Here is a 144,179-nt window from a genome sequence, read left to right as displayed (position 1 = left end):
CTTGGGGATGCAGGAGTGAAATCAGGAAGGCCAAATCACACCTGGAGTTGCAGCTAGCAAGAGATGTTAAGAGTAACAAGAAGGGTTTCTTCAGGTATGTTAGCAACAAGAAGAAAGTCAAGGAAAGTGTGGACCCTTACTGAATGAGGGAGGCAATCTAGTGACAGAGGATGTGGGAAAAGCTAATGTACTCAATGCTTTTTTTGCCTCTGTCTTCACGAACAAGGTCAGCTCCCAGACTACTGCAGGGGGCAGCACAGCGTGGGGAGGAGGCGACCAGCCCTCTGTGGAGAAAGAAGTGGTTCGGGACTATTTAGAAAAGCTGGACAAGCACAAGTCCATGGGGCCGGGTGCGTTGCATCCGAGAGTGCTAAAAGAGTTGGCGAATGTGATTGCAGAGCCATTGGCCATTATCTTTGAAATTATCATGGCAATCCGGGGAAGTCCCTGACAACTGGAAAAAGGCTAATGTAGTGCCCATCTTTAAAAAAGGGAAGAAGGAGGATCCGGGGAACTACAGGCCAGTCAGCCGCACCTCAGTCCCTGGAAAAATCATGGAGCAGGTCCTCAAGGAATCAATTCTGAAGCACTTAGAGGAGAGGAAAGTGATCAGGAACAGTCAGCATGGATTCACCAAGGGCAAGTCATGCCTGACTAATCTAATTGCCTTCTATGACAAGATAACTGGCTCTGTGGATGAGGGGAAAGCAGTGGATGTGTTGTTCCTTGACTTCAGCAAAACTTTTGACATGGTCTCCCACAGTATTCTTGTCAGCAAGTTAAAGAAATATGGGCTGGATGAATGGACTATAAGGTGGATAGAAAGTTGGCTAGATTGTCGGGCTCAACGGGTAGTGATCAATGGCTCCATGTCTAGTTGGCAGCCGGTATCAAGTGGAGTGCCCCAAGGGTCGGTCCTGGGGCCGATTTTGTTCAATACCTTCATAAATGATCTGGAGGATGGTGTGGTTGCACCCTCAGCAAGTTTGCAGATGACAGTAAACTGGGAGGAGGGGGTAGATACGCTGGAGGGTAGGGATAGGATACAGAGGGACCTAGACAAATTAGAGGATTGGCCAAAAGAAATCTGATGAGGTTCAACAGGGACAAGTGCAGAGTCCTGCACTTAAGATGGAAGAATCCCATGCACCGTTACAGACTAGGGACCGAATGGCTAGGCAGCAGTTCTGCAGAAAAGGACCTAGGGGTTACAGTGGACGAGAAGCTGGATATGAGTCAACAGTGTGCCCTTGTTGCCAAGAAGGCCAATGGCATTTTGGGATGTATATGTAGGGGCATTGCCAGCAGATCAAGGGACGTGATCGTTCCCCTCTATTCGACACTGGTGAGGCCTCATCTGGAGTACTGTGTCCAGTTTTGGGCCCCAAACTACAAGAAGGACGTGGAAAAATTGGAAAACGTCCAGTGGAGGGCAACAAAAATTATTAGGGAACTGGAACACATGACTTATGAGGAGAGGCTGAGGGAACTGGGATTGTTTAGTCTGCGGAAGAGAAGAATGAGGGGGGATTTGATAGCTGCTTTCAACTACCTGAGAGGTGGTTCCAGAGAGGATGGTTCTAGACTCTTTTCAGTGGTAGAAGAGGACAGGACAAGGATTAATGGTCTCAAGTTGCAGTGGGGGAGGTTTAGGTTGGATATTAGGAAAAACTTTTTCACTAGGAGGGTGGTGAAACACTGGAATGCGTTACCTAGGGAGGTGGTAGAATCTCCTTCCTTAGAAGTTTTTAAGGTCATGCTTGACAAAGCCCTGGCTGGGATGATTTAATTGGGGATTGGTCCTGCTTTGAGCAGGGGGTTGGACTAGACGACCTCCTGAGGTCCCTTCCAACCCTGATATTCTATGATTCTATGATTCCTTAAGGGCTTCTTTTCCATGGGTCCAGATAACCCCCGCCTGCTGCCGCTCTCCTGATCACTCTTGTTACAGTGTGTATGGTAACACCCATTGTTTTATGTTCTCTATGTATATAAAATCTCCCCACCTTATTTTCCACTGCATGCATCCGATGAACTGAGCTGTAGCTCATGGAAGCTTATGCTCAAATAAATTTTTTAGTCTTAAGGTGCCACAAGTACTCCTTATCTTTTTGCGGATACAGAGTAACATGGCTGCTACTCTGAAACCTGTCACCATCCTATAGGAAACCATGCAAGTGGGAACCCTGGAAGAGGATACTGTCCTACTCCTGAGGTTGGCAACCAGAGTACCCACAAAGAAAGAAGACCAGGTACTCTAGGGAGCACTCATCTTCTGCCTCCTCAGCTCCCTCTGAGGTAGCAGATTTGACTCCAGTATGACTTGATGCTTCTGTCAATCTGAAGCCTTTGGGAACTATCTTACCTCTTTCTACTAGACCCAGGTGGTGATTACAGCCTACAAATGGAAAATAGACATTGATCACCCACAGCTGTCCTATCCATTTGTACACATCACCCCATACCCCTCCCTTTGCATGGATACTTGTCTTAAGAGCCTGTTACAAACAGAAGTGGCCTTGTTCATTTTGACTAGGAGCTGTAGGAGAGGTATGTACAGAGTACAGGGGAAGAGGCTTCTTCTTCTGCTATTTCCTTAATCTGAAGGGGGAGAAAGGGTGTCTTCATTCTAACCTAGACCTGGGGGGAGTGAACATATGCTGCCTCAGATTCAGGATGGTAACACTTGCCCCCACCATCCCATCTTTTCATGCATATGACTGGTTCTTAACTTACAGGACTCAAATTTCCAGGTAGTCATCTATCTAGCCCTCAGGAAATACCTAAGATTTACAGTGGGGCCCAATCATTACTAATACAAGGTACTGTCATTCAGACTTTCCACAACCCCAAGGATTCTCAGCAGAAGTAGCAGTAGAGCATCTCAAAAGGAAAGTCATTCACATCTACCCTTATCTGGATGATTGACTAGCTGCTCAAGATCAGATTCCAGCAGGATATGGCTGAAAGCCTGGAATACAGCTTCTTCCTATTCTCTTAGCTAAGTTTCCTGGTGATCTATGAAAAAACATCTCTTATCCATTGATTGACTCTAGGTTGACAAGAGCACACCTTCCTGAAGATGGGTTCTGGGGTTGCAGTCACTATTGCTCCAGGTAGAAACAAACCTGATTATGATAATTTGGATTTGTTTGGGCCAGGGGCTGTGTCTTATGTCTGCATTCACATATGTGACACTGCTTTCCAGACTTCACCTGTGACTGCTCCAGCTCTGTTTCTGATCAATCTATTTCCCAGCAAAATACCAAATGAACAAGAACTTAATGTTTCTGTCTCATGACCTCACAGAACTGATATGATGGAAAGAACCCCAAAACATATGTGGAACAGTGCTGTTCTTTGCCTCCTCAATAAGAACTTTATTCACAGATTCATTGAGGACCATTTGGGGAACCCACCTGGACCATCTACAGATACAAGGGATCTGGTCACCAGAAGACGTGGCATTCCACATCAATGTCCCAGAGTTCAGAGCCATCATCCTGCATTGCCTTCCTACCTGTTCTTCAAAACTCCAGATTGCACAGCAATACTCCCACAATGCACTACATAAACAATAATCAAGTTGATACATGCTCATCTTCCCTCTGTCTGGAAGCTGTCCCACTCTGGACATGGTGCCACCAACACAGGATATCCACATTGGCTCTTCACCTCCTGGTAGTCAATAACAATTTGACAGACTTCCTGAACAGGCAATCTGTTATCACTCATAAATGGTCCATACTGATATCTATCATCAAACCAACATTCCATAGATGGAGGGTTCCTGTAATAGGCCTATTTGCTTACAAAGATCATGCCAAGTACCAGAATTTTTGCTCCAGTTAGAGGTCATTGCTGGAGCCCTTCCTTCTGCAGTGGAATCTAGGCCTCCTCTATGCCTTCCCATCCCTGATCCCTGGATGATTTTAAAATTCAAAAGAGAAAAAGCCAAAATCATTCTGCATACTGACTGAAACAGTTTTGGCTGACAGACCTGCTTCAGATGTCTGTTCAGCCATGATCCAGCTCCCAGATCTGATCTGACCATAGTGCTGTGACATCCTCCATCCAGACCTGAAGCCTTGGCACAAGACTTCCTAGATGTTAGCTGTTTAAGTACCACAGACAGGGGCTGCTCTAGTCAAGTTCAGGAGCTCCTGTTACAGATCAGGAAGACAGACAAATGAATAAATCATGGTGAATATTTGGAAAAAGGCTCTCTATTTGGTTGACCCAACAGGGCCTATATCATAGACAGACAGGCTTCAGTACCTTGGATCCGCAACTACTTGCTGCATCCAAAACATTCTAGCCTTTTGTTTAGCTCCATCAAAGACCACACTGCAGCAATCATGTCTTGTGTGCTGGTACATCTTCTCTCATCCAGCCTGTTTTTAATAAGAACAGATTTTAAAAAATTTATTAAAGCTAATGTTAAAAAAGTATATAATGCATAGGTTGGGGAAAATGGGTATAGTGCTTAGATTATCCACAAATACAAAAGTTAGTTTTTAAAAGTCATATGATACATAGAGTACATAATCAGCAATAACCCAAATTTAGGTGAATAGATTTAACAATACAGTTTAGATATTAGAATCTGAATACTTGGGTACATCACTCATGAGAAGTTGTAAGGAGATTTGGTTGTGGAAAGCAAAATATATCAATGAGTGGAGATTGTCCCTCAGTAATTGAGAATTAGGTTGGTTGTCCATTTAGAAAATACAATCCATGAGGAAAGTATTTATATTACAGTAAGTAACTGTTCTTTACAGAGGCATAATGCCTCCCTACACAGCACTCACCACCGAAGGCATCCTCTCCCACATTCCCTCACACGCCCATGAAATTTAGCCTACAGTGTGTATAGAATATTTTATTTACAGTCTGAATATTTGCAATATTTAGATTGTAAGTTCCTGGAGCAGGGATCATGACTTCCTCTATGTTTGTCCAACATCAAGTAATCTGATGGCACTCAATAATAAATCTATCTAATCTACGTATGCATGCTTTCTCAGGTATTCCTATGGCACCAGACGTATGGTACCTAAGATATTAATAAACAGCATTCAACTGTTTAAAATATATACAAAAAATCAAACTATACATGAATAAGTCCTTATTCTAGTTCTTGGGAATTCACATGAAATATTCACAGTATATTTTTTAGTATTCAACATATAAATGCGGCAACAGTTCAGACTCAGTGTTTGGTGCCTGATGTGAATGAATACTTCCATACATGTCTGTGGGTTAAAAACAGGCAAAGAATTCCATAGAATTCTGTGTAACCAGTAACAAAAGATTAAGGGGAAAGGAGGAAACGGTTATCATTGTGAGAAGTACATACATTGTTATAAATGTAAGAGCCACCACCACATACATGGTATTAAGAATGTTGGTATATAACTGTTACTCTCATCTTTAAAACTTGAAGGTGAACCAAAATGCTTCCAAAAACTATTAAAAAAAACCCTGTTTAAGATACAAATTACTGAAAATACTTGTGTAGCCTTAATTATTTAAAATATATTTATTTTAAAGGTAAAACGAGGTTTTTATTTTGTTTTTGTGGGATTTCTTTGTTTGATAGTTGATGACATTACTAACACCTATAGAGGCCAGGGAACTGACCCTTTTGTCAGTAGTGTTACCAAAGCCCAAATCCTGCAGCCTTTACTCAAATGATTAAGGGTTGCATGAATGGGCTCTTGATCTTGTATGGGAAATATTAAATTCTGGATCCAGTTCTCAGTAGGTAAGTAAAGAAAATTACTTTTGAACTATTTAAAATGTATATATTTGTCATGTTGTAAGTCTGCGTTTTTAAGACTTTGGACTTTTAATTCTTATTATTACCATTAGATGCTTTATAAATACATATGAAGACACAGCACTTCCCAATCTAATTCCTGATCCTGAAAAGACTTACACACATGCTTAGCTTGTACATATTACATTCCTCTTTAATAATTACCTACTTCTTGGTTAGTCTCTAAGGTGCCACAAGGACTCCTTTTCTTTTTGCGAATACAGACTAACACGGCTGTTACTCTGAAACCTACTTCTAGTTTATAAGTTTCAAATTATGAACCATTTCTTCATGTACTAACTTGACAAACTTCACTATAAAAATGGGAAGTCTCAGATCAACATATGTAGTTCACCTGTATAGCTCATTCACTAAAAGAGAAATAACAGATTAGACATAAATGATCTCTCTTACTTCTCAAGTTTCTTAATTTCCCTCATACATTTTATTTCTCATCCATTTCCATTCAGACCTCCCATATGTCTTTGTTTCTTTCTTACAGCTTATCTATTTCTCATTTCTTTTTAACCTTTTCTCATCTTCTTAAGTCTCTCAAATGTTTCTCCATACTTCCTAGACACATCTTTATGATATTATGAGGGGCCAAATAAATACTTAGGTCATCTGGGTGTTGCAACTATATAACACAAGCACCTTCTGTAAAATGAACTCTCTGGCAGCAGAAAGTGTTGATACATCCTTAACTATACCATAGGAGTTCTACATCCATTATGTTTGTTACTTTATTTCCTAAAAAATGTTATCTTACTTTTCAATCTCATTTTGTTATTTTTACTGACTAAAGAAACCAGTGAGAAATAGGGGTATCATTAAATTAGATACCTACAAAGCAATAAACAAGACATCTTGCATTTTTCTTACAAATACTTAAGACAGATAAAGAGAAAAATTACTTTTTGAGTAATTTTAACTCCTTTCTCGTTAGGGTTTGAAATCATGCCATCACTGTATTGGATGATAACAGAGAATTAAAATGAAGTATTTGTCAATGTATAAAATACACTGTAAAACTAGAATATGTACTTCTTTGTAAAAAAAAAAGGATTGGTATTTTATATATTAAGTGTGGGACTTTCAAAGGAGACTCTGGAGGTCAGGTGCTCAAGTCCTATTGAATTTCAATAGGCTTTAGGTGCCTATCTTCTTTATGCTCTTTAAAAAATCCCATCCTAAATCCAATTTAAATCTCATTTTTCAAACTTTATCTTGAATTACTATCCAGTTTTATTCTAATTGCCGTGTTTGTAAATACAGCTGAATCATGCTCAATTAGTTCTTCTGGTGTTCTTTTCAATATTATTTCCTCTCAACTCTCCGTCAGCATTAAAAACCCCACCTCCACAAATGACATTGGCTATGTCAGCAGGAGAAGCTCTCCCACCAAGATTTCACTGTGCACACAAACACTTATGTTGGTGTAACTTATGTCACTCAAGGGGGTGGAAGACTCACACCCCTGAGAAACATAAGTTTTGCCAACATAGACTAAATCAATAAAGAGATGCATATTTGTTTCTGGTTACACTCCTACAATACTTTGGATGTTGTAAAAGCTAATTCCTTTATTGTATTTGGTGAAATATGGGAAAAGACAAGGCTGATTGACAATTGGGTAGTTTTAGCTAGTGGGGCACACCAGGAGAAATTTAAATCACATAAAAACTTACAATATTTTAACTTGGTAAATCAAACTGGATTTTTAACACTGTTAGTGACTGTGTGCCTTGTTGCTTTAATCGCAACAAAGCTCTTAACAAAATCAATCTTGTGAAAAGCTTTATAGCCATAAGCAACATAAACAATCAGAACATCCCTGATTGGATGTATGTCCTTTACTAAACCCGATTGCTAGCAACTTAAATATATGTCCAAAGTTGTAGATTGAGAATTATGGTACAGTAGTGGAATAAGTGCCAACTGAATTAACAGACTGACAGGGTAAGCACAAGGCAACATTTTAGCCAAGCTGGTTTTGATAAGTTGTGAGGCATTCTGGGTGATGGAGGCTAGATTTATAATGTTTACTGCCTTCAGTAGTCGAAGTAGAAAACCTCAATATCTAAACTATTTTGACTTGTATATTGCAATGTTTTCTCATAACAAGAGCATAATTTGGGAAATACATATATAACATTTTAAAAATGAAAATACATATTTATTTCAATTTACCAAGTACAATACCATCTTTATCAACATTTATTGAAAACTACATTGTAACAAAACTATTGACAAAATTTAGTCACCTTTTTAATCACTTGTATTTCTATGGACACAATATTTTTTAAAAAGTTCTGAACAGTGATTTACATCACTAAACTCCCCTCAAATTGCCATAAAAGGTTTGCCTGCTCATGTTCTTTGGAAGCAGAAAGTGTCCATTGGCATAATAGATTTTCTGTGATCAGTAATGACAGGTTTATAGGTAGTAAGCCTGAAAAGGCACTTACTAGTGCACTCTGCATTGCAGTCATGATCGCTTTAAGTTCACTGAAAACAATTACATTCCTGACGCTTTCAAGTATGAAGCATCTGAAGTAATAAGTCTCAATAGTGTGTTAAATGACTGACTGGTGGACTCAAATGGACATTGAGGAGGATGAATTAAAAAAAAATATGATATGGAGTTATGCAGGCAAACTAAATCTGAACTTCTCTTAACAATCCCATCAAAGTCGGACTCTTGAAAGCTAAAATAAAGAATTTAACATTCACAGTATGTATGTGAATATAAATGGAAATGTTTAATTTAAAATATTGTGAGGGTGGAGGCTGGCATATTTAAGACCTACAGAATGTGCTGTGTTCATGTCACACCAGCTGATATGGTGCTCAGACTCTACAGAGAGGTGGGACGGCCATATATGTGTCAAGATAAATAGTAGTGCTTGCTATTTGTACACACCTTGTTTAGGGCCTGATTTTATTTAACACTGTATGTGCCAGTGATAATTGAATCAAATGGGACTGCCTCAATTTGCTCATCCATTACAGTCAGGTAAGTATATGAGAGCAGACCTCTTTCTTCTGTGATACTCTTTTAGTTTGGTTTAATTCCTTTGAAGCATGAGGCTTCGATGGAATAGCATCTTCTCCTTTGTCTTATTATGTGGTATCTCAATTTCTGTAGGTGTGCAACCACATTAGCCCATTCTGTACAATCCTCTGCTAATCTCTTTGTGGCTGAACAGTCTTTTGACCCACCCAGGATAGCACACAGTCCATCCAAGATCTTCTTTTTCTGTCTTGTGTTTTTCTGTCATCAGTTTTCCCTCCAAATACCTGTAAATATGCACCAGCTGCTGAACCTCTTTCAATGTGCCCCGCAAATTGAATCTTTCTTTTAATAAAATCTCTAACAAGCGTTGACTAAGTTCCAATACTTCAATACTTTTTTGTTGATTGTGGGGTATATCCTTGAGATTTTTGGAATTATTCTATACAACCATAATTCAAAGGATTATAGTTTCTTTATTGTCAGTTGTTTGAATGACATGTTTCATAGCCATAATTTAACACAGACCAAATGTAAGGTTTTTAAGAATCCAAATTTAGTCTTCAGATTTATGTCCCTTCTTATCAGGTGTTTATTCTTCCAGAAGGTCTCTCTTGCTCTGGGTATTCTGGTACTGACTTCAGTATCCAAACTTCCATCTTCTATAATGATGGTTCCTAAGCAGCAATAATTTCTCACTTGCTACATGCCTGTGTCATTCATGGGAGTCCTGTATGCTTTCCCAGGATCCTTGCAAATGACCATAATTTTTGTCTTGTCCACATTCAACTGTAGACCATATTCTTTGCCATAGTCATGTATAATCTCCACAAACTTCATCAGATCGTCTTCTGAATGAGATAAAAGAACTATCATCTTCATAGAGAATTTTTTTCTTGCAGTACCATGCAAAAGGGGTACCACTGAATGAATGAAAAGGGGTATTTTTCATTCATCTTAATATCTTCTTTTTCTTTAATTTAATAAAACACTATAAATGTTGTCAAAAGTTCAGTGACATTATGCAACCTTATCTCACTCTTCTCTTGACCTCATTAGATTTTCATGTTCATCTCCCATTATAATTGCCTTCTGATTCCAGTATAATTGTTTTATTACTTGGGATTGCTATATACAGATGCCGATATATCTTAATACATTAAGCAGTTGTCGTGGTAGATTATGCCAAGTCTTTTTTGAAGATCAATGAAACACAAATATACTGTTTTTCCCATTTCAATTGATATTTCTAATATAAGCCTCAAGATGAGGGTGATGTTTAAATGTGGAAAGGTCACAATAAAGTTGTATTGCTGTTCACTTATTTCCTTATCAATCTTTCCATGTATTGGTCTTAAATAACTCATAAAAGTATCTTAGAGGAATGAGATACTAGGCGAATCATTCTGTAGTCTTTACAATCCGTAGCGGTGGACTTCTGGGGCATTTGGATATGCAGTGAGTTTTAAAATCTTCTGGCAATTCTCCAGCCTCAGACATATTTTTCATTACCTCTGACACAGCTTTCAAGCCTTCACCCCCCCATGCTTTTTAATAATTGAGTTGATATTCTATCACAAACTAGTTTGTTTCCATTTGGAAGTCTTTTTATTGCTGCCATGATTTTTTCATTCATTTTTGGCAGCCTTACTTGACTTATGTCTAGTTGAGGTATTTCACAGCTATCATCACCATACAGTTTCTCAAGATACGCTGGCCTCTCTCATTCTTGTTTTGAGGGACTATTGAATGTTGTTCATTTTTGTCCTTAAGGGTCGTATTGATCAAGTTTCTTTTGTAATTAAAGGCTTTTATCTTTTTACACATCTCACTGTTTGTTCTCTTTATCCAATTGCTCAATTTCTTTACATTTCTTATTCAGCCATTCACACTTTGCTAATCTGCATTTATTCTTTATTGTTTTTATTAATCTTTGGTATTCCTGATTTTGTGTTGTCAATCTTTGTGCTCTTATTTTCATTCTTTTATCCAGCAGAGCAATGATTTCATCTGTTAGCCATAAGGTTTTCTTACCTAGTAACTTCTTTCCTACATAGTCATCTGCAGCTTCTTTGATAGCATCTCTCAGACATCCCCAAATCACTTGTTGTTTGTTTTTACTGATGATCTGCAACACATCGTCTCCATAATGAATTTGTAACTCATCATGAGAAATCAGAGTAGCAAGGTTCCGTGTTAGATAGAGTTTGGCTTACTGTAACTTTTTCAGTTTGATGTTCAGTCACAGTATTACCCATCTGTGTTTTGATCCAGAATCTGCACTTGGCATAACCTTAACCTTCTTTGCACAGTTTCTGTATCTATTGTTGATCATAAAATTAATTTTGTTTTTATACATCCCTCCTGGTGATTCCCATATATTCCTTGTGCTTTCTTTTTCGTTAAAATAAATATTGCAGATAATGAGGTCATATTTCTCGCAAAATTCTATTAATCTTTTTTTCACTAAGGTCAAATGGGCCAACTGCTACAGATACTCTTCCCTACTTCTGTGTTCCAGTCTTCCATAAGAATTACAACTCTGTCTTTCTTTCTACCACGATTTCCATTGCTTCTTCAATGTTTTCAGAAAAAAATTCTATATCCTTATTGGATTCTGTAGTTGCTGCAGCATGCATCTGAATAATCATATCTTTTGGATGTGCTCTTATAACTATTATCATTACATGTTCAGATGATAGGTTCACTTGTTCAGTTCTTCTGGCTACAGTTCTTCTATAGTTACTACTGCTTTTCTGCTTTGATATCCGTGTGCACTGGTAACTGTATTCTTTTCTGCACTGAAAACTTGTGACAGTCATTCCTACCTCTCCAGAACCTCACTTAGTCCCATTATTGTAATGTCTAGCCTTTCTATATCTCTGCAAATATTGGCTAGCTTCCTGGTTGATTCAGTCCCCTCAAATTCCATGTGATGATCCCTGCTGTTGCCAGTTTCACAAGCCCAGCCATGAAGGGCACCAGTTCATGCTGAGGATCAGTCAGATTGCATGGCAACTGAGGAATACTAGGTTGGGTTGTCAAGGTATAACTTCGGGGCTAATACTTCACAAGAGTCCCAAGTCTCAAGTACAGCCAGTTTTCTAGGTTGGAACCCTAGCATCTAGCCAAAAGGCCTAACCTACAAGGCAGCAGGGATCTGGGACTAGGTGTCACCAAGGCTATTTTCAGCTAGACAAAAGATCCATTAGAAAGCTGTAATTTTCTCTTGGTTTTAGTTTTTCCCCTACACTCCTTACGTAGTTCACCAAATGTCCTCTGAATGATCATATGAGAAGAGGCTGACCATACTACTGCACATGGTGACTTGCTGCACAGTTCCATAATTGGTTTAATATTCCTCTTACTGATGCATGGAATTTCTATTTGTTGTTCCTCTAAACCAAATATAAAAGGAAATTTTAAAATACTATTACAAGATGTCTGTTATTGATCTAAGAGATCAAGTAATGAAAAACACCTTCAGCATTCCAAAGTTGTGCTTACACCTAAACATTGTAAATGAACTAATCAGTTCCAAACATGCCAAGCAAGTCAAATTTTCATACGCTTTTTGTACTGTTGCTGAATATTCTGTATATTATTGTAGGTTCTTGTGGTTCTTCAACAAGACTGATGTTGGTTGCTAGGCAACTACCCTGGTCTTGTTATATGCTGTCAAGGTTCCTTCCCCACTCTGACCTCTAGGGTACAGATGTGGAGACCTGCGTGAAAAACCCCCTAAGCTTATTTTTACCAGCTTAGGTTAAAACTTCCCCAAGGTACAAACTATTTTACCTTTTGCCCTTGGACTTTATTGCTGCCACCACCAAGCATCTAACAAATATATAACAGGGAAAGAGCCCGCTTGGAAACATCTTTCCCCACCAAATCCTCCCAAACCCTACACCCCCTTTCCTGGGGAAGGCTTGATACAAATCCTCACCAATTTGCATAGGTGAACACAGACCCAAACCCTTGGATCTTAAGAAAAATGAAAAAGCAATCAGGTTCTTAAAAGAAGAATATTAACTGAAGAAAAAGTAAAAGAATCACCTCTGTAAAATCAGGATGGTAAATACCTTACAGGGTAATCAGATTCAAAACATAGAGAATCCGTCTAGATAAAACCTTAAGATACTAAAAGATACAAAAACAGGAAGATACATTCCATTCAGCACAACTTATTTTCTCAGCCATTTAAACAAAACAGAATCTAACGCATATCTAGCTAGATTATTTACTAAATTCTAAGATTCCATTCCTGTTCTGTTCCTGGCAAAAGCAACACACAGACAGAGAGAACCTTTGTTTCCCACCCCCCCCCGCCAGCTTTGAAAGTATCTTGTCTCCTCATTGATCATTTTGGTCAGGTGCCAGCAAGGTTATCCTAGCTGCTTAACCCTTTACAGGTGAAAGGGTTTTGCCTCTGGCCAGGAGGGATTTTAAAGGTGTTTACCCTTCCCTCAATATTTATGACATATGCATATAAGACATTAACTACTATCACGTTTTCCTGATGTCAGAATTAATAGTACGAAAATGCCAATACTCAAAGTCAGTCATTGTTGGTTTCTGATGGAGAACTCAAGAGTAGAGCTATAATAATCTGCACCAATGGGTGAATTCTTTCCAAAAGTGCTCCTGGTCTTGCCTGCAGAGTAAGAATGTTTAAAAACAGAGATCAAACCATTCATAAAAGGCAATGGATCTGGCTGAAAAGTTACTTTCATTAATTTTCTAGCCTACCATTATTGAATGTCTAGAGTTGAATGACAGGTATGTATACAGAGAACTGCATTAAAACCTGAGGGTTTGAATGTTTGCCCACCTCCATTATAAGATGCAGAATGTGCAGAGAAAAGCAATTGCTTATTGCAGCACTGTATAATGACCATCTAAATATACCCTACTTTACCATACAAAGCTACACCTTTTCTTAACTGTTTAAATATAATAACAAATGTACTGAGAAAATCACTATTTGGTTATTACAAATTAACCAAAGAGGCAGTGTTCTAGTCTGGATTAGGTTTATGCTAGGTATCAGATTTGAGAAAAAATTACAACTAAAGTTTGGGTTGGAGTGTGCTCAACTCTTATAAGGCTTTTATTGTGAGCATTGTAGCCCAACAATGGTGGAAATTTTGCTGCATTAGATTACCTTGAGTAGTAAAAATTTCATGCAATTGTTTATTTTCTTCAGTTTTCTACTAATTTGGACTGAGAGCTCTCAAGGAGGAATGTTCTTATGAGATTATAAATACATCTGACCAAAATTGGCCCCTTCCAGCATCAGATTGAACCATACTGAAAATCCAAATCTATGGATGGATTTGGATCTAGTGATATGAATGCAAAAAGCCCTCCCAGTGAAATTCAAAGCAGTTTGGAGTCCAGTTTCCAGTTTTGAAACACCTGAACATTACGTCTATTATAAATGTCAGTTTGCCATGTTGTTGGGAGGTCTACTGTGGTTAGATGGAACTTGTAGTAACATAGGCATATTATTAGTTCAACAAATGTGATTACTCTTTGGAGAGCCCAACTCTGTACAGGAAATTAGGAACATTAAGTATTAAACAGCAGACAAAGAAAATCCTAGCAGAAATAGAGAAATGGAGACAATATGTAAGGGTTTTTTTGTGTATATATATCGTGATCATTTGTGAATTTTATTATTTTCCCATTTTCCTTCAAGAACCAGTATTAATTGCATACAGTAGTAACATTATTTTGTAGTAATTGGTGGGAAAACTAACACTTTTGTTTTAAGAAACAGCTTCATGAAATGTCAGACTGACAGAATTAGAAGCCCTATTTTCACGTCTTCCTCTAAATTTACATTTAACTCAATATTCCATGTGTCAGTCAAACTTCTGGAAACCTGCAGGCTTTTGTTATAAACCAAACACCACTATAAACTAGAGATCAATTTAATATTTAGATATTTTTGTCTCAAGAAATAAGTCTTTGGACTCATGCTGTTAGCCCTAGTCCAAGTCTTTGGATTCCATTTATATATATTGCATATATTTGATTCTTTACTCCAGATCTACACCATTTGTTTCTTATCTGTTTGAAGATGAGTAGTATATGATCTTTAAAACATTACAAAAACAAAGTGTTTATCTGTTCAAATATTAAAGCCCTGTGATAAAAGGGAGAAACTGCCTGCCAGCACATCTGGGGTTAACAAGCCTCTGGGCCCAGTATCCCCCCCATTTATACCTGCAGCCAATGCCAGGCCTGGGTGGGGAGAAAAGGAGAGAGCCCGGTTCAATTCAGGGCTGACTGGCAAAGAGGCGTGAGCTAGCTATTTCCCTACATGAGGAAGGGTCACTAGCCTGTCAGCTAAGGCAGCCACCAGGAATAAGAACTGTCTCCCCAGCCAAGGCAGACTGCAAAGGAGACCTAGGAGACCCCACTAACTGATACTGAAGCCCAGAGACATTGTAGGGTTCAGCTTCTCCAAGCTTGCAGCTGTACTGCCCAAAAGGAATGTGGGACTGCAACAGGGTGCTACCCAAGATCCACAAAAATGTGCTATGGGAGGCAAGCCATCCCAGTGAGTGGGAGTATAGGGCTCATGAGCCAAACTGAAGGAACAGTTGTAGGAAGTAGCCCAGGGCAGTGGATATAGACTTCCTGCTGGGAGGGCTTCCTGTTTAGGGATCAAATCACACAGGGCCTTAGACTGGGAACCCAATAGAAAGGGAGGGCCTACGTCCCCCCTACTCCACCGCCTAAAAGACTGAGGCACCATGACCAGGGAAACAAGGGGATGGAGGTCAGGCGCATCAACCTAGGAGCATCAGCTAGGGAGCCTGGCCCTCCAAATCCCCTTTCATAAGCTCCTACCCAACAAAGGGAGGAAGCATGGAAAGCATGGAAGAGAATCAGGCTTGTCAAATAAAAGTTTAAGATGTCTCCTTTTTTTTTTTTTTTTTTGCTGTCTTTTTTAGTTTGAGACTTTGTAGATTTAAATACAAATTTTTAAAGCATGGATTTTGGTGGACATAATGTTGATTCCAAGGACAGGTGAAGATATGGGTCAGGAATGGAATGGTGGTCAGTGAAATACTAGTCATTCCCTACTACTTCTGAAATCATTAGCCAGGAAATGAAGTTGAAAATGTATTATAATCCTTAGGGAGGGACAAGGCTGCATGTTTTTGTTTTTTCCAACCAAAGTTTACTGGTCCAGGTTGTTGATTTGTAGCTACTGCAAATAAATATGGAAAAATTTTGGTATGAATGAAAGAGTGTCTCTATAGTAACATTTAGGAAAACAATGGAATTAATAATAAATACAAGAGCCTGGGGACATTTTTAATTTTAATTTTAATCAAATTCACCCTCCCAATCCAGAAGACCAGTGACATAAGTCATTTCTTTAAGTTTGGCTTTATTTTGGAAAAGGCTGGAGAGAGAATGAGAGATATAAATTTTCTCTTCATTTTAAACTGGCTTAACTCAAAGCAGATGTTTGTCCTATTGTAGTCAGAGGGGTGCCATTGGTGTAATGACAGAACTTAGGCTATCTTGCTTCTAGAAACTGTCAAACTATAGGCTTTAATCAAGAAGAACAGACTAGAGCTGTGCTCAAATGTAAAGAAGAAAGTCAGAGTGAAGGGACTATTACAGAGCTAACTGCAGACAAGTCATTGTTTACCCATCTCCTCGTCATGTTGCTATATTCATGTGATGTTGGTCTATTTTAGACTTTGGGAAAGTACAAATTCTCTGTGGTACCATGACTGATGTTCGAATGCAGTGGAACAGTGCATGTGTGTCAAGTGAAAAGCAAACTAATGCATTTCTTGCATGGTCTTCCTAAGCCAGCACCTATTGACAATGTGACCAAACCTTATGCCAGAAGAGACCTGTCAACATAGCAATCATAGTTGGTATGGCCAAGGTACAAGCTCTTGAAAAAACAGAAACTGTTAACATCTGCCGAGATTTGGCTTTGAACACTTCATTATGAGGCTACAGTTAAAAATATTACCTGAATGAAGAGTCCGCAGTACTGCACCTGTCAATACAAAAATAATGGACTCCACAAACATTTCCAGTATCATAATGAAGAAGGTACTATTTCACACTTGCATAAAAGGCAAATAAATTGCAACAGCACGCAAATAACGGCTCAAATAATTTCATCATTGCATGGTGTAATTAAGCTGCTACTTGCACTTTTCAGTGGAATTTCTTTGTAGTTCCCATGCGGAGGCTGACACTAAAATTAATGTTTATACCCTCTATGCCACATAGAGTGGTGCCACTAATCTCTGGATTTTTGAACAAGACACACATGTTCAAATGCTTTCTGTGAGATGTTACCCAAGACAAACAGATTATTTTTTGTGTCTGCTGCTGAGGAACAGAATCACTGTGTATCCCTCAGAGATATGTTTCTATTACTCAGACCATGAAAGGCCGCAGCACTGCCAGGTTTCCACACCCTGAGCTGGAAAGTCCAAATTATCTTATTGGGATTCAGTCTCTGAAGATGCTCCTTACTCTGAAGGTGTTTGTCCTAGCTGACACAGTCACTGATGAGGTCATAAATGCACTGGAGGTGTTGATATGTCAAGTTTAGCACTTGAAGACCAACATGATGACACTTGCAGAGCTACGCTGATCAATGTTTCTCCAAGAAGCAGACAAATTGAGAAATATTACCACAAACAAGGGGTGCATTAATACCTGCTATATAGGGGCAAATGATTGAACAATGGAATGGCTCTGGGATGATTGAACATTTCCCAAACTACCCTCTACTCTGTTTGTCTTGTTTGGTACCATTGTGTTTGTGTGAAAAGGACTTTTGAATGATAACCAACTCAACCCATTTCCAACAACATTTTATTAACAAAATTTCTACCAATTGGAAGATTGGGAGCTTCAGGAGTGGGGGCAAGTCCTCGCTGACATGCTGCAGGGGGTGGTACCATTTAAATTATGATTCTGTAGATGTTTACATATAAAAATACACCTCACTTACCTTTCTGTCACTAACTTGAGATTTTACTACAGTATGCTCCCAGACTCTGTGAGAAGCCCAGTGTCCAGTGAATGGGACTATTAACACTAGTAAGCACTAGGAGATGTGTGGTACTAACCATTTGTAGGATTGGGCCCAATAACTGTATGGTTCTCTAAAATTCATCATATTCTAAAATACTTTATTTTTGTTTGTGCAGTGCAAGAGTGAGAATGACTCCGCAGTTTAGTGGTGCAGGTACTCATTTGAGATGTGGGAGACCCAAGCTCCAATCTCTATCCATAATGACTGATAAGTATTTTATAGAAAGTGGAACAACCTCTACAAGAGAGACCCACCCAAGACTATGCCATAGTCTAGTGGTTAGGGCACTCTCCTGAGAAGTGGGGGACCTGGGTTCAAATCATTGCTCCACTTTGGGAAGAAGGGGGGGCATGGACCTGGGTCTCCTGCCTTCTTAGGTGAATGCTGTTTCCATTAGACTAAAGGGAAGCTCTTTTCTCCTCTGCTAACCTGGACTGCTTCCTCTCATAACTCTGGAGACCTTAAGCTCACTTCCAAAGGTTTAGTGTAATCTCCATTAAGCTCATTTTCAAAGTCTTGCGTGCAATCTTCCCAGTTGTCCACATCCATTTATTTGAGATCTTGCCTGCACACACCCTTGAAACTCAATTCTGGGCATCCTTTGGATCTTTTTCCAGATGCCAATTTGCCATAGAGGATGTCCTTTGGGATGTGCCCATCATTCATTTGGAACACATGCCCGGCCAGCGGAGGCATCTCTGGTTGAGGAGTGTCTGTATGTTGGGTATGCTGGCCCACTTGAGCACCGCAGTGTTGGTGACTCTGTACCTCCAGGAGATTCCAAAAATTAGACGAAGGCAATGCATATGAAAGCTGTTGAGCCTCTTTATGATGAGAGTACAAGGTCCATGTCTCACTCCCGTACAAAAGTGTGCTCATAACAGATGTACAATACACACAGATCTTTGTGTGTTCTATCAGTTTGTTGTTTTGCCATACCCTCTTGCTCAGTCTAGATATTGATGTGGCGGCTTTCCGATGCAGATATTGAGTTCCATTTCAAGTGAGAGGTTGACTGCGATAGTAGACCCCAGGTATGTAAACTTGTTCACCACTTCAAGTTCATAGTGGTTGATCTTGATGGAGGGTGCTTCTTCAATTCCTTGGCACATTATATTAATCTTTTTTAGGCTTAAGGTAAGCCTGAAGTCTTGGCAGGCTTTGGAATAACTGTCCATAAGGTTTTGAAGATGGGCTTCTATGTGGGTTGTCACTGCTGCATCACCAGCAAAGAGGATGTTGGAAAAGGGCCTCCTGAGTGTTGGTTTTACATCTGAGTCTTGCAAGACTGAACAGCTTTCCATCAGATCCTGTGTGCAAGTAGATTCCCTCAGTTGAGGAACCAAAAGCTTGTTTCAGTAGCAAGGAGAAGAAGATCTCAAACAGAGTTGGGGCAAGTACTCAGTATTACTTAACTCTGCTATGAATCTGGAAAGACTCAGAGACTGAGCTGTTGTATTGAACTGTGCTGTACATGCTTTTATGGAAGGATCAAATCATGCTTAAGACGTTGGGGGGACAGCCAATCTTTTTTAGAAGCGCAAATAGTCTGCTTCTACTGACAAGGTCAAAAGCCTTTGTGACATCAGTGAAGGCTATATAAAGGGTTGTGGGTTTTGTTTTGTTTTTTTTGTTCTCTGCATTTCTCTTGTAGTTGCAGTGAGAAGATCATGTCAATAGTTTCAACTGCATTTATGTAAGTTGTTACACAATCAATTAAAGTCCCAGTGCCCAGGTACAGAGTTCAAAATTTGATGAAACTAACAACTAAATCTAACTAGTAAGGTTGCATCTGAGAGACATGAGATGTTCATACCAACGTTCATGAAAAAATAACACCGTCAAATTTCTTTTTTACTATTGAGAATAAAATAAGGATTATAAACCTGAAGATTTTATATTTGTATAAAAACTGAAAGCCAGAGATATTTATGAATATTTCATGAGTTGATTTTGTGAAGTTTTGAATCTCAGTTTGCTTTACATTCCACATTAATGTAAATATTTATTTATTTAATAATTTAATATATTATTTTTTTCTATTAAGAGATTTTGGATTGATCCTCCGGTTGCTCTGAAACCTCTGTTTTCACTGAATTATGGATGGTCCTTTTTCTCATTCATACTGTGTTTTCCTAGTGTTCCTGGAATATCACAGCCAGGCAGAGTTTCATTTGGAAACATTTAGAAAAATATGTTCAACTAGCTCACAATTTACGTACCTTAACTTACTCATACTGACTACAACTCCCTGATCCTCAGAGAATGATGGAAGTATAATCCCTTTACAAGTCAAATAAAGAAGACTGCACAGAAAATCAATATGCTGAATGGAATCAACAACAATTATAATCAGTAGCTACAATACTTCACTAATGCTGGAAAGTTCACTGTAAGTAATACAGACATTGCCATGATGTATATCATACTCCAAATCTACACATAAATTGAGCTAAACCCAATTACCAATTACAGAAAACCTCCAATTGGTTCTGGCACTATGATTATAGTTCCTCTCCATAAAGATTGTACAGCACATTTGTGCCTGTAACTATTAAATATGTAGTCAGTATTTTGAGATATTCTACTATGTAACCACAAAGCAATTTAAGAAAAAATCCTAATTCCTAGAATATTAATGCATAATCAAAGATTTTTTAAAATGTTTCCAGACAGTTGCAGGCATATCACAATAAATATCCACAAGATGTGACTATTCCTTATTCTACCCAGTGTTAAATAAAATGTGAAGATATTTCACACCTTACAATCACTTCCATTCTATCAGATTTAGATGAGGGAAGTATTATTCAACATGGGGTAATTAAACATTCATGAAGATTTTACCTGGTATGAATGACTAGCCTTATGATCTTTGTTCGTATATCTAGGACAATCCTTCTATATTGTGCTAAAGCAACATGACAAAGATACTGTAATCTTGCCCCCAAAGTACTAATTTGTTACTGCAGGTTTTCTCTCTGACTGCTGCTCTGTCCGTAACTGTCTGTCAAGAAATCTCGGTGATCCCTGCTACACAGTACTTCAGAGTAAGTTGGGATTTATAGGTTTTTCTTATCCAGTAATCTTTACTTGGAGACATCACGGATAAAATTGTTTTCTTAAATGACATTTTATATGGCAAAGATTTCACCTAAACCAAGACCAACTGTTAGGTCCATTTCATTAGGAGTTGAGGACACTCAGTGCCTTGCAAGAGTTGCTCAGCTAAACACTAAATTTGGGTCCTCAATTATAGTAAATAAGGCAACCTTTTGGGACAAATGCAACTAATAACAAACAATATTTTGAGTGGAGGTGGGCAGATAACACAGGTATGAACTGGGGCTGCAGCAACTCATTTAAATATTATGAATTCATAGGTCAGTCTTCCCTCAGGCCAGTCATTTGAAACTTTTTCAGTGCAGACGGTAATGGGTTAGTTGTCCAGAAGTCTGTGGACTGCATTTAATAGGCACATGTATTTACAATATTAAATTACTGATAAATGGATAAATTATTTTACCTTTAACAGAGCTCTATACAAAACCAAAAGAAAGGTAATTAGGCTAAAAATGTCATGTATACAACTTCTAGCAGTTATCTCTCATAAGCCCATGACCACATTTATATAATGCTAATAGCCTAATTATTCAGAGATGCTTAGCAACCCCATTGTAGTGGAAGGTCCTCAACAACTTTGTAAATCAGGTCATTATTTGTGTTAGAATCTCTGGGTCTGATTTTCATCTCGATGATGTTGGCTCTTGCACCATTGTAAATCCATTAATGTCAACTGAGCTAGTCCTGATTTACATCCATGTATTTGTGAGATCAAAATCAGTCCCTGTATCTTTGTATCGGAGTATAATGAACCATGAAGGTTCTACTTTTGTGATGTAGGAGAATAGCTGTTCCTTACATGGGTGAGTTCAAGCTATGAAAATGTCTGCAATAACAAAAAAAGTAGTAGTATTTGGTGAAACATTTTTTAAAAAATGTTTATTGGTGTGGTCTATTCTATCTGTATAGGTGCTAATACTGCCCTGTCACAGTGATGGGGCTGTTTGACCACTGTCCTCTTTAAGTGCGCCCCCTGAGGTGTTAAGGCTCATGCTCTTACCTGTCTTGGAGTGGAATTTTGCAATTCTCCCACTCTTAAACTGGGATTTGGGTATTCCCCATCAATGCCATCTGCTTATTACTGTGGAGGTCCAATGGACACCTGCATTTTTTCTCTCTGGGAATCTGTAGCCAGTGATATAGTGGCCAACAGCCTTCTTAAACCAAGTAGTTAGCAAACGGAATAAAACAGAAAAAAATATTTGCAAAATTATAAACAGTTTACACCCATACGTACATATCTAATCTTATACTTTGCTACAAGCTAAGTTAGATGGGTAAGAAAAAGAAACAGGATAAGAATAGACCCAATTTACATTCTTTTAGGAAGCCAAGGAGCTCTTGGTTTCCTTCCAGAGAGGGTCTCCCAGTCTGCTCCTACCTCTGATACACTGACTTTTTTCAAAGCTCCATCCCTCCCTGTGTGTGCCTGAGCATAATTTACTCATTGCTCAATGGTCTTTGCTACAGGGCCTGGGTGTAAAGTCTTCCTTTTACCTCAGGGCTTGTCTGTATGGAGAAATTGACCATCATAGCTATAGCAAAATAAGCTATGCTGGAATAAGTGCCCTTGTGGACAGACCTATGCCAGATTGAAAATGACTTTAAAAAGAAAAAGTGAATTATTCAGGAATAACTGCTCCACACAAGCAAATGGTTGAGTATGGGCTTGATTGTCCTATGTCTCGCACCTTGAATTGTCACCTTCAAAGCGAATGTAAAACACTACCAAATTGTAATTCTCCAGTAGTGGAAACATTTCACGCCCACTTTGAACAGCTACAAGTGACTGCACAAGGAGCCAAGGAGTAAGGAAGGAAGCCCAACGTCTTTTCAACTGAAGATTTTGGTTTACAGAATCATGTTATGTGCCATAAGTACTATGCATCATATTTCTTGAGACTTTTATGATCCATTTGTGTGGCTTCAAAAAACTCAGGGGGGTGTTATTGTCCCACAGCATTTAAATGAAAAAAATATAAATCCGGCTAATGAATGAATTGGTAATGAATCTTCATATTTAGTGTTTCTTGTTATAGTGCTTTTAGCTTATCAGATATCAAGCCAGCATCTACAGACTGGATATTAAAATATAGGCCTTAGTTCCTCATTTATATCTGTTTCAATCAGGAGTAATTCATTTGAAGTTAATGCTGTTAAACCAGTGTAATACTAGTTTGAAATCAGATTCAAATCCATAGTCACATGAAATAGCCTAATATGGATATTACTAGAGCTTGTTGTAACATTTGACTGAGCAGCACTTGTTAACATTTTGTAACCTTTCATGCTCATCCTTGAATTCATGATCATAAGTGGGGATAGAATTCATGTTCATCTGCAACATACAAATATTCTGCAGGCCCCTATTGGTTGCACTTAAGCGGACTTATTAAATAGTATTAAGGCTTATTACCCACAGAGAAGTCATTCTAACATTCTATCCATTAAAAGGCAGTCGCACATTCACACTAAATAGTACATTACATATTATGCTACCAGTAAGGGGCAGAAATGTGCAACTCCCCCCCCCCCAAAAAAAAAACCAACCCACCTGCATCGTCAGAATACATAAAACCCGTACCAAAGATGATTGCTCCCTCCATTCACCTGTTCCCTACCCTGCTTCTTGATGTCTTCTGACACAACATGAGAACACCAACTTCCTTGAGGGTAGCTTAGCTCCACTTCCATTGGGAGCAAAGGGAGACAGGGCTATCTTTATTAAGACAGCTTTTGATGTCCATCACATTCAGGACAAAAGTTTAACTTAGTTTATTGACAGATGTATGAATGATATAGCTGGAAAATAAACTCTCTTCTAAAAAAAAAATCTTCTGACCAAATACATCAGCAGTGCAAACTTTCCTGCACCATCCTGGCAGTGTTTCAACCATAACCTGCAGAGATAGTCTGGGAGTTGGAGGGTAGTTCAGTCTCTTCCAGAATCCTCCAAGAAGAGTGTCCAGGGTCAGCTGGGCATTTTGGGCTAATGGGGCTAAGTGCCACTGGTAATAAAGCAACCACATCTTTCCCCAACACCATTCCTGTGCCAAACAAAGCTCAGGCTGACTTGATAATTGGTGCCAGCCCCTGGATTTGGGCATTTCCAGTGTCAGGCTCATTAAGCACTGGAACAAATTGCCCAGGGAGGTTGCAGAATCTCAGTCATTGGAGGTTTTTAAGAACAGGCCAAACAAACACCTGTGAGGAATGGACCAGTTATTACTTAGTCTTGCCTTAAGTGCAGGGGACTGGACTGAATGACCTACTGAGGTCCCTCCCAATCCTACACTTCTATGATTCTATGAAATTTACAAGAGAAAGTCTGCTGTATCGCATTGACAATCCCATGTTCTTTCCTGAACATGGACAATTCCATGAAGTCTTGATACCATACATGCATTCTCACTACAATAAATATATAGAATATTAGCTCAACAACAAAATTCTGTTCTTAAGAGACACTGATAGTCTTGCAGTCCATATTTTTTCTGTTAGCATATGTTGTAGCAAGCAGGCAAAGTACTATCAAACTTCAACAGGACTTTATTTTTAAAGTGGAAACCTCTTTACCAAGCTGCTGCTGCACCCTCCGTAGCTCTCACTCCACCTCCTCAACTTTTCCCGCCCCCTTCCTGTTTCCTGTCCTTTCAGACTCCCAACAGCCAGTGCTCCCAGTTCCAATAATTACAAGCAGCATCTAAACACCACACACAGCATATAAATAAACAACAGTTTGCAGCTACAGCAATGGCTGCTTGTGCATACTTTCAGATTTTCTGTTTGCTCAGGATTTTTAAACAAACCTTTATTTGAGACTGAAGTGTTTTCTCTTGAGGTGATTTATCTGATACTGTAAGAGAAAGAAGAGCAGGAGAAGAATTGACCTAATCAGTTTTGTACATAGAAACTGTTCTTAGTGAGCAAGCCTCAGAATTCAGTGTAAGATTTTGATCATTGTTACCCATTTCTATCTTTAAATATTTTCTAGTTACTTTTGATGGATATGTGGGTGATTGATTTTTGGAGGTATCTAGAATATCTGACTTCAAAAAAAATTCTTACTACAAACACTTTATGTTGGGATAGTGACATCTAGAGTAGTGAAAAATAGTTTTCAAGGTGTGAATGTTAGTCTAGATCTGCTGTGCCGAGCTGGTTCAAAGTCTGTAGTTGTAAAAGACTCATGATCATTAAGATAGTTTTACTAAACTAGGGGGTTTTTGCATGCCAATTATATTTTTTTCTAGTACTGGCAGAGTGAAGTGGCTACTTTGAAATAGACACTTTATAATGATTCTTGTATGCGTAATTAGCAACTATTTTATTGACTTTTTGTTGTACTGATAGCACAAATGTAAATTTCAAAAGAAGAGCTGGATCCTCCCCTTCAATATTCAGACACATAACATAGCATCTGCTGCACTTGGTTCATGAATGAACTGAGCCATAATAATAAATAAATGTGCCAGAAATAACTGGGGTGCTGGACTAGGGAGTACTGTTTTTGTTTTTAGGGACCAAAGGGAAAATAAAATTTTAGCGAGTAGGCATGGCCTCCCTCAGAGGCAGAAGTGGAGGGAAGGCCACAAGCCGCTGGGTGGGCAAAGCCAGGAGGACCACAATAAACACGCCAGAAGCAGAGGGGCGGGACAGCAAGTGGAAGTATAAAAGACCGGCCCAGCAGCTCAGTTGGGAGGGAGCTGCTGAAGTAAACAGACACTTCTTCCCCACACCTGGAGTGGGACGCATCCCCCCTGCCACCCCACCCTTGGCGTGGCAGTATTCCCCCTCCTTAGGCCAGGAGGCCTGTGCTCCTTGGGTACCCTTACCTGAGCTCCATAGACAATGCTTGGTGCTTGCCCCTACCGGAGTCCTGCTTAAAGGTAGGGCGAATAAACTGCTGCAGCTCTGCCTGACTGCATGTCAGAGCGTTGACTGTTCGCTGCCCCGCCCGCTTGAGAACTGTTAATTCCCCCCCTTTTTTTTTCTCTTCTTGGAAAAGACTCTAGCAGACCAAACTGCCAGGAGGCATGGCCTCTCTCAGGGGTGGAAGCAGAGGGTTGGTCATGCCAGCTTATAAGAATGTTTGAAGTAAAATATTTCAGGTATTCCATATGTGGATTCATTATTGACTAGCCAGAATGTTCTGGATCACTGTAGAATCTGTGTTTCAGTTCGTGAGGGCAAATGCGAGAAAAGCCACCTTTTGAACTACAGTATTAAGGTTTCAGAGTAGCAGCCATGTCAGTCTGTATTCGCAAAAAGAAAAGGAGTACTTGTGGCACCTTAGAGACGAACAAATTTAAAAATTGTTAGTCTCTAGTATTAAGGTTAACATTCTAAGTCTGTCACCTACTAGTTCAGCTAAAGGAATTCTATTTAAGAATAAGAGGCCTTTGGTTTTGGTGCTGAAAGCTTTTTATTCTTTTTGAGAACCTGTCATAAATATAAAGGGAAGGGTAACCACCTTTCTGTATACACAACTATAAAATCCCTCCTGGCCAGAGGCAAAACCCTTTCACCTATAAAAGGTTAAGAAGCTAAGATAACCTTGTTGGCTCCTGACCAAAATGACCAATGAGGAGACAAGATACTTTCAAATCGGGAAGGGGGGAAACAAAGGGTCTGTCTGTCTGTGTGATGCTTTTGCCAGGAACAGATCAGGAATGCAGACTCAGAACTTCTGTAAAGTTAGTAAGTAATCTAGCTAGAAATGCGTTAGATTTCCTTTTGTTTAATGGCTGATAAAATACGCTGTGCTGAATGGAATGTATATTCCTATTTTTGTGTCTTTTTGTAACTTAAGGTTTTGCCTAGAAGGATTCTCTATGTTTTGAATCTGATTACCCTGTAAGGTATTTACTGTCCTGATTTTACAGAGGCGATTCTTTTACCTTTTCTTGAATTAAAATTCTTCTTTTAAGAACCTGATTGCTTTTTCATTGTTCTTAAGATCCAAGGATTTGGGTCTGTGTTCACCTATGCAAATTGGTGAGGATTTTTATCAACCCTTCCCCAGGAAAGGGGGTGTTGGGCTTGGATATTTTGGGGGAAGACGTCTCCAAGTGGGCTCTTTCCCTGTTCTTTGTTTAACACGCTTAGTGGTGGTAGCATAGGGTTCAAGGACAAGGCAAAGTTTGTACCTTGGGGAAGTTTTTAACCTAAGCTGGTTAGAAAAAGCTTAGGGTTTTTTTTTCATGCAGGTCCCCACATCTGTACCCTAGAGTTCAGAGTCAGAAAGGAATCTTAACAGAACCATAGTACATATATGTGTTCATGGGATCACTTGTGAACTTGTGATAGAGGGTATGGACCATAAACATTATCATGGCAGAGAGATCTATAAATATAGAAACAAGAAGAAGAATGAAGTAGAACAAGTGGGTTCAATTGTGGATACTGCTTAAAGGCTGTGGCTTTCAGGGTGTGGGAAAAGGCTGGTGAGAAGGAATCTCACCACTCTTGCATATGGTCTCTGGGAGGCGAAGTAGTCTGAGAGTGCCTGGTTTGTGGAGCATGGTATACTAGGGAGACAAAAGGAGACTTCTGCTCATGGCTGGGAACCAGTATAACTGCTGCAAGCCAGACATCCTTTATTTTGGACAAATCTTTAATCAGGTAAAAGGAACTTTAATTTGGAGTCTTTAGAAAGAAGGGAGCTGTGCTGGTAGTTCGTGGGATAAATAAGCCAGTACAGCAAAAATAATAGCAATTGCTTAATTTGCAGGTATGGATGTGGCTGAGAGAGGCAGTTGCCAATAGAGATATCCATGTGCTAGAAATGCTATAGATTTGGTAAATAACTACTACATCTGATTTTAGGCAGCAAATATTGGTAATAATTGAGATTCAATTATTTTCTTCAACTAATGACTGTGAGCACAAAACTACGTGTGAAAGTTTAAAGGTTGAATCAAGGTCTATTTAAAAACTTTGGTCTAGGAAACTATTTTTACTTTATGGGAGGTTTGCTGCTGTATCAAAACATTCTTAAATATGTGCATTAATAATAAGTAAAAGTACATCATCAAATAGTTATATCTATTCCACATTCATAAAAAGGTTTTGGGGCTCCTACTATGTAAATATATGATTGTGAAATTACTTTTAATTTTATTGTTGGCATTAGCATAATCAATGTACTCGGACTATTATCTAGCAATAGGGAAATTCTTGTATTATTTTGGAGTCAGTTGTAACATGATATCCATTCATTTCAATGTCTAAAAACTAAGGGCAAAATGTCCAAGTTTAAGTGCCTAAAGTTTGGCATCAAATTCATGTTTAGCCACTTAAATAACAGGCCTGATTATCATTGATATTGATCATCCACAGGTCACATTGACTCCAGTGGGAAATTCAGTTTTTCAGCATCTCTGAAAACAGCCATTATCTCAGTGAGTAACTATGGGTTTAGGTGCATCACTTTAGTCTTCTAAGTTTGAAATGTTAAATCAAATAGTTGGTGTCCCCCGCACCCTTTTTGCAGCTGAGCTTTGAAGGAGTCCGTGCTCCCAGTGTGCTCTACTTACGACATGACCTTTCCTGCTACTGTAACTTGGTTCTGAGCAATACTTTGTCAATTTTGTCTACACTTTTAGATGTCATAAAACTTCTCTGCCTCTTTAGCCCCCATACATCCATCAGGGTCCACTTTTCTATCTTCTCCTGGGCTTCGTAAATTCTTGCTGAGGCCCTGTGCCGAAGCTTCTTCTTGTGTTTCGTACTGATGGTTTAATTAGAGTGACAGAAATGTCCTCCCTAAAAGCAATGAAAGACTACTGTAGATTGCTACATAAAAGCAGGTCAACTGACCTGATACATTTGAAAACCTTTATGTTTTTCTTGTCTCGACATTACCACTGAGAAGAGCATATTAAATGCTTCTCTCCACCAATCAGATCAATTAGAAAATGCAACTGCACCATGTAGTAGAAAAGTTGCTGACATTAAGAAAGTTTACGGGGGCATCCTTAAAGACAATACAGGGCTGGCCATAGATCAAATGGCACTCTAGGCAAGGGGCGTCTTCCTCCCCCCCCCCCCAATTTGTTCAACTTTTGAATACCTTAATTTTTATTGCTTTTGTAGCCCATTTCACACTTCGATGCACAATTTGCATGCATGATTTATCCCTGTAATATAAGACGATAAATTAGCATGCTAGGATCTATAAATCTGTATTTATTCATGCCATATATAAACAAATAAAGTTTCCTCTAAGCTTATAGAAACTTTTTAATTTTAAGAATAACTTAAATGTACTAACATCGAGAAATTGAATTGTGCATCAACACTGAGTGGACCACTATTAAATAGTGTTACATAAGTAGCAGGTTCTTATAAATGCTGGAGGCAGCCGTTAGATGGAGACATGAGTACGTGCTCTAAGCCGTATTTTCACATTCCTCCTTTGTTAGCAGGGCCAGCTCCAGGCACTAGCAAAACAAGCAGGTGCTCGGGGTGGCACATTTCTAGGGGCGGCATTCTGGTGCCGGCCATGCCGCCTGTAGAAATGTGCCCCCGCCGCCCCAGCTCACCTCCGCTCTGCCTCTGCCTGCTCCCGTAAGTAAGCCACTGCCGCTCTGCTTCTCCCCTCTCCCTCCCAGGCTTGCCGCCCGAGAAACAGCTGTTTTGCATGACAAGCCTGGGAGGGAGGGAGGAGAAGCTGAGCAGCGGTGTACTCGGGGAAGGCGGCAGTGGTGGAGCGGAGGCGAGCTGGGGCGGGGAATGGTTCCTCTACCCCCCCTCCCCCGGTACTTCTTGCGCTCCCCCACCACCACCCTCGCTCGCCTCCACTTTGCCTGCTCCCCTGAATGCACTGCCTCTCCCTTGCCTGAGAGGGAGGGGGGAGAAGCGGAGTGGCAGCGTGCTCGGGGGAGCAGGCGGAGAGGAGGTAAGCTAGGGTGGGCCTTTGCAAGGGGGGAGCCACAGGAAGCAATGGGGACATGCGGCATGCCCGGGGGAGGAGGCGGGGCCGGGAATTTGGGGAAGGGGTTGGGAAGGGGTGGAGTTGGGGCGGAGCCGGGAGCAGAGGGGCACGAAAAAAAAGCGGAGGCAGCCAAAAATTTTTTTGCTTGGGGCAGCAAAAGTCCTAGAGCTGGCCCTGTTTGTTAGACAAGCTTGTCATGAGTATCTGGAGTCCTTAGGAGTTTTAGTCCCATCTGGTATATCATTTTGTAATGAGTTGAAGTTTCTGAATAAAACTTTTTTTTTCATTCCAAAATATTGATTTAAAATAAAAACTACCAACTAATTTCATTTCAATCAAAAATGTAGATACTTTTCATTTTTGAGGTTTCCAAATTCAAAAATTTCAATTTTTATTTCAATTCAGAATGGAAACTAATTTCTAAATGTTTACATTTCGTCTTGCATGAAAATTCATGTCAGCCCTGTACTACAAATTGTTGTCAGCATAGCTATGTCAGTTCAGGGGTGTGAAAAAACCACACCCCAACTGACATAGCTATGATGACAAAACATCCCAGGTAGATGCAGCTATGCTGGCAAGAATCTTTTTGCCAGTGTAGCTTATGTCATTCAAGGAGCTGATTTTAAACTGCATCCCTATTAGGAATTTTCTGGTAAAGCTATACTAGTCTAGCTGTTTTGGCAAAGCCTTTGTAATGTAGACTAGCACTCAGTTTTCCAAACAACTCTGATTTTAACAAGTGAGGAGGAGACTTTTCAATACTGGCAACAGTCAGGGACTTAGCAAGCTCCTCAGACTGTTTTCTCTTCCTACTAGCATCCCTTCTGCTTTGCCTTGCTTGAGCTTCAGCCAGCTGTTTTTCATCCAGATGTTTCTCTCATACTGGTATGTGACATCTGTGTAACAATATTGAATGCATTATTTGAGAATGAGATGTAACCATGGTTGTCGTCGGTGTACAGGTGGCATTGAAGCCCCAGGTGTCTAATGATTTCTCCCAAGCTTCTCATCTATCTGTTACAACTACCATCATTTGTTAGATGAAATCTGTGGGAGAAATCATTAGACACTAAAGGCTCCAGTGTCTCCTGTACACTGACAACGCCCAGGGTAACAACTCATTCTCACATAATGTGATCAGCAGTGTTACACATATGTCATAAACCAGCATGAGAGAGGCATCTGGATGAAAAGGAGGGGCAACAAGATTGACACGTGTACAATTTCGTGTCGACTGGGAGGGCTTGTCTACAGTGCAGTTGGGAGTGAGCTTCCCAGCCTCGATGACAGAGTCATGCTAGCAGGAATCATGCTATTGCACTAAAAAAATCTGTAGATACTGAAGCCTGGGCTGAAATTTCAGTGGCGCTGTAGACATGCCTTGAGATCCCTTACAGCTGTTAAGTTGCTCTGTCTATAGGTGTCATGATTACAGGGTGAGCTGAAATTTAAAATCTTTTAGTTCTTCTTGAGTGCACGCTTTTGTTGACAGGTTTTGCTACCTTCACCCTCTGTCTGGATGGAACCATGTGGTCCTACCAATCTTAGAGGAGGTCTCTGGGCAGCAGCCTTCCTTTTACCAACTGTGGATAACCAGTTCTTAAAGTGAAGCAGGTCACAAATGTGGCAAATAAAATGTGTCCAAATCAATCTGGGTTCTGAAGGGTTCATGTATCAGCCTTGCCTGGGAGGAAACCACTCTGTTTTGCTGCTTTCTCCCACTTCCCTTCCTGATGGGTGTAAGCATTTAGTCAGGAATGCTGCAGGAAGCAGGCAGAGCTCTCTGCCCCACCCCCACCCCCACCCCCCAAGGAACCAAAGCCATTCTTATAAGACGGGAGGGAGCAAAAAGAGTCTAGCAGCTCAGGGTAGCTCCACTCCTACCATTCCCCTCTTCTCTCTTCTTCTCCTATGAGGAAGAGGACAGCTCTTCCCTGCTCCCTCCCACTCCTCTCTCAGTTCCTGCACCATGTGGCCTGGAAACAGGGAGAGAGGACCCACTGCAGCCCTGCTCCCAGACCTAGGAGAGCAGGGGAAGAGTTGCAGGAGGTGCAGAAAGAGCAGAGGTGATGCTGAAGAGGCAGAAGTGATGGGAGGCTGACCTGATGGGAACCTGTGCTGAATGTGGCTTGCGCACCTTGTGCACCCTTACAGCTAACCCTGTAGCCAGCTCCACAGCAGCTAGCCTGACTGCTGAAGCCACACAATTTCTTAGCGTAAACAAGGGCCTGGGCTGATACTGGGGGAAGATGGTGGAAGGAGCATTCCATGGAGCTGCTCTTCCTTACTGTAGCCCTTCTGGGCTGTCATAAATATAAAGGGAAGGGTAAACCCCTTGGAAATCCCTCCTGGCCAGGGGAAAGCTCCTCTCACCTGTAAAGGGTTAAGAAGCTAAAGGTAACCTCGCTGGCACCTGACCAAAATGACCAATGAGGAGACAAGATACTTTCAAAAGCTGGGAGGAGGGAGAGAAACAAAGGGTCTGTGTGTCTGTCTTACGCTGGTTTCTGCCAGGGATAGACCAGGAATGGAGTCTTAGAACTTTTAGTAAGTAATCTAGCTAGGCACGTGTTAGATTATGATTTCTTTAAATGGCTGAGAAAAGAATTGTGCTGAATAGAATAACTATTTCTGTCTGTGTATCTTTTTTGTAACTTAAGGTTTTGCCTAGCGGGGTTCTCTATGTTTTTGAATCTAATTACCCTGTAAGATATCTACCATCCTGATTTTACAGGGGGGATTTCTTTATTTCTATTTACTTCTATTTTTATTAAAAGTCTTCTTGTAAGAAACCTGAATGCTTTTTCATTGTTCTCAGATCCAAGGGTTTGGGTCTGTGGTCACCTATGCAAATTGGTGAGGCTTTTTATCCAACATTTCCCAGGAAAGGGGGGGTGCAAGTGTTGGGAGGATTGTTCATTGTTCTTAAGATCCAAGGGTCTGGGTCTGTAGTCACCTAAGCAAATTGGTGAGGCTTTTTTACCAAACCTTGTCCAGAAAGTGGGGTGCAAGGTTTTGGGAAGTATTCTGGGGGGAAAGACGCGTCCAAACAGCTCTTCCCCAGTAACCAGTATTAGTTTGGTGGTGGTAGCGGCCAATCCAAGGACAAAGGGTGGAATATTTTGTACCTTGGGGAAGTTTTGACCTAAGCTGGTAAAGATAAGCTTAGGAGGTTTTTCATGCAGGTCCCCACATCTGTACCCTAGAGTTCAGAGTGGGGGAGGAACCTTGACATGGGCTCATCTGCATGTGCATTGGCAATTGGTTTTCTAAGGATCTGGATGGCAAATTTCACATTTGAGGCTACTGCTGCAGCTCCCTCCCATGCAGCCTTCTAAGCCAGAGAGCTTTTTATTGAGACGTGGCTGTACTTTGTGGGACACAAACTGGAGTCTGCTAGAAAACATTCAAAAAGAGGAACCAGTAGGGAAGTGAAATGTCCAGCTCCATAGCTCAGGGTTAGAACACTAGTCTTGTAAACCAGGGGTCGTGAGTTCTTCTCTCACAGGGGTCTTATCTCTTATTTGGGGGGAGGGATAGCTCAGTGGTTTGAGCATTGGCCTGCTAAACCCAGAGTTGTGAGTTCAACCCTTGAGAGGGCCATTTAGGGATCTGGGGCAAAAATTGGGGATTGGTCCTGCTTTGAGCAGGGAGTTGGACTAGATGACCTCCTGAGGTCCCTTCCCACCCTGATATTCTATGAAACTGAGAGGCAGAACTGATAGGAAACAAAGGGTAGGAATAAATGGTCAGTTTTCACAATGGAGAGAAGTAAATAACAGGGTTCCCCAAGCTCTGTATTGGCCCCTGTGCTGGTCATCATATTTATAAATGGTCTGGAAAAGGGGGTGAACAGTGAGGTGGCAAAATCTGGAGACAGTACAAAATTACTTAAGATAGTTAAGTCCAAAGCTGATTGCAAAGAGTTATAAAGGGAACTCGCTACAAAATGGCAGATGACATTCAATATTAACAAGTGTAAAGTAATGCATGCTGGAAAAAATCATCCCAACTATGCATACAAAATGGTGAGATCTAAATTAGCTATTACCACTCAAAAAAGAGATCTTGGTGTTATTGTGTATAGCTCTCTGAAAACATTTGCAGCAGTGATCAATGATAAGGAACACTAGGAAAGGGATAGATAATAAAACAGAAATATCATAATACCACTATATAAATCCATGGTATGCCTACACCTTGAATACTGAATGCAGTTCTGGTTGCCCTATCTCAAAAAAGATACTAGAATTGGAAAAGGTGCAGAGAAGGGCAACTAAAATGATTAGGGGTATACCATTTTCCATATAAAGAGAGATTAAAAAGACTGGAACTGTTCAACTTAGAAAAGTGATGACTAAATGGGAATATGATAGAGGTCTATAAATCTGTGAATGTTATGGACAAACTTTAACAGAAGAGACTGAGAAAAATCTACGGCAGAGTATCCTACATCCCAGTGACCAGGCCACTCTCATATAATGTGGGAGATGCAAGTTAAAATCCTTTCTCTGCCTCAAACAGAGGGGGGAATTGATCCTGCGTCTCCCAGGTCAGGGCGCTAGCCACTCGGCTAAAGTTGTAATGAGAACCCCTGCTATTTCTCTTCCAGCTGTTTGTGAATCCAGCCTAAAATATTGTAATGGTTTGGTAATGTCAAAATGAAACAGTTAGTTTCAACATTACCAAGCCATTTAGATTTTTCAGTTCAATCAAAATAATGCAGCAAACTCAACATAAATTGCAAGTTGTTTTGGGTCAACTCATGCTGCAATTTTCATCCAATAAAGTCTTTGCTTTAAAAAAAATCATCCAACTCTACCTGTGACCATTAGTTGATGAAAGTGACTCAAAGACAGCTTCTTCAAAAGGAAGTATGTATTCACCCAAAGGTACATAGCAGGCAGAGAAAAGAGGTAAAACAACAAAAGGCTTATATGCATGAGTCTTACCTTCTTTGCACATTTTGGTAAGCTTTAGTTAGCCTAGGCATATCCATTTATGAGATGAAGAAGCAGACTGCACTGCTACCTACTCTTAGTCTCACCTCTAGAAGCTGCTGCTTGCTCACCCTTACCTTTCTCCTTGAGGCAGGCATTCCTAACTGTTTATGGTCCTTTTTTAATATCTAGTCTCTGGCCTTGACAAAACAGGCTAATGCAGGCCTAGGATGCATCAGGCAAGGTATTTCCAATAGAGACAGGGAAGTGTTAATACCTTTATACAAGGCGCTGGTAAGACCTCATCTGGAACCTTGTGTGCAGTTGTGGTCTCCAATGTTTTAGAAAGATGAATTCAAACTGGAGCATGTGTTGCCCTGGATTTCTGTATACCCCTGAATGTGATTAAGCTATTTGCAACAATATTATGTGCATTTAGCCACCCTGAATTAATTAAATAGAACACCGCATAGTTAAGGGTTAATTTGGAGACAGTCTTTTAGGAGCAAGGTCAAAAACCAGCTACAGTTTCTGCTAATTAGATTGGGAGGAGGTAACAGAAAAATAAACAAGTGAGACTGAAAACCTTGGTGGTTTAAAAAACCTTGAGTCTAGACACCTTTAATATTAAAAGTTTTAAAAGTATTATTATAGACAGGGCTATTATAACCTATGTGTTTTGTAAAAGTTAGTTATAAAAAAAATAGCTAATAAGGTGTACTTTGGAGCAGTCCTCTGAAGTCATCTTAAGAGATGTTTTTCCTGACACCCTTTCTCCCCGGTGGATGAGCAACTGGCCACTGCGAACCTTCTGTTACTTATTCAAAACAGTTACAGATGTTAGGTAAATATCTGGAATGTTCTGAACCTATTGCTTATGTTTGTATGTGCTTAAATCTAATAAACTGCAGTTTTAGATAGAGCATGCTTAGTTGCATGAATCTGCGATGGAATGGCTGTGTTCCTATTGATTTATTCCTTACAGTGCCTGAAATGATATAGTTAAGTTCCCCCTATTGTGTGTTATGAAAATCCCAGGTAACACACGTGCAGAGAAGGGCTGATCTGAGGAATGGAAAACCTACATTACTAGAGGAAACTCAAAGAGCTTGACTTGTTTAGCCTAACCAAAAGAAGGCTGAGGGGAAATATGATTGCTCTCTATAAATACATGAGAGGGATAAATACCAGTGAGGGGTGAGGGTAGAGGAGTTATTTAAGTGCCAATGTGGACACAAGAACAAATTTGTCATAAACTGGCCATCAGCAGGTTTAGGCTTGAAATTAGACAGAGGTTTCTAATTATCAGAGGAGTGAAGTTCTAGAACAGCCTTCCAAGGGAAGCAGTGGAGGGAAAAAGACCTAACCAGATTCAAGACTGAACCTGAGTTGTTTATGGAGCAGATGGTATGATGGAACTACCGACGTGGCACATGGCCCATTGGCAACTACCAGTAGCAAAAATCCCCAACTGCTGGAGATTAGACATTAGAGGAAGAGGGCTCTGTGTTACTACAGAGAATTCTTTGCCAGGAATCTGCCTGGTAGGTCTTGTCCACATGCTCAGTGTCTAACTGATCACCATATTTGTGGTCCGGAAGGAATTTTCTCCCAGGTCAGATTGACTGAGATCCTGGGGGTCTTTTGTCTTCCTTTACAGCATGGGGCATGGGTCACTTGCAGGTTTAAATTAGTGTAAATGGTGAATTTTCTGTAACTTGAAGTCTTTAAACCATGATTTGAGGATGTCAGTAATTCAGCCAGAGGGGTCTATTTCAGGAGAGGGTGAGATTCTGTGGCCTGCAATGTGCAGGAGGTTAGACTATATGATCACTATGGTCCCTTCTGACCTTAAGGTCTATGACTCTATGAGATCGTAACAGTGTCTTTCCAAATAATGGTCTAGCCACTGTTCCCTTGAAGTTGTTTCCCCTAGGTATCTCTACTTTTGTTTTGTTTCCTGTTTGTTTTCCCCTAATAGACTCCTTTCATTTAGCTCCATGCAGGCAGATACGATAATACCAAGCTCGTACACTGAGGTGCATATGATATTCATAACAAATAATATAGAAAACTCCCTCATTTTCCACATAAGTATACTCAAGTATACCATCATTGAAATAATCTTAATGAAGAATATTTAAATGTGAATTTGATTGCATATGTGAGCATGAACTATTTTATGTAGTGTTAAATTGTGAAGTATAGCAAACTGAACTAGCTACATTCTTACTTAATCTGGAAGAATTATGCAGTCCATCAAAGTCCATGGCCCCTTGTAGTGGTGACGAAGGGAACACTAAAGAGAGTTTATTCATAACTGTTGTTTTCTTTGCTTGAGAGCTCCTTATGGGCTACACTGGAAACAGTTCTGGATGTTAACCACACTTTATTGTTGTATAGTATGCCATATTAGAGGACATTTCAACTTTGGGAGAAAAACATGACTATAATTCTCAGCTAGTCATGCAGCACAAACCTCACTGACAGAATAAAACATAGATTCTCTTTAACAGTGAATTCATTGTGTGGAACTAAAGGTGAGGATTATTGCAGCATAATAGCACTGCATCTGGAAATAGAAATAATGGCTGAAAATCAGTACTGTGTTCTCTTTAAGGCAATTTAGTTGGAAAGGCTATAGGTAAAACTCAAGGAAGAACATGATATTAGTTTGAAAACAAGCCTTAAAATAGTAATTACTAATAGAAGAAAAATAACCAGAATTAAATGAGGGGTTTATAAAGAATAGAGCATAAAAAACACTTTGCCATGATGGTCTTCTGGAGCTCTGTGAAATGCCCCCTTTCCTCTGCCTCCCTATTTGAGAATGTTAAAGAGAGGGAGAAATGTTAGTGATTAAATGTAAAAACTCAAGTAGATGCAGTTTTGTGAAATCAAGCACAAAAGTGGGAGGAAATTGAAAAGTTAAGGTTTCTGCCGAACAGTAATTCTTGATTGCTGGGACTGATACTTGTTTAGAATCCTCTGAGGTGTTAGTATGCCCAAATGAGGCAGAGAGGTATGCCCATGCTCCTATCCACCCCCATATTTCTAGACCACCAACAAAGCTCTCCAGCCACAGAGAGCAACGAATGCTGCACACCCATTAGGGATGGCACAGCAGGAATGTGTCCCCTGCAGGAGGCTGTCTTTAGATGAGTTCTGTAATTCCACTTTGCAGAAGCACTGGGGGTGGGGGGAGGGGAAGGGGGAAGTCTTCTATTTTTGTGTGATTAGGGATGCTGACAAGGAATCAAGGGAGTGACTGAGGTAAGCAGAGGGTGGTTAACATTCTGCTTCTGACATTTTAGTAACACTAATCCTATCTCTGAGTGCAAAGTATTAATTATTAATTATCTAAGTCGTATCTAGATATTAAATACAATTAAATACAATTAGTACAGTAGTACTAATTCCATCTCTAAGTACCATGTATTTGATTGTTATGAAGAATCTAAATCTTACCTAGATATTGTTCATATCAAATTTGTCATTAAAATACAGGAACAGCAACAGTAGCAGAGAAACCACTAAAACCCCCAAAACACCACCTGATTCCATTGCTTTGCATCATGTGCAGACATTTATATCTGTGAAAGTGGTGGTGTTTTTCACACTTTGCAGATATAAATAACTACACAAACTTCAAGGCATCTGAGAATCCAGCTTGTGATGTAATCTTCAGAACAAGGCAGTATTTTATTTCCAAGGGGATGTACTCAGGAAGGGCAGCATAACTTCCACAGCATTGTCTACATTTCAAGTAGCAATTCCACTAGCAAATATCAGTGAGCTGCTGCATTTAAAAATTAACCTGGACCCAAATCTCTGACAGTGAAATAGTGGATTTACTATGACAACTTGATCAACAGAGATGATCCTTATGCCTGCTTCTGGTGATGGTGTTGTGTCACCTAATGGTGACTCTTGAAGTTAGTGAATGGCCAAACATGTAGAATAATGGGGATAATGGGAAAGAGCAGGAGGACATATTAGAAGCCAACAAGGAGGGGTTTCAAAATAATATTGCTCACGAAGAACAGTTGGACCCTTGTCTTGTGTTGACAGTCAGCCTTATTTGTTAGAACCCTTCTGCTATCAAATGGGGAATGAGCCTGTTCGGGAGGAGTTGAGGTGCATTCTGGTCAGATAGCAAAAAATTCTAAGTAGATATTGGCAGCATGAGGGGGTGGCATTTGCTAGGAAGTACTGAATTTCCAGTGCCAAAGAAGACCAAGGTGAAAGCATGGATCTAAACAAAAGAAGAGTTACAACTGAATGAGGCTTGTAGTAATGTCAGCATTTAAGAGTTTGACTGAACTTATTTTAAGACATGTACATAAAGTCTGATATGCTGTAGGGCATTTACTGCAGTTAGCAATAGAGAGATTGTTTAATAAAACATTAATGTTCGACACTCTAGAGGAGATTTTCAAAGGCACAAATTACAGCAAGGCACCTAACTCCATTAAAATTCTCTGGAGTTGGGACATTAACTACCTCTGAGGCTTTCAATAAATCTCTGTGTTCCCTTCTTAGATATTTAAGCAGATGGGCCTTAGGAATTTTCTGCTTACCCTATCATACTCTACTTCATAATTAAATTGGGAATGTTCATTCAACATATTTTATTTTTTTTTCCTACAGGGTCTGGGATATTAAATTCATCCAAGAAGTAGGAAACTGAGCTTTATTTGGGAATTGATGGGGAAATATTATGGTTGAGGTTTTCAATGCCAGCTAGGGAATCTAGACATACAACTCCCATTAAAAATAATTACTATTGCTGCACCAGGGGAATTCTCTCCTGACTTGATCTCGGGCTTCTAGAGTCTTTTTACAGGACTCTTGCCCCTTTACATGGAATAGGGACTGGATCAGGGCTGTGAATCTCACTATATAAATTCAGCCCTTTTTTTGTTTGCCAATATATTAACAGATTGGGTTTTTTTAGAAATGTGTTACAATGGTCATGAGCCTATTTCAGCTAAGGGTTGCTCATTGATATTTACTTGGTATATGTACTATTAATTATTTGTGCCATATGGTATTTTCTCCTGGTAAAATGGCTGAAAAGTTTATAAATTGGAACGAAATCAAAGAAATTTAAAGATGGCTACATACATAAGAGCATAAGAATGGCCATATTGAGTCAGACCAATGGTCCATCTGGGCAAATATCCTGTCTTCCAACAAAGGCTAATGCCAGATGTTTCAAAAGGAATGAACAGAACTGTCAAGTGATCCATCCCCTGTCATCCAGTCCCAGCATCTGGCAGTCAGAGGCCTAGGGACACCAAGAGTATGGGGTTGCATCCTAGACCATCTTGGCTAATAACTATTGATGGACCTGATCTCCATATACTTATCTAATTGTTTTTTTAATTCAATTATACTTTTGGCCTTCACAACATTCCCTGGCAATGCGTTCCGCAGGTTGACTGTGCCTTATGTGAAAAAGTACTTCCTTTTCTTTGTTTTAAACCTGCTGTTTATTAATTTCATTGGCTGACCCCGGGTTCTTGTGTTACATGAAGGGGTAAATAACACTTTCTTACTCACTTTCTTCACACCATTCATGATTTTGTAGACCTCTATCATATCCGCCCCTTAGTCATCTCTTTTCTAAGCTGAATAGTCCCAGTCTTTTTAATCTCTCCTCATAGGGAAGCTGTTCCCCATGCCCCATGTTTGTTGCTCTTCTCTGTACCTTTTACATTTCTAACATATCCTTTTTGAGATGGGATGACAAGTTTTCAACGTGTGGGTTTACATGGATTAATATAGTGAGATGTTAATATTTTCTGTCTTCAGAGTAACAGCCATGTTAGTCTGTATTCGCAAAAAGAAAAGGAGTACTTGTGGCACCTTAGAGACTAACCAATTTATTTGAGCATGAGCTTTCGTGAGCTACAGCTCACTTCATCAGATGCAGTGAGCTGTAGCTCACGAAAGCTCATGCTCAAATAAATTGGTTAGTCTCTAAGGTGCCACAAGTACTCCTTTTCATTTTCTGTCTTATTATCTATCTCTTTCCTAATAGCTCCTAACATTTGGTTAGCTTTTTGACTGCCGCTATACATTGAGTGGATGTTTTCAGAAAATTATCTACAGTGAATCCAATATATCTTTCTTGGGTGGTAACAGCTAATTTAGACCCCCCACCATTGTGTATGCATAGTTGTGATTATGTTTTCCAATGTGAATTACTTTGCATTTATCAGTATTGAATTTCATTTGGCATTTTGTTGCCCAGTCACCCAGTTTTGTAAGATCCCTTTGTAATACTTTGCAGCCTTTTTGGTTTTAACTGTCTTGAGTAATTTTGTATCACCTGCAAACTTTGCCACCTCAGTGTTTACCTCTTTTTCCAGATCATTTATGAATATATTGAATCACACTGGTCGCAGTATATATTCCTGGGGAGGCCTGCTATTTACCTCTCTCCATTCTAAAAACTGACCATTTATTCCTACCCTTGGTTTTCTGTCTTTTAACCAGTTACTGATCGATGACTGCTTACTTTGCATAAGAGCCTTTGGTGATGGACCTTACCAAAGTCTTTCTAAAGTTCATGTACACTGTACTAGCTGGATCACCCTTATCCACATGTTTATTGACCTTCTCAAAGAATTCTAATAGCTTGGTGAGGCATTATTTCCCTTTTACAAAAGCCATGTTGACTCTTCCCTCAACATATTGTGTTAATCTGTGTGTCTGATAATTCTGTTCTTTACTACCATTTCAACCTATTTGCCTGATACCAAAGTTAGACTTACTGGGCTGTAATTGCCAGTATTGCCTCTGGAGCTTTTTTAAAAAATTGGCATCAATATAATATCCTCCAGTCATTTGTCTTATGTGATGGGCTACATACCACAGTGTGTATGAACATTCAGCACAAACACATTGCAAGAGTATTTGTCAAACTTCTAATTTCTTCCAACATTCTTGTGAACAAAAAGACCCAAGTATAGGAACGGTCATAGAAAATAAGTTCTGTGAATCCTATTAAAGCATATTAGAGGTTTATTTGATTGACTGACTGATGGTTATTACTGTTTTGTAGTGCGTGTACAGCTCTGTCATTGTTGAAATGCCTTTTCTCCACAGAGAGATTTAGTGGTCAAACAATGAGCATCTCTTCCCAAAGCAACATATGCCATCAGGGGTAAAATCAACATTAATTTACAATTTGTGTAACCCCTTTGTTTTCAGTGGGATTGCATGAGATATAAGTTGTCACATTGTTCACCCAGGTATGTAGCTGTACCTCCCATTGAAATCAACAGGAATTACACCATATAACTGAGAGCAGATTTGCTCCAGTTACTATAAATCAGGACCCCAGTCATTATTTTATTTATTTATTTATTACTGTAGCACCTAGGAGCCATAGTCATGGACCTGGACCCCATTGTGCTAGTCACTGTATAACTGCAAAATAAAAAGAATGTCCCTGTTCTAAAGAGCTCTACAACTTTTTGCATGCAAAATTTGTTTAGGTGCTTCATTTCCTTCTAATTTATACCAGTCTAACTCCATTAACTTCAGTACAGTTACTATACATTGATTTACAGTGGGATAAGCAGAGAGAATCCAGTCCAATAAGTGATCTCAATGGCAATTAAGCACATAAAAGACAAAATGCTGAACTCCATTCATTTAAAAACAAATAGTATGTTTCAATTTAAAGCTAGGAAGATGAAACAATTAAAATCAAAAGTGATTTATTAAATATTTTATCTCATCCTTCTTGTGACGTTATTCAGTTTTTAACCAATAACAATGGGTAGATGTTTAAAGATTCATAGATTATAAGGGCAGAATAAAATGTTGTGATCGTCTAGTCTAAAGTCTTTATAACACAGGCCACAGTCCTTCCTTGAATTAATTCCTGTTCAAAGTAGAACATATCATTTAGGAAAAAAAATCCAATCTTTATTTTAAAATGTCCAGTAATGAAGAATTCTCCACAACCCATAGTAAATTGTTCCAGTGGTTAATTACCCCTCACTGGTTTGTTTTTTTTTAAGTGTCTTATTTTGCATCTTAATTTCTCTAGCTTCATCTACCAACCTTGGATCTTGTTATACCTTTGTTGGCTTGATAAAAGATTCCTCTATCAAATTATGTTCCACATCTAAATAATTTTATTCTGTAATCAAGTCATCCGTAAACCTTCTCTGTAATAAGATAAATTGATGAAACTCCATGAATCTTTCACTATAAGGCATGGTTTCCATTTCTTTTATCCTTCTTGTGGCTCTTTTCTGAACCCTTTCCAGTATCCTTCTTGAAGTATGACTGGAACTAGACACAATGCGCCAGAAGACTTCTATCAATGCCAGAGACAAAGGTATTATACCCTCTCAGCTACTTGATGTTCCCTGTTTATACATTAGACTTTTGGGCACAGTGTTGCACTGGGAGCTCATGTTCAGTTGATTATTTTCCGAATCTCCAAGTCTATTCTGGACTTCCTGCTTTCCAGGGTAGTCTCCCATCCCATAAATATAGCGTGATTTTTTTGTTCCTAGATGTATGACCTTACATTTTGCCATACCAAAACGCATATTGTGTGCTTGTGCCCAGCTTACCAAGCAATCCAGACCACTCTGTATCAGTGACTTGCCCTCTTCATTATTTGCCACTCCCCCAATCTTTGTGTCTTCTGCAAATTTTATCAATCACGATAGTCACCTCATTTCTTTTTTTTCTTTCTTTAAACAACAGCAACAAAAGGTAGGTTTCCATGGTACTGAAAGACTTTCATTTCACCTTCCTGAGAATGTTTTTTGTCTGTCTGGTTTGAACAAACAGATCTCTTTCCTGTTTACATTTGTAATCTGTTCAAATAAACACCACCACATTTTTTAACATTTAATGTACTGTGAAATTCTATTTAGTGCTACTTCGGTGGCTACTATCTATATGCTTTTATTAACCACCCAACAAACAAAACTTTCCTGCCTTTAACTAGCAAAAGAAAATTAAAATGTTGAAATAAGGAATTCATTGTTCATATGTTTTGTGATTAAATCCTTTAATAATGTATTCGTTCTTAAAGGATCTGTGCTTTTGTTTGAATGTATGTCAGCACAGGATAAATAGATATGAAATCTGTTTGAAAAGTGCTTACTTCTATTTAAAAGCACAGCTCGTTAGTAAAACCTCTTTACAATCCTGTACATAGGATCATAAAAATATAGAGCTGGAAGGGACGTCAAGAAGACATTGAGTCCATCTCCTGCACTGAGGCAGGACCAAATATGTATAGCCACCCCTGACAGATATTTGTTTACTTGTACTTAAAACCCTCCAATGATGAGGATTCCACAGCCTCCATTGGTAACCTATTCCAGTACTTAACTATGTTTATAGCTGGAAAGGTTTTCTTACTATCTAATCTAAATCTCTCTAACTTCAGATGAAGCTGATTACTTATACTACCTTCAGACATGAGGAACAATAGATCACCATCCTCTTTATAACAACCTTTTACATATATGTGGACTGTTATCATGTTCACCCTCCATTTCTCTTTTCTAGAATAAAGATGCACAATTCTTTCCACTTTTCCTCATAGATCATTTTTTCCAAACCTCTTATAATTTTTGTTACTGTCCTCTGAAGTCTCCCCATTTACTACACATTTTTCTTAAAGTGTGGTGCCCAAAACTATACACTGTCCTCCAGGTGAGATCTCATCTGTGCCAAGTAGTAGAGCTGAACAATTATTTCCCGTGTATTACATATGACACTCCTGTTAATACATCCCAAAATGATATTTGCCTTTTTTACAATGGCATCGCATTGTTGACTCATATTCAATTTGTTATCCATTATAACCCCAAGATGGATTAAGTTTAGAAGTGTGAGCAACAAGAGTGATGTAGTGGTGGGAGTCTGCTATAGACCACCGGACCAGGGGGATGAGGTGGATGAGGCTTTCTTCCGGCAGCTCGCAGAAGCTACTAGATCGCACACCCTGGTTCTCATGGGTGACTTTAATTTTCCTGATATCTGCTGGGAGAGCAATACAGCGGTGCATAGACAATCCAGGAAGTTTTTGGAAAGCGTAGGGGACAATTTCCTGGTGCAAGTGTTAGAGGAGCCAACTAGGGGGGGAGCTTTTCTTGACCTGCTGCTCACAAACTGGGAAGAATTAGTGGGGGAAGCAAAAGTGGATGGGAATCTGGGAGGCAGTGACCATGAGTTGGTTGAGTTCAGGATCCTGACACAAGGAAGAAAGGTAAGCAGCAGGTTACGGACCCTGGACTTCAGGAAAGCAGACTTCGACTCCCTCAGGGAACAGATGGGTAGGATCCCCTGGGGGACTACATGAAGGGGAAAGGAGTCCAGGAGAGCTGGCTGTATTTCAAGGAATCCCTGTTGAGATTACAGGGACAAATCATCCCAATGTATCGAAAGAATAGTAAATATGGCAGTCGACCAGCTTGGCTTAATGGTGAAATCCTTGCGGATCTTAAACATAAAAAAGAAGCTTACAAGAAGTGGAAGGTTGGACAAATGACCAGGGAAGAGTATAAAAATATTGCTCGGGCATGTAGGAATGAAATCAGGAGGGCCAAATCGCACCTGGAGCTGCAGCTAGCGAGAGACGTCAAGAGTAACAAGAAGGGTTTCTTCAGGTATGTTGGCAACAAGAAGAAAGCCAAGGAAAGTGTGGGCCCCTTAATGAATGAGGGAGGCAATCTAGTGACAGAGGATGTGGAAAAAGCTAATGTACTTAATGCTTTTTTTGCCTCTGTCTTCATGAACAAGGTCAGCTCCCAGACTGCTGCGCTGGGCATCACAACATGGGGAATAGATGGCCAGCCCTCTGTGGAGAAAGAGCTGGTTAGGGACTATTTAGAAAAGCTGGATGTGCACAAGTCCATGGGGCTGGACGAGTTGCATCTGAGAGTGCTAAAGGAATTGGCAGCTGTGATTACAGAGCCATTGGCCATTATCTTTGAAAACTCGTGGCGAACGGGGGAAGTCCCGGATGACTGGAAAAAGGCTAATGTAGTGCCAATCTTTAAAAAAGGGAAGAAGGAGGATCCTGGGAACTACAGGCCAGTCAGCCTCACCTCAGTCCCTGGAAAAATCATGGAGCAGGTCCTCTAAGAATCAATCCTGAAGCACTTACATGAGAGGAAAGTGATCAGGAAGAGTCAGCATGGATTCACCAAGGGAAGGTCATGCCTGACTAATCTAATCGCCTTCTATGATGAGATTACTGGTTCTGTGGATGAAGGGAAAGCAGTGGATGTATTATTTCTTGACTTTAGCAAAGCTTTTGACACGGTCTCCCACAGTATTCTTGCCAGCAAGTTAAAGAAATATGGGCTGGATGAATGCACTATAAGGTGGGTAGAAAGTTGGCTAGATTGTCAGGCTCAACGGGTAGTGATCAATGGCTCCATGTCTAGTTGGCAGCCGGTATCAAGTGGAGTGCCCCAGGGGTCGGTCCTGGGGCCGGTTTTGTTCAATATCTTCATAAATGATCTGGAGGATGCTGTGGATTGCACTCTCAGCAAATTTGCGGATGATACTAAACTAGGAGGAGTGGTAGATATGCTGGAGGGCATGGATAGGATACAGAAGGACCTAGACAAATTGGAGGATTGGGCCGAAAGAAATCTGATGAGGTTCAATAAAGATAAGTGTAGGGTCCTACACTTAGGACGGAAGAACCCAATGCACAGCTACAGAGTAGGGACCGAATAGCTAGGCAGCAGTTCTGCGGAAAAGGACCTAGGGGTGACAGTGGACGAGAAGCTGGATATGAGTCAGCAGTGTGCCCTTGTTGCCAAGAAGGCCAATGGCATTTTGGGACATATAAGTAGGGGCATAGCCAGCAGATCGAGGGATGTGATCGTCCCCCTCTATTCGACATTGGTGAGGCCTCATCTGGAGTACTGTGTCCAGTTTTGGGCCCCACACTACAAAAAGGATGTGGATAAATTGGAGAGAGTCCAGCGAAGGGCAACAAAAATGATTAGGGGTCTGGAACACATGACTTATGAGGAGAGGCTGAGGGAACTGGGATTGTTTAGTCTGCAGAAGAGAAGAATGAGGGGGGATTTGATAGCTGCTTTCAACTACCTGAGAGGTGGTTCCAGAGAGGATGGTTCTAGACTATTCTCAGTGGTGGAAGAGGACAGGACAAGGAGTAATGGTCTCAAGTTGCAGTGGGGGAGGTTTAGGTTGGATATTAGGAAAAACTTTGTCACTAGGAGGGTGGTGAAACACTGGAATGTGTTACCTAGGGAGGTGGTAGAATCTTCTTCCTTAGAAGTTTTTAAGGTCAGGTTTGACAAAGCCCTGGCTGGGATGATTTAATTGGGGATTGGTCCTGCTTTGAGCAGGGGGTTGGACTAGATGACCTCCTGAGGTCCCTTCCAACCCTGATATTCTATGATTCTATGATTCTAAGATCCTTTTCAGAAGTACTATTTCATAGCCATTTCCTATTTTGTATTTCTGCAAATTATTTTTCTTTTCTAAGTTTAGTATTTTTTCATCATCTTCTTTAATTTAATCTTGTTGATTTGAGACCAATTCTAGGATTTGTCAAGGTTGTTTTGAATTCTAATCCTGTCCTCCAAAGCACTTGGTGTCATTAGCTCTTCCAGCTTGGTGTCATCTGCAGATTTTATAAGTGTACTCTCCACTCTGTCATTCCAGTCATAAAAGAAAATATTGAATAGGATTCTACTAGATATGTCCCTCCAGTTTGACAGCAAAACATTGATAACTATTCTTTGAGTAAGGCTTTCAACAGTTGTGTACCCACTTGAGAGTAATTGTATTTAAACCACATCTTCCTAATTTGTATATGAAAATGGCCTATAGTGCTCTGCCACTAAAATAAAAATATATCATGTCTACTGCTTTGCCCTTCTTCACTAGTCCAGTGATCCTATCAAAGAAGAAAATCAGGTTGGCTTGGCTTGATTTGTTCTTGACAGATCCATACTGGCTAATACTTATCATTCTATTATCCTTTAGGTGCTTACAAATTGATTAATCAATTTGTTCCAATATCTTTCCAGGTACCAAAGTTAGGCTGAATGGGTCACAATTGCCATGGATTCTTTTTGTTTATCCTTTTAAGTTAGGCATCCATCCTTCATTTGTTCCTGAAGATAATCACTAATGGTTTGGAGATTGCTTTATCTAGTTCCTTAAATATTGTAGGGTGGATTTCATTAGGCCCTGCTGACTTGAAAACCTTTAATTTATCTAAATATTCTTTTAACTGTTCTTTCCCTATTCTGGTTTGTGTTCCTTGGCCCTAGTTGTTAATATTAATTGTTGTAAAGCACATGGTCACAGTTAACCATTTTAGTGAAGATTTAAACAAAATAGATATTAAACAGCTCAGCTTTCCCACTAAGTAGTGGATCTGCATTTTCCTTAATCTTTTTCTTGTTCCCAATGTATTTATAGAACCTCTTCTTCTTTCCTTTTATGTCCTTTGTTATTGTAACTCATGTTGTAGTTTAGCCTGCCTGATTTTGTCCCCACATGCTTTTGCAATTCTTTTGTACTCATCCATAGCAATTTGTCCATGTTTCTACTTTTACATCTGATTTAAAAAAAAATAAGGTAATTAAAGAGCTCGTCAGAGAGCCACAATAGTCTCTTAATATTTTTCTTATCTATCCTCCTCATTGGCATAGTTTTCTGTTTTGCCTTTAATATTATCTCTTTGAGAAACTGCCAGTACTCTGGAATTCCTTTTTTCCTTAAATTTGCTTCCCATGGGATGTTCCCTGCCAGTTCCCTGAGTTTATTAAATCTGCTTTTTTGAATCCATTGTCCTTATTCTGCTGCTCTCATGTCTTCCTTTCCTTAAAATCATGAACTCTGTCATTTCATGATCATTTTCACCTATTGTAACTTTACATTTGCAACCAATTCCTCCCCGTTAAAATCAAATCTATAAATGGCTCCCCACCACCACCCAGTTACTTACACCTTCTGAAACAAGAAGCTATCCACAACACATTCCACAAACCTATTGAACATTTTGTGTTTTGCCATATTTCTTTTCAACTGCTATCTGAGTAGTTAAAGTTCCCTATTACTAGCAGGTCTTGTGTTTTGAGTATTTCTGTTGTTTGTTGTAGAATGCATCTTTCAAGTCCTCTTCCTTATTTGTTGGTCTATAGTAGACACCTACCATGACATCACCCCTGTTTTTTCCTCTTTTATCATCATCCAGAGACTTTCTACCGCTAGCCTCTCACCTCCTTCCGGACTTCAGAACGAGTATATAAATTCTTGATGTTCAAAGTACACCTCCTACTCATATATATGAAAGCTGTGTCCATTGTACACAGTCAAGTGTCTTAGTCTGCAATTCCATATTTCAAAAAGGGAAAAAAAAGATATCTCTAAAAAGGAATGCTTGTATACTGCAGCAGAAGATTTTAAGTAATAAAAGGAGTGCAAAAGTAGGGTAGACAAAGTTATGTATTGGAATCCTCCGTGTGGCTGAACCTGTGCAAACCGCAGAGCAGGGGTTAGAACTACAAGTGCCCAGAGAAAGAAGCTCCTTTTACTCAGAAGATAGTGTGGCAGTAGTTAATGAGTATGTCTGTGAAGTCAGTGTGGGAATCACCACTACAGGCCGATCCACATGTTTCAGTATACCCTCAGTCCAGAACATCAGCCAGTCAAAGCTCAAATTGGGATTCAGAAACCTGTGCCCACGAACACTCATCTCTAGCCTGCTGGGAGTGAGCTCCAGCCGATCTGCACTGTCCTCCAAGAACCCCCACTGCTGCTGTGTTCCTATATAGGGAGAAGAAAAGGTGTTGGTCAAAAGGAAGTATCTATGGAGTGTGGGTGGCATAGCTGAGTAGGGGAGGCAGTGTTCTGAGAGGAGGATCTAAGCACTAGACAGGGTGCTTGGGAGGAAGCTGAGCAGGGCAAATATCTGGGGAAGGGTAGGGGACCAGTCAGGAGGTAGTGCCCATTGGAGAAAGGGACATGCAGGGAATTGAACAAGGGATAAATATTGGGAGAGGGATCAGGGGATATTCCAGGGGAAGGATCAGATTACGTTGTTGGGGAAGTGCCCTATCTATCAATGTGAAGTAAAAAGGAGAAGTTTCCCCAATTTGTGTGTAAATTTCAGGTTGTTTCCTGAAATTCACATACATGAAAAGGGTGATTCCCCTGAAGATCAAAGTTCAGAAAATGAAACCAAAAAGAAATATTAATTTAAAACCATAAATTCCTCCTGATTTTCAAGTCACTTATGATTTATTTTTCTTTTTATGGTCTGATTTTTTTTGAATTCATGGGATTGGCAAAGTTTACACTTTAAGGCTTCTTAAAAATGTTTAGTTTCTTTTATTAAAAGTAAATATGTGTATACTCTAATTTACTGTGTGGTATTTTCTTTTTGAATGTTCTTGGGAGATATTAATAAGATCTACATTCAGAATTTGAATACAGTGACTGAGTCTGACACTGCATAGTGCTTTCTGAAAAGTCCTAAAAAGGCAGAATTATGGTCTGTACTTCAACAAGGAGTTACGCTGCAGGAAGGTCAATAGTAACTGTGCATAACTTGCCCAGATATCCTTTTTACGTTAGCGCCCAGAAATCAAACATCTATGGTTAAAACTCTGCCATGGAATTTGATATTAGAAACAAAGTGGACTGACTCTTTTGGCTTTTAAAAAAAATATTGAAATAGGACCTATGACCTTCAAAAGCCATTCAAATGTCAGCATCATATCCTCAATGACTAAGTTAAAATCAGCCAAATAAAATACAATCTTTTATTTATTCTTTTTTATATGTACCATACTGAGAGGTGAAATTTAGGTTTGAGCTACTGCACTGATTTTTTTTAACAATAAAACAGGTGAGTTGTCATTACCCTTTCTTTAAATGACCTCTCAACTTTTTATTTGATAAGGCATAAATTATTGTCACTCTGTTGTTTTTCAAGTAAAGAGAGAATGTATTTCTGCTTGAGCAAACCATAAAATACTGTAATTGTGCTAAGGAGAAAAATCACTGCAAGAAAAGGAACAGAGAAAGCAAAATTGGTCTTGTTTATAAGCAATTCCATGTACTGGTCAAAGGCTGTCCTACTTTTAGCCCTGTGGACTTTTAAATTAACATTATCATGGTATAAACACTGGGAAATCAAGGACCATATTTTCAAAAGTATGCATGTGTTTTTGTGTACGCTGCCCTGACTTTCCTGCAGACAAACTCTTTGGTATATGTGATTGAACAAATAACTATAGGCATGTTAAAACCAGTGTTTGCAAGTGTGTAAATCAGAGGGGGAGGAATCAAAGAAAGTCCCTTACTCAGTTTAGTGCACATACTTTAAACAATTCACACACACCCCATATTGGTTTTTACAGTGTAAACACTGTAAAGGCCCGTGCTGTAGTGACACCATTGAAGATAATAGGTGTTTGTCCTCATTAATCAGTTAATTAGACATGTGAAATCGAATCATGAAACAGAATGTTCATGGTTATCCCCTCCTTTTGCTCTTCTCCCATTGGGCTCCCAAGTTATTTCCTTCGCCTTAAACAAGAATTTGCTGACACCTTAGGTTGGTGCACCATGTCCCATATTAAGGAGTTGACAGTCTCTCTCCCTCTTTGTTCTTTAGGAAGGTCCCTATAAAGACTTCTAGATGTGCTCTTTTCTGATGTATTCTGTTCTGCATAAAAACTTTTTACTTATAAAATAGTCTTTCATGCTTTGTCTAACTTTAGGATCACACCATTAGAACAGTAACCACTTCTTTATAGAACTGCAATCTGGCAATCCATCCATACTGTCACCAAACACTACTGCCTGAATCTAACCAGCTCAGATGATGTGGCATTTGGATGACAAGTTTTGAGGACAATCCTTAGGGCTTCCCTTAGGGAAAGATTCCTCAACTCAGGGTATGCTTCATATTTTTTCTTCACAGTACTGCCTTCCTTCATTTCAGCTTTTTCATCATCTAGAGTTAATGGTATATATTTTCATTCCTGGAAGCCATACCATGAGGAAATAATGAGTGAAATATTGGCCCCATTTAAGTCAATGACAAAATTGCCATTAACTTCATTGGAGCCAGGATTTTACAAAATATATTTTTCTTTCTTCATAGTTGTTTTCCAAGGCCTGGTAACACTATGGAAGTCACCTTCCCAGCTCACTCTTCTTCTGGTGTAGGACTTGGTTGAGGCAATTTGTGTCATTTTTAATACAAAAATGCTTAAATATTTATTTACAGCTTTAAAAGTTCTCTGCTAGTCAGCCTGTTGGGAGCAGAGAAAAGGATGAATGTTTTGGTATTAAATCTGTCTCCCAATTAGAAGCTGTCTGGTAATAGATAAAGAGGAATGCCCCTCATCTGTTCTGGTGTCAGCACAGAAAACAATGAGCAGGTCAGGAAAAAAAATCTTTTTTACATTTGATTTTCTGTTTATCTTCATTCATAGATTTCAACTATGCTCAGTACCATGGAGATTCTTATCTGGAATTTCAAGGTTTTCAGTTGAAACCACAAAACAACATCCATCTAGAATTTCAGACCTATAGCTGCCAAGGACTCCTTCTGTACATTGAACAGAGCCCAGCAACAATGGGACATTTCTTTATTCAACTCTTCATCAAACATGGTACCTTACAGGTAGGGTATCATTTTTTCTCTTTTAGAAAAAATAAAAGAGTTTGGGCTTTTGTAATAACTAATGGTTTATTCAGCTTTCAGCTGTAGTAGACAATGTATACTGTTGAGCATCTTGTGGATTTCCCAGTATTTCAAGTGAAATACTTGCTTAAATTGTCATTTTTCAGAATTCTGCTGCCTATGATCATCATGACAGATGATATTAATATTAATGGTGATAGAAATGGAAAACGATACGGAAACACAGTAAAATTCTACCTCACAAAATGCACACATTAATAACTAAAATAGGCAGAATAATTTGAATCTACTCCAGAGCAGGTGGAGTTCAAGGTGTTTGTCTTTCACCTAAAAAGCTGTGAAAGTTTTTTATATAGAGACAAGGAGAAAAAATAGATGTATCTCCTGGGACCTATTGAAATAAAGGCACTAACCTTAACCTTTTTGCACCATGTGCAACTTCATTGAAGTGATTAGTATTTCATGGGGAATGAATCAGTGAAGTTGTTTTATTGATTTTAGAGAAGAACTTGCAAATAGAGAAAACAACTCATTCACTTGTAGTCCTGATCAGGACCTGTTCACTTAAGCTGTAGATATTCATGCAGAATTCCACTGGATCACATCAAACTAGTTAATGTTTGGTATTTCAGGACAAAATAAATATGATTACATTTATTTATAAATTTGAAGTAGTGAAGTTTATACTGCAGTACAATTTATTCTTGTCAAAATATTCAGTAATGTTTTGTCAAGATTGTTTTAGTAAAGAGTCTGGTAAGCATAATTATGAGATATTTTAGAAGAATATTTAAAAGTCTAGTACCCTTTAGCTTCCTGCACATCCCTCATTACTATCATAAATTGCTATGCATAAGTTACCCAAATTGTACTGCTCTGAGGGGAATGTTGAATATTAGGAATAGATGTAAAAACAAAGCTGTCCTTGAATATGGAGGCTATTTTGAATTAAATACACAGCCACATACAAGAGAAAATTTAACGCTATGGTTTTGTATTGGAAGATGAAAAGCTTAGGTGTAAAATAGTGATGTTTCAATGACTGACTACTTATCCAATAGGTTGGCATGGGGCAAGAAGTTACACCAGGTTTAGCAAACTCTGATAACATTAAGACAAGGTTAGTTTTTCTTACTGTAAAGTACTGATGCAGAAAAAAAATAGACTGTCATAAATATAAAGGGCAGGGTAAACCCCTTTAAAATCCCTCCTGGCCAGAGGAAAAAACCTCTCACCTGTAAAGGGTTAAGAAGCTAAAGGTAACCTCGCTGGCACCTGACCAAAATGACCAATGAGGAGACAAGATACTTTCAAAAGGTGGGAGGAGAGAGAAAAACAAAGGGTCTGTTTCTGTCTGTGTGATGCTTTTGCCGGGGACAGAACAGGAAAGGAGTCTTAGAACTTAGTAAGTAATCTAGCTAGGTATGTGTTAGATTATGATTTCTTTAAATGGCTGAGTAAATATCTGTGCTGAATAGAATGAATATTCCTGTCTGTGTGTCTTTTTTGTAACTTAAGGTTTTGCCAAGAGGGATTCTCTATGTTTTGAATCTAATTACCCTGTAAGGTATTTACTATCCTGATTTTACAGAGGTGATTCTTTTTTATTTCTATTAAAAGGGTTCTTGTAAGGAAACTGAATGCTTTTTCATTTTTCTCAGATCCAAGGGTTTGGGTCTGTGGTCACCTATGCAAATTGGTGAGGATTTTTATCAAACCTTCCCCAGGAAGTAGGGTGCAAGGGTTGGGAGGATTTTGGGGGGAAAGATGTTTCCAAACAACGGTTTCTCAGGAACCCAGATAAAGTTTGGTGGTGGCAGTGGAAGTCCAAGGGCAAAGGGTAAAATAGTTTGTACCCTGGGGAAGTTTTAACCTAAGCTGGTAAAAGTAAGTTCAGGAGGTTTTCATGCAGGTTCCCACATCTGTACCCTAGAGTTCAGAGTGGGGAAGGAATCTTGACATAGACATTTGTGTATTTTTAGACAAGTATTAGTATTCAAAAGCTTTGTTATTAATAACTTTCACAGTGTGGTTACCAAATGTCCCAATGTGCCATGTTAAAACTAATTCAATTCCCTTTTAGTCACTGACAAAACTGTTCAATTAAATGTAGATTTAAAACCCAATGTACAATGGTTCCATGTATACAATACAGCAATGATTACAAGTACACAAACTATGAAATCAAGTGCGAATTCACATTTGTTTAGGAAAGTGCATGGTACTCCCAAATGTTCCAGCTCATATGCTACTGTGAAAGTCTGAAAGTAAGAAAGGGTATAGACTTGCAAGTAAAGATCTTCTGCAGCCAATGTTAACTTCAGCTGGAATTGTTAGTGGTTAGTTCCTCTGAAAATCAGACTGTGTGAAAATACAAGATACATAGATTAAAAAGTGCACATAGACTTGGAAGAACTATATAATACTTTTTAATGCAGCAGTTAGATTTCTTGATTTGGACCTGTAAACGTAATGTGAATTTTTCTGGATGCACACAGTCTTCTTTCAGTTTTTATTTAAACATTTACCACTTTCAATTTCAAGTTTCCAATCTGTAGCTATGTAATTATGATAAATGTTGTAACATGTTTTCCTTTTTAGTACCAATTCATATGTGATGGGGCAGCAGAAGTTAGAAGCATCAATACTACTATTAGAGTGGATGATGGACACAAGTATAGAGTTCACATTAGGTAAGTTTTATTTTTCAAACCTCAGTGTTCATAATTGACTGACTGAAAGGTCAACTGGTTTGGCCAGCATATCAGTTTCAATGTATTGTGCATCTTGTAACTTATTAATTATCTCTTCATATGTACTGGTAAATCAACATGTTATTGTATTTAGACTTTCAGTTCTTTGGGACCGAGGCTGTCTTTTTTTGTTCTGTGCTTGTAAAGTGCCTAGCACAATCAGGTCCTGATCCATGACATGGGGTCCCAGGTGCTATGATTTAATAATAATAATAAATAAATTATTAATTATTTGCAAAAATTTAAAATATACTATCATTAAACAGCCCCCATAGTCCCTCTCTGAGATACCAAGGATGTACTCACAGGAAATAATTTTATTTTTTCTCTAAGTCCTTTTATCAACAACCTATTTGGTCAAACACAAACATTCTAACAAGAAAATAATACTACTCCAGGCTCAAAGCTATCTGCCTATGTCCAGCAAAAACAGGGCGCATCATACTCCAGACAATACAGGTGTGAGATTTTTCTATGTGTCAAGATATTAGCCAGCAGAAGCTATAACATGACTCCTGGCCTTTTTCCTGTCCTTTACTAACTTGATAATCACAGCAGCATACTATAGGTGTGGAGGAGATGAATAATTGCATCTGAAGGAGGATAGGAGTAGAAACAGAATGAGATGGAATGGTTGTTTTTCCATGCCCTCTGACCCCAAATGATGCTTAATTTCCTTTTATAGTATTGCAATGGCAATCACAGTTATGAAATGCATGTTATTTAATTACTGATGTAAATAATCAGTATAAAACTGAGCTTGGAAAGGGTTAATCAGGAACCCCAGGATGACTGCCTACAGCAATCTTACATGAAAATTCATTTGGGAAACTATGCAAGTAAAACAGTCTTTGGGAACCACCAACAAGTTTGATTATATTTAATGTCTGCAAGTTGGCTCTTCTCCAAATCTGCATCCACACAAAAAGTGCTTTTACCAGCTGTGGAGCAGCTACAAAAAAGGAGGGTTAATGCTTTACTTCCTGGTAACTCTACGCTGTGTGGTTTGAGGAAGGCGGATGAGAAGTGGAGCCTGTATGATCGTCAAGAGACAGAGAACAAGGGTAAGAGAGGAACTGTTTCATGTCAACAAGGGGACTTACCTAGGGTGGCTGAAAACAGAATTGTCTGTGCACAGTTTTGGCCACCTTTTTCAAAATAAACAGGACTTGTACTTTTTGAATATAAATAAATTATATTAGAAGGCCCCTAGCGTCTGTGTCCTCAGTGGAGAACTGACCCTCTGCAAATCCTCCAAATCTACTACCACTCAACAAAGGAGCAACAATAACATTTACTTGTTTTTACCATACAGCTCTACAAAAATCATAATGCTAAATAGAACATCAGTTCTATTACAGTCACTAACAAAAATTCCCAGCAACCCAACAGACACAAGATAAAAACATTAACCCCAGTATTTTAAATTTCAGAGAAGGCTTTAGCTATGTCAGTGGGGCAGTGTAAACATCAGGAAGTTCTATTAAAGAATTTTCTCTCTGCTGCTGAATTTTGTTACTGCTGTGGAAATGCAGCAAAAGAGACAGTCATGCTTAATTTTCGAGTACATTCCAGCTATGAATATATTTGTTTCTCGTTCACACAAAGCACATACCAACATTTTCCACACTTCAGGATGCATCCATCCTATTTTATGTCCTTAACTTAATTGTAGTCATGGAGGTTTTTATTTATAAGAATATATATATATATATATATATATATATATATATATCATAGAATCATAGAATATCAGGGTTGGAAAGGACCTAAGAAGGTCATCTAGTCCAACCCCCTGCTCAAAGCAGGACTGATCCCCGACTAAATCATCCCAGCCAGGGATTTGTCAAGCCTGACCTTAAAAACTTCTAGGGAAGGAGATTCCACCACCTCCCTAGATAACGCATTCCAGTGTTTCACCACCCTCCTAGTGACAAAGTTTTTCCTAATATCCAACCTAAATCTCCCCCACTGCAACTTGAGACCATTACTCCTTGTTCTGTCATGTGCTACCACTGAGAACAGTCTAGAGCCATCCTCTTTGGAACCCCCTTTCAGGTTGTTGAAAGCAGCTATCAGATCCCCCCTCATTCTTCTCTTCTGAAGACAAAACATCCCCAGTTCCCTCAGCCTCTCCTCATAAGTCATGTGTTCCAGTCCCCTAATCATTTTTGTTGCCCTCCGCTGGACGCTGTCCAATTTTTCCACATCCTTCTTGTAGTGTGGGGCCCAAAACTGGACACAGTACTCCAGATGAGGCCTCACCAATGTCGAATAGAGGGGAACAATCCCGTCCCTTGATCTGCTGGCAATACCCCTACTTATACATCCCAAAATGCCATTGGCCTTCTTGGCAACAAGGGCACACTGTTGACTCATATCCAACTTCTCGTCCACTGTAACCCCTAGGTCCTTTTCTGCAGAACTGCTGCCGAGCCATTCAGTCCCTAGTCTGTAGCGGTGCATGGGATTCTTCAGTCCTAAGTGCAGGACTCTGCACTTGTTCTTGTTGAACCTCATCAAATTTCTTTCGGCCCAATCCTCCAATTTGTCTAGGGCCCTCTGTATCCTATCCCTACCCTCCAGCGTATCTACCTCTCCTCCCAGTTTAGTGTCATCTACAAACTTGCTGAGGGTGCAATCCACACCATCCTCCAGATCATTTATGAAGATATTGAACAAAACCGGCCCCAGGACCGACCCCTGGGGCACTCCACTTGATACCGGCTGCCAACTAGACATGGAGACATTGATCACTACCCGTTGAGCCCGACAATCTAGCCAGCTTTCTGTCCACCTTATAGTCCATTCATCCAGCCCATATTTCTTTAACTTGCTGGCAAGAATACTGTGGGAGACCGTGTCAAAAGCTTTGCTAAAGTCAAGAAACAATACATCCACTGCTTTCCCTTCATACACAGAGCCAGTTATCTCGTCATAGAAGGCAATTAGATTAGTCAGGCATGACTTGCCCTTGGTGAATCCATGCTGACTGTTCCTGATCACTTTCCTCTCCTCTAAGTGCTTCAGAATTGATTCCTTGAGGACCTGCTCCATGATTTTTCTAGGGACTCAAGTGAGGCTGACTGGCCTGTAGTTCCCAGGATCCTCCTTCTTCTCTTTTTTAAAGATGGGCACTACATTAGCCTTTTTCCAGTCATCTGGGACCTCCCCTGATCGCCATGAGTTTTGAAAGATAATGGCCAATGGCTCTGCAATCACATCCGCCAAATCCTTTAGCACTCTCGGATGCAATGCATCCGGCCCCATGGACTTGTGCTTGTCCAGCTTTTCTAAATAGTCCCGAACCACTTCTTTCTCCTCAGCGGGCTCGTCACCTCCTCCCCATGCTGTGCTGCCCAGTGCAGTAGTCTGGGAGCTGACCTTGTTCGTGAAGACAGAGGCAAAAAAAACATTGAGTACATTAGCTTTTTCCACATCCTCTGTCACGAGGTTGCCTCCCTCATTCAGTAAGGGGCCCACACTTTCCTTGATTTTCTTCTTGTTGTTAACATACCTGAAGAAACCCTTCTTGTTACTCTTAACATCTCTTGCTGGCTGCAACTCCAGGTGTGATTTGGCCTTCCTGATTTCACTCCTGCAAGCCCGAGCAATATTTTTATACTCATCCCTTGTCATTTGTCCAATCTTCCACTTCTTGTAAGCTTCTTTTTTGTATTTAAGAGCAGCAACGATTTCACTGTTAAGCCAAGCTGGTCGCCTGCCATATTTACTATTCTTTCTACACATCGGGATGGTTTGTCCCTGTAACCTCAATAAGGATTCTTTAAAATACAGCCAGCTCTCCTGGACTCCTTTCCCCCTCATGTTATTCTCCCAGGGGATCTTGCCCATCAGTTCCCTGAGGGAGTCAAAGTCTGCTTTTCTGAAGTCCAGGGTCTGTATTATGCTGCTCTCCTTTCTTCCTTGTGTTAGGATCCTGAACTCAACCATTTCATGGTCACTGCCTCCCAGGTTCCCATCCACTTTTGCTTCCCCTACTAATTCTTCCCGGTTTGTGAGCAGCAGGTCAAGAAGAGCTCTGCCCCTAGTTGGTTGCTCCAGCACTTGCACCAGGAAATTGTCCCCTACATTTTCCAAAAACTTGCCGGATTGCCTGTGCACTGCTGTATTGATCTCCCAGCAGATATCTGGGTGATTGATGTCTCCCATGAGAACCAGGGCCTGCGATCTAGTAACTTCTGCGAGTTGCCGGAAGAAAGCCTCATCCACCTCATCCCCCTGGTCTGGTGGTCTATAGCAGACTCCCACCATGACATCACCCTTGTTGCTCACACTTCTAAACTTAATCCAGAGACTCTCAGGTTTTTCTGCAGTTTCATACTTGAGCTCTGAGCAGTCATACTGCTCCCTTACATACAGTGCAACTCCCCCACCTTTTCTGCCCTTCCTGTCCTTCCTGAACAGCTTATATCCATCCATGACATTACTCCAGTCATGTGAGTTATCCCACCAAGTCTCTGTTATTCCAATCACATCATAATTTCTTGACTGTGCCAGGACTTCCAGTTCTCTCTGCTTGTTTCCCAGGCTTCGTGCATTTGTATATAGGCACTTGAGGTAACCTGCTGATCGCCTCTCTTTCTCTGTATGAGGCAGGAGCCCTTCCCTCTCACGTGATCCTGATCGTGCCTCCTCCCGGTATCCCACTTCCCCACTTACCTCAGGGCTTTGGTCTCCTTCCCCCGGTGAACGTAGTTTAAAGCCCTCCTCACTAGATTAGCCAGCCTGCTTGCGAAGATGCTCTTCCCTCTCTTCGTTAGGTGGAGCCCATCTCTGCCTAGCACTCCTTCTTGGAACACCATCCCATGGTCAAAGAATCCAAAGCCTTCTCTCCAACACCACCTGCATAGCCATTCGTTGACTTCCACAATTCGACCGTCTCTACCCAGGCCTTTTCCTTCCAAGGGGAGGATGAACGAGAACACCTCTTGCACCTCAAACTCCTTTATCTTTCTTCCCAGAGCCACGTAGTCCGCAGTGATCCGCTCAAGGTCATTCTTGGCAGTATCATTGTTGCCCACGTGAAGAAGCAGGAAGGGGTAGCAATCTGAGGGCTTGATGAGTCTAGGCAGTCTCTCCGTCACATCGCGAATCTTAGCTCCTGGCAAGCAGCAGACTTCTCGGTTTTCCCGGTCGGGGTGGCAGATAGATGACTCAGTCCCCCTGAGGAGAGAGTCCCCAACCACCACCACCCGCCTCCTTTTCTTGGGAGCGGTGGTCGTGGAACCCCCAACTCTAGGACAGTGCATCTCATGCCTTCCAATCGGCGGAGTCTCTTTCTGCTCCCTTCCCTCAGACATATCATCTGGTCCACTCTCCGCATTAGTACCTGTGGAGAGAACATGAAAATGGTTATTTACCTGTATCTGCCCTGCTTGTACATGGATGTTCCCCTTTTTTCTTCTGGAGGTCACATGACGCCAAATTTCTTCACCATCCTTCTGTCCCCGATGTGCAGCCTGCTCTGAATCTTCAGAACCTTGTATATGTGTGTATATATATATATATATACACCCTCAATTGATAAGCCCCAAATTTAACTTATAATTAAAGATTAGGAGATTAGGCTGAAAACAAGTAATTGGAGATTCCAGGACTGAAGCAATCTGAAGCATGGAGTTTAAGGGTTCACCCCCACGCCCAGTCTGTGTGAAGTCACGGAAGCTGGAACCTGGAATAGTCAGGATGTAGAAAGCCTTTCCCATGACTCCTCTATGTCTGTTGAAAACTACCTCTACACTGGGGACAGTCACTGGAGAAGACATAAAGTCATCATTATGCTTTTTGAGTCAACTGAAAGGACTTGTCAGATAACCAAAAATCAGATACTATGTGGGCCTGCAGAGTTACATATATGGCTGCAAAATGGGAGTATAATCCTCCATTCTTCTTCAAATAGCATCCCTCTGGATGCACCACACCTGTGCACTCCTGATCATAGATTTTCATCAGCAGTGTCTTCATGACTGTGCCTGAACATTAGACATCCTTGTGCTCCCGTACAAGGGTCTATGGGAAATGGGGTAAAGGGGCAGGCCTGCTGCCACTCCAGTTCCTTCTCAGTGGCCTGTGTCTAGAGAAGGAGTGTCGCAGTGACCATTACCTAGCCATGTAGCTTGCTACCTCTCTCGCTTATTAGTATTTTTTAGTAATTTCTGTTACTTTATTTATTTTTCTGTTGTTTAGCACAGTTTGTGCTTGGAATTGGGGTGTCCCCCCTTTCCTTCCTTCCTTTGCTCAATCTGGTCCCCTCCCCCACTCAGGTCTTGCTCCATGGCCTTGAGTAACAGGTTATAAAAGTACTACTTTATAGTAGAAAATCAGCTACAAGGAAAATGTATGTACAGAAGTGGAAACATTTCCAGGCTTCAGGTAACCACCGATCAATACCTCCTCTTGAGTCCTGTCTGACACACACATTCTCAATTATCTTCTAAATTTAAAACCACAGGATTATCACTGAGCTCAATTAAGGTTCACCTGGCTGCCATGTCCCTTCTCAGACATCAAAGGGTTTTCAGTCATCACTCACTTGACGACGATGAAGTTTATTAAAGGCCCGTTCAACATTTTTCTTCCTATCAATGAACCTACTCCAAAATGAGACCTCAACTTAGTCCTTAACGTGCTGAGAGAACTCCCATTTGAACCTATGGGGAACTTTTCCCTCCTTCATTTGTTCCTCATAGTTATCACCTCGGCCAGGTAGGTAGGAGAGTTAGGAGCCCTGATGACTGTCCCAGTACATGGTATTCTGTCACAAAAAGGTGACACTGCATCCACAGCCACATTTCCTACCTAAAGTTTCTTCAGAATTCCACATTAATCATGATATTCATTCATAAAACATTCAGGTGTTTTACCCCAGGCTCACTCTTCAAGAGAAGAAATGAGTTTCCAAGAAGAACTTTTGTCTTTTACCTTGATAGGGCTAAGTCCTTTAGCACTTCTCTTAGGTTTTTTATCTCAATCGTAGAACAAATGAAAGGTCATTTGGTCTCCACCTGAAGATTGCCAAATGTTTCAGGATACATTTTAACCTGTTATCAAGCTTCAGATACTCATCCCCCCCCAGGGTGATTGCGCACTCCACCAGGACTCGGCCTACCTCTATGGCCCTGCTGAAAAACATACCTATCTCAGACATCTGCAGAGTAGCCACCTGGTCTTTACACATTTTCCCAGCACTACACTATTGTGACCTTTTCCAGAGCTGATGCAGCTTTCAGTGACACTCTTCTACAGTATGTACTGAATCTGCCTCCTATGCACCCTTCTCCATAATTGAGTTATGGCTCAGGAATCTTTTGAAGTGGAACATCCATTAGGATACTACTCAAAGAAGAAGGAGAGAACTGTAACTGGAGTTCTTATAGGTATGTGTCCTTTTGGGTGTTCCACTACCCCGGCTTCCATTCTGCCTCAGTCTTCTTGTTGGACTTTTGTAATTCAGAAGGACCTGAGTGATGAAGGCAGTTTTGAAAATACCATCCTAAATGACTGTACAAGGTGCAAGGCAATAGAGAACAGACTTTATGTTTGGAAATATTTGTAGGAGCAAGCTCTGAGATTGTGCCTTTGGGAAGAGTGAGGTCCAGGATGCCTAAATCAGAATCCCATTGTTGGAGAAGAAAAATATTTTCCTCTTAGAACAGAGTGTAAAATCTGTGGTTCCAAAGCCCAAAAACAACTATTCAAAGCCTATTGACATTACTTAGTCTCAGATAATTTCAAGCACAACATTCGGTTCAAGCAGCGCTAGAAAGATGGATTTGTATCAGCTGTGATGAGACCTGAAATACAATTTTGAAAAGCACTCAAGTGATTTAGCCTCTTAAGTACTATTTTCAAAAGCGATATAAGTAGTATGGAGCCTACGTCTCACTGAAAATCAGTGGGCTTGATCCACAAAAGGACTTAGGTGCCAAAGTCCTAGGCACCCTGCTACCTAATGGAATTCACCACCCTGCGTAAGGAACGCAGGCTCCCCATACAACACATGGGGAGAGTGAGGCACCTAAGAAAGAAGTCAGCAAACTGAGGGGGCAGTCACCTAAGCTGTCCAGCAGTGAAATACAGAGGAAAGGGGGCAGCATTTAGATCCATATCCTCCTGCCTATCCACCATGAATCCTGTCCTGGAGTTAAACACATAAGCCAGGAAGCACCTTACTCGTGGGGAAAAAACGGGAGAGAGCTGCATGACAATAGGGTACTAGGGCACTCACTTGGGATGTGGAAGACCTGTTTTCAAATCTCACCTCTGCCTGATTTAGAGCAGAGACTTGAATCCAGGTGTCCCACATTCCAAGTGAATGTCATAAACTACTGGGTGTGTGAGGGTGGGCTCTCTTAATTTTTCCTGTTGGAACTGTTCCACTTTGTATAAATAATTAAATATTCATTGGGCCAGAGAGACAGGGGAGAAAGGCAAGAAACTGACTTCATAGCCCAATTGTTAGGGTACTCATGTGGGACAGATGATACCTGGGCTCAAGTCCTTGCTCCAGATCAGTCAAACTAGGGATTTGAACTTGTGTTTCCCAAGTGAATGTCTTATCCACTAGGTTATTAGATATAACAGGTGCCATATACAAACAAAACAGCTAGCCCCACAAAATCCCAATCTACTTGCTCTAGCTGTCTTTTCTGCAGGTTAGGCATGCTCTGAGCCTACTGGATTGGGCTCTATAGGCAAGATAGGTGGGGGAATGCCTAGTTTGAAAATCCCAACAGGGCTTTGGCATGAGCAAGGGTTTGAAGTAGTTTGTTTGCTGTGGGGCAGCATCAGGATTTAGATGACTTTGCATTACCACTGATGATAATTTAGATGCTTTAGGAATTTTAGTACCTACAGCATTAGGCAGCAGCTGAGCAGTGGTTTTGAGAATGTCAGTGGTGCCTAAATCCAGGATTTCTACAAATGTACTACAAATGGAGGGTAGGGTGACCAGCCATCCCATTTTTAAAGGGACAGTCCAGTATTTAAGCCCCTCCTGCATGTGTACCAACTTTTTCTTAAAAATAGGCAAATTGTCCCATGTTTTACGTCCCCCGCCCCCTGCCACCCATCAGTACTGGTAGGTCCTGCTAGTGACCGGATCCTGGCTCGCCAGCTGCCCGCCCACCAGTGGTGAGTGGGAGATTCCAATGGCCAATGATGGTGGTGGGTTTGCAAGGCTGGTGGCAAAACAAAGCTACAGTGCATGGGGCTTGCCACTCCCCCTGCTGGTCTGTCCTCGCCCCCTGTCCTGTTTCCGGCCGGTGCTGGCTGCACTCTGTGGCAGTTGCTGAATGCGGCAGGCGCCAGGCAGTGGCCAGTTACATCACCTCTGTTGCCCACCCATTGACCTGTTACATGCTCCCCCTCTCCCTGCTTTGGCCCTTCATCCCCCCAGCCCGCTGCTCCTCCAAATCCCCCTGGGTGGGACGCATCCCACTCCCAGCACTGTGTGGAGAACAAGCCCCTTGTCGGAGTGCTCAGCTTATCAACAGCCTGGCTGGCAGGCTCCTTCCTTCCCCCACTGCCACTAGCTGGGCCAGTGCCCCCAGAAAGCCCAAGACCTAACTAAGAGGAGCCAAGCCCTGTGTGTGCCAAAGTCCTGCACACTGCTGGCACAGGGAAGCTTCTCCGCCCCTCAGCTAAGCTGTAGAGTGGCGAGGGGGTAGGAAAGCGATTTCCAGCCTGTTTGCGCCCTGACCCTGCAGGCTCCGCAGCAGCCCCCTGGGCAGCAGCTTACCATCCTCTTCACTTCCCTCCCTCCACACCACTCCCACCCTAGGTCCTTCCCCCAGGGAGTATGGTGCTGCTTTGACCCCCTAGGCACCCTCCACTGCTGAGCCATCGCTCTGGCTGGGTTTGCTGAAGCCCCTGCAGTCAGATTCCATGGGATGTGGTGCACAATGCATCCTTATGATTCAACCCTTTCCTCTCCACACTGTAGCTGGGAGATAGAAAGGCCGCTGGGTTATGCCAGTGGCCAGCAGCAGCCTGGAAGTGTTAGCTGCATTTCAACACTGTGGGCAGGAAGGGACAAGCTGCTTCCAGCCACAGGGGAAGTGGGGGAAGAGATGAGCTATCCAAAGACATGGGCCCTGTCATCCCTTCCCCTCCCGCTCCTCCTCTGTGGCTGGAATCAGCTCCCATCCCTTCCCTCCCACACTGTGCCAAAAGGTTGCTGCTGGCCACATTCTGATGTGAACCCTGGCAGAATAATGGAGAAGAGAAGCATGTGACCCTGCATGCCCCCCACCCTGTTGCCTCGGGAAGACATGATGCCAGGTACCAGGAGAGGTGGGTCCATCCCAGGGGCCCAGCCAGGTATGGAGGGAAGCGAGCGCTGGGCAGGGCAGGTTAGGTTGGTCGGTCACACACACGCACACACACATCATGTGAGAGAGGTGTACGGGAGTGTGTGTGTGTCACCTCTCTGTGTGAACCCTAAAGTCTTAAAGATAAGAAAGTAAATAAAAAGAATCCAGGTATGCAGTATTTCTTTTTAACAGGGACTCAGTCAACTTGATGTTAATTTGAACATTTGTACTGCATAGTTCTGATTGATTGCTGTTGAACTTGCTTGAATAAGAGTAATTTTATCAGGTGTCCCGTATTCAGCATAAGGAAATATGGTCACCCTAATGGAGAGCTAAACTGTAAGTCCCAAGCCTCCCTGCCATGAGAAAACCATGCAGGGGACGAAGGGAGCTGAAAATAATGCATGTGAAGTTAACGCATGGAAAAGGTTGCAGGGCCTGCCCACAATTCGCATAAGAGCAGAAGACTGATCACACTCTATCAGACCATTGGGCCGTCTAGCTCAGTATCCAGTCGCTGACAGTGGCCAGTGCCAGATGCTTCAGAGGGAATGAACAAAAAGGGCAATTAGCGAATGACCCATCCCAGGATGTCCAGTCCAAAGCTTCTGGCACTCAAAGATTTAGGGACACCCAGAGCATGTGAGTTCCATCCCTGACAGTTTGTCTAATAGCCATTGATGAAGCTATCCTCCATGAATTTATCTAATTCTTTTTTTGAACCCAGTTGTATTTCTGACCTTCACAGTAGCCCATGGAACTCATTGCCAGGGGTTGACTATATGCTGTATGAAGAAGTACTTCCTTTTCTTTGTTTTAAACTTGCTGCCTATCAATTTTGTTGAGTGACCCCTAGTTTGTGTGTTATGTGAAGGGGTAAATAACATTTTATTATTCTCTCTTTCCACACCACTCATGATTTTATAGACCTCTATTAAATCTCCACTGAGTCATTTCCTGTCTAAACTTAACAGTCTCAATCTTTTAATCTCTCCTTATAAGGAAGTTGTTCCATACCCCCTAATCATTTTTGTTGCTTTTCTCTGTACTTTTTCCAATTCTAATATATCTTGTTTTGAGATGGGGCAACCTGAGCTGCACAAGTATTCAAGGTATGAATGTACCATGGATTTATATAGTGACATTATGATATTTTCTGTCTTATTTTCTATCCCTTTCCTAATGGCTCCTAACATTGTTAGCTTTTCTGCCTGCCATTGCACAGGTTCTGAGCAGATGTTTTCAGAGAACTATCCATGATTACTCCAAGATCTTTCTTGAGTGGTAACAGCTAATTTAGACCCTATCATTTTGTATGTATTGTTGGGATCATGTTTTCCAATGTATATTTCTTTGAATTTCTCAACATTGAATTTCATCTTCCATTTTCTAGCCCAGTCACCCAGTTTTGTGAGATCCCATTGTAACTCTTCGCAGTCAGCTTCAGACTTAACTACCTTGAGTAATTTAGTATCATCTGTGAACTTTGCCATCTCACTGCTTTCCCCTTTTCCAGATCATCTGTAAATACGATGAACAGGACTTGTCCCAGTGCAGATCCTGGGGGGACCCCGCTATTTCCCTATTTCCATTTTGACAATTGACTGTTAATTCCTATCCTTTATTTACTATCTTTTAACCAGTTACTGATTCATGAAAAAGGATCTTCCCTCTTATCCCATGACTGTCTACTTTGCTTAAGAGCCTTTGATGAGGGATCTTGTCAAAGGCTTTCTGAAAATACAGGTACACTATATCCACTGGATCACTCTTATCCACATGCTTGTTGAACCCCTCAAAGAATTCTAATAGATTGGCAAGGCATTATTTCTCTTTACAAAAGCCATGTTGACTCTTCGCCAACATATTCTGTTCATCTGTGAGTCTGATAACTTTGTTCTTTACTAGTTTTGACCAATTTGCCTGGTACTGAATTTAGGCTTCATATCTGAAGACTTTTTGAAAAAAATCGGTGTTACATTAGCTATCCTCCAGTCATCTGGTACAGTGGTTCATTTAAGCGCTAGGTTACATATCACAGTGAGTAGTTCTTCAATTTCATATTTGAGTTCCTTCAGAACACTTGGATGAATACTGTCTCATCCTGGTGACTTATTACTGTTTAATTTATCTATTTGTTCTAAAACCTCTATAGACAGCTCAACTTGGGACGGTTCTTCAGATTTGTCACATACAAGAATGGCTCAGGTGTGGTAATCTCCCTCATGTCCTCTACAGTGAAAACTGATGCAAAGAATTTATTTAGATTTTCCACAAGCAAGGCAGGGATAGGCACACAAAGGCTCTGTATCCTCCACTCACTCCCTGTCTGCATGGTTCCAGTTCACCATATTGACAGGGCTCCCGCAGGGCCTTCCAAGAATTCCATGGGACTACTGATGGGGATCATACACTTCTTCCTCAGCCTACCTATTCTCCATCCTCTCACTTTGCAGATCCCTGGACCAACAGATAACCCCCAGAAAAGTCCAAAGAACTGGAAGGAGGAAATGATACTTCAAAGATAGTTGAATCCCATTTCCACATTAGAGAGGGAAATCAATATTTAGAAGGTCTTTCTTCTGCACACATAATAGCAAACCGCGGCCACTGGGAGCTGCAGGGGGCTGTCTTGTAGACAGTCAATGTCAGCATAACGTCTTGTGGCCCGCAATCAGATTATCCTGATGAGCTGCAGGTTGCTCACCACTGGTCTACAACCTTATAGTCCTTTTCCCTGAGGGGGCCGAGACGCTGGAATGTGCACCTCCTCAGTTCAAAATAGCCTGTATATATTAGTCTTCAGGGCATGCTATGGAGATGTCTTTTCCCACAGGCTTTCTGGGAGAGAAGGGAAGTTGATGGCTGGAGTGGGAGTCTTCTTCCTTTTTGGTTTGGGGTGAGTTACACCATTTAGCTTACGGTAGTCCACGCAAAAATGTATCTCCCCATCTGGTTTGGGAACTAGAACCACTGGAGATGCCCATGCACTGCCAGAGGGGCAGATTACACCCATCTGCAGCATATCCTGGATCTCCCGTTCTATAGCAGTTTTAGCTTGAGGAGACACCTGGTAAGGTTGGACTTTAATTGGGTGAGCATTACCTGTGTCAATGGAGTGGTATGCCCGTTCAGTCAGTCCTGGGGTGGCTGAGAACGTTGGCGCGTAGTGCACAGCTCCTTGATCTGCTGTTGCTGCATATGCCCAAGGGTCATGGAGAGGTTCACCTCTTCCACGCCACCAGCACTTTTCCCTTCATAGTATACACCTTCAGGCCACTCAAGGGTTGTAAACTGACAAACCTTTAATTCTCTGGAATAAAGGGCTTTAGAGAATTAATATGGTACACCTTAGGCTTTAAATTGGAGGTGGGGAATGCTATGAGATAATTAACAGCTCCCAGGCGCTCTTGGACTGTGAATGGCCCTTCCCACGACACTTCCATTTTATGGGCCTGGAGCGCCTTTAAGACCATGACCTGGTCCCCTACTTTGAAGGAATGCTCTCTGACATGTTTATCATACCAGGCCTTTTGCTCTTTTTGAGCATCCTGTAAGTTTTCTTTAGCAAGGGCTAAAGAGGTTTGGAGGGTGTTTTGTAGGTTGGTTACAAAATCCAGACTGTTAATTCCTGGAGAAGGTGTAAACCCCTCTCATTGCTGCTTCACCAACTGTAATGGCCCCTTAACCTCATGGCCATATACAATTCAAATGGTGAAAACCCAAAACTGGGATGTGGTACAGCTTTGTAGGCAAAAAGCAACTGCTGCAACACTAGGTCCCAATTATTGGAGTGTTCATTTATGAATTTTCGTATCATGGCCCTCAAAGTCCCATTAAATTTCTCCACCAGGCCATTTGTTTGATAGTGGTAAGGCGTGGCAACCAAGTGATTTACCCCATGAGCTTCCCAAACGCTTTCCATAGTTCCTTCCAGGAAATTAGTTCCTGCATCTATGAGGATGTCGGAGGGCCAACCTACCCTGGCAAAAATGTCTGTTAGTGCCTGGCACCCACTTTTAGCCCTAGTTTTGCATAGAGCTACTGCTTCTGGCCACCGGGTGGCAAAATGCATGAAAGTCAGTATGTACTGCTTTCCTCTGGGTGTCTTTTTCATAAAAGGACCCAACATATCCACAGCTACTAGCTGAAATGGAACCTCAATGATGGGGAGTGGCTGGAGAGGGGCTTTGACCTGGTCTTGTCGTTTTCCCACTCTTTGGCATACCTCACAAGACCGGACATAGGTAGAAACATCATTGCCCATTCCCTCCCAGTGGGATGACCTCCCCAAATGGTCTTTGGTCCTGTTCACCCCAGCATGGCCACTAGGATGATCGTCGGCTTAGCTCAAGAGCTTTTCCCGGTACTTAGTTGGAACTTAATCTAACAAATATAACAGGGAAAGAGCTCACTTGGAAACGTCTTTTTCCCCAAAATCCCCCCAAATCCTACACCCCCTTTCCTGGAGAAGGCTTAGTAAAAATCCTCACCAATTTGCATATGTGAACACATATCCAACCCCTTGGATCTTAAGAGTAATGAAAAAGCAATCAGGTTCTTAAAAGAAGAATTTTAATTAAAGAAAAAGTAAAAGAATCACCTCTGTAAAATCAGGATGGTAAATACCTTACAAGGTAATCAGATTCAAAACATAGAGAATCCCTCTTGGCAAAACCTTAAGTTACAAAAAGACACAAAAACAGGAATATGCATTCCATTCAGCACAACCTATTTTACCAGCCATTTAACAAAAGGAAATCTAACACATTTCTAGCTAGATTGCTTACTAACTTTTTACAGGAGTTCTGAAGAGCATTCCTGATCTGTTCCAGGTAAAAGCATCACACAGACAGACAGACCCTTTGTTCCCCCCACCCTCCAGTTTTGAAAGTATCTTGTCTCCTCATTGGTCATTTTGGTCAGGTGCCAGCGAGGTTATCTTAGCTTCTTAACCCTTTACAGGTGAAAGGGTTTTACCTCTGGCCAGAAGGGATTTTATAGTTGTGTATACAGAAAGGTGGTTACCCTTCCCTTTATATTTATGACAGTTGTTGTAGAAGATAAAGAAATGAAAGCTGAGATATTTTTGATGTATATCAAAATCAAGCAAAGGTGAGACAGTGTTAGCAGTAGCAGAGAGAAGGCTGCAGGCTTAATCAGAGGCAGTTAACCTGTTTCGAGTTGGGATTACTGGCATTTGGTGATAATTACAGGGCTAATGACTCAATTGGCTTAGTAGATGGGAGGATATATACATGGGAGGAGCAGGAGAAAAACTCTGGTTTGGAGGAGGATTGGGATTAGGATTATTATGATTTTCATTTTCTGACCACAAATGAAGTGACTCTGGAAACTGGAGAAGGGTCTATTGGAGAGGGAGAATGGATATAAATTAGGTGCGTGGGGAAGGGAGAGAGTAGAAACAAATGATGATAATATCAGCAAATAAAGCAAATAGAGGAAAAAACAAAATGTTATAGTTGCAAGATCCTTAGCCAAAAAAAATAAAAGCAGGTAGTGATAACCCTGTGAAAGTAGATGACTGGTGTGACAGGTTGGATCACAGAAACCCTTTTGGACTGCCACCTGATGTGCCTAGGCTACCTCTTAGCCTGTTTTCCCTGCCATCTTGGGACTTCAGTACCTTGCCTTGTTTGAGCCAGACACACTTGCCTGCTGCAAACACAGATCCAAATCTGAACCATGTCCCCCACAAGCTGCAGGCTTAACTGAAAACATATTAAGAAGTGCTCCTGTCTCCAGCACTCAGATACCCAGTTCCCAATGGAGTCTAAACCCCAAATAAATCTGTTTTACACTGTATAAAGCGTATAAATGCATTTTCCACTGAATGCATCCGATGAAGTGAGCTGTAGCTCACAAAAGCTTATGCTCAAATAAATTTGTTAAATTTGTTAAGGTGCCACAAGTACTCCTTTTCTTTTTGCGAATACAGACTAACATGGCTGCTACTCTGAAACCAGGGTTTCAGATATTCACAACAAAGCCATATGTCCCTCCTCCCCTAAGGTATTGTAAGTGCAAATGGTATGGACCTGTAGGAACTGTTTGTAAAGGGAAAATGAGATGCAATAAATGTGGGGGAGAGCATTACTGTGAAAATTGTATAGAAGGGACAGATGTCAAATGTAAATTTTATTTTAAAATTAACTTTAATAAAATGTATATATCAGTGATGGTAATCACCATCTATCATCTAAAACAATGGTTCTCAAAGCCGGTCCCGCCGCTTGTTCAGGAAAAGCCCCAGGTGGGCCAGACCAGTTTGTTTACCTGCCGTGTCTGCAGGTTTGGCCGATCATGGCTCCCACGGGCCGCGGTTCGCCGCTCCAGGCCAATGGGGGCTGCGGGAAGCGGTGTGGGCCAAGGGACATGCTGGCCACCCTTCCCGCAGTCCCCATTGGCCTGGAGCAGTGAACCGCAGCCAGTGGGAGCCGCAGTCGGCCGAACCTGCGGACGCAGCAGGTAAACAAACCAGTCCCTGAATTTCCCTGAATAAGCGGCAGACCGGCTCCGAGAACCACTGATCTAGAGGATGTATTGTGGCAAGATAAAATGAAGAGATACAAAAGACAAAAATTGTTATAACGTATCTTATGAGGAAGCTGTAAGGAGACTCAAAGCATAAGGTGGAGAAGGAAGAGACAATCAGCACAGGAAAAGGTGAACTGCAGAAAAAGCCTCATTCTATAAAGAAGATAAATACTACAGAAAGAACAGATGATGCTATATTAGTAGGTTTATTTCATTTATGATAGAAGTGACAAATTGTACATCACAAAGAGGAAAAATCAGAAAAAATGAAACATAGCAAGGGCAGTGGAAATATACTTGTATATTAGCAGATTGTCAATGGACTATATTCATGCAGTTTTGAATGAGATTAATGGTGAAATATGATTAGTATGGTGATCACAATCTTTTATTGGAATGTGTGCAGTCTGATAGCACATGGTCAAGAACTAAAAGAAAATATCCTGGAAATGAAAACTAAACAAGACATCATATATATTCAGGAAACAAGCTTAGTTAAAAATCTTGCTTTTAAAATTCCAGGGTATATTGCCTTTAGGCAAAACTGAAAACTAGGAAGAGGAGAAAGCTTTTGTACTTTCATAAGCGAAAGATTAAACTACATAGCAGTAGAGAATAAAGAAGTAAGCCTATAAAATAATGCTTTTGAGATCCCAATGCAGAAAAGAAATATTTCTTTAAGGATTTATAATATCTGTAACTGATGTGGAAAATTAAAAATCTCAGAGCTACAAGAAACAGTGAAGAATGCTAAAACACTGTTGATGGTATACATAGACTTAATCAGACCTGTTATTGACTTTGACTGCCACACTTTTGGGGCAGTATAACAATCAGAACTTAAAAATCAGATTTAATACAAGCCCAGGCACTATAAATTGTGTATGGTGCATTTATTACAACACATACTTGCGTACCACTAGTACTTTTTAGTGAAATGCCAGTTACACTACTAGACCTCACTTTCTGGGCCACAGTGAATGGGAACTGCAATGATGAAAGTACCAAACAAAGAGATGAGGATTGTTAAGAAATTTGATAGGTGACCTATACCACACAATTTTAGAACTCAACATGCTGTTGGAGTTAAAGTGTGGATGCAGGAGTTGAAAGACAAGGAAAAGCTGAACAAAGTCAAAACTTTTCGTCATGGGAAAATTAATTAGGGATGGAGAGTCACATGCCCAAACATGAATTTAGATTTATTTTATAAAATTAAGGGTAAAAAACATACAGTAGGTATAAAAAATTATGTATACCAGCATACTGATGAAAAGTGGAGGTTTGTCTGACGAATATATATATATATATATGAGTATATATATAATATATATATGAGTCCAAAAAACAAACAAAAACAGAAATAGTAGGGGCTGCATATTGTATATCAAAATTGGGAATTAGTACTTCTAAAAGAATAACCAGTTATGTATCTGTTATGATACCCAAGCTAGTAGCAATAATGACAGTATTAAATTGGATCTGGGATGTATGCCCAGCAGCGGAAGTCATTTTTTTTTATTCAATCTCAAGCCTCATGGTGATAAATAAGGGTGTCTCAGTAGGTAGAAGTGATTTAATCAGTGAAATTATATTTCTAATAACAGAGTTAGTACAGATGTGGATTCATGTAGCATTAACTTGGATCCCAGCATATTGGAGTAACAGGGAATGACATGACCAACAAATCTGTTATGAAAAAAGAAAAGGAGGAAGGATTGACATACAAATACCCTTGAGTAAAGAGGAATTCAAACGCTTAGTACAGAAAATTTTGAAAGAAAAATGGCAAGACATTTTGATTCATGAAAAAAGAGGAAGAAGATTTTTTGAATTGTACTCTAGAGTTGAGAATAATGACATACTTCAGGGCCTGGATAGGACTAATGAAGTGCTTTTGTTTAGAATACTATCTGGCCATTATGGCATAAACAAAAATCTTTTTTCAAATCAAGAGACACAAAGATGGACTATTAAGGTAGAAGAAACAATTCATCACTGTTTAGGGGTACATAAGGGCTTTCATAAAGAAAGGGAAAAGCTTTCTGAGAAATTCAAATTTCTTAACAAAAATATCAGGGAAATGGGATATTATTAAAAAAAGCATTGTTATATTACCTGATTGACATAGAACAGAGATCTTGCTCTTTAGATGGCAGGTGTGCAGTGATCTTGCTCATTTTGTTGGTTTCTTGCCTTAAGTAAGCACCTAGACAGCCCGTACCTATTTGCTACCCATGTAGGTTAGCCAGGTTACATCACTAGAAGATTGGATAGGAAATTGGGCTTGTTACATGGTCAGATCCCTGCTCCTACTTAAGGTACCATAGGGTTGGCCCTACCAGTGTTTGATTCTCCAGCAGAATCTCCTAGCAGAAATCCACTCACACTTTGCAACCACAAAATGTGATCCATTAAATTACAGCACAAGATGAGTACTTCTGCTGTACAGTGACACTATTATGCACAGCAGCAAAGCATGACATTTAATCCAACTCAGATGCCAGTATTTCCACAGATAAATAGAGAAGCAGTTAGACTAATAAGGTCCCCGCCTGGGGGTAATATCCCATATTAGTACATGTCAAAAATTTGATAGTCTAAATGTAATCTTTTTATTTGGGGGTGAAGTGTTCAAAATAAAGGAATGGGGCTTCGAAGCAATAAAATTTCAAGCCAAACAATGTTTTCAGACGACACGAATTTTCTACTAGTACCTAATCCTCCCTTTTCAAGGCTTGGCAGCACTGCATCAATAATGAGTTTACTGATGCTAGAACTGAATCACTATATGGATAAATTTCTGAACATCTGAATTTAAGTGCTCAATCCTGACCACAATAATTGTCACAGTGTACATAAATTGGAGGTATGTGGGCCAGATACTAGAAATTAATTTGATTGTAACAGTATTTGCTACTAATAAAATCACAGATTCAAGCTAAAAGAAAGGGAGTACTTGTGGCACCTTAGAGACTAACAAATTTATTTGAGCATAAGCTTTTGTGAGCTACAGCTCACTTCATCAGATGCATCCAATGAAATGAGCTGTAGCTCACGAAAGCTTATGCTCAAATATATTGGTTAGTCTCTAAGGTGCCACACGTACTCCTTTTTCTTTTTGTGGATACAGACTAACACGGTTGCTACTCTGAGACTCAAGCTAGTAAGCTCCATGATTTTACACATTCCTAGTTTCTTATTTAAGGAAAACTGATGTCTACCACCAGACCAAAGTTATTTGTGTGCACAAAATACCAGAAATCTGTTTCTTATGCTGTCTTGCATTTATCTTAAATATATACAATGTTCCTATCAGTTTAGTACTAAGATTCTTTCTACAAGGAGAACAACAACTTCTAGTTTAGTGGTAGAACTGCTTTGCCAAGTGTAGCTTCTCCATTATAGTTTAAACTTTCATCATTGCTGGAACGAAAACTAAAGAAGATAAACTTTTTTTACTTCTCAAGCAAGTTAGTTGTTTTTGGTTTCCTTTTATTAATCCCTCCCATCCCCTCCCCCCACCCACACACACACTTGGTGAAATAAAAACACCCTCTGATTACTACATATCCATAAACTCCATATTTTCTAAAGATATTGTCAACAACATATTTATTTTCCTGAGGCCTTTCCTCAGGATACATCATTAAGTGGTTCTTTAGTGTAAGTATATTTATATAACTATATAAATACTGCCACATCCAAGTGATCTACAAGGAGTTATTAAATCAGTTTTCCAAATAATTAATTTTCCAAAACTGTGGTTAGGATAGTCCAGACCAACGTTAGTTTTTTCAATACAAAATAAAGTGGGCACAGTAATAAGGCTGTCTTCTTAGTCACTATAAACTAATATTTGATAGAGGAAAAGAACAGAAAATAATAGTATCCTGTTTCTGAAACTCTTTGTTCCATAAAACATGGGGAATTTACATAATACACATAATTTAATAACCTCGCTTAATCCTCCATTAAACTGGAAATAAAGTTCAGTGTGCTGAGCCCTTCAACTACTAATTTAGTGGAGAGATTTTCTTATTTCTCACAAAGCATTCTTTTGACCCTAATATTTTTGCACAATACATATATATTGAGACAGAGCAAGGGGAGCAGGCACCATAAAAGAAGCTTCAGGGAAGCAAGTTTTTCATTTATTTAATAATAGCATTTCTCTCCCCCAGTGGGTGTTGTGGGGATAAATACATTAAATTACAGCGTTCAGATATTATAACAATGGGGGTCATATCAGTATCTAAGGTAGATGGAATTAAATTATTGGAGCAACATACAATGGTTCAGTTCATGTATCGTAAAGTATAAGGTGTTTATTTGAACCTATGGAGCATTCCTAGATTTTCGTTTCTGCATATGGCCTCCTTCTTCCAACAGGACCTATGACCTTCCTTCTCCTCCTTTCTCAGCTTGACTGGGCTCCTTCCCATCTCATATTTCCTTCCTTCATGCGAAGCCCAGAGACTCCTCTCTAGGGGCTAGATCATGAGTTTATGATCCACCCTGAATGCTGAGTATTGTATTGTTGTGCACCTTCTGTTGTGCATATGTTCCAGTTTGGGAGTTCCCCAATGTAGGTACACCATGGGTGCAGGACAGGGATGGAAAACCAAGGATCTGACCACTTCCTGAACACTTCCACCCACCTGCATGGGGAGTGGATATCACAACACTGTGGAGCCAGTTTCCACACCTCTGCTGCTACTAATGGTATGGGTAGCTGGCACAGGGGGAGAAGGGCATGGCTTGCATGACTGTCTCATTAACTGGTCACAGTTTTTACCTCTATCTTTTGGGTGTGGCCAAGAGCCCTTTTGAAAAATCTTCTGAGGGCTTCCAGTAAGATTTCCTCCATCCCTTCCCTGTCCTTTTTTTTTTTTTTTTTAATAAAAGCGGTCTGAATCCCCAGTCCCAATATTGCAGGGGTAGTGGGGAGCAAAGATCCTGGTATAACAGCTTCTTCCCACTGGGTTCCATTGCTTATATGGACCATTTAAAACAAAGACCACTCCATAGCTAGAAATCCTAAAATACCTTGTGCTATTTGTAAACCCTGAAGATGCTACATTCAGGGCTAAATCTAAATAAGAGTGGGTAGGGAGTGAGGGAATGGGAGGACAAAGTAATTTTGGTGGAACTTCTTGTTTTCCTCTACAAGAGAAAGAGATCTGAAGAGTAAACATTTCAGGATCCAAAAATGTGATTGTGGGAGTGCTCTCATATTTTTCAGGATCAGTTTGTCCATCTCTATGTATGGCTTTTATGGAAAACTCCTAATGAAATTAATTGAAAATGTCATCCTTACTTATATATTAAACCATCCTGTAAAAATTCATAGACCGTTATAGCCCTGTTACGCAATTCTATAGGATGGTTCAAAAAACCTATAGACAGGATATCAGGATATCACTCTGTCAAATATTTAGCTATTTGTTAAGTAATTTCTATAGAATCCTGTTGGCTTCATCCTTATTCAACTGTGTAGAACTTTTTCCTTAAGGGTGAACAGTAGAAATTAAAATACTGAGGATTTTTTTAAAAACAATCTTAAGGTCTGTGAACAAACAGAACCAAACACCATGTTTGTTTGCACACATTAAACTAGGTCCCTGTGCAGCAGAGCATTTAAGCATCTGCTTAAATACATTCCTAATCAGCAAAAATCTTAAGAACATGCTTAAGGTACATTAAAGTCAATGTTACTTGGGAGCGTGTGTCAAAAGTTAAGCATGTGCTAACGTACTTTAATGAAGAGGGATGAATTGCTGAACTGGGGTCCTAGCGAGCAGGATATCCTGCATATTTTTAGATTTTGCAATGAAAGAGAAAATTGAAATTTAAATGGACTAGATGCTAGGCAGAATTAATACATTATGCTCTGTATATTTTCCCAATCTTTGCTGCAGTTTCTTCTCTATTTGTTCTGTAAATAAATGGAGAAGTACATTCTCCAAGGCTGCCAATCAGGTACCTTTCATGAGTACTAAATTCACCTACTGCATTTTCTATTAAATGAAAGCAAAATGCTTGTTACTATTTTGCAAGGATCTGAACTGGCAAACCCTGAAAACATATAACTCCCATTAATTCCAATAAAAGCTCTTGAAAGGTCGAGCCCTAAGTTTGAAAACCAAGGTTTAGGGTTTTTTAATGTTAAATGTTTTACATTTGTGACGCACAGCTAGAAACGGTTAAAAATCCTGCAAAATAAATAACCCTCAAAAGACACGTGGAGAGATAATGTTTATTTTTTTGTGTATTTGCATATGTATGAGTAGGGTTCACAATCTAATCAACAGTCCCTGTCTATGCTGTATTCTGTTAGTTCAGAGATCAAAAGAAGATCCTGGCATTTAAATGAATTGTAAACACGGGATAGCTTGGTATTCCTCTCTCTTTGAAAAGTAATGTGAATGGTGGAGGAACAAGCAAATGGCCTTTTGTTAGTTCGTATAGACAAGTACCCGTGATGGATCTCCTTCAAAGTCATGCTAATTACCTTTTGAACTCCCAACTTGTCAAAAGACATGAAATTGTATAAAAGATCCTTGGGTCCTGATTCTGTCATCTCAGCTCTGTTTAGACTTCACCAGGGGAAGTTTGAGTTGCAAGACTGAGGTCCCAGTTATGCTGGTATGCCCTGAATATGATATTTGGACATCGGACTATAACCTATGAACTATTTCTGAAATAACTCTTTGCAACTACAGATCTCACCATCTCTGCCTTGAATCTGCACCTCAATGAATTGAACTCATGTCTGTATGTATATTGATCTTTTAACCAGACTCTTTCTCTTTTAATAAATTTTAGTTTAGTTAATAAGAATTGACTGTCGCATATATTTGAGTAAGATCTGAAACATTTATTAACCTGGGCAGTAATGTGTCCGATCCTTTGGGATTGGTAGAGCCTTTTCTTTTATATGATGAAATTTACAGACATTTTAATCATATTTGATGTAGGTACCTGGATGGAGGCCTGAGGCTGGGTCTTTTTAGGGTAACAATGTTGTTTGGACTTCTGAATAACCAGTAAGGTCAAAAGAAGCTGTTTTATGCTGTCTTGGTGAATCTAAGTATTGGAATATCCACCAGCTTTACGGGGATTGTCTGCTCCATTCTTTGCAGTTCACCCCAATTGAGTGACCACAGCTGGCTCCCCACTAGGGAGCATCTAACTGTTTTTTCACAGCATCTCACTGTTTTTTTCTATATTTTGCATCAGAATAATTTTTTAAAGTATCTGAATTAGAATTATAATCAGTCATTAAATCAAAGCTCAATAAGTGACATATGTTTTTTATTTCCCATGAGTAATGATTGTTGTTTTTTTTTCCATATTAGTTGAGGGAGAATAAGCTAGTGTTTTTTTTCTAAAATTTTAATTGAGCAAGATGGATTTAATTATACTTAATTGATCATAATAGTAGTTATTAACAACTTAATAATACCAATTAGTTTGATACTAACTGTTGTTTTATAGCCTCTTTAAGATAATAGCTTAATTAGATTATTATGCCAGATTTTCAACACAAATCACGTAATAAATCTTTTCAAATCTGTGGCATCAAAGGAGAAGTTTAGAATTGAAAATGTAGGATCACCACAAGAACAAATCCTCAGTGTATAATTCTGATCCTGTTCAGAATCTTCAACTATAGGAACTGAATCTTTTTGAATAATTTTCCATCATTGTTACAAAACTTAACTTTAAGTCTCTGAAAGGATTCTTTCTTTCATTCCCTCATTTGAGAATGACTGAACATTCTATATTTTTGTTCCTATGAAAGTCTGTCACAAGAAAGAGAGCATAAAATAAAAAGTCACACATTAATAAAAAGAAAAGGAGTACTTGTGGCACCTTAGAGACTAACCAATTTATTTGAGCATAAGCTTTCGTGAGCTACAGCTCACTTCATCGGATGCTCACGAAAGCTTATGGTCAAATAAATTGGTTAGTCTCTAAGGTGCCACAAGTACTCCTTTTCTTTTTGCGAATACAGACTAACACGGCTGTTACTCTGAAACCTGACATTAATAAAATGGGATTGCTCATGCATGCCTAACCTCAGGCTTTGTTCAAAAATGTCACCTTTTGGAGGAGATGTCAGGATATTTGATTGTAACACAGACAGTGGACTCAAGGTGCCACAGCTGGTCTGGCCACAGAAGTCACAAGCATGAAACTGACGTTGAAGAGAGCATGGAGGGGATAGAGAATACAGAAAAGAGTTAGGTTTGAGCTGTAGTGTTGTTCCAGATTGCAACATTCCCAAAGTTTTAATAGCTTCAGGTCAATCTTTCTTCTTCAAGTATCAGAGTAGCAGCCGTGTTAGTCTGTATTCGCAAAAAGAAAAGGAGTACTTGTGGCACCTTAGAGACTAACCAATTTATTTGAGAATAAGCTTTCGTGAGCTACATGCATCCGATGAAGTGAGCTGTAGCTCACGAAGCTTATGCTCAAATAAATTGGTTAGTCTCTAAGGTGCCACAAGTACTCCTTTGCTTCTTCAAGTAGTATCCCTGTGGATGCTCCACTTCAGGTGCACCTATGCCCTGCACTTTTGATCAGACATTTTCGGTAGTAGTGCCCATTTGTGCCATGCGTACACCCCACACATCCTCATGCCCTGCACAGAGACTAGATGGAGCTGCACGGTTCAACTGCCCTCAGTCCTTCTCAACTGCCTTTGGCCTGAGACGGAGTCTGCAAAGTGGGCCTGTTCTCTGTTTAGCATTAAGGCAGAGAGTTAGTTTATAGTTACTTACCTTTTAGTCTTTCTTTCTTTCTTACCTGTTGGAATACAAAACGTTGTGCCTTTCTATGAATTCTATCAGAGTTCACTTAGCAGTAGTGACAGATGTTCACACACCCTTAGGTCAGAGGCCAGGTGCAGCGAGTTCTCTGTCATGAGGAGTTGAAGTTTTGAGCTCCCTGTTTGTTTGTTTTTCAGGCAGTCAGATACACCCATGGTTTTATTTTTCCTCTTTGCTCACCCAACTAAGGCAAGATTCCTGAAAGCTTTGTCAAATATCTCCCCACAAATCAGAGACCCTACTCCTAGGTGAATATTGTCCTTAATTGCTTTATGAAACATCCAGTTGAGCCACTAGCTCCATGCTCATTATTAGATTTATCTATGACAACAGTTTAATGATTACACCCTGGTGTCTGTGGCAAGATCAAATGCATCTGTGGGCAACCCAATTCTCTCTTCTGTATTGAACTCTGCTCCAAACCTCCCATGTTAGGGAAATACTGCTTGGAAGTCACCTGAAGTGGAGCAACAACAGGGACACTACTTAAAGAAGAAAGAGGTTATTTGCCTTGGACAGTCACTGGAGTTCTTCAAGATGTGTGATGATGTGGGAGCTCCACTGCCTGCCCTCCTTCCTCTCTGCTTTGAAATCACCTTTATGGGGCTTTGTGGTGGAGAAGGACCGGAGCACAGTTTACCCATGCAACCCCATATAGCCTAGGTGTGAGGCATGAGGATGTGTGGAGTCTATGCATGGGCTGAATGGGCACCACTGTGAAAAATCTTTGATCATAGGAGCAGGGCACAGGCACACTCAAAATGGAGCACCCACCGGGGGACACATCTTGAAGAACTCCAGTTACCGTACAAGGTGAGTAATCTATTCTTACTTCCACCTTTTATAGAAAAGGTGCCAGGTTTGAAGTTCAAATCTGGATCTGAATTTTGCCAATGCTCAGGCATGTTTGAGTTCAGGGTTTCAACTGTGTTCAACTCTACTGCAAATAAGACTTTTTCTTAAATTTCAGAGGCCAAACATTGTATGAATTCATTGAAATTTAGGATCTTTTCCTTGGTTTTATTTATTTATTTTTCAAATGCCATAAATAATCAGTGTAGTAGGACATCAACCATTGGAAAACTCACAGCTTTTGGTTTACTGTTTGAGGTAGGTATGCAATAATTTCTCAAGGCACAAAATGGCTTTCTTGGGACAAACACAAGAATATTAACATATGTAGTCATTCCTGGGAATAAAAAAACAAAAGCAATCTCCTCCCTGTCCCCTTCTGTAATGTTTTGTGTGCGACAACTTATGGTTAACACTCTATGGCAGGGGTTCCGAAACTTGGTTCACGGCTTGTTCAGGGTAAGCCCCTGGTGGGCTGTGAGACACTTTGTTTACCTGAGCGTCCACAGGTACAACTGCTTTCAGCTCCCAGTGGCTGCTGTTCACCATTCCCAGCCAATGGGAGCTGCGGGAAGTGGTGGTCCAGCCCGTGCCGCTTTCTACAGCTCCCATTAGCCGGGAATGGCAAACCACGGCCACTGGGAGCTGCGAGCAGCCGTACCTGCAGATGCTTAAGTAAACAGTGTATCTTCGGCCCACCAGGGGCTTACCCTGAACAAGCCGCAACAGTGCCTCACCAAAAAAAAAAAAAAAAGAACAAGCTAGGGAAGAAATCAGCCCCCATACCTGAATGGACAGGACTACTGCATGTAGCAGTAAGAAACAGTAAGTTTTTGACTCCTTAGTTCCTCAGCAACATTAGCTTGTGTGCTTTCTGTTAGACCCAATGGGGGGAAATCAGCACCAGCAGCTATAATAAGTGTAAGATGATGAAACTTCATAGCAAATACTTCATGACTAGGAGACAGAGGTAGATGTTCCCCACCTACATAAACTTACTGATAAATTGTGTGAGGTTTTGCCTTATTCTCTAAATTTTACTGCCTTGTTTCTTGATCCTGCAACTCTGTGTGGAGCCAGAATCAAGAGGATGAATAAAGGGTTGATGTCCTATCAGAAACTCAAAGCTTTGTAGAAACATACTGTTGGATCAAATTTGTTTCCATTATGTAAATATTTTCATGGGATTTTTTTAAAATGAAAAATATTGCCATGCAATGGTTGCAACAAGATGCTCCTGCATGAAAACAGACAGTGAAAGCCTAGGTCGACTTACTGTGGTGTCTACACCATGCTGGGTCAACAGGAGACACTCTCCTCTCGTTCCCAGTGGAGCACCGGAGTCAACCACAGAGTGCTCTGCCATCGATTTAGCAAGTCTTCACTAGACCCGCTAAATCGACCCCCAGTGCATTGATCGCAGAAGCGAAGATCCTGCAGTAGTGTAGACATAGCCTGAGTAAAGTGAAACTGACTAGTCTTTTTCACAATTCAGTCTAAGAAATGCAAAAAGGGAACATTTCACATAGTGAAGGTAAAACAAAGTACCTACCCCCTCCCCACAATCAGCTTCAAGAATCTAAGATGCTGCTTGTAACATAGTTAAGGAAGTTGTTGTTTAAAATATATATATGGATTTTAACATGAGTGTCCCTTTATTACTGTAATTTACACTCTGATATATAATCGTAGTTGGATATAGCAGTTGCAACTCTTATTGTTATTCTTGTTCTACAGAAGGAATCTTAACTTTCCAACTTAAAATTTTATGCTTACAGTAAATATTCAACAAGGAGATCATTTATAATGATCGAATCGAAAGTGAAATTGTTGGAGACAAGTTAAGTTTCAGTCTTCTTTTTGGATCAGTGGATTTCCTTTCATTCAGGAAGACCAGATACTTGTGAGAATCCTGATTCCCAGCCTTACTGACATTTGATGAATCTAGAAAAATGAAATATGTTTGCTTTATTACTTTTTACCATATTGCCATAATCCAATGCACTTTATTTAATCATCACTAATAAATGCCAAGAAGTATGGGGACACCACATGCAGAGATATGGAATTCATGAAAATGTTATTGTAATGTTAAGGAACCCTTATCCCTGTGGTATATCAAATAGTTGTCTGACCTTTCCATCCTTCCACCCTGAATGGCTTTGGGCAATGGATTTAATTCTACATAGACATAACTCATCTTCAAGGTTATAATTAATAGGTCAGTATTTAATGATTACATTTATGCAAGCACAAATTATGAATCTGAACAATTACTGCTGTTTTGGACTGAGGCACAATTACCAGTAGTTTAACCACCAGAAGTACTTTTCTGTATGCATTTCTACATTTATAATTATGCAAAAATCCTCATCTTCTTCCTTGACCTTTAAAGCACCGTATGTGCTGATTGTAGTAAAAGTATTTTAAATGCTTGATGGAAAATTTATACAGTGCATGTACTGTCAGGCAATTGTATCATCCACAAATGCTAAACAATAATGTTTTAAGGTTGTTAGTCTAATCTGGTCAGTCCGTATAAGATTCAATCAAGCACAATCAAAAGGTACATGGCTGGAACACTAATAAGCATAATGTGAAACAAGTGCACAGTGTTGAATTGCAAGAACTTGGTCTCTTAATATAAAGTATTGGGCAAGTTTCAAAATATGATATTTGCATATGCAAAAACAATATCTCTACTTATATAAATACATTGGTGATTGGCACACAAGTGCATGTATAGACTATTACGAAGCATATCAGCTGTGCATGCTATTTACAATTTTAATATAGGTATACATATGTACATCTTATTAATTCTAGAGTTGCTGCTCAAAAATCTGTGAAGGAATGAATATTCCTTAGTAACTTTCTTAAACAAGTTATATGGGCAGCTTCCATTCCTTCAGCGCAGCTGTGGATGAATAAAAAACTCTAATAAATTAGGTTTCATATATTGCAGGAAAAATGCAATTCACCCCATTATCAAAGAAAGGCAGGGGTGAAAGTAAGCTGGTATGGGCCCGTATGGTGTACCAGTAAAAAGTTGCCATCGGTACCATCCCGTACTCAGCTGATGTTAAAGCACGGCTGTGGCCAGTGCCCTGGACCCTTTAAATCGCCGCTGGAGCCCCAGGCGGCACTGGCCAGGAAGTGCGGATGGGATGACTGAGGGATACTGACCCCCAGCCCCGCCCCTTCTGCCCAAGGCCCCGCCCCTTCCCAGGGTCGGAACTGGCCCCCATACTTGTAAGTGCTTAATGTTATTTTCATGCCTGAAGAAAGGGAAAAGTTTTAGACATCTAAGTATCAGATTCTCTTAAAAAATTATCTCTACAGATCCCTGTTCTGGGACACGCATCCAAAATGCCACATTAGGTTCAAACCTAATAGAAATACTTGAATGTTGACAAGAGAGACAAGGTGGGTGAGGTAATATATTTTATTGGACCAACTTCTGGTGGTGAAAGAGACAACTTTCAAGCTACACAGAGCAACACGGTCACTTGGAACTGTTAGCAAAACTATCATAGTGCATAAGCAAGAAACACTGCCAGCAGACTTTGTAGTATGCAAGTGACTAGTATGGTGTGTGTGTGTGTCCTTGTGCACATGTGTGTACAAAATCCCTATAGAATCTCTGCAAAAATATTCTTTCACTTAATAGCTTTGACTTCAATTTTCTCCTTCCTCTTCTCCTTAATTTTGGCTATTAGAATGCTTCTAATATTTGATTAGAAGAGTCTGAAGGCAAAACCTATGCAGTGAAATTGAAACAAAGAATTATAGCAGCATTTTTTCCTTTCAACCTCTAAAGAAATGCCATCCTGGGTCCTATTTGAATATTTTAATGGGGATAATTACATAATGTGTAATCTTGTTAACACTAGGCTTGTCCAACACAATTAATACAGATATGATCTTCTACAAAGAATGTGCTGCTGTATTCATTTCCCCATTGATATACAGCAGCAGGAACAAGCCACATGATTCTTATAACTTATTGTTTCTAAATGCAAAATAATTATTGTATAATGAAAATAAAATTAAATTAAAAAGTGTATGCCTTCTGCACCTTTACAATGCTAAGAAAGACATTCCGAGATTCAATCTAATAAGTGTTCTACCAGTTTTTATCAGGGAACTATAGTTTGAACCCATATATTCAGGTAAATGGCACAAATCCTGCTGGAATAATTAAACCATTTCATTTTTTAAAAATGAAAATATGAGAAGATTTAAAATGTCATACTTTGACAGTACAAGCAGTACAAGCTTTAATTGTATTTCACCAGAATAACAGAAAAAAGCTAAATTTCATGGAAATGTCTTAAATAATAATTTCATGAGGATGGCATCCTTTCCACCATTTTTAAAAAATATTTCAGAGAATTTAACAAAGAATGATATCTCTCCTATCTAATTCTAGTCAACAAGTTGGCTTTATGGGCAGAACATACAAACTAGAAAGGATATCATTCTCTGTTAAACCTGAGACCATATTGTTTTCATCCTGCTACATTCTAAAGGACGTTTACATAGTGTGGAAAAAGTATTTTGCTCGTGAAAGTGTTTAGAATGTAGTCCCTTCTGTTTAAATGCAATAAGTGTGTTGGCATGATTAAAGATTTCATGAAAGGAGTACAAACAAATTATGCAGAAAATAAACATAAACCACTATCTACAAATGTTGCTAATGTAGGTCTGCTTTTGCTCCCACTGAAATAATTGGCAAAGTAAGACACTTCTTGGAGAATTCATTTTGCGTGTCAGTGGTTGGGAGAAGGAAGAAAATAAAAAAAGACTGGCTTTCATGAGCTATGTGTCACCAATCAAGGCTTCTGCAGCTAGCTCTGTGTTACCTAAAATTAACTGAATTCATGTATTTATCCACAGTATCCTAGTTACATTAGATAGGTAGCCTCTGCTTTTGATTTTGTTCATTTGCGGCATACCTTCCTGTTACAGCTGCAATATGAAGATCCTTGAATCATATTAATCAGCCAGCTGGCCAAACTTTAGTGCTTTGGTCTGGCTCTTAAATAGAACTCTACGTTCCTGCTGTGCAGAGAAAAGGAAGGCAGAATGTTTGCTGCTGGTTGGTTAAAGGAACATAAATTAATGTTCTATTATTAAAAGAAAGAAGAAAAACTAAGTATTGCACTAAGTATTTACAGTTAACAATTTGTTCCTGACTCTGCCTCTCATCTAAATTGAAGTCAGCACTGAATGCTTCACTGATATACATCTTGCAATGATATTAAGCCTATATTTAGCAATTACAAAGCCTCATCTTGCAGCTTTAATACATGAGAAAGGTGTTCCTGTCAGTAAATATTACAGGACTGGGCACAAAGTCCTTCAAAGAAACCTATTTTTGTTGGCTTTTTGGTCTTGTATCTCCCCCCCCCCCCCACACACACACACACACATATCCCAGGAAATTTATTGTTTAAAACATAGTAGTAGGTCAAGAGATAATCACTTTTTTTCCCCCACACTAAATCTTACTTGTTACTGTTAAAAAAATTGATTTGTTATTCATTAATTTCAATTAGTTTCATCTGCCCCTTCCCTCCACCCTGACCAATTATACAATTGAGTTTTACAATAAAACTTCATTTTTTATGGAGCTCAGACTCTAAAGATATGCCAGTTTATAGCTTGTTGATCAAAAGTCTTCTGTTATGTTTATTGGCTTTAATATAAGATGTGCTATTTCTTTGATTTAGCAATAGCCTAATTAATTTGTCAGACAGGCAGTAATGTGAAGTATGGTATGGTTGTAAAATCTTACTATTTCTAAATTTATGCAGGCAAGACATGATACCATGTGATGCTGAAATGTCTGTCCTGGGTATTTCTACGAAGATAAGCATGCCTACCGATCTCTGGTCCAGTTCAGTTTGGCTTGAGACAGGTCCTATATTTATAGGTGGTTTGCCTCATCGCTACGCAAAAAAACAGGTATTCTCTCTCTCTCTCTCATTTTTCTTTTCTTTTTTTAAGGGAGACTGTAATTTACTGTCTTGTGAGGAGTAATTCTAAACACATACACAGCATGGGTTAAACACTATTTTTGCAGTGGAACTCCAGGAGACTGCATTGTTCCCTGGAACAGCTTGTTTGCTACTGACCCATTCCTATCGAAAAGGTGACCGTATTTTTAAAATCTAAAACTAAATACTGTTGTGTAAGCACACTTTTAGGATAGTATATTATTCATAAAAGTACACTTGAAAAATGTTGGTGTCACTACTGCCAGGTTCTGACACAAGGGAAATGTGCACTTATTTCTTGCTATGGAGGATTTTTTTCTGAGTGAATTTCTCAGGGAAATACTGGACAAGTTCATTAACTTTAATTATGAGCAAATGAACAGTTTTGGTTTATACTAATTTTACTTTTTTGTTCAACGTAAACACCATTTATCACACCCAGCGTTCATTCTACTGAAGTGTGTGTGTGGTAGAGCCAGGAGTACTCTCATGGATGGTTATAAACTGTTCAGGAAGGACAGGCAGAGCAGAAAAGGTGGGGGAGTAGCACTGTATGTAAGAGAGCAGTATGACTGCTCAGAGCTCCGGTACGAAACTGCAGAAAAACCTGAGTGTCTCTGGATTAAGTTTAGAAGTGTGAGCAACAAGAGTGATGTAGTGGTGGGCGTCTGCTATAGACCACCAGACCAGGGGGTTGAGGTGGATGAGGCTTTCTTCCGGCAACTCACAGAAGCTACCAGATCGCACGTCCTGGTTCTCATGGGTGACTTTAATTTTCCTGATATCTGCTGGGAGAGCAATACAGCGGTGCATACACAATCCAGGAAGTTTTTGGAAAACATAGGGGACAATTTCCTGGTGCAAGTGCTAGAGGAGCCAACTAGGGGGGGAGCTTTTCTTGACCTGCTGCTCACAAACCGGGAAGAATTAGTGGGGGAAGCAAAAGTGGATGGGAATTTGGGAGGCAGTGACCATGAGTTGGTTGAGTTCAGGATCCTGACACAAGGAAGAAAAGTAAGCAGCAGGATACGGACCCTGGACTTCAGGAAAGCAGACTTTGACTCCCTCAGGGAACGGATGGGTAGGATCCCCTGGGGGACTAACATGAAGGGGAAAGGAGTCCAGGAGACCTGGCTGTATTTCAAGGAATCCCTGTTGAGGTTACAGGGACAAACCATCCCGATGTGTCGAAAGAATAGTAAATATGGCAGGCGACCAGCTTGGCTTAACAGTGAAATCGTTGCTGCTCTTAAATACAAAAAAGAAGCTTACAAGAAGTGGAAGGTTGGACATATGACCAGGGAAGAGTATAAAAATATTGCTCGGGCATGTAGGAATGAAATCAGGAGGGCCAAATCGCACTTGGAGCTGCAGCTAGCAAGAGATGTCAAGAGTAACAAGAAGGGTTTCTTCAGGTATGTTGGCAACAAGAAGAAAGCCAAGGAAAGTGTGGGCCCCTTACTGAATGAGGGAGGCAACCTAGTGACAGAGGATGTGGAAAAAGCTAATGTACTCAATGCTTTTTTTGCCTCTGTCTTCACTAACAAGGTCAGCTCCCAGACTGCTGCGCTGGGCATCACAGCATGGGGATTAGATGGCCAGCCCTCTGTGGGGAAAGAGGTGGTTAGGGACTATTTAGAAAAGCTGGATTTGCACAAGTCCATGGGGCCGGGCGCGTTGCATCCGAGAGTGCTAAAGGAATTGGCGGCTGTGATTGCAGAGCCATTAGCCATTATCTTTAAAAACTCGTGGCGAACGGGGGAAGTCCCGGATGACTGGAAAAAGGCTAATGTAGTGCCAATCTTTAAAAAAGGGAAGAAGGAGGATCCTGGGAACTACAGGCCAGTCAGCCTCACCTCAGTCCCCAGAAAAATCATGGAGTAGGTCCTCAAAGAATCAATCCTGAAGCACGTACATGAGAGGAAAGTGATCAGGAAGAGTCAGCATGGATTCACCCAGGGAAGGTCATGCCTGACTAATCTAATCACCTTCTATGATGAGATTACTGGTTCTGTGGATGAAGGGAAAGCAGTGGATGTATTGTTTCTTGACTTTAGCAAAGCTTTTGACATGGTCTCCCACAGTATTCTTGTCAGCAAGTTAAAAAAGTATGGGCTGGATGAATGCACTATAAGGTGGGTAGAAAGTTGGCTAGATTGTCGGGCTCAACGGGTAGTGATCAATGGCTCTGTCATAAATATAAAGGGAAGGGTAAACCCCTTTGAAATTCCTCCTGGCGAGGGGACAGCTCCTCTCACCTGTAAAGGGTTAAGAAGCTAAAGGTAACCTCGCTGGCACCTGACCAAAATGACCAATGAGGAGACAAGATACTTTCAAAAGCTGGGAGGAGGGAGAGAAACAAAGGGTCTGTGTGTCTGTCTATATGCTGGTTTCTGCCAGGGATAGACCAGGAATGGAGTCTTAGAACTTTTAGTAAGTAATCTAGCTAGGTATGTGTTAGATTATGATTTCTTTAAATGGCTGAGAAAAGAATTGTGCTGAATAGAATAACTATTTCTGTCTGTGTATCTTTTTTGTAACTTAAGGTTTTGCCTAGAGGGGTTCTCTATGTTTTTGAATCTAATTACCCTGTAAGATATCTACCATCCTGATTTTACAGGGGGAATTTCTTTATTTCTATTTACTTCTATTTTTATTAAAAGTCTTCTTGTAAGAAACTGAATGCTTTTTCATTGTTCTCAGATCCAAGGGTTTGGGTCTGTGGTCACCTATGCAAATTGGTGAGGCTTTTTATCCAACATTTCCCAGGAAAGGGGGGGTGCAAGTGTTGGGAGGATTGTTCATTGTTCTTAAGATCCAAGGGTCTGGGTCTGTAGTCACCTAGGCAAATTGGTGATGCTTTTTACCAAACCTTGTCCAGGAAGTGGGGTGCAAGGTTTTGGGAAGTATTTTGGGGGGAAAGACGCATCCAAACAGCTCTTCCCCAGTAACCAGTATTAGTTTGGTGGTGGTAGCGGCCAATCCAAGGACAAAGGATGGAATCTTTTGTACCTTGGGGAAGTTTTGACCTAAGCTGGTAAAGAGAAGCTTAGGAGGTTTTTCATGCAGGTCCCTACATCTGTACCCTAGAGTTCAGAGTGGGGGAGGAACCTTGACAGGCTCCATGTCTAGTTGGCAGCCAGTGTCAAATGGAGTGCCCCAGGGGTCGGTCCTGGGGCCGGTTTTGTTCAATATCTTCATAAATGATCTGGAGGGTGGTGTGGATTGCACTCTCAGCAAATTTGTGGATGATACTAAACTAGGAGGAGTGGTAGATACACTGGAGGGCAGGGATAGGATACAGAGGGACCTAGACAAATTGGAGGATTGGGCCAAAAGAAATCTGATGAGGTTCAATAAGGATAAGTGCAGGGTCCTGCACTTAGGACGGAAGAACCCGATGCACAGCTACAGACTAGGGACCGAATGGCTAGGCAGCAGTTCTGCGGAAAAGGACCTAGGGGTGACAGTGGACGAGAAGCTGGATATGAGTCAGCAGTGTGCCCTTGTTGCCAAGAAGGCCAATGGCCTTTTGGGATGTATAAGTAGGGGCATAGCGAGCAGATCGAGGGATGTGATCGTCCCTCTCTATTCAACATTGGTGAGGTCTCATCTGGAGTACTGTGTCCAGTTTTGGGCCCCACACTACAAGAAGGATGTGGATAAATTGGAGAGAGTCCAGCGAAGGGCAACAAAAATGATTAGGGGTCTGGAACACATGACTTATGAGGAGAGGCTGAGGGAACTGGGATTGTTTAGTCTGCAGAAGAGAAGAATGAGGGGGGATTGGATAGCTGCTTTCAACTACCTGAGAGGTGGTTCCAGAGAGGATGGTTCTAGACTATTCTCAGTGGTAGAAGAGGACAGGACAAGGAGTAATGGTCTCAAGTTGCAGTGGGGGAGGTTTAGTTTGGATATTAGGAAAAACTTTGTCACTAGGAGGGTGGTGAAACACTGGAATGCGTTACCTAGGGAGGTGGTAGTATCTCCTTCCTTAGAAGTTTTTAAGGTCAGGCTTGACAAAGCCCTGGCTGGGATGATTTAATTGGGGATTGGTCCTGCTTTGAGCAGGGGGTTGGACTAGATGACCTCCTGAGGTCCCTTCCAACCCTGATATTCTATGATTCTATGACTTGCACTCTCTATCTACCAGTAAAAATAGATTCTCAGGTTATAGGGGTTGTAAAGATATTCTTTTATAAAGTAAGATATTCAAATGTACTACCCAGAATTTAAATGGAACTGTTTGGAAAAACTCATCAATGATGCTTTAATCTTTTAAACCAGGTGAATAGTGCTCGGTACAAATCTTATACCATGTGGACACTTCTGTGTCTTTTTTATGAGACAAGATCTAACAAAACCCTTTGTTTACTGGGATTTTAATACAAATTAACTACTGCATCATTAGTATTTGAAAGGTAAGAAAGAAATGGTGTCATACTAATTTAAAAATACAGGCAGGGCTCCATCCTAGTCAAGGACACAACACAAATTGGTTCACAGTACTTTAAATTGGGTGCTGGAATTAAGGTACTAAAATATCCACTTTTCAGGAATTAAACTGTGTTACTTAATCTTGTAAGTGCATTACAACTTTTGTTTACCCTCCTAATAAAGGTATTAATCTAACCAATTACTCAGAGATAACAAGTATTACTTGTGAACAATTATCCAGAGCAAAAGTTGTGTCAATGTTAGTGCATGGCTCTTCCTTGAAACGCAGCTGCAATTTGTCATCAATGTAGGGTGAATCAGACTCTCATTTATTTAATTGACTTTCTTCTTTCTTGGTTATGTCAAATGAGAGTAAAGATAATGTGAGGTGTGGAAGGGAGACAGTTGATGTGCAGAAGGGGAACTGATGAATTTAGCACAGGTGGCAGGGTTTGAATGATTTAACTGCTTAGCTCCTTGCTTTTTATAGGTAGCTTTGTTAGTCACATATCCCACCAATCTTAAACTAAAGTTAACAAATTGATTGAAAGATGAGCAGCAGAGAGAGATAGAGAGAGAGAGAATTGTAGTAAATACCCTTCGGTGATATGGAGAGGTGGACAGAAGGTTTGACAGCAGAAGTAGGTGTTAGAACCCTGTGGTTTAGTAAAACTATAGTCCTACAATTTGGGATTATTTCTCACAAACTGGCAAATTATATATGGTCATGGCTCTCTCTTATGCTGCCCCTACTAAACTTGTATTGGTTCTTATGCTAATGCAAGAACATATAGCTGAGGTGCCAGAGAAAAGGCAAAGCAGGAAGCTTATAAATAGCTGACTCTAAGGGCCTCATCCTGCTGTCCTTACTCAGACAAAACTCCCATTCATTTCACTGGATTTCTTTTTTTTTTTTCCCCTGAGCTAGGATTATAGGACCTGGTCCTTGGTGTAGGTTTATCATGCCTTCAAAAGATAGATAATGTATGGTTTAAATACCTTTATTTCTATGTTAGATTTTTCAGCTGGTCATGAAGGCTGTTTTATGACCGTTACAAAAATCAGTTTGGGAATACGAACAAAACTGCACAAAGAAAAATGATATTTTGAATCAGAGGTTGAAATTAATAGCATGTTATTTCTGAAATCTGAGGATATGTTTTGGTGTAATTACTTCCATGCTATCTTAAGTATCTTTACTAGTTTACTATACTGTGTTCAATTGCAGAGAATTCAAGATCAGTACATTTGAAGGGGATTAAATGTCGTTGTCAAATACTCACACTAAGAGTTGATTGCATTAATCATGTTATTTGTGCGGCTATAATTGCTGCAGTGATTTATGTTTGTGGGTTTACTATTATTATAACACTGAAGATCTTAACTGTCATTACTTCAGATTCCTTCTCTGCATAAAAGCTCAGTGTTGTTAAACTTCATAAGCACCAAATACATAAAACTTTAATAAGAAAGGAATATTTAGGTGCCAGAGGAGCAACTTTCCACACAAAATGAGGAGAAAATATAAAATGGGAAGTGTGTAGGGAAGTGTTGTTAGCCCGTTTTACAGATGGGGAAACTGAGACAGAATATAAATGACTTTTCCAAGACTACAGAGCGTGTTGGTGTCACAGCTAAGATTAGAACTCAAGCATTTTTGGTTCTTAATCCTTAGATCAGACTGTAGTATAGGTGTCTGTATCTGCATATGGCATGCAATATATTGATGGATATGTTTTTAACAGTGAAGGAAATATACGGTAATATCACAACTATATGTTGCTGTAAAACTACCCATGAAATTTCAGAGAATTCTAATAAATTTCCCTATGGCCATTTAAAAATATACTTTGAGCATACTCCCTTATGCCAAATTGTTAAAATATATAGGGCCACCTTCTTATTCCTTCTACATGGGTTTTACTCTGCTTTAACTCTATTGGATTCAGTGGAGTTAAGACTAAATAAAACTAGGGGAGCGGAGTGCGAAATCAGGCCCTTAATTCAGAAATGGGTTACATTTGCCATACATTGTGTCTGTTTGTAGTGCTTCAGTGACACACAGCAGTTGTAATCCCACTTTGACTGACTGGTTAAGTTTAGCGTATGTCCTGGCCTCTTTTCCTTGCTGGAGTGGCACAAAGCAACTGGACAGTGCTGCTGAATCTATCACATTCTGTGCATACCATTTACATTTTGTCATATGGCAGTCCCCTTCACTGATGGACTTCCATAGTGGAGCTATGACAGTTTATGCCTTCTAAGGGTCTGCCCCATAATTCTTTATAACATTAATTTGTATTTACATAGTGCTTTTATCACCTTTGTGAGATCATTATGAGAATTATACAGAGGAAGAAAATGAGAGGCAGGGAGGTAAAGTGACTTTTCCAAGATAATGTGCTTTATTAGTGGCAGAGCTGGAATATAATCCAAAATTTCTAATGTTCTGACACCTGAGCTAGATCCTCTCAGTCTACTCTAGGAAACAATTTTTTTACAGTTATATATGTGTGTTCTCTTTATTTCTTTATTAAAATACCAACTTCTAAAGGTTTCTTTCTAAATAAATGTCTGTAATTCCCTGTAAATGGGATTAGGGTTTCTTTCACAAATGACATTGAGATTAATTTGATTATTAATAAACACAAGTGTATATAAATCAAGGTAACTACATCTTATATATTTTTTCTTCTGGTCTTTTAAGTGGTAAAACTTCAGCTGTTTATCTCATTATAACCATATGGGAGAAGAATAAATTTGTTATACTTTCAATTTCAAAATATCATCTCCTAATTCTCCATTGAGTTTGTGCTACACCAAGCAACAACAAAGGGCAGAGGAGGAAAGAAATATGAAGGATTTGATCTTTTGCTGAAAGTTTGCATTTGTTTAAAAAAAAATTGTCAGTGAATCTTATTTGCATAATTATATTTAAAATATATTACCATATATAAATGTTGTGTTTCCTAAAAATAAGATGAAGTACAGCATCTTTATAATGAAAGATAAAGTTTTGCGCACTTTCTAAAAATCTGTCCAAGCTTGAAAGCCAAGAGCAGAGGCAGATTAAGATTTACTGGGGCCTTGGATACAAAAGAATTTGCCCACCCCCCCACCGCACCTCTCTCACCATGGGGTGCCACCCACTGCTCCTCCTCTTCCCACTAACCCCCCAACCCGAAAGGTCTGCGGGGGGAAGAGGAGGAGCAGGGCCACAGTTCCCACACTGGTGGGCTCCCCCATTTCTACCCAGGTTCTGGCACTCCTGCGGGGGCCCCCAAATTGGCCAGGGCCCCTGGCCATGGGCCCCATGGGGCTATATGATGATCCGCTACTGGCCAAGAGTAAGTTTAATCATAACTAACAGAGAGTCACACTGACACTTCTGTCACCCTTAAATGTTATTTTCAGACTAAGAGCAAGATTCTAAAGCTGTGGTCTTGTTGCACACCCTCCAGCTCTCTTTCAAGTTAATGGCAAATCTTCCACTGACCTTCAGGCAGTCAGATGGTTTATTAGATCTGCAAGGATTGGATTTCTCCAACAAGTCAGCATTTCATTAGCCCAATTTTCAACTAATTCTGAACTGACCTTTTGCATATTCACCTTGGTTTCTCAGAGTGTTGCAGATATACTGTGGGGTGGAGAATTCCTTGTGAACTTTTGTATACGAAAAATAATTTTCTCTTCCATTGACAAGCCATGCTAGTGATTAGGTTACATTGTTGAGCTCCATTTCTGCATGGAAAAAGAGTAGAGATTTATATATTTATTTTAATAAATAATATTTATGTTTGCAACAGTCCTGTTATGTGCTATACAATGGTCACCAGAGCCCTGGTTCCTTAGTTCCCTGGTTCTTAAAGAAAATGTTGATATGTCTGTAATTTCACATTACTCAAATACAGTTTGGTCCTTAGTATTAGATTTCAGCTAACAGGCAAAACCCATTTTACTAGCTCTTTTTCTTTGTTTCAGTTTTGATTTGGAGTTTTTTGTTTCAAAGTGGCCAAAAAAATACCCAACAACCAACACTCTTTGGAAGGAACTGTGGTGAGCTTCTCAATAAGTAGAGTGTCATAATGAGGAATACTTGTCTGATTCACTATATGTTATCCGTAAAATATTCACCTTGGTCTCAGGTGCAATTTACTGATTTTGAATATGATATAAATGTTTTTGTGGATTTTGGGGGGTAAAGGGCAAAATTGGGTTTGTAATGAAAATTCAATAGTAACTCTAATTATGTTGTTATTGCAATCATTTCATAACATGGTATTGTACAGTTTCACTTAATCCCATGGGTGTGGATATAAATACAGGGCACTGATAATGCCTTATAGCTGATTCTGGAAGCATGAGTAACAAAGCTTTTCTGTTAAGATCATCTCACTATTCAGCACAAGGACACCTTATTTCAATTCTTACCCTCTAACACCTTGGGCTGTGATCTTTTCAGGTCTCATAAACTAAGCTGTACTGGGAAGAGATACCGTCAAGGTAAATCTAAATTGTACTGATGATTCAGTCTTAGCAATCAGTTCCCTTCCCTTCAAGTCAGTATGAAGCAATGTCCTAACATAATGTTATTGGACACTGCATTGTTTGACATGCCATCTTTTGGGTGAGCCTTAAAAGTGAGGTCTGGACTATCTTCGGTCATTAAAGACTCCAAGGCATTTTTTTGCAGAGTAGGGGTATTAAATCTCTGTTTTAGCTATATTCTCAATTGACTAATTACATTCCAAATACTTAAAATTTGCTCTGTAATTTTATTGAAGAATTTGTTATTCATTTCTTCACTTGAAACAGATGTGAATTATTGACGGAACAGAACAGCAATCATTTTCCATCCCAGAAGCCAGGAGAATAAACCACAGCTATACAGTCTGCAAAGGGCTTTGTGATGCTACTGCTTATTATTATTATTAAATATAAATATGGAACATTTTAATCAATATGTGCTCAAGAAATCTTTCTAGCATGTCTAGTAAATTCCTTGGTTTTTACTAAGAAAACAAATATGGCAAATGCAAACTGGCAGACATTTTTTTAAAAAAATCAGACCCAACATTTCTTAAGATCAAATTCTTTGGACTATTTTCCTTGTAGCCCACTTCATACACAGAGATTGTTAATTTGGGGATTTTTCTAGGAAGAGATTACATTTAATTTTTTTTTTTCTCAGAAATGTAGTTGGAAGAAACGTTCTTGAAATTTACAATACCAGGCTTCTTATATTTTTTTCTCTGAATATGAAGAGACTTTTTATAATCCCACCTCCCCTTTTTTAACCCTTTCTAGCTATGTAATGTCTAGTAATTTTAGCCAACCAACTAATCTGTGAGAATCAATAGAGTTCTGATATTGCAGCCAAAGCAACCAAGTACCCTGGGCCTTGAAAAAAAAAATTCACACTTAAAACCTGTTTCTTCTATCTTTTTGCAGTATTTTCACAAAAGATTAAACTAACCCTCTGCTAATAACAAATGCCTACATTGATATCTTTATTGGTTAAATGAAAGTGAAATCCAGAGAGTTCAGGGCTGTGTCCAGTTCTTGCAGCCAGTTTTGGTTTTTTAAATTATTTAATCTGATGTGATTTTCTGAAATTAAATAGACAGTTTACAGAATAATTTTCAACTGGATATACCCTCTTAATTTACAAAAACTGTGTGAGGCACAATGGATTACTGATGACTCTCAAGGATCCCGTTCAATGGGGTTATCTCCATTTCCCAATATTGGCCGTGATCCTCTCCCAGTGGTCTTCGTTATCCACTGTCTTGCACCCCGGATAATTACCTATACCTGTGCAAAATGTCTGCAAAATGCTATCATTCTGACTTGGTTATCTTTTGCACCCACATGGCACGTACAGTAAATGACTAAACAAAGAGCAAGGCACTGGAGAAACAGACCTCTGAAGTTAATGGTAAAACTCAGATTGATTTCAGTGGTGCAGGTTCATCCTCCTAAGAGAACTGTGGGGCAGATCATGAGGTTAGATTCCCTCCTGTGTCTTTGAGGTGCAGCACAGAACTTGCAGCCCAGTGGAAAGGAGGGCTAAGCTGGCTTTTGTCCTCCAGTGTCAACACTGGGAGCTTAAGTTACAGCATCTTTTCAAGGCTGCCCTGAGGGCTGCAGCATTCCACAGTGCTGCATGCTGCAGACTCCCTTCTGATATACCTCTCTCATCCCAGCGCACCTCATATGCCAGGGCTTGTCAGCTGGTCCTCAGAGGGCAGCTTTGCAGCTCTCTTCCACAATACCTGCGCATGGGAACGCTCCCACTTCCAGAACCAGGGCTTTTAGACATCCTTGATGCCACTCTGGCCCTCTTGCCCCTCATAAAGGGATTGGCATGTTGATGAGAATCTCACACACATAGATAGATAGCCTCTGATCTATCTATCTGTATATCTATCTATCGTACGTGAATCTCCTTCTCCTCCTACAGAAACGATGGGGCAGTGGCACCCCACTGTTTCCTTAAACCCCTGGTTTCAGAGGCCTGTGAATCCATACTTGGTAGGATAGTAAGTAGAGTTTAGGCTAAAGGGCTCAGATCATCCCTCTGGGCCCAAATGACATTCCTTGGGACATGCCAGAACCTGTATTACATTGCTATTGCCCACCCTCCACAGTGAGGATATCTCCCTTTAAGATGAGACTGAGGACAGCTGTAGCTAGGGGTTGTACCTGGCAGCATGGCTCCAGTGAACTTGGGTTCTTGTGCTCCTACCTTCATAGTGATCTCATAGATTTCAGGGTATTGGGGAGTTGTTTGCAAGAGGGTTGCTTTCTCATGCATAAAGGGAAATCCCCATCCCAATGGAAAAATGCAGAGGCTATTCTGCAAGGGAAAATTGTGGAATTTGTTTCCTTCTGTATGGTTTGATATTACCCATATGGATGGAGTTTAGCTCTGTATTCAAACTGAACATCATTTGAAAGCATTTTTCTCAGGTATAGGTAGCACACGTATAAAAATTGTGTTTCTTTTTTTCCTGCCTCTCTCTCTTTCTTTGGTCTATAATATTCTCATCTTTTTTTTTCCACTCTTAGTAAAGTTATTAATAAACTGGGAATCTTAGCTATGCTCTTATTGAGTTTACTGACCATGAACCAAAACAGGAGTGGTACTAAAGACTGTATCTTTTTCCTGAGGTTCTGGTTTTGTAACTACACTTATGTTACCAGCCAAATCAGGATGCCTTGCTGCAGTGGAAATGCACGTTTGATTTTTATTTTACAATCAATACAGCCATAGCACACTTACAGGGATTTCAACTTCTTTTTCTTGATCCAATTTGCAGCGATGCCTTGGTATAGGCACTCACCATTATACACATATCACCTCTCTACCTTGCTGTGAAGACTGCTGGGTTTAGTGCTGGTGTGGCAAAAGTATATGGGGGGAGAAAACGCTGATATCAGTGCGGAAATAAAATCCTTCCTGTGTCCATCTTTCTTTAAGGAACAGTTGACTGAAGCACTCAGGAAAACTGAGACATAATTGCAAGCTAATGGAACCTTTTCATAATGGCTGTGGTGCACAGAGAAAACTGCACAAATCCCATTAACATTATTGTGACAACAGAAAAAAAATGATGCATTCTAGATATTAAATATGGCTGCAATCCACAGAGTTAATTGATCACTATGAGCGAGATTAAAAATGTAACTAATATAATTTGATTAGAAGTGCTGGTTGCCAACCTCATCGTATTTCTTGTGAAGCTACAGGCAGCATGGTACACTGTGGGATGGTATGCTGTCGTGCTCAGCTCTTGCAGAAAGCAACGCTATCGGCGCTTCAAGGAGAACAAAGCCTCCAGTGAACTGTGCAGAAAGACTTGGCTAGGAGCAGCCCTATTCAATCAGAAAGTTAAAAACAGGGACTTGCATTTCAAAACCCTGGGAAGGCAGCAAAATGGATGGATTGGCCAGTCAGTCACCTTTTTTCCTATTTGTGTAATGGGATTGGAGCCTTGTGCTGTCCTATTACATAAATAGTTGTTGTGATAGGTCTAGCTGATATTCTAGAAGACTTTTAACTGGTTTAAAAAAATCCCAACCCTTCTGTTTGTGAGGGGGAATCAAGCTGTTGAAACTTTCAAACCCCAAGCTCAAGCAAAAAAAAAAAAAATAAAAACTGCAGAATCCCCTGCTGTGCATAAATGATGATGGTTGCCCCTGTCCAAATGCAATCTCTTCAGCCCTGGTTTTATTGCAGTATTTTCCTCAACAGGATTTTAATTGCTTCATACTTTACAGTGCATGAACTGGTGGCTGTATGATCTAGATGCTTCAAGCCAACTGAACCTTGCCCTCAGTAAATGCGTAGTATGAGACAAAGACAGCACTGAAACTTACTGTCTTATTCACTTGGGATGAAGTTTTAAAAAAAGAAAGGAAAAGTCATATGGGGGGAATAAATAAATAGTTCACTCAGTGAACTTAAGAAGAAAATTAAATTCAGATTTCATTTTGTTACTATGGAAGGTATGGGTTTTTTTAACACTCTGTTGCCTATAGCAGGAGGTAAGAGAAGGTAGCATAGTTAAAAAGAATGACGTACTAGATTGATATAAAGTCCTAATGGCACCTTAGAGGCAAACTCAGGAATAATTTTTATATATCTGTAAGAAATGTTCATGTAAGAAAAAAATTAATTACTCACCCACCTAACTTAATGCAAACTCATATGTTCCACCTATGTGAAAATATACAAAAGGGAAGAATACTGCCAAATCCACACAGTATCTGAGAGGAGGCTAGCTCTTTTGCATAATTTCCATGGAAATATTTAACCAGTGCTAGTGCAACTGGGCAGGAGACACAATCTGAAATCCACGTTTGCATATGAGAGTCATGAAAGTATACCAGAAATCCAATGGATCTGTGACTATAAGTGGCTATCCATTCTCCCTCTCTGTGGCTTCCCACATAAGGTTATGTCTACACTGGCAAATTTGGGATCTGTGATTTATTTACCCTGTTATACCTGCATTGGTGGTGCAGACTGTAGCATAGACAGGACTGAGACATTTTTTTTGGTTGTCAGCTCTCGTTGCAGAAGCTCCAGAGAACAACCATGTTTTCTTTCTGGATATGTCATCAGGGTATATTCCACCAGGAACCTCAGAAAAAGTAATATGGATGATTGAATGAGCAAAAATTATATAACGTGTTAGTAAGTCAGTCAGTTGCTCAAGTAAATAGCTGCCTCCTGCCACCAAAAAAACTCAGAAATAATGTTTTCACAAAGATAACAAGCTTTCAACAATGCTTTCAGTGCATTAAACACAAATCTGTTCTTCCACGTCAAACATTCATGTCTTTCTGTGCCTCCCTTTTTTCCCTAGAACAAATATATTTAATAGGGTAATACAGTACAATCACCTGTTGTATTTTTATGTTTCTCTTTAATATCAGTGCATATTGATGCAGCAAAAATACTTAGCTCTTATAAAGCACTCTCAAACCCTTTACAACCTCTGCTACTGGCTAGTTTAGGCAGCTGCTCCCTGCTTACCGTGCTGCTTTTGTTGTTCCTATTCTCAGGGGCTTATCTCTCCCCATGCACTGTATAGCTAGCCTACGCACCTAACTCATGTTTTGTGGCTTCCACGGGGTGGCCAGGCACTTAAAAATTATGCTGACCATTGCAGACTATGTCATTTGTGGCTCTAGGCCCATATGATTATTTAGATATCTTTGTAAGTGTATGAAAAATAATGTATTGCATTATGTCCAGTATAGTTACTCATCATCCAGATTACACTTATAACTCAGTTTTAATATAGTTAATGCCATTAGGTACTTCTACACTGCAGCTTGGAGAGTGCTTTCCAGTGCAGAGAAACAGACACACACTTTAGTGTGCTAAAAATAGCAGTGTATCTGGGGTAGCATGGGCAGCTGCCTCCTTCCAGGCATACAGATGCCTATCTCCTGTCTTAAGTCCCAGAGTGATTCACAAACCAGGGAAGATACAAGTTTGGCTGCCTAAGTCGCATGCAGGACCTGAAGAAAGAACACACAGTACAACTTTGAGGTCTAATGATTGCTGCTTCTCCTCTCATTTCCTGTCTCTGTGATGCACACTAAGGCATACACCAAAAATCACATACAGAATATGACCATGATGCCCCACTCTTAATACCGACTATTCATTTTTATTACAGCAGCTTAGTTGACTCCTACTCTTGGAACACTGTAAATTTCCTGTCCGCTTGACAGTATGTTCTTTGGCTATTTTTCAGGTTCACTCCTCACTGTACACATAGTAGGTGAATTCAGGCTCTCAGTTTGGAATGAGGCTGCTGATCAAACAGTTCTTGAAGGGCTTGTTTGCCACAGATCATGAATGGCCTAAATTTAGCTTTAGCTTTGCACAAAAGCTTCTTCTCTCACATCCTCTGCTGTTGGCCTATGAGACAAAGAACACAATGAGCATCCTCAACTACCAAGATGAATAAAGTCAATTCACTATTAGTAAAAAGATGGAAACACTAGTGCTGAAGATCACTAAGAACTGGTATTTGATCTTTGGTATGGAGTGCCAAATAGGAATTGAAGAATTTGAATTGAAGAATTTGGGAGATATTGAAATAGGTTTAAGCCACATCCCTCTCACAAAGTTAGGCACCAAAATCGAGGCTGGAGGATGGGGCCTATCTCTGCCTGTGCTCCACACCTGGGAACCCCTCTCCTGGAGTCAGGCACCTTAGGCTCCTAAGTTGTTTCTTGCAAGAACATCAGTGGCACATGCCTAACTTCACACAAAACAACTGGGGAAGAGAGGAGGAGGATGAGTGCCCTAACCACTGGACTATCAAGTGACTGTCACACTGGGTATGTCTACACAGAAAAAAACAAAAACCTGTGACAGTGAGCCTCAGAGCTTGGGTCAACTGACTTAGGCTCACACTATGGGGTTAAAAATAGCAGTGCAGATGTTCCCACTCAGGCTGTAGCTTGTGCTGTGAAACCTGGCAAGGCAGGAGGGTCTTAGAGCCTACGCTCAGCCTGGGTGGGAATGTCTGAGGCTATTTTTAGCCCTGTAATGCTCAGTTGACCCAGACTCTGAGACTCTCTGCTGCGTGTTTTTTTTTTCCCCAGTGTAGACATACCCTGTCTCTAACCCAGGGTACATCTAATGATTGTAGAAGGTGGAATTGCTTTAATAGAAGAAATAAGAAAGCCCCACTTCAGAATATCCCATAGCCCAATGATTTTGGGCATTCACCTGAGACGTGGGAAGCCCTTGTTCAAATCCCTTTGCCTCATCAGGCAGAGGGGAGAAGTGAACTGAAGGTGTCCCATATCCTGAACGAGTACCTTACCCGGGCTAAACATTACAGAGGAAGTGGCTGCCTTTGAGCATGCCTCTTGAACTGGGACCTACCAATCTTAACTAGGTTTGAGAATTCCTCTGGAGCTTAGGTATGACATAGGTGTCTGGATACCTGCTTCCAGCAACAATGCACATGCCCACAGGCAGGAAGTTAGGCGCTTGGCATCTATTACAGCAAATATTTAAGAGCTATGTAAATTAGGGTTCCTACAGTGTTAGATGGCAGCTGTGGACTGCCATGTTGCCTCAATCTGAGCTTTAGGCTCCTAAATCCCTCTGTGGAACTGAGCCATAGTGCCCTTCAAGTTCTCAAAGAGTTTTTTATAAAATTTAGGCCTGATCTTGAGTTCCCTACTCAGGCAAATTCCCATTTGGCTTCAATGGGAACTTTCACTGTGCAAATGTCTCAGGAACTCAGGGTTAGGTCTTAACTGAGTCTCACACCAACCCATGAGATAGGTAACTAATGTTATACTTAGCACATTTAGTAAAAGACTTTATCAAACCTGCCCATTTAAACCATGCATAACCATAGCGTGTTGGTGTGTTGAAATGTTCCCAAAATATTTTAATGCCATTTTGTGAAAATTTACACACCAGTGAGGAGGAGGTGTGTGTCAAGCAATACAAACCCTTTGAAGCCCTCTGGTTACAATACACATCCATCCTGGCTTTCCTCAACAGGGAAGTGTCCTTGGCCTAATTGTGAGAGCTTCAGAGGAAGGGAATACCCAGAGGCATTCCTCTTTCAAGTCGGAAAAGTTGAGATTGGATACCTGGATTATTTGGGTGAATGCTGCATTACAGGCAGGTGCACTTCATTAATAAGAGGGCCTGTAAAGGGAGGGGAGGCTGCTGTCACATTGAAGCCATTTCTGTGTTCCCAGGAGATTACAGAGGCTACTTTGCTAGTTCTGGCAATCAAACACATAGAAATCAATAGTCTATTTTATTTAGTTGAGTACCTATCCCAGAGGTATGGGCAGTCTTATTCTGAGTTAGAATTCCTCTTTTTTCGGTAAGAAAGCCAAGGAATTAGGCCTTTCTGAGAAGAAGTTGATTATGTCAATGTCTTTGTTGGTTTGTGGTAGGAGGATGGACCTGGAGTCTACTGTGGTGGGTTTAAAATGAATCAAAATTCAGAAAGTTGGTCCTGAGTTGTGAGCCTTTTGGCAAATCTGATCTGAGTAATGAAACTTGCCTGGTTTCAGATATTATTACAAACATTTAACATGACCTTAATTGCCAGCCAAATTGCCAGTTTAAGTTAAAACTAGGACAGGGAAACAATTGCCTAAGAGTTACTAATTATTTTTCCAACTATTCAGCATATCTTTAGAAAGTGTCAAGAATAATTTAGTCTGTGTAAAGAATAACATTGTTACACTGTATGTAGGCTGTACTACTTATGCTTGAATATTGTAACCCGAGAAATCCCACATTATGATCAATTTACATTCCCATTTCACAGCATCCAGAAAATACTGATCGACTTCACATTTTGATACATATGAGGAATCATGAAGATATGAAACATTATCTACCGAACAATTCAAATTAATTCAAACCTAATTCTTCAGGTTCTTACTCATATAAGTCATCCCGTCATCATTTATTATTTGTAACAAGAGTTTGAAATCTAATAAATCCTTAAAAGTGTGGGGGGAGTTCAAAAATATTCAGCCAACACTATTGAAAATTATTATTTGTATTGTGGGAGCCTATGGGAGCCCATCATTGACCAGAAGCTCACTGCCCTAGCCCCTGTACAAACACAAAACACAAAGGCATATTGAAAGCTCTTTGGGGTGTGAATAAGTAAGAAAATCCAATATATCCAGTATATATATATCCAATATCCAAACCCTATATGTCCAGTTTGTATGAAAAAAGATCAAGGACATTGAGAATGATATTTGTTTGAGTTTGTCAGTGTTTTTAAATGATGTGTCAGCCGTGGTTTGGTTTAATCAATAAGGCATGTTAACAAAATGGTTTGGAATATATAATGGGGTCTGTTTGGCCTTCATGGCTCCCTCCTGGGGACCCAGCAGTCCTACTACACCCTGCCCCAAGAAGCAACAAGCTGAGAGGAAAAGAGCAGCAAAAGCGGGTCCTCCAAGCTTGTCTATAGAGGACTCTCCAGAGCAGCCTTTTGGAAACCACAGAGACATAAGAATGGTCATACTGGGTCAGCCAATGGTCTGTCTAGCCAGTGGCTGCTGCCAGATGCTTTAGAGGGAATGAACAGAACAAGGCAATTATCAAGCAATCCATCCCCTGTTGTGCAATCCCAGTTTCTGGTAATCAGAGCATGATGTTGTATCCCTGACCATTTTAGCTAATAGCCATTGATGGACCTATCGTCCATGAACTTACCTATTTTTTTTCAACCCAGTTATAATTTTGGCCTTCACAACATCCCCTGGAAATGAGTTCCATAGGTTGAGTGTGCATTGTGTGTATTTTGTTTGTTTTAAGCTTGCTGTCTATTAATTTCATTGTGACCCCTTGTTCTTGTGTTATGTGAAGGGGTAAATAACACTTCTTTATTCACTTTTTCCACACAATTTATGATTTTATAGACCTCTATTGTATTCCTCCTTAGTTGTCTCTTTTCCAAGCTGAATAGTTCCAGTCTTTTTAATCGCTCCTCATATGGAAGCTGTTCCATACCCTTTATCATTTTTTCTGCCATTCTCTGTACTTTGTCCAATTCTAATATATCTTATTTAAGATAGAGCAATCAGAATTGTATGCAATATTTAAGGTGTGGACACCTGGTCCTCCAAAGACTAGAGAAGATAGCAACAGCCAATCAGGGCCCTGCTGGCCCAGATGAAAGGAGCTGCCTGGCTTTAGCAGTTCAATTCCTAGCTGGGACCCGAGGAGTGAAGGAGGGTTATCCTCTCTGGCCAAAGGAGCTCAGCAATTAGAAAGAGCTTATGACTGACTGAACTTACATAGCTGGGATTGCAGAGAGAAGAACTTGAGGATGCTGGCTGAAATAGGGTTGGAAATAAAAGGGTCCAGTAGGAAGAGACCCAGGGAAATAGCAGCGAAGGATTGAAGTACACAGTACATAGCTGCTGTTTATGGGGTCCTGGTTTAGAACCCAGAGAAGTGGGCGTGCCTGGGTTCCCATATCAGCCACAAGTAAAGTGGCATAAACACCAAGAATGGGACAGAGACTATTTGGGAGCCTGAACAAATGGCTGAATTTAAAGCCAGGGATGAAGTCCTTCGTGAGGGCAAATAAACTCTTTATTTATTGGACTCTTTAATATCTCAGAAGGGATTGATTTGGATTTTCTGACTTAGCTGGAGGGCCAAACCATTGAAGAAAGACCCTCCAAGGTTGGCAGGCAGCCTGCAAGGGGCACCAGGTATGAGAAGAGGATTGTGGTATTGCACCCTGTGCCTCAGAGTCACTCAAGTACACATAATCTTTTGGCTTTTGCCTTCCATGTAATTATCCATATTTACAAATCTTTTTTTGTCAGGGTAAGTGGTTGCTTATACTTCATTTCTGCATTGTAAAAACATCTCTTTAGTTGCTGTGTAGTTAATTATGTTGAATTATTAACACCCTGGGATCTACTGCAGCTGATTTGCAGGTGATAAGTTCTACAGTGTCAGTATATATGTATCCAAAACTCAAATGAAATACAAATAATTATGAAGTGTAAAGTCTAATAATCCCTTCTGCTAACTGATACAGAAAACCAGTATCTTCTCTCTAATAAAAAGAGAGTCAGAGCCATCCATTTTTTTTACTCCTGATTAACTGCTCTTATTTATGAACATCTCTGGAAATACACCAGCAGTTCATTCGGCTTAGCACTCCACACGTGGGTGTTATTTGACAGAAATGTTTGTGATGTAGTTGTGCTTAGGGCAAAGAAGAAGAGGTTCATAACTATTTTATTTCTATCAAAGAAAAAAGCATTAAATTAAAGTGGAATGATCAGAAATCTAAGGGAAGTAATGAAGAACCCACTCAGTAGATTTCTGTTTTCTGGCAATCGTGATATAAACCAGAAAGTATTCACAAAAAAAAACAGTTTTGGAAAAAATGCAGATTTTTTTTTATTCCCAAACTGAGTTGTTAATTTGCTCTTCCATGTGCACTATAGACTGTAGGTTGCTATGGTGATGATTTTGCCTGCACTAACTTGACATTATCCATGCTGAAAGAGCTTAACTAGAGACCGTAGCTGATGTAAATGTTATAGCTATAGTGTATTTGACCTTTGACTGTTTTATCAGTGTCTTTTGTTTTCTCTTTTACAGTACAAATAATGAGAATTTAATTTGAAATACCGCCACTGAGTTCATGTTGGAACAATGGTAGTCAAAAGAGACAATGAAACAATATAGAAGGTCAAGAGAGGAAATATATATAATTATGCAGCCAGACCTACCAGCATTGATAAAGCTTTCAAATTCATTAACAACCTCACCGCTCACAGAAATAATTTTATGAGGGCCCATGTCATTACCAGACTTCAAGTTATATGAGCATATAACTCTCTATTTCAGTCCATCTTAAATTTATACTATAATATATCATGTGTCCTATTACATTTAAAATGATATGTTTGTTAAATATCTAGAAATGAATACATATATAAAAACAAGCATCTGTGAGCCAGGGTAAAGGGTGAAACCTGAAAAGCCAATCAGCTCAGGATCTACATCAGCATTCGCCTATGCAGACATTGGCAAAAGAAGCAGATTTTCCAGATGCCACACATCTGGCAGCCCTGTCATACCTTTCTGCATATCTGGGAGTTTGGTGAAGGAGGGAGAGAGAAATTCCATTGGTACAGTGGGCTGGGAGACAGGAGATAACAGGAATTTTGGCTTCATTTCTTCAACTGACTGGTGTTAATATTTCTGCACACTTCACAACCTTTATTAGTGACCAATGCTTCATACTCCTACCCTAACAGGTAGTCAACTATCATTCTTTCTATTTTACATAACTGAGAGGTTGCCCTCAGGCAGAGTTGGGAGTGCAGCCACACTCTCTCATATGACAGAACTAAGCCTCATCCACTTTACTAGAGTATCTTTCCGAATGAATATTCAAAATCTGTGCATTGACTATGCTGTCTGTAACCACTAGCCTAAGTGCTTGACCGTACTGTGCTCCCAGAACTAGGAACAGAATCCTTATATCCAATATTCCACTGCTGTCTCTGAGTTCCAATTCAAGTCAATAGGAAATGCAGATGACCTGCACTTCTGTAAATAAGGCACAAAGGCCAGTACCGTTGTCTGTGCTAATGTGGAGTGAATACCTCCAGCAATACCTCAGTGGATGAGCTCCAGATAATCTGCTCCTCTATACTTAGTAAATGTTGATGCAAACCACAGAAATAAATAAGGGGGCGAAAATGCCCTGGCAGTTATTCACCACCTCTTCCCTGCAGCACACACCTCCCTGCCCCCCCCCCACCTAGAATTGAGCAGGGGAGATCTACACAAAGGCACGCTGAGGCCACAAGGTAGAGACCTTTATGCATTCAGAGATATTTCTACAATTTTGACTGGACTTTCTCTGCCTTGTGCAGATTGGCTGTTTGCTCCAACACTGCCTCTCCCCTTCCTTTTCCTACTTCCTCCTCTTCCCTAGCACACTCCCACCTCAGCTTCACTGCACACCTGCCTCTCCTACCCTCTTCTGCCAGGCCCTGTCCTCCTCCCCTTCCATGTCTCCTCTCCCTTCACTTTTCTTTCTTTAGCGTCCCGCCTGACTAAACCCTTCAAGTGATGCTTGCCACCGTCACATTGGTTACATTGGTAACCGTCACATTCGTTACTCTGCTTGTGTTATATCCCTTTCCCCATCCTGCATCTGTCTTGCCTATTTGATTGTGAGCGCCATGGGTAGGGAACATTTACTACTCTGTGCATGTGTGTGTGTGTGTGTGAGAGAGAGAGAGAGAGAATAGTGCCTATCACACCATGGCCCCATTCTTAGTTTGTCCCGAGGCACTACTGTACTAAATATGATTAATGGTAGTGAACATCTTAAAACTGGGGAACAGATCATTTAAAGGGTGGAATTTCCAGACCTCTGCAGCCACCATCCTCCTGCTCCCACCACCAATAAATAGCTGATCAGAGTTGGACAAACTCACTTAACTTATGTTAGGGTCCCTGTATTTGTGAGCCTGCCTATATCTCTAAAAGACACAGTAAGAAACTGACTACCACTAAAGTACCTCTTTGGGGTTTTTTTATGTGATTTTTTTAAACTATTTTTTTCTGCCATATTAATTATGGACTGAATTAGAATACTATCCCCTTTTGCTACAGTATGAGTCTTGTCTTGAAATCCTTACACAGACCAAATACCCATTGACTGCACTGGGAGTTTGGTGTGAGTAAGGCTTTCAGGATTGGGCCCAATATGGATAACACATCCTAAGCAGAAACATGATTCTTTTAAAACTGAACTATAAAGACAGCAAATGTGAGAGATGTGTGTTTTGTTTTCTTTTTTCCTCTCTAGGTGCCTGAACCTGTCTACAATTTCACCGGCTGTATGCAAGTCCTAGAAATCAATACTCTAGGACCTCTCACCTTCTCTAATGCTGTGGGCAGAAACAATATTGACAGCTGCAGGTAAACTACCCTCGGTGCCTTTTCAAATCAAAAGAAACTGATGCTGTTGATTTTTTTCCCCTGAAATAATGTTTCCATTTTAGATTATTTCCAAACTGCTTGCATGAAAAAAATTAAATATATTTTGTTTTCTGTCATACTCCACAAACTTTTTTTTTTTTTTTTAATTTATGGAGGCTATTTTTTGCAGAATAGTCCAATTAAGTTTGACAGCTTATTTACATTGTGTTCTGCCTAGTGGCAGCTCGGACATATTATATTAAACTAGACAACATAAGATAGAATACAGGTGCAGCCAGAGTAAAATGTTGCTATGTATTTCTTCGCACCATGTTACCATTTTCATTAATCTTGTAACTGAAACACTTGAGTGGTGGTGATATATACAAAGCACATGGGATTGTGAAAAATAATGGAAGACAATACCTCTGGACACTAAAAATACTTTGACTTCACTTTTACATATTTATATTACTTACTGTTGGCTATACATTGATTCAGATAGTGAGCCAAATTCAGAGGTGGTGCTGTAAATTTGGTTCCTTTACTCTAATTATGACTTCCTTTACACTCAGACTTTCTCAGAATTATTTATATCTACATTTCTGATGCATAAGGGAGTCTGAGCTTTCCAGTGGAGGAGAAGAAAGTGTAAGGTGGTGTACGGTTTTTAGGTGGTCAGGGAGTTTAAGTTAATGTAAGGGGATCTTATTTATACCATTTTATGCCTGGCCTCTCAATGTGGAGAATTTTCAATAAGTGGTTAAAAACTCAGTCTTAGATTTACAAGATAGCTTTGTTAGGACTTTAGTGTGCTTCTGTGTTGAACTAAACTGTGTATCAGGAAGACAGTGTTGTTTATTGAATGGAGAACTGGGCTAGGATTCAGGAGACTGCGTTCTATTCCAAATTCTTCCACTAGCCTAATGGATGACCTTGTGCACTTATGTCTCTATGTCACCTCCATTTCCCCATCCTGGAATAATGCTTTGAGATCTGTGGATGAAACATAATATATAACAGATCTCATTATTTATGATTTTGAGCAGTAGATTACCGTCACCAGAGATCTAATACATGCCTTCAAACCATATAATACCACTCTATCCTGTTGCCTAATTTAATGTAAGAATTCCAGATTGATGCCATGGTAAGCAAACCTCTGTTCTCCTATAGAATCCCATTTACTTCACTGACATAGTTTCTAATATGTGAAAATGTTTAATAAGGACAGTTTATATAATAATTCATTTAGGAACCACCAGGCCTATGAGAAGCATAAGGCCAATGAGGATCAAAAAGTCTATTTTGTCTAGCTTTTGTACAGTTTTATGAGTGAGAAGGAGAAGACTACTCTGTTTTACATTTAAACTCCATTATTTTCATTACAGGTCTCTCACAGAAAATCCCAAAGCAACAAAATTATGCCCTTTAAATATAGTGGTCAAAGTTTGCAAAAAATAGCTTTCTTTGCCCTCTGGAACTGATACTTCCATGGTTATTTATTCCTTTAGCAAAGCAATGAGCTTGATGCTCTACCGATTCCAAAATAAAGATGGTTCCTGCCTCAAAGTGATTACAATGTAAGGGACCGATTCTTGCAAACACTTGCTGTATATATCACTAGTTATGTGAGTAAAGTTACCCACGTGCATAAGTGTAGCAGGATTAGTCCTAAAGATAGTCACACATGTAACAGGACATTGGGAAACAGAGAGATGGAAAGAAACAGAATTTTTTTCTTAAACAAAATCAGAGTTAATATACAAAGTTTTTCAGTGTTCTTTGGTTTTTTTTAAAAACTTAGTAACATTGTACAGTAATGTTATGTATCCATGTATTATAAAATCACTAAATTATACATATATTTTCAATTACTTAAAAGCATATCATCTGTAAATCTCTGTTAAGAAGGTGTCAGTGCATTCGTATGACATTTTAAAAAAGTTTTGCATTCAGAAGATGAAAATATTTTTCTTTCATTTTTATCTTCTGAATTTGTTCAAATCCCTTTTCCCCCTCAGAAAGAGGGGAAATTGTACTGGGACCTCCTACACCTCACATGATGTTCCCTAACCACTCGGCTAAAGTTTATGATGGAGATCTCTTCCTTTTCTGCCTCTCAAGATGTGTTTGTACAGCAGCACAATGTCACACCTGCTTTGACCATGTGGAGTGGTACTACAATATACACTTGGCTCAACAGATTTCATTGAAAATATCTAACATTGCATTTAAAAATGAGCTAGGTATACATCTAAATAATAGGGCAGTGAAGCAATTAAAAAATTAATCACAATTAATCGCATGATTAATCACATGCTTAATAGAGTAAATTTTTAATTGCACTGTTAAACAATAATAGAAGACCATTAATTTAAATATTTTTGATGTTTTCTACATTTTCAAATATATTAATTTCAATTACAACACAGAATACAAAGTGTACAGTGCTCACTTTATATTTATTTTGTATTACAAGTATTTGCACTGTAAAAAACAAAAGAAATAGTATTTTTCAATTCACCTAATACAAGATGTAGTGCAATCTCTATCATGAAAGTTAAACTTACAAATGTAGAATTACATACAAAAAAACTGCATTCAAAAATAAAACAAGGTAAACTTTTAGAGCCTGCAAGTCCACTCAGTCCTATTTCTTGTTCAGCCAATCACTCAGACAAATAGGTTTGTTTACATTTTCAGGTGATAAAGCTGCCTGCTTCTTGCTTAAAATATCACTTGAAAGTGAGAACAGGAGTTCTTATTGCACTGTTATAGTCGGCATCGCAAGAGATTTACGTGCCAGATGTGCTAAAGATTCACATGTCCCTTTATGCTTCAACCACCATTCTAGGGGACATGTGTCCATGCTGATGATGGGTTCTGCTCAATAACCATCCAAAGCAGTGCAGATTTTTCGTTTTCATTATCTGAGTCAGATGCCGCCAGCAGAAGGTTGATTTTCTTATTTGGTGGTTCAGGTTCTGTTACCTGTTAGTTTCCGCATCAGACTGTTGCTCTTTTAAGATTTCTGAAAGCATGCTCAACACCTCATCCCTCTCAGATTTTGGAAGGCACTTCAGAGTCTTAAACCTTGGGTCGAGTGCTGTAGCTATCTTTAGAAATCTCACATTGGTACCTTCTTTGTGTTTTGTGAAATCTGCAGTGAAAGTGTTCTTAAAATGAACAACATGTGCTGGGTCATCATCTGAGACTGCTGTAACATGAAATGTATGGCAGAATGTGGGTAAGACAGAGGAGGTGGCATATAACTCTCCTCCAAGGAGTTCAGTCACAAATTTAATTAGTGCATTATTTTTTTAACGAGCATCTTCAGCATGGAAGTATGTCCTCTGGAATGGTGGCCGAAGCATGATGGGGCATATGAATGTTTAGCATATCTGACATGTAAATACCTTGCAATGCCAGCTACAATAGTGCCATGCAAATGCCTGTTCTCACTTTCTGGTGACACTGTAAACAAGAAGAGGGCAGCATTACCTCCTGTAAATGTAAACAAACTTGTTTTTCTCAGCGATTGGCTGAACGTGAAGTAGGTCTGAGTGGACTTGTAGGCTCTGAAGTTTTACATTGTTTTGTTTTTGAGTGCAGTTATGTAACAAAACAAAATGTACATTTTTAAGTTACACTTTCACAGTAAAGGGATTGCACTACAGTACTCATATGAGGTGAATTGAAAAATACTGTATTTTTGTTTATCATGTTTACAGTGAAAATATTTGTAATCAGAAAGAATATACACTTTGATTTCAGTTACAACACAGAATACAATATGCATGAAAATGTAGAAAAACATCCAAAATATTTAATAGGTTTCAATTGGTATTCTACTGTTTAACCATGTGATTAAAATTGCGATTAATCACAATTAATTTTAAGAGTTAATCACGTGAGTTAGTTGCGATGAATTGACAGGCCTAGTAAATAACATTATTCATTCCCTCAGTTATTTGTGCCTTTTGTTAATTGTGCCCCACTTGCCCTTATTTCAATTATGATATTATTCTGCAGTGGTGGTTCATATCACTGTAGTAACGTTATTGAAAGCTATTCTTGCCAGTGTTATAGGATAATATTTTTTTTCACAGGAAAGCCCTTTCTCTCCTCCAGACGATCATATCTATTCCAGTCACATTCAGTATATTTCTTTTCTATGCCATCATTTTCCTTCCAGACCTTGTACCTATTTCCAGATCTCTTCCCTTTTCTACCCACTCCTGCTTTCAGACTTATCCATGTTTAAATTCCTGTACTCTTCTGTTCTTGCCTAATGAGCTGGGGCTTCCTGGTTTTTAACAGCTTCAGTAGTATGAATTTACTTCCTAATCGTGGTGCATGATTGCAGCCAAAAAGAGCCATGATCAAAAACCTTTTAAAAGGAACAGGTTTGTATATGAATTTTAAACTCATGAATATTTAACAGCTTTCGAATTTACTCAAATGTGTTCTGCCATGTCTACAACTAGGATCTATTTGAATTTTAAAAACCCAAAAGGGCGAGCTAATATGTGCACAGAATTTAGTGAGCCTTCGAAAACAAACTTCTAATACAGTTCATTAGCCTTTCCAAGACTACTGACACCACCTCTTCAAGACTTTCAGTACCTTTTAAAGGACGTCATATACTTTTGCCTGTTTATATCCACTACCAATACAATTTAATTCATGGTTTAAAAGATTTGAGAATTTAATATAATTAAATCTGGGTTCAGATACTGTGAAGGTCAGAAGGTCTGTAATACTGTATATGTGAAATGAAATAAGAGTTTTGTTTTTTTTTAATTGGAGCTATGGCTATTATTTTTTTCTTTCTGCTATCTAAAGTCCCTGAAAGGTATTGAGCAAAATTATGAGAATTGTTTTAGTATAGTAGAATGAGGAGTGATGGGATTTAACTGAGAAACATAAAATATAGAGGAAGTAACTTCCTAATAATAATATTAGACTATAATAGTCTTCCAAGGGACAAAACTCAACTATTTGAGGTGTTTAATAATAAACAGACCAATCATTAGAAACCATAGGGAACAATCCTGCACATGACTGAGCTAATTAGATTATATAAGAGAATGATCACCATCAAGAGGTCTGCATTTACCAAGTTACCACACTGTGCAGTCTGATATATCACTGTATTTCTGTGTAATTATAAGAGTTTATCTTCAAGGCACTCAATGGCCCCAGCCTATGATCTCTAAAAGATTCCTTGCTATTCCAAGATCAGGACTGTGGTTGGCATTTCTGTTCCTCTGGCACAATGGAACTTCTACCACAAGGGTAAAAATAGTCTGTGGAGTGGACTCAGCTTTCTTGAAGGCTGGTCCCAAAGCATGGAACAAGTCTCCCCTAGGAATTAAGAACTACCACAAAGCTGACCACCTTCTCAAGTACAAGAAGCACTGCTTCAGCCTTGCCTTCTCTAATGTAAACACATAGCAGTTATGGACCTGTTTATATTAAATGAAATAAAAACTACTACATTGTGCATACTTTTTCCTTCTTGCTGTATCTGACATGAGCAGGCAAAAGGATGTTTGTTGCATATGATGTTTTTACTCTGAATATGCAAAGCTGCATGTCTTGAACATGTTAAAGACTTGTGTGCATTTTTATTACAATTATAATGGTAGAGTCATAATACTTATTTTGTGGCGAGGCAGTGGCTGTATATTTTCCCCACATTGCCCCACCACTGTATCACAGCCCTTACCTGGAGAAGAACTATTCTGAAAGATGATAGGAGAGTTCATGATGATTCAGATCCTTAGCTTTTCTGCTGATAATGCCAACAAGAGTTACCTATTAGTGCTGAATGTGATGGGCATGCTTGACCACTAGAAATTGGCCCTCCTTCCTTTAGTTAATATATACCAGGGTAAGATTTCAGCTAGAAGCCTAGAAGGGAGAAGGTCTCTATCCCATTAGAAGTCCTGTCAGTATCCAGTTCAGATTCCAGTTAGGGTTTGATAGCTGTATATCAATTTGTATTCCATTGGCCTGGAACAGTGAACCGTGGCCAGTGGGAGCTGTGATCCACCAAACCTGCAGATGCTGCAGGTAAACAAACCATCCCGACCCACCAGTGGATTTCCTTGATGGGCCACGTGCCAAAGGTTGCCAGTCCCTGGTCTAGATAATACTTAGTCCTGCCATGAGTGCAGGGGACTGGACTAGATAACCTCTCAAAGTCCCTTCCAGTCCTATGATACTATGGATAATTTGAATAGTTATTCTTCAGTGGTCCACTGGTACTATATATCAATTCAGAAATGAGTTGAGGATAAAAAAGTAAAAATAATTTTTAGTTCCTCTATTCCACCACAAGTCAGATACTTGTACTACATTAATATGATGTAAAGGTGCTGTAGTGTTTCAGAAAGTGTTACTGTAATAGATTTGCTGGAAAAATTATTACAATTTACAGGTGGAGTTTAGATGACAGATGTGAGATGAAGCTTTAAGCCCTAGTATGAAAGCCTGGTATTTTCTGTAGCACACTTTTAGTCAGTGTTCTGGAGCAAGGACAGTTTTATTCTCTAGGCTGGATTTATCACATATAGTTTTCAGAGTAACAGCCGTGTTAGTCTGTATTCGCAAAAAGAAAAGGAGTACTTGTGGCACCTTAGAAACTAACCAATTTATTTGAGCATAAGCTTTCATGAGCTACAGCTCACTTCATCGGATGCAGTGAGCTGTAGCTCACAAAAACTTATGCTAAAATAAATTGGTTAGTCTCTAAGGTGCCACAAGTACTCCTTTTCTTATCACTTATAGTTGGTATTCTCTGGTTCCAAATACATACACACACACTGTATATGAAACTTATAAAGTTATAAACTTATAAAGGTTTTTCTTTTTAAAAAAATCCTGAACTGCTTTGAAAGTTGATTGGGAGCCAACAAAAATATGGGTAACGAAGTTACTTCCATTAGAAATGGACTTATGTGTGTAATGATGTATGCCAATGTGGAAGGGTGATTTCATGGAAACACAGAGAATCTAGTAAGCTGCATCCTTAGCTTCTGCTTACAGAAAAGAATAATTTATTTTAAAGATTTTATTCTGGGTCGAATTTAACTTAAACTATGTTCTCCTCCCTAAATTGGGCTTTATCTCAGCAAAGTCTGTGGTTGCCATTTGCATTCTGAATTAATGCCATGAGTTTCTTTGCTGGTAAAGGACTGATGGTTTCTTTAATACTTAGAAATTCCTGAATAAATTGCTATCATCTAAAAGACAACCTTATTGGAATTATCTATCCAGCTGGTGAATCTCTACAAGTCCTCAAGCTCTGAGTTCCTCCTCTTAGAGATTTTTAAGGCCCAGCTTGACAAAGCCTTGGCTGGGATGGTTTAGTTCATGTTGGTCCTGATTTGAGCAGGGGATTGGACTAGATGACCTCCTGAGGTCTCTTCCAACCCTAATATTCTATGATTCTATTATTCTTTCCCCACAATTATCTAGTAGACTTCAAGTTCCCAACCCCTCCCCATGTCCACAACTAGCCCCTTCCTTCCCCGTGGTCTTCTAATACATGTAACATCAGTTTCTCCTACCATCCTTAAGACTCTTCAGTAGCCCTCTAGCAAAGCTAGTAAGTCCTCGCTCCCTCACAACTGGTCCTCACAACTCCTTCTCTGAAATGCTTCTTACCACTGAAGAACACAAAACATAGAACTCCAGACTCTCATGTCATGCTTTCTTTGACTATATGCCCCAGAATGCATTGAGCCAGTTTGGAGAAGAAAAACTTGGGACAACTGGTTAAATAGGTACAGTGTGTTCAACATCTGGATGATGCAAAGTTCTGTAACAGGTTTGAGTATTATTATTTATTATTTTTGGCCATATTAGGAGTCAATGAGAGACATACGTTGGATGAGAGAGCATCCTTATCAGAATCAATCCAAGCCTGAGGGAAAAAAGAGGTTAAAGAATCTTAACAATCAGTCTAATCCTTTGCCTGTTCCTGAAGTGAACATCCCTGACCCGGCTTCAAATCTAACTCTAGTTTTTCACATAAATCTTTAGCTGGAGGTATAAAGTTACAACTACAATTAATTCAAGAGTCATGAATTAAGTCAAGAGAAAAGGCATCCAGAATATGTAAAAAGGATAATATTCATACTTTGGGGTGTATTCTCATCTTTGTGCCTGGGGATTTACACATGTATTTTCCATTGTAGGTTATGTGCTTAAATCCTCAAACAGCAAGAAAAGAATATATAGGACTCTCTGACACTGCAGTAGAAAATGCTTAAATGAATAACAGTGTTTCCACTTAGTTTTTATTCATTTAACAATTTTTCAGCATTTTCTATGATTTACAAACAAATTGGATTAGAATGTTCCTGAAGCCTAACATTGTAACTTAAGTTGCGGAGATACAGTTCATGTATACCTTTCAGACATGGCCATAATGCCTGATGACATGTTAACTGCAGTCTGTGTAATTACAGTATCAATCCTAGTAACAAGTATTTGTTCATTCTTATGCAATTTTGCTTCTGGTTTTACCTCTTTTATCTTAAGCCTCTTGTTCTTTCCCCCTTGTTAACCTTTTCTGTGTATTCTTAGTTGCCTTCTGTTCCTTTTCCACAGCCTCTTAGTCCTTTTATACTTTTATCCTCTGTGTTTGATTTGTCCTCTTTTGATTTCTCTCACCTTTTATTACACTTGTTTTCAATGTATTCCTTTCTATTGTGGCTCCAGTTTCTTTTCTCTCTCTCTCTCTCTCTCTGTGTGTGTGTGTGTGTGTGTACATGTACACTCTTGGTTGTCTTATTACCCTTTTTCCCTTTGACATTCGTGTTCAAGAGATAGATTTACAGTCATGTAGACTTCAGTGTTAAAAAAGATGACAGAGCTAATCATCCCTACAGTTTTAAATCTTAAGAATCATTCTACCTTGTTGTTTAAATCCTTTAACACAATCTTTATAAAATGTTTTGAGGAAATTGTTTGTGATTAATCAAATCCCCAGGCTAAAAATATATAGGTGAGATAATGTGTGTTTGTAAATAATACAAATGTCTGCTTATTTATAAACAGCTGTCCCTGATTAGAATACCACAAAACTAAAATGAATCTCTCTTCTTCATGCTCTTCAATTCTGTAGCTCTGTGCAACTGCAACATGGTTCTGAATTTTAAAACAACTAATTTAGATAAAAATGGACAATTTTCCTTTCTGTCTCCTTAAGTATTCCAGATGTACGGTAGGTATTTAATGGTGGTACAAATGTTCTTGTGGGTGTACTGATGGATGGAAAAATACAAGGCAGGTTTAGTGTTTAAGGCTTCAGAACTGTGGTCAGTTACATAGAAAGTTCCCATAATGCCAAATTAAGAAGTCCTTCCTCAGCTTTTACTCAGTCCTGATTCATAGAATTTAATGGGAATATTGTCTGAGAAAGGATTTACTAAATCGTAATGACTAGATTTCCTGGCTAGTATTTCTTCCATGCAGACCCCACTTCCTTGGAGGAGAGGATTGGTCACCTACCTCTCTGGTTACAGTCCTTTTATTCCCTGAACCTACAGACCCCCTTCTGTGAATAAGGGAGAGCCTGCTGCAAATATATATTTTTCCTTTCCAACTCTTGATTCTCTTCCTTCCCCTCCCACCGGGGAAAAAAACTCTTCCACTGGCCACTCTGCAGTAGGGAAATTCCTCTTAAATGAGGATCCTCTGGGCACTGGTGATTAGGGGGAAACTCTCATATAGAAATGAGGGAGGAACTCAATTCCCTGTCTGTAAAGGGCATTAATAATACTTCCTTTGTCTGTCTAGGCTTCTGTCAGTTATGCATCTTTGTAGCTTTATACACAAGTAGTCCCACTGAGCTCATGTGATAGGTCTTTGGAGGACTGGGTTCTTAGACTGTGATCGGTTTGGGGGCAGGTGCTGCCTGTTAGTATGTGTTTGCAGTACCTAGCACAATGGCTCTGCTCTCAATTGAACTCTCTCATGCTAGCCTAATATTAATAGTTCACATTAATGTGACAAGACTTCCAGGACTCCATGCAAAACTTTTCATCCCCATTTTACCTGAAATACAACCCATCTGTGTACTGTATGCACCGCTGACAATTGACATCCATTAAGCTCTGTATTTTTTGAAAACTACTATAATGGATGGGTCATTACACAAAGTAAAAACAATTTCCCCATGCTAATTTTTCCCCTACTGTTACTCATACCTTGTCAACTGTTTGAAATGGGCCGTCCTGATTATCACTACAAAAGTATTTTTTTTCTCCTGCTGATAGTAGCCCACCTTAATCGATTAGTCTCGTTACAGTTGATAACAGCAATACCCATTTTTTCATATTCTCTGTGTATATATATCTTCCTACTGTATTGTCCACTGCATGCAACTGATGAAGTGGGTTTTAGCCAATGAAAGCTTATGCCCAAATAAATTTGTTAGTTTCAAAGGTGCCACAAGTACTCCTCGTTTTGAGGGGTTTTTTTTACTATAATATAGTTATACTCAAAGAGAAGGAGAGATAAGAAAATGAATCATGAATAAAAGACCAGAAGTGATAATGCATTTATTAAGCTAACCGTTGGCCATTTACATAGCTTTATTGGTATTTTATAGTTATTTGCTTCATATGCTGCAGAAAAGGTTCACAGATTGGAAATCTGGTACTAGATTCACAAGAAATGTATGCATGGTGATACTGAGCATTGCCACACCATCTTTTAGGAGCCTAGAAAATCACTGGGATTCATGAAGCTTGAGTAAGGCAACCAGGCTTTCTCTACAGTGAATGGGGAGATAGAGATACCTCAGAATGAGATTCACAAAAGTCAGCATGTTACATGGCTCCTCACTTAAGCTAGCCAAGCTAAGGGGTGTGTGCCAAGCCCCACCTCTCTCTTTGAGATAGGTACCTAAAACTGGGCCGCAGGGAGGCACCTCCCTCTGCTTGGGATTTTCAGCGGCAAACCTTCTCTTGGTGTTACACACTTATCGTGTTTTGTGGGGAGGGGGAAGAAGGAGGAGGAGCTCTCTTAGATCTTTTAGCCCAGTGTACTCACCTGAGACATGGGAGACTTCTGGTTCAAGTCCCCACTCTGCTTAATGGGGAGAAAAAAATATGAACTGGGATTTTGCCACCTCTCAGATGAGTGTCCTAGCCACTGGGCTATGGGATATTCTGATGTAAGACTCCCTCAGTCTCTCCTGTTGAAGCTTGTCATAAGAAGGACTCAGTAAAGTGGTGGGAAACCCCCAAGATCCGGTCACCCTGCTCCAGTGACTTTCTTTCTTAGGAGTTCTCCCTCCAAGCAATGACCATGCTTAATCCTGTTTAGTTTTTGAGATCAGACCCTGTTATGTCATATCCCAATATTATGGCATCAATAAAATAAGATATTTTTTTTCAAATGAGCATTTTATATTAAATAGGCTTTTTTGGTGAATGCTGGGAGAAGGATTATGCAAAACAGCAAAAATTCATATTCCATTGCAAAAACTTATCTTTGCCAAAGAAAATAAGAACTTAACATTGAAGGTTTTTGCTTAAACAGCAAAAAGTCAGTGTCTTAACTTTTCCACAAAATTTGGATCAATTTCACAAAATCAAAATGAAATATAAAACCTCATTGTTGAGGCTTTGAAATGTCATTGTAAATACTTCTCACAGCCCTAGTAATGCAATAGATGGATGCCATTGCAATACTCTGGAAATGTTAACTGTAATACTTAAGAAAAATTGTCTTGCTAACCCAAGAAATCAAGTGATATAATTTGGTGCAGTAGTTTTTTGATATAATCACTTGGCTTATATAGGAAGAAGAATAAAATCCTTTCACATAAAAAAAAATATTTTTCTTTTTCTGCTCATCTAAAACTTCCTGATCATTCCATGGTTTGTTTTTGCATCATTCTGTTGTAAGGAAAAGTACACATAAGCTTGAGACTTGAAATTCCCAATGAAATATATTATGAGCAATGATTCCAAGAAGCCAAATATAAGAAAAGAGGGAGTGACTTAAAACAATTGAATAGTAAGAGAAATTATTTTGCATACATTCCTTATTGAACTGGTGTTACACTGTTGAGAATTGACACTAGCAGTTGATGCTCTTCCAATTACAAAAGTATGGAAACAGAGGAAAAAAAATATGTACTCATAAATAATTAAAAACGTCACAGCAGGTTTCAAGTTTTCCAAGTTGTCTGCTGGGATTGTCTCATAATGGAGATGTAGTTGCTATTGTTATTGTACCAGACTGTTATTGTTAAAAGCACAGCACATTAGAGAAAGAGTGGCAAATATACTGAAAGGAGAAAATTGCCCGCTGAGAGTTTGGTTTACAGTAAGATTTTCACTTCATCTGTGAGCTTCACTATTATTTATACACAAAGTCGACCCCAAAATAACAGCAAGGATTGGCTTAAACTGATAAAAGCCAGAACATTCAGAGAAAACACTGAAAGTTAACCTTAACACTCAGCCTTTTGCTTTTATGTATTGGCATTCATCCTATGTCCGTCATTGGCAGTGAATGGCAAGAGGACCTAAGACATATTTTCTATCTCTGGATAGTTCACCATTTTAAAAACAAACAAACTTTCCAATATTTGTGGGAAATAAGGTGGGTTGCAACAATATTTCAGCCTTAAATATGATTTTTTTTCAGTTTAAGGTAGTCATTAAGGCCAGTTTTCCGAAGTACAAACTCTCATTTCAAGGTGCTCAGCACTTTTGAAACAGGCCACTTGTAAAGGAGCCTAAAAATAGGCACAGTAATGTAATTGTAGGGTGCTCTTTTTGAAAATCTTAGCCTTAAAGTTATTTTTAACAAAAAGCTCTCTGCTATAGTGATATGAATAGTGCCCCTGTAAATCAAAGGTCATGTTAATTCAGGTTTTCCTGAGTAAAATCTATACATTGTTTGGGATAAAATAACAACAGATCTGAACGACTGACCAAAATAAATGTGAGGTTTATTTATTTATCTTTTAGAGAGCTTAGTATTAGGAAACTTCTAGTCCAGTTTTTCAAAAATCAAGAGGTTTATGTAAGCACCCAAATGTTTGATGTGCTTCTCCAAACTTATCCAAATCATTCAAACTTTAGAAGCAAGGCATTTTTGGTGATGTGTAATGTATTTTGTGGGGAGGAAAGGGGTATCCTTCTATCAATGTAGAAGTTTTGAGAGTTCTTTTGTTTCCCACAACTCTCCCCTTTATTTTCACACATTTGACCTCAATGCATTGGGCCTAATTCTCTACTGACTTCAACTACTCCCCTGCCTACAACTAGGAGGGAAAGGAATCAAGTAGGGAAAGGAATTATTAAGCAAGATGCATGGGGTATATTTAAGATAAATGGGATGAAACAAAGAGGGGGAATTTAGACTGAATGAGGAAAATTTCCTATTTTCCTTTACATATTAAGCTTGCAAATTATTCTCCTTGGGTGAACCATGGAAAAAAACACTTGCTCTGAACTTTAAAACTAAACTGGACAAAAATGGTAGAAAATGTATTTATAGGGAACAATCATGCACTGAAAGGCGAGTGGTCTAGATGATCCAGTAAGTGTTTTTTCCATCCATCCCTAGCTTCTGTGATTCTAGGAGCAGTGGAAAGAACTGTAATTGCCTACCACACTGAAAACAGATTTTTAACCTCTCAGTGCAGTGGCTCTGGTTTGTGGTAATATCTATGGTAGCATTACTCTTTGTAAATACAGGCTTTTCAGAGCTCACTTCAAAATGCATCTTAGAATAAGTGAATCAGAATTGTCACATCTACTTAGGTTGCACTTGAAATCCTTCCAAAATTAATGACTGGCAAATAGGTATGTGGATATCTGACTGACTAGCAGAAGTGTGAAACACTAGTCTGTCTATTAATTTAAAAATTCCATCAGAAACAAATTTATTACAATAGGTGTTATGCTGTTTCTTTAATACTTTAACTGGAAATTAATGTGGTGCATATTTTTCAATTAGAAATGGAATTTAACAACGAGACACACAACAGGGCATGCATTAGTGCAGGGGTGGGCAAACTACACCCCACAGGCCGCTTCCGGTACATCAGACATTTTAATCTACCGGGGAGCGGGGCCTTGCCACACTCCACTTGCCCGGCACTCCCCAACCCCCGACTCACAATTCCCTTGATGAGCACCATCTGGCACACAGAGCCACACTACATAGGTGCAACTTCACTGCACTGTTTCTCGGATTGGAACCCCGCCCATACATGGCAACCCCCCTCCCTCGCACGTGACAGCATGCCCAATCCCCTCCCGGTCTCCTAGGGCCCCACCCTCAAGAGCCTCAAAACCACGCAGGGGCTGCACCCATCCCAGCTAGGGTGCCTCCACCCATGGCGGTGCCTGGTACTGCCACCTTGGTGTCACTGCCGGCAGGGCTCCTAGGAGTCCCCAGTACTGCCCCTGCAGAGCCCTCCCACCCCCACCACATGCCACCCCCATCGGTCCTCCCTCCTGCCACCTCGGTAACATCCCTTATAAAGCCCCCCCATGCTACACACCATAGAGTCCCCCTCCCGCACCATGCATTCATGGCCCACCATACAAAGTCCATACCCAAATGCGGCCCTCAGGCCAAAAAGTTTGCCCGCCCCTGCATTAGTGGGCAATTAATGTATAACTTGGGGGGAGGTTGAGTGCCACTTCCAAAGTCCATTGGAGCCAGCATTAGGAGCCTGATAAACAATCTTTTTAAAAAAAAACAGTTGGTTTAAATTAAAGCGCTGCATGTTAAGGAACTATGTACTTCTCCTTTAATAAAGGAAGTCCATAAAGCAGTAAATAGGCTAGAGAGAAACTAACTCTTGTTGGTATTTCTCATTTTAGTACAGGAATTCTTGAAAAAAACAATTCACCCAAGGCATGCTTTGCATACTAGAAATCACTGATTTGGCTTGAAATGGGATTTTCTAAAACAATATTTAAGGACAAAATTCTCCCTTGAGCCACTCTGCATTTCTCATGACTTTAGTGAGAATTATATGTGCAGATTATGCTGTAGAGAGCTGAATTGCAGATCAGAGGTTGAAGGCGATTTTTTTTTTTTTTTTTTTTTTGTCCCAAGGCAGTGATATGTACTGTTACATTCTGGAATATTTGCGGGAAATAAAAGGAAAATCACAACCCTCTTCATGAGTAAGGGCCATGATTTGCCATGGGATATATAAAAGCAATTCTTACGGAAGTCATTGGAAGTCATATGCACATATAAAGAACTAGTATATGGTCTTAACTGTACTATTGTTCATGCAAACCACAGAAAAAAGGAAATGCAGCATTTTACAAACACAATCGAAGAACACAGCAGTAAAGATATTGTATGTAACAGCTGAAATGAGCATAGACCAACTCTTATTATTCACAATTTTGAGATAAACTGATATAGATTTCCATTATCTGATATTGCCTTCAACTCAAGTATCATTACTTTTTGTGTAGTCAGTTGTCTCACTTTAGTGCTTAAAATGGTGTGTGCAAAGTAATGTAGTAGAATTAATTAAAATATATATTTTTATTTTTTCTATTCTTTGTGTAGGGTATCAGATATGCTTTTTTTAAAAAAAAATAACGCTCTGAAGCAGCTAATACCTGCCTTGTCTGAGAATTAAAGTAGTACTACGTCATCACCAATAGCCAATAAAAGCATTAATGGGAATGCACTAACCAAAGTAATGTTTTCTGCTGGGGAGGAGGGTGAGGGAGGAGATGGTTTGTTTGATTTAAGACTTGTAGTATTAAGGAATGCAATTCTAGAAATATGTGTTGCCCTTCAAGAGACCTTGGTTGCAAAAGTTAAGAAAACAATCCCACCCTAAAAGTAGTCAGTTGCAGCAGAAAGATATATTTACCAACAAAAGAAACATCATTTCTAAAAACTCCATATAAATATTTTACAGTTACCTAATTTCTCAAAGTTTAAATTGATTATAAATAGTTTATGTGCTTTTTCTCTGTATCTGTAACCTGCAGAACTATTTAATCAAATCATGTCTGACTCTTGCTCTACGGTCATCCGGATACACAGTGCAGCAGTGCCCCCTGCAGCCTTAAAACACTAGCTTAATATTTTTGAAAATTAATGTTCTTGATATTTATTTCCGTAACTATCCAAAGAAACATCTGTAACTGCTTTAAATCCTGATGTCTTTGTTTTTAACTAAAATGATTGTTTTAATGATAATTGTGTTCATGGTTAAATTAATGCCCTATTTCTAGAAGAAAAGATTAGGTTGATTATATGTAGTTTAGTATGGATTTTATTTTTTAATGTAAAAGTCAGATTTAAAAAAAATACGATTCAGGAGGAACACCTACATCAGTGTTTATCAACACATGAGCTGCCTTCAGAAAACAACATATTTCCCTTCAGTAATGAAAGATGAGTATGAAGAAACATGAGTCATTCTTTCACAGGTCCGACCTAGGTCAAATCAGAAACACAGAAACCAGGGCAATTCAGAAAATGCAAATACAAATCCCACAATATCTGTTAATAAAAAAAAAACCCGTAACCCTCACAAAATCAAATTCCCTAATACATGCATCTATAGAAAATCATATTTTACTTGCCCACATGCTAATAAAGCAGTTTGCTTCATTCAAATAGAAAAAAACAGACTGATGCAGAAAATAACTGCTTTCTGTGACCTCTCCCACCACATACTCACTTCTCTTTCAAATATAAATCCTTTGACATGTTTCCATAAAAAAGATATACATTGTTTTTTTTTTCTTTAAAGTGAAAAAGGAATAATTTGTCACAGTAGTACCAGCATCTGAAATTCTTTACCATGTCTGAGAGTACAAAAACGTTTTAGTCTATGGAATCCAGAGCTGCTAGAATTGTTAAGAGCAATGTCAAAATCAGGACATGTTCTTAGATGATTCATATAGCCCTCCACCCCCACAAATAAAGCTTGGCTTTCATGCTGTGCAAGACCTCGCCAGAGCGTAGATGCCCCCGCAAACAATGTGGCACAAAAAACAGATGGTATTTTATTTAATAAAGGTAGGAGAAGGGCAGTATGTCATAGCACCCATGAAAAGGCAGACTTGAGGACATAATATCTTAGTTGATCTAAAATGTGCACATTTCCTGATCTCCAAAACTGTGCCTTACTTAAGACATGACAGGAAGCATATTTTAAGGCAAGCATAGCTTACTTTAGGCAGTGTTATAAGGAACTAGCTTGAAGGCCAACTGACATTAACCAACTGAGAAGTGCAATAATTTCCCAAAATTAATTGTCTGTGTTTCATTGCTATTATGAAACTGAATTAATGTTATATGTAAAAAATAAAAAAAAACAATTAGACCTGTTCAGATTCTGGTCGTTATAAATACAGGTCTGACATCGTTAAGTGCCTTTCAGGATTCACTAGTTAAATCCATCATTCTAAATGAAGGTATGAAGGTATGAAATGTTCCCAGCTGAATTAAATCTATTGAGAGAAACTCACCAGAGCTCAAGTCTCTGAGTGAGGGACATGTTGCTACCAAGGGAGACTCATTTGATTTACAGTTAAACATTTTCTTTTTATCTGAATTGTTCCATTCAGAATTGGGGGAGGGGGGGTGAGGGAGGAGAGGAAGAGTGTTGTTGGGTTTTTTTAAGTATGAACAGGTTGGATAATTTCTGCCATTTCATTTGGTCATGTGACCATTTATTTAAAGTTACAGATTTGTCTATGCATCAAATTGGCTATTTTTCAGCATTTTCTGAAGGCACATAAATATTAATGCTAAAAATAATATAACTGCCTATCCTCTTAAACCCTGCAGGCCCTCAGGAAACTCTAAAACTATTTCCCTGTGAATATTATGATTTAAAAACCATCAAGGAAATCAGAAGAATAAAGGTGTTCAACCCTGAATTCCAAATGAGTTGGTTAACTGATTTTTTTTCCTATGGGAAGCATTTTGCAACTAGGAAGAGAAACTCAAGTGATACCCTGAGGTCTTTTTTACCCTGTGGTTTAGGACCAGAGCCTCAGCTGGTATAAAGGGACTGACTTCAATGCAGTTATGCTGATCTATACCAGCTGAGGGCCCCTTATGTTTTGTAACTATTCAGTTATTCATGATAAAGAGTATATACATTTTAACACTTCAGATTTGATCAGGCAAGTTGCCTTAAATGACAGGTGCCCTTCTTTACAAAGAGGTGGCATGAGAGAAAACATCATAGAGCAAATCAAATACTATTTAGTATTATTACTCTGTGGAATGTTCACCCACTCCTACCACCTGGAAACTTCCTCACAACAAGGCTTGGGCTCCTCTGAGCCATATGCTTTGAACCATCTTCCATAAGCAAATGGAGATGTGGCCTGGTGGTTCTGTTATTTGGTCACAAAGCAGAACCAGTACTTGAAATAGAACAGGATAGTATTCGGGGGTCAGATGATGTGTGCATCAGGGATTCATAATATTCAGCTACTATTTGGATCAGTGGATCAGAATATCATCTAGTATGAATGTCACCCTGGGACCTGCTCCGTCCATCATTTACCCTGAGTCATCCTTTAGAAATGGCAGGCTGACCTCCCTGTTAATATTTAGTCTTCAGGAGTTAGCAAGGTGACTTGCTGCCTGCAATCTATAGAAAAGTTTCAATTAAATATGCTCCTTGTTATCCTTTTTCACCCGGGGGGTGGAGGGTGTTGGTGGAGAAGATAGGAGGGGAGCAGTCCATCTGCAGCATTGTTCCTCACAGCTATCTATGTGGGGGAAAAGTTGTTGGGGACCACTGCTACTCCTTGATTGTGTATAAATTGAATTATAGACCAAAAGCAGCCTTCTCCCCTGGAGTTCTATGCTGCAGCAGAGCCCGGTGGCAGATGATTCCTCAGATGTATCTTGTTTTTTATTCCTTTGCACTGAGTGTTTATTTTTGTTCTACCAATTTTAATTTTAATAGAAACTTTTAGCTAATGAAAGGCTAAAACCCAGTGGCAAGCCATCTGTAGTTTTCTCTCCCTCGCCTCTTATTCATGTACTTCATGTTCTCCTTCTGGTACTTCCCATTAGTAATGAAACTTTTAAACTATAATCTTGACATTGCAGTCCATTACAGTGTCTCCAGGTACCGAGGTTTTGTTAAAAGAATGATTGAAGCCAGGCTGAATCTCTCATGTTAATGTTATGGTGGTGTCAGTGTTTCTAATTTAAGCTCCATTTTTCAAAGGTTTAGAAAAGTTCACTTTGGGCTGAAACATGGTAATGTAAGTTTAATTCTTTGGTACCACCTACAAAAAATATATGGCTCTTAAAAATACATAGTTTTTAAAAATATATTAAAAAAACAAACAGTTTGACCATTTTTAGTTATGCAACCAAAAATATGAATGTGTTTAAATGAAGGATGTACCTACCAGATATACTGGCAAATAGTGAAAATTAATCCAAATGCTTAGAAGGGAGAAGTCTAGTCAGAGAGAGGTGAGACCTGGGACCATGCAGCCTTTATAAATTATTTTAGATACCTTCTTGGTTTTGTTTTTTAGGTTTTGTTTTTTTAAAAAATCTGAACAAGTATGAATACCAACATGCAAGTAGCCACCACAAACTGGAGATTTGTCACACCCCAAATTGTTACATAAATACGGGAATATTGTATTGGCCTGCATCCTCTTCCCCAGTATTTTAACAGTTCCTTTCAGGAGAATCCCACCATTAGGAGAATGCCTTAGTTTAGGCTGTCCTTACAGATAGCTCTTCTATACTAGTACTTGCAAGCAGGAAGGGAAACATACTTAGTGTTGCCTATTGCTCTTTCTGAGACACCGTGGAAGTGCTATTATTGAATGCAAAATTCATTCTTCTAACTGAAAAGTTCCACAGTAAGGAATATATTTTTGGTTTCATATCTGCTCACTTGTGAAACATAATAAAAAGTTTCCAGTAGATTAGCATTCTTTTTTGTTCCTCTTTGTATCATGGGAATTTTACTGGCCTGTCACCCAAATTTAAATCACTCTTGCTTACATGCTACATATGTGCAAGCAGTGAAAAATAATGTACTAATATTTTAATTAAAATGCCAGATCACTGATGAATTAATAGTGTTTACTATGTTTATGCATGCCAGGCATTCACAAGTATTAAGATATAATTAGAAATTAAGTCTTGAAAAAAGGAATAGATAATATAATTATACATATCATTTCATTAACTCTTTCTATCCTAGCAATTCCACATGATTCAGTCTTTTCTTGTTGGGCTGTGAACACATAAGGCAATTTTAATGCAATGTGACATATTCCAATTGACATACAGTACATTTTATTCATAACTCTAGCAATCCACACTCCACTTTGAATGGCACATATTCTTCTGATAATAATAACTGTTAAACAGCTTCCTTCTAATTGTAGTTATGTACCATGCATCAACATGTCTCAAAATTTTTCTACTATACTTCCCAATATTAATAATAAATTTACACTTACATAGCATCTTCCATCCTATGGTCTTAGATTGCTTTGTAATTGTTTGTTAGTTAAATTTCACATACTCCCATTACATAGCTAAGTACTATTATCTGATGGGGAAACTGATGCATAGAGAGATCAAGTGATTTACCCAAGGTTGCAAAGGAAATTTTTGGCAGAGCCAGAAACTAGAACCCAGATGTCCAGGTTCCAACATCCTGTGCTTTAATCATGACTTTCCTTTCTCCTCACACACACATCCTGCAAATGCTAATGTAAAAGTTGCAGTCCTTCTGTTTCAGAGACTAAGCTAAAATATGAGACTTTAGTGGTGATGGGACAGTGGGAGATTAGGTATCACTTGTATAATACCTCCCTCACAGGAGCTGCACCTACTTGGTAAAGGTAGTACATTCTGGAAAACAGCACTCATGGTTAAAGTAAAAGATGTGAGCCTATTGGAACCTTGTGGGGAATCTTCAGAAGGACAAGTAAAGTACCATGTTAAAAAACATGCCATTTCTTGACCTGGGGAAACAATCTTCATGAGTACAGGCTTTAGTCCCTTCAAGACTCTTTGAAGGGGAAACTAGAAGAACCCACTTGAACTAATGGGAGTAATGCTTGTAATCTAAAGCAGTGGTTCTCAACCAGAGGTACACATACCCCGAGGGGGCGGGGGTACCCAGAGGTTTTCCGGGGGTACATCAATTCATCTAGATATTTAGCTAGTTTTACAACAGGTTACAAAAAAAGTACTAGCTATGTCAGTACAAACTAAAATTTCATACAGACAATGACTTGTTTATGCTGTTCTATACACTATACACTGAAATGTAAGTACAATATTTATACTTCAATGGATTTATAATTTTATAATTATATGGTAAAAATGGAAAGTAAGCAACTTTTCAGTAATAATGTGCTGTGACACTTCTGTGTTTTTATGTCTGATTTTTCTAAGTTGTTTTTATGTGAGGTGGAATTTGGGGGTACACAAGACAAATCGGACTCCTGAAAGGGGTACAGTAATCTGGCAAGGCTGAGAGCCACTGATCTAAAGAACTAAAAGAGCACACATAGTAGGACAGTAAAAACACAGAAGGCAGGCAACTAGCTTTAGCTTTATTTTAACTAATAAGGGGTAAGAGAAGATGAGGAGTGGGGGAGAAAGAAGCTGATTAGATAACTCTATTGACAGTAGACTACTTGTGCCACACTTGATAATCCAGTCTTTCACCAATGACTGCCTCATCTTCACATAAAAGCTAACTGCCACCACACACAGCATTTTAGTGAGGACCAGCGAGTACTGTTACTAAACATTCTCAAGTGCATGATTAATGTCCAGCTTCTAGGCAAGGAAGTTGGAGAAAGAGCATGGATTAAGCAGCAATAGGGTGGAGTCTCTGTAAGTGCAAAGCTGTAGCATTTACTCAGATCCACTCACAGTTTCTGTCTCAGTCTTCACTGGCACAAAGCTGTTTTTGTTTAGCACAAAATATCTAACACATGATAGTTATCTTGCTGTTAAATCTTAAGTGAAGACTAGGCACTTGTAGTTTTGACAGTAAGGTCATACTCGTGCCTGTGGCTGACTTCACCTGGTTTACTTCACAGTAACACTACACTGTCTTTTCTCCACTATGATTTTTACAATGGGATAGTTAAAACACATTAACTTTTTTGCCAGTGAAGGCATAGCCTCTGTCTTTCTGGCTAGGAGCAGTGACCCAGGTTCTTCTGAATAGGTCAGCATCAGACTATCCCCCTGTCCTCAATCAAAGTGTAGTCTAGACCCTTTCTTGAAGCCCTTACATGCAGGCTACTGGTCCTAGACCTTCTGTTTCAGCAGCGGGGTTGACACTTCCAGAGGATAACCTGAGAGCTTTGATGTGGACATGGCGGCAAAATGAGGACAGACACGTGCATGGAATTAATTGGCAGATTGCAACTTTAATTAAACTTTAACACAAGGGAGGGGCACTATCTGGCCATCACCCATATTCTTGTATAACAGGCATTTAATTTGGTCCACTGTGAGGGTTACAGGGCTCCTTACCATATAACCCATAACACGGGGTGGCTCTTGCCGGCCTGTCCCCGAGGTCTCTCTGAGTCTTAGCACCCTCCTCCCTCCATCACCCAGAGGATGCAGCAGGGTGGGGACCTCAGCCCGCGAGGGCTACAAGGTCTGACCTCGGCCCACGAAGGTCACAAGGTCTCACTCTATCACATGAGCCAAAGGCCCATCACCAAAATTCCAGATCTTTTACCTCTGGGAGCTAGTCATGATATTCTCTTAACTACACTGGAAACTGCCCCCAAGTTGTGATGAATAAAAAACTCCACCCCAATACTTCACTTAGGTACTAAGCACGTTCCTACATAATACACTGTGGCTTGCAGGTGCTGCAAAGGAAGGCTGAAAACTCCCTGGTCCTCTGCCAATTTGTCCATGGGAGAAAGAAATCCTTTCTGCCCTCCTAAACAGGCAATTGGCTAGACCTGCAGCATCCGCCAGGCTGGGTTCCCATTCTTAGTTCGGGTGGGTAAGGTGGGCAGCTGGAATGGAGCCAAAAGAGGCTTCACTTAGCCCCTGCACTGAGCTAAATCCTGGGAGCTGGGGAATGCTGGCCAATCAGCACCTCTCTCCTGCAACTGGCAAATGGGTGCCAGAGGATCCCAGGGGAAGAACTACCTATTGTCCCTTCTCTCTCCCTTGCTGCTGGGACTGTTCCCCTTTCACCGCTGGCCCCATCAATTTCCCTCACCAGTTGATGTGGGTGGGTAGCATTTGGGTGAGTCTCATTAACTAGGATACCATGAGACCTCCTCGTTAATATGGATAGTCAAAAATAACTAAACAAGGGGATTTCTCTCCACCACATCCTCTATTCCCTCTGATTAGGTTTAATTAGACCTGTGCAGAAACTTCCACTATGAAACAGGAAACCATACAAAACCTGCCTTACATGAAATTCAGCCAGGTTAGTCTAAAGGTTTAAGATTTGCAAACTTAGTCCCACTTTCCAGTGAACCTGGGCCAATTTGAGAACCAAGGAATGCTCAGCAATTTTCACTGATCTTTAATTTGAATATAAAACTCAAAATGTAATCAGAGTGAGTGGCCTGTGAAACCTTACAAAACCATACAAAGGAAAAGGTATATGTGAACCATCCAGAACTGAAACCACTGTTTCATGTTCCCAGTACAAGGGGGAGTGATTCTTATATCAAAATTGAACCAGCAAAAATTATATCTGTCAGGTACAAAACTTTATGAAATATGTCAATTGGTTTTCAAAAATTCATACAAAGCAAAAACTCCCTGTCTAAAGGTGCTGAGAAATCTCCCTGAATCCATCTTGTTCAACAAAGCATTTGGTGTTACAAGCCTAAGGTAGAAGAAGTGTGACATGATGCTGTAAATTCTGAACCAAGTATGTTAAGTTATATGTTTAGCTACTTCAATGTACATGGACTCTGCATACTTTGGATAAATTGAATAGGAATGAGTCTTACACTGTACGTATTATTTATTTATTTTGCTATAACTGAAATTGCTGCACATACTGTAACTCCTAGACTTCATGTATGTTTCTTTGGTTACGAAAGCTGAACTTTCATGTACTACATTATATCTGCTAACGGAATTTTCACCTTTTCAGCCGCACTGTAACGGCATAGTAGAAATATGATTGCATTAATGGAAACTCAGATTTCCTAAGAGCTAGCGCATTTAAAATCAGGCATGGCTTGGTCAGTAGCGGCTGCAAATGGTGTTTATGCTCACTGAGAATTTTCAGGGTGCAACAAGGGCAACATTGAGCTGTGTCTCCCAAATGTTGTGCCTCATAGGAGAGATATGGTGGGTTGCCTGGCACATTGGGATATGTTGGAAAATGCACAGATAATTATATTTTAAAAGAATATACCATAGCATGAGTCATACCTTCATATCTCTTCATCTGAAGAAAGACAGGAAGTTGATTTTCTGAATCACATCAGAGAAGGAGTGAGATGGCTGGGAAAACAAATTCTGATGTTAGGGCAATGATTCAGTTAATCAAAACAAACCAACAAAAAATTGTAAACATTTTCCCCTTTGTGTTTTCCTTCCAAAATTTTCTTGTCTCATCTTAATCTCTTTAGTGATTTAGAACATACAGCTTTTTTGATTGGGAGGGACATAGGTAAGGACAAGAATGTGTTGTCACTCTGTTTTAGCTACATTGAAATAAATGAATATTCGTTTAAAAGGAAACCCCTTCTCACACAGAGATGAGACATTGGTCGTAGACAGTTAAATAAATAGTCTGTCTGGAAACCAGACTGTTTGCTTATTTAATAAATTATTTTTTCAATATTTTTGTTGGATCTATTTTCTCCCAAAAGCTGACATTTCTCTGAAATATGATTCTTAATATAATGGGGTTATGAAAATATGTTCTTCTCTGTTGTCTAAGACACTTGTAAAATCTTCATTTGCCACCGAGAGCTGGAACATTTGTCTACATGAAAAGAATCCTGTCATTCTACAACAAAAACGGCATGTATGCACTTCTTTACCAAAAGATTTTGCAAGTAAAACCAATTGCTTTTCCTGCACATGCTACTTGGAAGCAAGTTAAAAATACAAACTTCCTCATAATGCTCATATCAGAGAAGGCTAAATCCATTACTTCAGTAATAAAATGTTGAGTGTTTCAGTTCCAGAAGATTTAAGCAGTGGGATGCTATCAGGCTCTAGAGAGAGTCCCATGCCATTGCGTGGTCTGATCAACCTACTTCATGGGAAAATGTCATATTACCTCCGTGGGCATAGCTTCTAACCTAAAGTATTCATGCTGATGGAAGTTGCTTTAGGGGACATGTCTGTCTTCGCTTGCAGGTTTCCATTTTATAGTTAGATTTTGTGTCTTGAGGCATCTACCTTCTACATCTGCGTATATTAGCCTTGTCACAGTCGAGTTTATAAAGCTATTAAACTGCTTGTGAAGTGTACTTTATAATTGTTATATAACATGTTGCTGAGGGAGAAACCTTTGGATATCAAACGATTTGAAGAGAAGACAGACACATTCATCTTATGTAAAAACTTAGCAGTTTGATATTGATTTTAACATATTTGCTACTGATTTGATTTGTGTGTATCTTTCCAAAAGGCCAGAACCTAATCTGGCAGTGAACTGCCTGAGGTGGTTGCAGGAGTAGAATGCAACTTCACTTTAGTTCCCATCCTGAAAGTATTTTCGCTTTCTGTAGTTGAGACCTCTTTCAGCATAGTTTTTTTCATTGAAGAAGTTGCACCAGCTTAAAGATGAAAGTGTAAGTTCCTCTTTTTATGTACCCTCCACATTCTCCGAAATGAACTGCCTCAAAATCAGATCTAAAGTGTGACTCACCACCCATGCTTCTTAACGAACTAAAGCACAAATGTGGCATCACTGTCCTGATGCTGAACATCATTTCTGTGCAGTCTGAAAATAGTGGTATAGCAATCATGTGTATAGATCCTATCAGCTCCCAACTTTTTACTCTGCTGCCACTTGAGGCCCCTCTTAGTTCTCTCTGATTTATGCACTTAAAAATAAATTTCCTCTGTGATCCATGTCCTCCCAGCTCTAGGTCATCCCTGTCATCTAGAGAGGGTGTTATTCCTGCTTCTCCCCAAGTTTTTCAGGCCATTGTCTCAGGATTTATTATCTCTACCTGGGATAACTGTTCTGTTACCCTCACTAAGCCATTCCCTGCTTGTCTGGTCAGTCCTGTCTCATCAAAGTGCAGTAGCATTGGTGATGGTTGGGCCATTGTGTTTAAAAGGCTCTTTACAGAATTCTGATGGCTCCACTCATCCTATGTTTGGGAAAGGTGTTTCCCTCTGTCTCCAGACAATCTGCGGTGATGGATCACTTAACCATCACTTACTTCTCTCAGTTATCAAAAATAGTTTCATGAAACAGGCTTAGCATTGTATATCTTCTGACATGTTTCTATATAACCATATGTGTAAGCTTATGGGCATCCTGCTCCAAATTGGGGTAGGACATGAACCCACACAAAACTTGGCAGCAGTGGACTTGTGCTCAAGTGTGTCTGGGATTGTAGCTGTAGTGGGAAGACGGGGTTGTGTGTGAGTGGGTGCTAGTAGGTATGTTGGTGCTGGAGCTAAGGAGTACTGGAGGACGGGGACGTCCTGGGGACAGAGAGTGCTGGAGTTTCTGGAGAGTGGAGGCCTGGGGGAGAGGAGTAGATTCCCAAGGGGGCAGAGGCTGATGGGGTGACTGGGGAATCTAGTTGAGCCGGGTATGGGGGCTAGCGTGTCTGGGGCTGGTATGGGACACCTTTCCTCCAGCGTCTGCCACCTCCCGACTGCTCCTTTTGATCCAGTAAGGGGAGCAGGGAGAGGCTGCACTAAGCTGTACACTGGGTAGGTTACACTAGAGTCCAGAAGGAGGAACTTCTACAAATGGCTGCAATATTTCCACAGCTCAGCCACATGTGCAAGAATCCAGCAGAAATTCAGGAATGCATGACAGAGCTGCCAAATATGTGACTGTCATGCTAGATGCTTAACATTTGGCATCCCTGTTCTATGGAAGTAAATGGGAGTTGTGAGTGTTCAGCAAATCAGGCCTGAAATCAGATGCTAGAGCCCTGTGCAGAGTTTGTTTGTTTTTTCTTCTGTTGACTGACCCTGGCTTACTTTGAAATATTGGTAACACCAACAGTTGATTGGATTTGATTGTTTCTCTTCAATCTAGCAGAGAAAGGTATAACATGATCCAATGGCTGAAAGTTGAAGCTAGGCAAATTCAGACTGGAAATAAAGAGTTAATTTTGGCAGTGAGTGGAACAGCTTACCAAGGGTTATGGTTGATGCTCAATCATTCATGATTTTAAAATCAAGATTGGATTTTTTTTTTCTAAAAAATATGCTCTAGGAGTTATTTTGAGGTAGTTTGGTGGTGGATATGCTCTAGGAGTTATTTTGAGGTAGCTTGGTGGCCACACAGGAGGTCAAACTACGTGATCACAGTGGTCCCTTCTGGGCTTGAAATATATGAATATAGGTGCTTAACTCCCATTGAAATCAGGAGTTACATGTCTAAATGCCTTTAAAAATCTTGCCCTAAATCTATCAGCATCTGGTATTATAAGCAAATTTCAAAGACTCATAGACTCAGAATCATAGAATATCAGGGTTGGAAGGGACCTCAGGAGGTCATCCAGTCTAACCCCCATGCTCAAAGCAGGACCAATCCCCAACTAAATCATCCTAGCCAGGGCTTTGTCAAGCCTAACCTTGAAAACCTCTAAGGAAGGAGATTCCACCACCTCCCTAGGAAACCCATTCCAGTGCTTCACCATCCTCCTAGTGAAAAAGTTTTTTTCCTAACTTCCAACCTAAACCTCCCCCACTGCAACTTGAGACCATTACTCCTTGTTCTGTCATCTGCTACCACTAAGAACAGTCTAGATCCATCCTCTTTGGAACCCCTTTCAGGTAGTTGAAAGCAGCTATAAAATCCCTCCTCATTCTTCTCTTCTGCAGACTAAACAATCCCAGTTCCCTCAGCCTCTCCTCATAAGTCATGTGCTCCAGCCCCCTCATCATTTTTGTTGCCCTCCACTGGACTCTTTCCAATTTTTCCACATCCATCTTGTAGTGTGGGGCCCAAAACTGGACACAGTACTCCAGATGAGGCCTCACCAATGTCGAATAGAGGGGATTGTTCACATCCCTCGATCTGCTGGCAATGGCCCCTACTTATAGAGTCCAAAATGCCATTCACCTTCTTGGCCACCAGGGCACACTGTTCACTCATATCCAGCTTCTCATCCACTGTAACCCCTGGGTCCGTTTCTGCAGAACTGCTGCCTAGCCATTCGGTCCCTAGTCTGTAGCGGTGCATGGGATTCTTCCGTCCTAAGTGCAGGATTCTGTACTTGTCCTAGTTGAACTCATCAGATTTCTTTTGGCCCAATCCTCTAATTTGTCTAGGTCCCTCTGTATCCTATCCCTACCCTCCAGCATATCTACCAGTTTAGTGCCATCTGCAAACTTGCTGAGGGTGCAGTCCACACCATCCTCCAGATCATTAATGAAGATATTGAACAAAACCGGCCCCAGGACTGACCCTTGGGGCACTCTGCTTGCTACCAGCTGCCAACTAGACATGTCGTCATTGATCACTTCCCTTTGAGCCCGGTGATCTAGCCCGCTTTCTATCATATGCTTTACTCTATCACTCATGTGCTTTACTTTTTCTAGGAGTAATTTGTAGAGAGGCTTTGCTGAGCATTAGATTCTCCCCCACCAGAAGTGTAAGTAGGAGTGTAGACAGGCATCTTCCCTCACATAGTCTTAATTTCCCGAGAATAAAGTATTAGGCCTTCTATTGACACATCAGTAGTGTGATACAGCATGGCCAGAGGGCAGCAGGAGAGTGTGTTTTTTTGTTTTCTTTTTTGAAGCAGAAAAAAGTTTTATTTGTGTAACACTTACAAAAAACACCAAAAAGGATAAAGCAAAACTATGCAACAAAACAAAAGCAAACACAAGGCATAACATAGCAGCCTTCAGGAGGGAGAAGTGTTCAGGCTAGCCTGGGCCCAGAGCAGGGAGGGCTTCCTCGACACTCATGGTCTTCCACCCCCCCCCGAGTTACCTAGTGCCACGCCCAGTGGCACCGATTATCCCTCTCCTGAGAGTGCCCGTCAAGATGGGCACGGCTGCAGGGTGGGCAGTTTGGGGGTGGGGGGGACGTACACCACATGTGATAGGATTCCTCCTAGGTGACAGTGATGATGGTATCCACAGCAGCAACGGCTGGGGTTGGGGTCTCTCGCTCTTCCCCTCAATCAAAGGGTCAGACGGAGGGAACCAGACGGGGTCACCGAGCAGAGAACCTCGGACAGCGCCCACTGCTCCTCGAAGGTGTCAAGGGAGTCGGTGGACGCCACCCAGAGGAACTCCGCCCAGATACGTGAATGTACTGAGGATCGGAAAACAGCCCTACAATCGCAGGACGCTTCATTAGCCAACCTCCTCTCTCTGGTTTTATAAATGGCTGTTTTAGCTAGGGCTAGGAGGAGGTTAACCAGGAGATCTCACCATTTTATGGGGCCACGGTTGGGGAGTGTGTAGATAAAAAGGTGAGGGGAAAAGTGTAGCCAAAAGCGTAATAAAATATTCGTGAGGAGCTGGAAAAGGGGCTGCAGCCTGGCACACTCTAAATATACGTGTGCCAGGGTTTCTCTCACATTGCAAAAAGGGCAAGTATCCGGGATGGGGGTGAACCGTGTCAAAAACATGCCCGTGCTCACCGCTCCGTGAAGGAGCCGCCAACTAATGTCCCCAACGGGTCTCGGGACCAAGGTGGAATACAGGCTGGCCCACCGGGGTTGCTCACCCTCTAACGGTGGCAGGAGGTCCCGCCACTTTTTATCGGGGCAGGACACCAGGGTGTGGGCGTGAAGGGTGTGAAGCATGTGTGTGTATAGATATTTCTATGGCGCGATTTGGAAGCTGACCGGCTGCAGTTCATGCAGCCGGCTCACAGTGAAAGGGTGAGGGGTTTGTTGGGATCTACGGGGTAAGGGCCCAACTGAAAGGTCCGGCAGGCCTGGGGTAGAGGGTGGGCGGGGTGCACCCTCGCGCAGGGCTCGGTTGAGATAAGCCCGAGCAGCGGGCGTCAAGGCGGCCTTCACCTCCTGAAGTATGTGCCAGGGGGTATGAGGTCTGGAGATCCCCATGCGCCGAGCGAGAGTCAGGGGATCCAGCCAGTCTCCCCGGTCATAGTCCAGGAGGTCTCCAACCCTCATGACTTCTGCCAGAACCAAACTCTGGCGCACCGAGAGGGACTCCGCCCCCTGCACACGGAGCTGGGGGTTGTGTAGCAGGAGCTCCGCAAGGAGATCTGCTCCCACAGTGGCCGCCACGGACCTGGTCGTTGAAAACAGTTTCCAGGTCTGGAGGAGGTCCTGGTAGAAGACCAGCAGCCTGGAGAGGTCTCGCGGAAAACCTCTCGGACAAAGATAAAAGAGCTGCCGGTCATATTGGAGACCTTGGAAGCGGCACAGGAAGGCGTGCGCCAATATGCTCCATGTCGAACTACCTCCACTATAAAGGAGCCTCTGCAGGGCCTGGAGGTGGAAAACACGGACCTGAGTGTACAGACACTTCAGGCCCTGCCCTCCTTCCTTCAGGGGTAGATGAAGAACCCCAACAGGGGCCCAGTGCATTCCTGACCAAAAGAACTCTAGAATCAATGTCCGGAGGTTGGTCAGGAAACCCGGGGCTGGGACCAGGGTGTTGAGCCGGTACCAGAGCATGGACAGGACTAGTTGGTTAAGCACCAGTGCTCTCCCTCGGAGGGAGAGACATCGGAGTAGCCTCATCCATTTCCGGATCCGCTCTATCACCCCCCCTCTAAATTTTGCCAGTTCTCTGGTGGGGAAGGGTGCGTGGCAGAAAGGTAAATGCCTAGGTACAGCAGTGGACCCGCACTCCACTGGATGGTCTGAAGCGCGGGTGGAAGGGAGCTCGCCTGCCGCCAGTCCCCCACCGCCAAGCCAGAGCCCTTGACCCAGTTGACTCGGGCGGAGGAGGCTGCCAAATAGATGGCCTGGCAAGCCTCCACCCGCGCCAAGTCCCCCGGGTCCTGGTCCATGAGGAGCACGTCATCAGCGTACGCCGACAGGACCAGCCGCAGCTCCGGCTCCCGCAGCACCAACCCCGTCAACCTCCTGCGGAGGAGACAGAGGAAGGGCTCGATCGCCAGAGCGTACAGCTGGCCCCAGAGGGGGCACCCCTGCCATACTCCTCGCTCGAAGCTGACCGGTTCGGTCAGGGTCCAGTTGAGTCTAACCAGACACTCCGCGGAAGCGTACAGCACCTGGAGAAAACTCACAAACTGAGGTCCAAATCCAAACGCCTGCAGAGTGCCGAGGAGGTACCCATGGTCCACTCTATCGAACGCCTTCTCCTGATCAAGAGACAGGAGGGCGAACGACAGACCATCTCTACGCCCGAGTTCCAAAAGATCTCGGACTCGAAATAGGTTGTCAAAAATGCTGTGACCCGGGATGGTATAGGTCTGGTCTGGGTGGATCACGTCCACCATCACGGACCCTAGCCGCAGCGAGATTGCTTTCGCTACGATTTTGTAGTCCGTGCTAAGGAGCGAGACGGGACGCCAGTTTCGTAAATCGCGGAGGTCCCCCCTCTTTGGCAACAAGGCGAGCACTGCTCGCCTGCACGAAAGAGGGAGGACCCCACCCTGCAAAGACTCAGCCCAGACAGTGGCTAGGTCTGGGCCAAGGATGTCCCAGAACGCGCGGTAGAACTCCACGGTCAGCCCGTCAATGCCCGGAGATTTATTGGTGGGCATGCGATGGAGGGCTTCCGAGAACTCGGCCAGGGTGAGAGGCAGCTCTAGTCGGTCTCCGTCGCCCACGCTGACCATGGGGAGTTCCTCCCAGAGCACCCTCCAAGCGCCAGGATCGATCGGATCTGGGGAGAAAAGGCTTGTGTAGAAGTCACGGGCCCTCCCACACATCTCCACCAGATCCGTGAGGGGGGCGCCGTCTTCCGCTAGAAGGCAGGTGACGTGTTTCTTGGCCCCCCTCGTTTTCTTCAGGGCGTAGAAGAAACAGGAGCCGCAATCCATCTCCCGAAGGAGCCAGATGCGGGATCGAACAAAGGCACCTCTGGCCCGATGGTCCTTGAGGGCCCAGAGCTCCTCCCGCTTCTCCTGACACGCTCCGCAGAGGAACGGGTCCTCGGGGCTGGCAGCCAGACGCCTCTCCATCTCTAAGACCTCCTGTTCCAACTGCTCTATCGCTGCATTTCTCTGTCGGCTGGTGCCCTGGATGTAGTCACGGCAGAAGAGCTTGGCGCGCTCCTTCCCTAGATCCCACCATCGCCGCGCCGAGGTAAAGGCACGCCGCTGCTCTTGCCAGGCCAGCCAAAACTCCCGGAAGGACGTCATGAAGCCCTCATCCTCCAACAGGCTGTTGTTAAAGTGCCAATAGGCCGGCCCCGGCCTCTCTGCACGGAGGGAGGCTGTTATGGTGGCTAGATGACGGTCGGAAGACGGGGCCGGACGAATGTTGGAGGAGTGGGCCTGTGAAAGATGGAAACGGGATAAATAAATACGGTCCAACCGAGAGTGGTGTGACCGATGGGCCTCCACCCGGACAAAGGTGAATGTGGAAGTGTCATCTGCGTGGTGGTCACGCCAGACGTCTACTAGGGAGTGATGTTCAACTATTTCTCGGAGAATATTCACAGCGGCCGGGCTCAGCTCGGCCCCCGAGTGGTCCTGTTCCTCGAGGATGGTGTTAAAGTCCCCTCCCAGGACTAAGCGCTTGTGAGAGTCTAGAGGCTGAGGAAGTTGGACACCCGCTGATAGAATTGCAGCCGCTTTGGGCTCATTGTCGGGGCATAGATGTTAACGAGGTTGACCACGAGCCCCTCCATACGGACTCAGAGATGCAGCAGGTGGCCCAGCACGGCCTCAGTGACCCCTAGCACCTCAGGCCGTAGGTTGGGGGAGAACAGGGTCACCACTCCAGCTTGTCAGATCGTGAAGTGGCTGAAGTAGACCCCGTCCCCCCACTCCAGCCGCCAGCTGTCCTCAGCAGTTGGATCCGTATGGGTCTCCTGCGGGAAAACCACAGAGTACCCCCATTCCCAAAGGTAAGAGAGCACCTGGGACCTGCGGAGAGCCATCCTACAGCCCCTGGTGTTCAAAGTTACAATAATGAGGGGTGTCATGCGGAGGGCTGGGGAGGTAGGGGCTCCTTGTTGGTGGGGGTGTTCGCAGCCCCCAGCGGGTCGCGCAACAATCCATAAGTGAGTAAATCATCACAGAAGCTGCGGGCCCGCCCGTAGGCCGCAGCACTGTGCCTTCCTTTCCCTTTACCCTCCTTTATGAGGGCCCTTGTGGCCTGGAGGATTTGATCAAAGTCCCCCCATAGCTGGAGAGCTAGCTGTACCCTGTTGTGGGAGCCACGGATGTCTTCTAAAACTGTCGCAATGCTTTTCGCAGCTCATGGGGGGGTGGGGTTACGATTTCTGGGTTATTCCCTGGTGGGGCTCTTGGTGCAGCCTCATGGTCTGCTGAGGCGGGCAGGCAGGGTGCAGACCACCAACGGGGCGTCTGACAGGCTAAAGTTATTAGGTCCGTCTCAAGCCTTGGGGTAGAAGAGGATGGCGAAGGGAAAAGTGCAGCTCCTAATGGGTCGCGGCAGGAAAATGCAAAGGC

The sequence above is a fragment of the Eretmochelys imbricata genome, chromosome 3 (genome assembly GCF_965152235.1).
Source record: "Eretmochelys imbricata isolate rEreImb1 chromosome 3, rEreImb1.hap1, whole genome shotgun sequence".
Lineage (NCBI taxonomy): Eukaryota > Metazoa > Chordata > Testudines > Cheloniidae > Eretmochelys > Eretmochelys imbricata.
Note: the sequence above shows the minus strand (reverse complement) of the source record.